Source organism: Phyllobates terribilis, unplaced genomic scaffold (assembly GCF_046119375.1).
Source record: "Phyllobates terribilis strain yellow unplaced genomic scaffold, ASM4611937v1 Scaffold_5__5_contigs__length_657084704, whole genome shotgun sequence".
NCBI classification, from domain to species: domain Eukaryota; kingdom Metazoa; phylum Chordata; class Amphibia; order Anura; family Dendrobatidae; genus Phyllobates; species Phyllobates terribilis.
In genome coordinates, this window is record NW_027362765.1 from 67,812,699 (window position 1) to 67,926,708 (window position 114,010).

A 114,010-nucleotide genomic window follows, 5' to 3' on the forward strand; every position below is an offset into this window, starting at 1 on the left:
CTTAATGGAAGAGATTTCCCCGTTGTTAGTATCGATCTTCAACAAAATAATCAATGGCAATCGCATTTTCCCTTCCGCAAATATGGCTTATGTCAAATTATTACTAAAACCAGGCAAAGATCCATTATCCCCCAATTCATACAGACCGATTTCCCTTATAAACATCGACATTAAGCTTTTATCTAAAATAATGGCTGACAGACTGGCCTCTATTCTACCCCACCTTATATCCCATGTACAAGCAGGCTTTGTTAAGGGTCGCTCAGCCACGCTAAATATTAGGAAAGTATTACTGGCGCTTGATAAAATCCACTCTACACCTGATTTAAAGGGGTCCACGGCAATTATCTCCCTTGATGCCGAAAAAGCCTTTGATAATATAAGGTGGGATTGGTTATATATGGTTTTAACCAAGATGTCATAGTCTCTCCCTTTTTTTAATTACATTCGTAATTTATATATGTCTACAAAAGCCCAGGTGTATACCCTGGGTTTTCTATCCACTCCCTTCCCTCTTGAAAAGGGAACGAGACAAGGGTGTCCTTTGTCCTCCTTACTTTTTAACCTGGCACTAGAACCCTTAGTCCGTATTCTATCGGACCCTAAAACTTTTTCAGGCATCCAATTTAATAAAAAATCAATTCAGGAGGCCTTTTTTGCAGATGACATCATTTTGTTTATGTCGGATCCCATCCAGCATTTACCTCTAGTGTTGGATCTACTTAAAAATTTTGGCTCATATTCTGGGTTTAAAATAAATGCTAAAAAATGTGAATTGCTACCATTAACTGAAAAAGGAATGAAACTCTACCCCAAAAAATCTTTCTATGATATTAATATAGCTACATCTCATATCACCTATTTGGGCATAAAAATAGGCCGTCTGCCATCCTCTTTGTATACGTTAAATTATCCCCCCTCATTAAAAAAATCACTGATCAATTGAAATCGTGGCAAGATTTGCCCTTGTCTTTTTTGGGTAGGGCGCATGTCGTTAAGATGATCAGTACTTCTAAAATTATGTATCAACTCCAAACTCTACTATTGCTACTAAAACACTCTGATGTAGTCACACTTAATAAGGCCTTTAGTCATTTTATATGGAGAGGAAAACGTCCTAGGATTAATCTAGACAAACTTATGTCATCCAAGGATGATGGAGGCATCAATTTTCCAAGTATCAGGAATTACAACCTTGTTTGCCTTTTTCGCTACATAATTGACTGGCTCCATAAAAGACATACATACTCTGATTACTCTTTGGAATCAGACTATGCTTACCCCTTCAATTTAACCGCACTTCTACACTCTCGCTATACTTCCCTACCCCCAGCAATCAAAAAATCTGTAACTTTTAAAGACACAATTTCCGCTTGGAAAGCGGTTTGAAAGAAATATGGCCTTTCTTTCAGAATTTCTAAGCATCTGCCGCTATGGTGGAATCCGGAATTTCCACAGGGCAGTGAAAATAAATTATTTTTTAAATGGCAGCAAGCAGGTATACATAACATATCTCACCTACTTCACCCAAACGATCGGAGATGGTTGAAGTTCCCAGAATGTATGGATAAGTATGATCTACCTCTTCATCATGGCCTTCAATTTGAACAAATTAGACTATCCATTATGTCAAACTTAAGGGATGTTACCTTCAAGACCTTTCAAAACGAACTAGATGTAATTTTATTATCCCCAACAGGCACTCCCTCAATATCTAGTCTTTACTCGGCAATGAAACCCAATTTATTAAAGATCCACCCTGACATTTTCTTTAAATATTGGAAGCAACGACTTGATAACGTTGAAATTCCCACTAAGATCAGACTAGGCTGGAAGATATTTAGAAAATACATTATAAATGAAACATGGAGAAAAACTCAGTATAAAATAATACACGGGGCCATTTATGCTTTTAATATACCGAAAAAAAGATCCATTATCAAATAGACTAATTTCATGCCCTAAATGTCATCACCCATACTCTGATCTTATGCACGGCTTGTGGTCCTGCTCTGATTCAACAGTATACTGGGATCAGGTCTCAGACTTGATGAATACTATGTGGGGTCCAGGGTACACTCTCTCTCCATACTTAGCCCTACTACATCATTGGAGCAACCCAGAGAACCCCAACAAAAAATCAAAAGGCCCCCCAAAACTGCTCCATACTCTACTCTTCCTGGCAAAAAAACAGTTACTCAAACATTGGCTAGACCCTATCATTCCCCCTATAGCAGAGCTGATAATCCAAATTAAACATTTTATAGGAGTAGAACATCTAGATGCCCTCAGTAACAAAGAAGAACAAGCTGGGAAGTTTCTATCAAAATGGAAGCAGTTTATTATAACATGTTGCTCTCTGACTGAAAAGAATAAAATTGTCGAACCATTTACTTCTACAGAATGGTATATTCTGGAGGATCTAAACAACAGCCTAGGACTTTTACGCGTTAACTAAAACATGGGAGATAATTGACACAAATCACCGATATTTACTTAAATCTTTTGGTTGAAGATGACTGTATTTTGCAATACTTAATCTTTGTATCTTTGTTTAGTTGTTTATTTGTTAAGCCAGCTAACCTCAACTTATCAGTTATTCAGTGTGCCTGATCTATGCACAGGCTCCTTATTATTGTGCATTCTGGCTTTGTCTTTATATGTTTTTGCTTTTCTGAAAAAAAAACAAATAAAAATGATGTTTGAAAAAAAAAAAAAGAAAGAAACTGGCTCACATGAGGACCGCCCCAGGAAAGGAAGACAAAGAGTCACCTCTGCTTCTGAGGATAAGTTTATCCGAGTCACCAGCCTCAGAAATCGCAGGTTAACAGCAGCTCAGATTAGAGACCAGGTCAATGCCACACAGAGTTCTAGCAGCAGACACATCTCTACAACAACTGTTAAGAGGAGACTTTGTGCAGCAGGCCTTCATGGTAAAATAGCTGCTAGGAAACCACTGCTAAGGACAGGCAACAAGCAGAAGAGACTTGTTTGGGCTAAAGAACACAAGGAATGGACATTAGACCAGTGGAAATCTGTGCTTTGGTCTGATGAGTCCAAATTTGAGATCTTTGGTTCCAACCACCGTGTCTTTGTGCGACGCAGAAAAGGTGAACGGATGGACTCTACATGCCTGGTTCCCACCGTGAAGCATGGAGGAGGAGGTGTGATGGTGTGGGGGTGCTTTGCTGGTGACACTGTTGGGAATTTATTCAAAATTGAAGGCATACTGAACCAGCATGGCTACCACAGCATCTTGCAGTGGCATGCTATTCCATCCGGTTTGCGTTTAGTTGGACCATCATTTATTTTTCAACAGGACAATGACCCCAAACACACCTCCAGGCTGTGTAAGGGCTATTTGACCAAGAATGAGAGTGATGGGGTGCTACGCCAGATGACCTGGCCTCCACAGTCACCAGAACTGAACCCAAAAGAGATGGTATGCAGTGAGCTGGACTGCAGAGTGAAGGCAAAAGGGCCAACAAGTGCTAAGCATCTCTGGGAACTCCTTCAAGATTGTTGGAAGACCATTTCCAATGACTACCACTTGAAGCTCATCAAGAGAATGCCAAGAGTGTGCTAAGTAGTCATCAAAGCAAAAGGTGGCTACTTTGAAGAACCTAGAATATAAGACATATTTTCAGTTGTTTCACACTGTTTTGTTAAGTATATAATTCTACATGTGTTAATTCATAGTTTTGATGCCTTCAGTGTGAATGTACAATTTTCATAGTCATGAAAATACAGAGAAATATTTAAATGAGAAGGTGTGTCCAAACTTTTGGTCTGTACTGTATATGGGTTATAGATCAGGAGATCACCAGCAAATGATGAATATTTCTATTCTTACCTTGCAATCTTGATTTCATGTATATCAGGGCTGGTGTGTATGGCTGCCAAAAGATTTTCCATAATTTGTATATAGAGTAGGGGTGATAAAGGACAGCTGCAAGTGCCGGGGCCCTGAGCAGGCGGGGGGCCCACTCGCGGTTGGGCACCCCGCCGGGCTATGGGCGGAGGAGAGCGGTGCCAGGACCCGCCCTTCTCCCCCGCTTACTCAGGGCCCCAGCAGCCGAATACTTAAATCTCCCCGTGCCTCCGCAGATCCGCTGTCTTCCTGCTGTGCGCTCCCTGTGATGTCTCAGGTCAGAGAGTGTGGTGACGTCTTTCCACCGTGCCCTCCCCTGAGCCATCACAGGCAGCGCAGAACAGGAAGACGCCGGCAGCAGGTGAGGAAGAGTGAGGTATTTGATTTTTTTTAAAATGTATGGAGGCATGGGGCATTATATGGAAGGGTGACATCCTGCATGGGGCATTATATGGGGGGTGACATCCTGCATGGGGCATTATATGGGAGCGTGACATCCTGCATGGGGCATTATAAAGAGGGGGGGTGACATCCTGCATGGGGAATTATATGGGGGGGTGACATCCTGCATGGGGCATTATATGGGGGGGTGACATCCTGCATGGGACATTATATGGGAGGGTGACATCCTGCATGGGGCATTATAAAGAGGGGCGGGTGACATCCTGCATGGGGCATTATATGGGGTGGTGACATCCTGCATTGGGCATTATATGGGAGGATGACATCCTGCATGGGGCATTATAAGGGGGGGGGGGTGACATCCTGCATGGGGCATTTTAACAAGAGGTGGGGTGATATCCTGCATGGGGCATTATATGGGGGGAGAGGTGACATCCTGCATGTGGCATTATATGGGGGGCAAAGGGACATCCTGCATGGGGCATTATATGGGGGGAGAAGTGATATCCTGCATGGGGCATTATATGGTGGGGAGTGACATCCTGCATCGGGCATTATATGAGGGGTGACATCCAGAATGGGGCATTATATGGGGGTGATATCCTGCATGGGGCATTATAAGGGGAAAACAGCCTGCATGGGGCATTATAAGGGACAAACAGCCTGCATAGGGCATTATGTGGGGGGAACAGCCTGCATGGAGCATTATATGGGGGCCAGTATCCTGTATGGAGCGTTATAAGGGGACCAGTATCCTATACGGAGCGTTATATGGGGGCCAGTGTCCTGTATGGAACGTTTTATGGGGGCCAGTATTCTGTATGGAGCGTTATGTGGGGGCCAGTATTCCGTATGGAGCGTTATATGGGGGCCAGTATTCCGTATGGAGCATTTTATAGGGGCCAGTATTCTGTATGGAGCGTTATATGGGGGCCAGTATTCCATATGGAGCGTTATATGGGGGCCAGTATTCCGTATGGAGCATTTTATGGGGGCCAGTATTCTGTATGGAACATTTTATGGGGCCAGTATCCTGTATGGAGCAATTCGCCGGTTTCTGAGCTATTGTGGAATTTACAATAGATATCGCTCATGTAATGTAAGAAGTAAGTGAAATCTTTGGCATGGTACCATAACATATAGAGAAGAAGAAAGAAAAAAACTAAGATCTCTTTGCAGGATGACTGTATCTTCTCCTGATGAACCAAACATCAACGGGGAAACGCGTCGAGGAGCATTTGGGGCACCCTAGTATCTTTGCAAGATAAGTTCTATAGTTTTTTTTTCTTTGTTCTTCTCTATATGTTATGTCACTAGCATGTGACGGGAGGTGTGGCAGAAATATCTGTTTGTTACTCCAAAGAAATATCTGTGGATTTATTACTCCAAGGACATTGGCCGGATTAAGTACCACAGTAGTGCTGCATATATAGGGAATTCAGCGGAAAAAAGCATTGGTATCTGTCCTTAACTTACCTTGCAGGTTGTACCCTCGCTATTTATGTGTCAACTATCTGTTTAAGGTAGTATGGGGGGCTGGATCTGTATGATCCACCAATATCAGATATGAACATGTAACCTCTAACTATTTTTTCCTGCTGTTTTTAATAGTACTAACTTGGTGCTTGTAAGGTGGGTTTTGATTTATTTGATTAATCCTATACTAACATATCTGAATAAATACCCAGTGGCAATCTATACCGCCTCTGTTGTGGGGGTGGCTACACAGAGCCGATATCTGTATACCTATCTGCACTAAGTCACTTTTTTATGTGCACTTTATTCGTGTTGCATGTGTCATATTGATATTTGTGATTATTAAAGATTATCTTTTATTCTAAAGAGTTTCTTCTTGTTAGACGTGTCCATGTGTTTACCTAATAAACTTTGTATATACTTTTTGGCTAACTCATGGTTTTATGGACTACATTTATTGGTACTATAGAAATATTTTATGTTCCGGTGCTTCATATTGCACTATAGTAGGTTACAGTTCAGGAGTTTCATTTGTGGGTGTAATTGCACGGAACATTCTTATATACCTTTGTAGTATGCTGACCTTTCCTTTTGTTTCAAAAGGCATATTATGACTTAACACTGCAGGATGCCAAAGAATATGCCAAACTAAAGACAGAAATCTTGGCATGCCTGGGAGTGAATATGGAGGTGAGAGCCGAACGAGTCCACCACTGGGCATATGCTGACGACAAACCCCCTCGTTCGCAGATGTTTGACTTGCCTCATCTCATTCAGAAGTGGTTGCAACCAGAGCCCTCCCCTCCCGCCCAGATGGTCGAGCGGGTGGTAATTGATAGGTTCATACACTCCCTACCCAAGTCGGTATAGACTTGGGTCGACCAAGGCGATCCCCAGAGCGCAGACAACCTTGCCGGCCTAGTAGAGTGGTACCAGGTCGTTGAGAAATCCCTCGGGAAACCAGGTATAGTCACTTCTCCGTATTGGGGTACCCAAAAGGGGGCGGGTTCACCATGGAAGGTGTTCAGAGCTACAACTGGGGGGCATCCCACTTCCACTGAAGGTGCTGCAAAGACTGCTGTGAGGGATGTGGTATGTTGGCAGTGTCACAACCCTGGACACGTAGTCGCCCAGTGTCATATGTCCCCTGAGCCAATGGACTGCAGCTTAGGCAGGCGGTGTTCATATTATGCTTATCCAGCCTGCAGTGTGGACTGTCAACCCAGTGAGGGGCCGCAAGTGTGCCGTGTCCATTAATGGAGTAAAGCTGCTTGGACTGTTAGACTCTGGGAGTCTGGTGACCCTAATCAGAGCCACCCTTGCCCACTTGTTGGTCCCTACAAAAAACGTGGGCGTTTGGTGCATCCATGGAGACACCAAGGACTGCCCCGTGGCCACAGTGACAGTGGGAACAGACTGTGGTGACCAGTCCCACTAGGTCAGGGTGGTCAAGGACCTGATACATCCTGTCATATTGGGCCACGATTTTTTGTTGTTTTGGGACTTGTGGGGGAAGGGCTAAGTAGCATGGACAAAAAACAGATCCCTAGGAAAGAATCCCCATCAAAATCTCAAGTGGATGAGTTCTCACTGTGTGTCCATGCCGGCGATGAGGGTGAGTGGATGACCGAGGAGGCCGACCTTCCTGAGTTAGATGTGTCCGGTGAGAACTTTGAGACTGCACAAGTTCGGGACCTGACCTTAAAGGGGGCGTTTGACCAGGTTACTATATGTAATGGGGTTGCTCAAGAGCCGGTGGCTGATACCAGATTCCCCCACTTTGCAGTTCAGGGGGAGTTGTTATATCGGGTGACTAAAGTAAGGGGCAGTGAGATAGTGGAACAGCTGTTAGCTCCGGGGCCATACTGACGGAGGTTATTAGATATGGCCCATTCACATGTTCTGGGGGGGACACCTAGGGGGTCGAGAAAACTCAAGAGAGGATATTGAGGAGGTTTAATTGGCCAGGATGTTACCTGGAGATCCTAAACTATTGCAGGTCCTGCCCCACCTGCCAGATAACCGCTTCCTCCTCCCACTTCCGTAGTCCGCCCTACTGGTGATAGAAATCCCCTGTGAGAGGATTGCCATGGACCTAGTGGGGCCCTTAGTTAAATCAACATGGAGCCACCAATACATTTCGGTGGTCATGGACTATGCAACCCGGTACCCAGAAGCGGTACCACTTAGGAACTGATCAAGTAGGAGCATAGTCCGGGAACTTGTCCATATATTTTCCAGGACCGGTCTGCCGAAGGAGATACTAACCGATCAAGGAACCCTGTTCATGAGCAAGGTAATGAAGGAGCTGTGTAAGGTTCTCCAGATTGCCCAGCTGCGAACCTCTGTTTACCATCCGCAGACAGACGTCTAGTGGAGCGCTTTAATAAAACCTTAAAAGCGATTCTGAAGAAGGTCGTTGAAAAGAATAGGCGAGACTGGGACTACCTGCTTCCATTTCTGCTTTTCTCCATCAGAGAAGTCCCTCAAGCCTCCACTGGCTTCTCTCCATTCGAGCTCCTGTATGGCCCGCATCCAAGAGGTCTCCTAGACATCGCCAAGGAAACCTGGGAGGCCGAGGTCAAGCCCCACCGGAGCGTCATCAAACATGTCGCCCAGTTGCAGGAGAGAACGGCGAAATTGATGCCCAGCGTGAAGGAACATCTCCTCCAGGTGCGACGGTGTATAACCAATCAGCAAGGCTGTGACAGTTCCAGCCTGGGGATCGCATTCTGGTTCTCATTCCCACCGTTGAAAGTAAGTTCCTGGCCAAGTGGCAAGGCCCGTATGAGGTGGTGGAGAAACTCGGTGAAGTGAACTACAGAGTCCACCAGCCTGGCCGAAGAAAGTCGTATCCGATGTACCATGTGTACAATGTGAACCTGCTTAAGCTGTGGCGAGATCAGTAACCCGTGGGAGCTCCTTGCCTGGGAGCCACTCCCGAAGGCCAGGTGAAAGATGTCACAATGACGGAGACTCTATCGCCGGCCCAGAAGCAACAGTGTCGAGAACTGTTACAGCGGAATCATGAACTGTTCTCAGAGTTGCCAGGGCATGCACAGGTGGTAGAGCATGACGTGCTAACAGAGCCGCATATAAGGTTGAACCTGAAACTCTACAGGATTCCTGAAGCACGCAGAAGGGTGATCTCAACCGAGGTGAAAAGGATGTTAGACCTCGGTGTGATAAAGGAGTCAAAGAGTGGATGGTCGAGTCCCATTGTCCTCATGCCAAAACCCAATGGGGAGTGGATGTTTTGTAATGACCACCACCGGCTGAATGAGGTATTCAAGTGTGGCGCATACCCGATGCCCCGTGTCGACGAACTCATCGAGCGGCTTACACCGGCGAGGTATATCACCACCCTCGACCTAACGAAGGGCTACTGGCAGATCCCCATGTCCCAGAAGGCCAAGGAGAAGATGGCTTTCTCAACACCTGATGGGTGTTTTCAATACACTCAGATGCCATTCGGACAGCAGGGGGCCCCAGCCACCTTCCAGGGCGCTATGGATCAGATCCTAGCTCCACATAAGAAGTATGCCGCATCCTACCTTGACGACATTGTGGTCTTTAGCCCAGACTGGGCTAATCATCTACCTAAGGTACAGGCGATTCTGGATGCACTGAGGAAGGAGGTGGGATTTATTATAAATCTGAAAAGTGTGCCATTGGAAAGGAGGAAGCCAAGTACTTGGGCTATGTTGTGGGGATAGGCGAAATTCAGCCACATGTCAATAAAGTGGAGGCAATCCAGAATTAGTCGCAACCGCTCTCCAAAAAGCAAGTGAAAGTGTTCCTGGGAATTGTGGGATATTACCAGCGGTTTATCCAAAATTTTGCAATGATGGCTGCGGCACTTATGGATCTCCTAAAAGGCACCAGATCAACGATGGTGAAATGGACGGAGGAGACAGAGACGGTGTTCCAGCGGTTGAAGCTAGCACTGTGTAAGCAGCCAGTCCTGGTCGCACCAGACTTTGAGAAAGAATTCATGGTCCAGACAGACACTTCAGAAGTTGGCCTAGGAGCCATACTCTCTCAAGAGATAAATGGGGAAGAACATCCCATTCTCTATCTGAGCAGGAAGCTCTCGTCCTGCGTGAAAATCTACGCGATGGTAGAAAAAGAGTTTTTAGCTATAAAATGGGCCGTAGATAGGCCCGAACTGGTCAGACCATGCCCCTTTGAGATGACTGACAGAAAAGAGGGGTAAAAATGGCCGGGTAACTAGATGGTTCTTAGGTCTTTAGAACTTTAATTTTCATGTGGAGCATAGGCCTGGGAAGTTACACAGGAACGCTGATGCCCTCTCTAGAATTCCCTGTCTGGTGTATGAAGGTGCCCAAACCCCTGGCTTTGGGCAGATGGGGGGAATATGGGTCAATGGTGCAGTATGTGAGGGGAGGTATGCTTCTCTATGGCTATTAGCACTAGTGAACTGAACTACAACTTTCCTCCAGCTTGTTATATGTTGGAGGGTTTACTCACCATTTTGAAGGGTGTGGTTTGTTGTGAGTGACATAGGGATGGGAGGGAAGTAATTCACCCTACCTCCCCTCAGGGTGTGGCAGAGCAAGGTTAAATGCTCAGTCACTATTTTTTTTTCTCTGGTGTGGTCTGGAGAGTGAAGTCTCCAGGCTGTGTGTTGTGAAGCCAGAGAACTCCACCGAAGGACTGGTGTTTGGTGGGACTTCACTGTGTTACCCTGAGCAGGCGAAGTCCCGCTCACTTATCGACTGTGCTACACTTTATCTTTTGTTTTTCACGTTATCCCGGAGAGGACTCGTTTATTTTTGTGGAACCCTGCTGAGGTTTATGCCGTCTAATAAACCAGCAGGAAGTTAACCTGAGACATGTGTCCTGAGTCTTCCTCTGTGAGAGCCGAGCAAGTCGCTTTACCACAATATGTACAGCACTGATTCTTTTTTCACAATTCTGAACTGCACAGAATCCATTCACTCCCACCATACAACACAAGAGACGTTCTCACAAATCACTTAATCATCTGTTCACCCTTTCTATCCTCCTCCCAACTCTTGCCCTTCTTGTAATAGTAACTCGAACACCTCACCTAATACATTCAGAAACCCTGCAAATGTCATTAATATTCCCTGCATGCATTCTGTCTCTTTTAACTATGCCCTCTGGAATTCACTGTTATACCGATGCCTCTACCCTGTGCACTAGTTAGCCATCCACTACAGCGTTCAATATAAACTTAACACTCTTATCCACAAAGCGCTCCATGCTTCAGCACTACCCTACATCTCAGTCTACTACCCTACCCGTGCCCTCCTTTCTGCGAATGACCTAAGATTAACATCCTCAATAATCCGAACATCCCACTCCCGTTTCTAAGACTTCTCACGCCAATTCTTTGGAATGCACTATCCAGGACAATTCAGTTAATCCCCAATCCCCACAATGTTAAGCGTGCCCTAAAAACACATTTCTTCAGACTGGCTTATCATCTTAAAATACTTAAACTATCCCTGTTTTGCCCATACAACATTTTCTTCAAAACCAGGACCCTCCTATCATCTGTTCTCACACCCCTCATTCAATTAATAGCCCTCTGCGTCTGTACTTTTAGGCTATGTTCACACATTGCGTTTTTTCAGCGTTTTGTTTTCTGCAGCAAAACCTGAAAACCTGATCTCTTGGCAGGACAGAAGCTGAGTCAAAAATGCAGGTTTTGGTGCGTTTTTTGGTGCGTTTTTCAGGATCCCAAAATTCAGCTTTGCTTCCACCACATAAGCATGAACACAGGTCACGAATGCTAGACATATGTGAAACCATATTAATCAGAATTTCAAATGTAACAGTGGGCGAGGTGAATTGTTCAGGAATAATTTAATCTTAGAATTATTTAATAATAATTCTAAGACTTTGGTAGTGCATTGAGTTTGTAGGACCCTACTTATTGTCACACTATGGTCTGCCATTGAGTTGCTCAGGGTATTGTTCAATTTCACACCTCCCTGGGCCACAGGTATTGTTCAGTCTCACACCTGGCTCAGCCAATGTTTACTGTGTACACATCACTAATTTAATGAAACTGTTCTAATCCAAGCTGCCATCTCAGGTCACCAAGACAATATGGTAAAAAGCGCAAAAATAAATGAGTTTCACATACTGTTGTACTTGTTTTTTTCACTAAAAACGCAGCAAAACCTGATAGCTATGTTCACACTAGGCTTTTTTCTGCGTTTTTTCATTACTTTCATTGGGTGAAAAACGCAGAAAAACTGCTGAAAGAAGTTACATGCTCTATTCTGCAAAAAAACACGTAAAGCACAAAATACTGATCAAACAAAAACCAAGGTGTGTGCATGAGATTTCTGGAATCTTATAGACTTTGCTGGTACTGTAAAATGCAGCTGAAAATTTGCATAAAAAAACGCAATGTGTGAACATAACCTTACACACACTGGTTTCTTACCATTTCATGCAGCATTACGTGAACACCCTATATGTTACATTGATGGCCGGACCGTACAATACAAGCAATTGTTACCATCCACCTTTTGTGTCTCCCCTACGTTCTCCTAGATTGTAATATCTTTTATTGTCAGTGCAAGTTCCCTCTAAAATATAAAGTGGTGCTGAATATGTTGGCGCTATAAAAATCCAATTATTATTATTATTATTTTTAAGTGGACATGAAAAATTACGTCTCTGGGTCAGGAGGCCGGAGATCCCTATACTCTCTGTCATTCTTTATTGGAGCCCCTAGAAGATGTCCAAGTGGTGACTGATTCTGGTAATTGCCAGATTTGTAGTTTGTTCCTCCTGTTCCTGTTCTCCAAGTCATTTAGGTTCTGTTGAAGCGATTGGAGTGACTTCTCATTGTTTCCTGTTAGGCTTGCAAGTTGGAGGTGCTTGCCTCTTGCATTTGGAATAGCTCATCCACTCTGGTTGTGAGTGCGGAAAATTCGGACTGGAACTGGGCAAATTCAGAAAGGCTTTTAGGTCAGCTGCAGATACTGACCTGTTTTCGTCCAAAAGTGAGGGGTAGGGGACCAACAAGACTAATTTGGACCTGTAAAGCTGGGTGGAATTGCATCACAGGCTTGCGTAATAAAGGCCTTCCTTCCCCTGCACATATGGCACACACAGGTTGCGAGGGGTTCAATTTTCCGTAAAGCTGATTACCCAAATAGAAGTGGCAACCACAATTTAATTCTGCTGAGAAAAGAAGCCAAATTAATTCTGAAAACAAATGCCCAAGATCCACTGGTCCGTGTTTTTAATTTATCTTTTTTGGAACGATGTATTGTGATGCTTTAATGACAAATTATGTTTTTAGATTTCGGTCAATCGCTAAGCATTACACAGATTCAGGGGCGGATACCACTTACCTGTTCTTAGGTGGGAGCTGCCCGCCGGAAGCACTCTTGGACCCGTAGAAGAGCAACTGCCAGCGCGAAACGGCCATCATCCTCGTTCACTCCCGCATCCCCCGTGCCCACCACTCACATGTAGGCATGACCTGGAATAAAGGACTTTAGACCGATGCCCTGTGGTGAGTGCTATCTTTTCCTGATTTTTTGACACATGTCTATATTAGTGCTATTATGGAAGCACCACCAAACACAGGTGCAGCATGGCTATTACTCTGTAAAAGGACCACAAGTATCACTTGGTGAATATTGGGACTGGTGCCGCAGTAGCTTCATCTATATATTTTGACTTTATAAAAAATATACACAATTACCTTTGACCATTTGTTATTGAAAACTAATTAGTATCCAAATAATACTCTTACATATGAACAATGTATATAATATATTTTACATTTACATTACAACTGCAGCTCAAAAAGGTTTTCCAGTGATGCTTTTTTCCATCCTATTTCACATTGACAATGGAGAGATGCTGCTATACACGATCAGGACAGCTGCTAAGGTCATCATTCAATGCCCATCTTGTTCCATCCGATTCGTAGGGTGACATGATATTTTCATGTGACCAGGGGCGTTTATAGAAATTATGGGGTATCAAATCAAAAGTGTGAATTGGAAACTATTTCAAATTCCTCACCCCCCATACAAAACAACTATTTAGAGTTGTCATACACAATATTATTCACAACTTTTAAAGAGAGAGAAGAGAATATTGTATTTTTCACAAAAAAAGTGTTTCTGTTCTTGTGCCCCACCAGCTATGATATACTTTTCCCTGATGTGCATATTGCATAACACACCTATGCTGGCCCTCCATATAGTATGATGCTCCCAAAGTCAATTCCTACTACACATTTATCCTTACTAAAGCTGAAATAAAAACAAAAAGAGCAAATACCCAGTAGTAAGTAAATAAATGGCAATTATTCATGTAAAGAACATAGGGTACTTAGTTAAAGAAGTTGGCCACAACCTTTTATTATGCCCCCAATGTATCCGCCTGGGGCCCATAAGTGTCTTTGTAAATACCTTCTGTTGCAGGTTCTGCCTGTGACCCCGTGCTGACTACATGACAAGTGAGGCGTGCCTCAGCGCTGGGGTCCCCGCGGTGGCTGCTGGGTTGTGGGCAGGGTTATTCCCTGCGTCACACCCAGCATCTACCGCGCGCTTTCCCGATGAATGGGGAGAGGGAGAGCGCGCGGTGAATGCTGGGTGTGACGTGCGGGGTAACTCCGCCCACAACCCAACATTCACCAGTGCAACGCAGAAGAGGGACCCTCGACTGCAGCCTGGACTTGTTGTGACGTCAGCGGATGTCAGAGACGGCTGCAGCCGGAGGTCACATGATGCCTGTGAGCGGCCAGCGATAGTAACTCCAACTTATGGGCCCCGGGGGGATACATTGGGGAGGGGATAATAAGTAGTGGACAACCCCTTTAAGAATGTGTTCAAATGTGTACATACGTCTGTATGTGTACGTATCTGTGTATCTGTTTGTGTATGTCCGTGTCTGGGTAATGTATGTATGCATATCTGTGTACCATGTGCATGTGTGTATGTCTGCGTACCGTGCGCGCGCATGTCTGCGTACAGTGAGCGCGCATGTCTGCGTACCATGCGCACGCATGTCTGCGTACCGTGTGTGTGTGCATGTCGGCGTACCGTGTGTGTGTGCATGTCGGCGTACCGTGTGTGTGTGCATGTCTGCGTACCGTGTGTGTGTGCATGTCTGCGTACCGTGTGTGTGTGCATGTCTGCGTACCGTGTGTGTGTGCGCGCGTGTCTGCGTACTATGTGTGTGTGTGCGCGCGTGTATACGTAATGTGTGTGTATGTGTGTGTGCATGTTTGCATATGTGAAGGATGAGGGGACAGGCTGGGCTTGTGTTGTGTAGCTTTATTTCTCTGCCGTATCTGTGCATCATGAATCGTGGCATGTGCTAAAGGGGTCCACTGAGACTCTTTCGCCCGGGGCCCACGAAAACCTGGAGCTGGCCCTGGTTGAAAGCAATGATGGATGAGGGAACGTCATGTGACACACCATCTCCCATTATTCCTCCTCTGTGTCTGCATGAGGACGCACCACGCTGTGTCGGACAGTGGAGCTGTCAGCTGCTGAGGTGATGAGAGAGACGAGCTGCAGAGACTGAAACAGCGGGGAACGAGGAGCAGTAAGTATGTATTTATTTATAAATCAATGTGTACTGATAATACTGGAGGACTGGGGCTGCATTTTACCCTATGGTGGGGGGGGGGCTGCATTTTACCCTATACTGCATACAGGACCATGGGGAGTGCATTATACTGTGTTGAGGACCATGGGGAGAGCATTATGCTATGCGGAGGACTATAGGAAGCGCATTTTGCTGTGTGGAGGACCATGGGGAGAGCATTATGCAGTGTGCAGGACCATGGGGAGTTCATTATACTGCATGTAAGACCATGGGGAGTTCATTATACTGCATGGAGGACCATGGGGAGAGCATTATGCAGTGTGCAGGACCATGGGGAGTTCATTATACTGCGTGTAAGACCATGGGGAGTTCATTATACTGCATGGAGGGCCTTGGGGAGTGCATTAAACTGTGTGGAGGACCATAGGGAGCGCATTATACTGTTTGGAGGACCATAGGGAGTGCACTATACTGTGTGGAGGACCATGGGGAGTTCATTATATTGAGTGTAGGACCATGGGGAGTTCATTATTCTGCGTGGAGAACCATGGGGAGCGCATTATACTGTGTGGAGGACCATAGGTAGCGCATTATACTGTGGGGAGGACCATGGGGACTGCATTATACTGCATGGAGGACCATAGGGAGTGCATTATACTGCGTGGAGGACCACGGGGAGTGCATTATACTGCGTGGAGGACCACGGGGAGTGCATTATACTGTGTGGATGACCATAGGGAGTGCATTATACTGCGTGGAAGACCATAGGGACTGCATTATACTGTGCGGAGGACCATAGGGAGTGCATTATACTGAGTGGAGGACTATCAGGAGTGCATTATACTGCGTGCAGGACCATGGCGAGTGCATTATACTGTGTGGAGGACCATTTTGAATGCATTATACTGTGTGGATTACCATGGCGCGTGTCTTATCCTGTGTGGAGGACCATGGCAAGTGTCTTATACTGTGTGGAGGACCATGGCGAGTGTCTTATACTGTGTGGAGGACCATGGCGAGTGTCTTATACTGTGTGGAGGACCATGGCGAGAGTCTTATACTGTGTGGAGGACCATGGCGAGCGTCTTATACTGTGTGGAGGACCATGGAGAGCATCTGATACTGTGTGGAGGACCATGGCGAGTGCATTATACTGTGTAGAGGACCATGGCGAGGGCATTATACTGTGTGAAGGACTATGGCGAGTGCATTATACTGTGTGGAGTGTAGCATCGGCGTCTCTGCCTCCTGCCGGGCAGAGACGCCGTTCCCCTCACCGCCGCGGTCCAGGTCCGGCGTCCTCCCGCTCCCTTGCTGCTGTGGCGCACACCGCGCGCAGCTTCCCGGGCTCTGTGCTTAGGGCGCGCGCTTCCTCCCTCTTAAAGGGGCCGTGCGCGCCGTCCTATAGAGTCCCCGGCTGATGGCCGGAGGACTGCCCCTATATGAGGCACCTCCTTCAAAATGGAGGTGCCTGTGCAAGGTTGTTGTTCTGTGTGCTAACACTTGCTTCAGCCCTCAGGTCCAGCGGTCTACAGTCCTGCCTGCCAGTCTGTCTACAGTCCTGCCCGCCAGTCTGTCTACAGTCCTGCCCACCAGCTTACTTACCTGGAAGCACCTGCCAGTTACCTGCCATGCCCACCAGCCTGCTTACCTGGAAGCACCAGTCTGTTACCTGCTGTGCCCGCCAGCCAGCCTACCTGGAGCACTTGCTTGTTACCTGCCGTACTTAGTCACGCCCCTCTGGTCCCTCCTTGCACCGAAGCACAGAGGTTCCACCACCTGGACCTGTAACAGTTTGCACAGGCCATGGAACCCGGTGGCCCCCAGACTCCTTCACTCTCTGACCTGTACCAGGAGGTCTCACATCAGAGATCCCAACAGGAGACTATCCTGTCCTATCTGCGGTCTGTCAACTCCCGCCTGGACATGCTGTCCACCCCGTCTGTGTACATCTCTAGCCGAGCGGCACCCCAACCTACTGGCGCTATGGCATCCGGCTCCGGACCCCGGCTCTCTGCGCCTCCATGTTTTGATGGTGACCCCGTCTTATGTCGGGGCTTCCTAAATCAGTGCACGCTGCACTTTGAACTCCTGGCACATCAGTTCCCCTCTGACCGGGCCAAGGTGGCGTTCATCATGTCTCACCTCACTGGGGAGGCATTGGCATGGCTAAACCCTCTGTGGGAAAGAGGGGATCCCCTGGTATCTGATCTTCTGGCTTTCCTCGCTGCCTTCCGGAAGGTCTTCAATGAGCCCGGACGAAAATCTTCTACTGCCTTCTCACTTCTCTGTCTCCGCCAATTGAGTCTCTCCGTTGGCCAGTATGCCATACGTTTCCGAACTCTCGCATCCGAGTTTGCCTGGAACAACGAGGCCCTGGTGTCCACCTTCTGGGAGGGTCTTTCCGGTGGGATCAAGGATGAGCTAGCGGGTCGTGACATCCCTTCCACCCTGGACGGCTTGGTGTCATTAGCTACCCGGATTGACATCCGTTTTCAGGAGCCCATGCAAATTGACCAAACCAACATGGTCAAGTCTCGCCAGGAGACGCGCCGAGCCGAGGGGAGTTGCTTCTACTGTGGCAGTAAAGAGCATCTGATCCAATCCTGCCCGGTGAGGCCGGGAAACTCCAGTGTCTAGGATGGCTCGGAGAGGTCGTCCTAGGCAAGAGTAAATCCTCTCCGTCCTTGACTCTGTCTGCTTCTATTTCCAGTGGTGAGACCCGCTTCTTTGAGATTGCCCATCTGGATTCCGGAGCCGCTGGGAATCTCATTCAACAGGCTGTTGTGGAGCGGTATCAGATTCTTACGTACGTCTGGCTGAACCGTTGGCGGTTGACTCCGTAGATGGCAGGCTTCTTCCGGAGACCATCTTGCTTGTCACAGAGCCTGTAACCCTTCAGGTGGGAATGCTGCACTCGGAGAACATCTCCTTTCATGTGCTGTCTGGTCTCTCTCACTCCCTCTTGCTTGGTCTACCCTGGTTAAAAAGACATGAGCCCGTCCTGAATTGGAGATCTGGTGAAGTGCTCTGTTGGGGTCAGGAATGCCATGAGTCCTGCCTGGTTCCAGTTCGTCCAGCTCGACTTCCATCTACTCCGGCTAATCTACCTGGTTTGCCAGCACCCTACTGGTCCTATGCGGACGTCTTCGACAAGAAGGAAGCAGAGACACTACCACCTCATAGGCCGTATGATTGCCCCATCGACCTGGTACCTGGTGCTTCTCCTCCCCGCGGGCGCATCTACCCCTTGTCGCTGGCTGAGACCCGGGCCATGTCTGAGTACATTGAGGAGAATCTTGCTATGGGATTTATCCAGAAATCCACCTCTCCGGCTGGAGCAGGGTTCTTCTTCGTCAAGAAGAAAGACGGCTCTCTACGTCCCTGTATCGATTACAGGGGTCTTAACCAGATTACCATCAAAAATAAGTACCCCTGCCTCTCATCTCGGAGCTGTTCGACAGCCTTAAAGGTGCGAAAATCTTCACCAAGCTCGATCTTCGTGGGGCGTACAATTTGGTCCGGATCCGCCAGGGAGACGAGTGGAAGACGGCATTCAACACTCGGAACGGTCAATAAGAATACCGCATAATGCCCTTTGGTCTCTGTAATGCTCCAGATGTTTGTCAGGTTCTGCTAAGGCTCCGGCAGAATCGCCTGTACGCTAAATTTGAGAAATGCCTCTTTGAGCAGACCTCTCTACCGTTCATGGGCTATATTATCTCCGAGACTGGTCTGCGGATGGATCCCGAGAAGGTCTCTGCCATCTTAAAGTGGCCCCGACCGGAGGGGTTGAAGGCGATTCAGCGATTCCTGGGCTTCAGAAATTATTACCGCCTCTTCATTCCTCATTTCTCCTCCTGGACTGCTACTATCTCCGCGCTCACCCGTAAAGGAGCAAATCCCAGGGAATGGACTTCCGAAGCGGAGGAGGCCTTCGTCTCCTTAAAACAAGCCTTCTCCTCCGCTCCTGTGCTACACCGTCCGGATTGCAACAAGCAGTTCTTCCTGGAGGTTGATGCATCCTCCTCCGGAGCAGTGCTCACCCAGAAATCCTCATCCGGGAGAATGGTAACCGGCAGCTTCTTCTCCAAGCTCTTCTCCTCGTCCATGCACAACTACTACATAGGAGATCATGAGCTGCTGGCCATCAAATTAGCACTGGAGGAGTGGCGCTACTTGCTGGAGGGGGCTCTGCACCCAGTGGTCATCTACACTGACCACAAAAACCTTGCTTATTTTCAGAACGCCCAAAGATTAAATCTGCGTCAGGCCAGGTGGTCTCTATTCTTTGCCCGATTCTGCTTCACTCTGCATTACCGCCCGGCCGACAAGAACATTAAACCTGCCGCTCTATCCTGCTCATTCTTGTCTTCCGACCAAGAGGAGGAGCCTCTACATATCATCGACCCCTCCAAAGTAATGACTGTGACTCTGTTTGACCTGTCTCATCTTCTACCCGGTAAGATCTTCGTAGCGGTTCTGGATCGTAAGAAGGTTCTACTCTGGAGCCATTCATCCAAACTAGCCGGTCATGCTGGCCAGAGGAAGACCTTTCTGTTCATCGCTCGACATTACTGGTGGCCTTCCCTGCGCAAGGATATCGCGGACTTCGTCGCGACTTGTTCCTCCTGTGCCCGTAACAAGGTTCCCAGGCACCTTCCATCCGGCTGTCTTCTTCCTCTTCCCGTGCCTTCCTCTCCTTGGCAACACATTGCAATGGACTTTATTACGGATCTCCCTGTTTCTGCCGGTTGTACGGTCATTTGGGTTGTCGCTGACCGCTTTTCTAAAATGGCCCACTTCATCCCTCTGCCTGGTCTTCCGTCTGCATCTGTGCTGGCTAAGGACTTCATCCATCACATTTTTCGTCTCCACGGCCTACCCTTCCACATTGTGTCTGATCGCGGGGTTCAGTTCACTTCGCGCTTCTGGAGAGCTACGTGTAAGCTGCTGGATGTCTCCTTGGATTTCTCCTCTGCTTATCATCCTCAGTCCAACGGTCAAGTGGAACGTATCAACCTGGTTCTTACCAGCTTTCTACGGCACTTTGTCAACGCTCACCATAACGATTGGGTTGAGCTACTGCCCTGGGCCTAGTTCTCTTATAATAACCATGAGAGTGAGTCTTCCTCTAAATCCCCATTCTTTGTGGTCTACGGTCAACATCCCCGGATTCTGTTTTCCATCTCCTCTTCAGTGGACAATCCTGCCACGGAGTCTCTGGTCAGCGAATTTTCTGCTATTTGGGAAGACACTAGATCTGCACTTCTTCAGTCCTCTGAGCAGATGAAGAAACATGCTGATAAGAGACATCTGGATCCGCCTCTATTCTGTCCGGGAGACAAGGTCTGGCTCTCCTCCAAATATATTCGTCTCAAGATACCTTCCTATAAATTGGGTCCGCGGTTCATCGGTCCATTCGAGGTTCTGAACCAAATCAATCCCTTGACTTACAAGTTGAAACCCCCGGTTTTCCTTACGGATTCCCAACTCCTTTCATGTATCCCTCCTCAAACCTGTTGTCCTTAATTCTTTCTCTGACGATCCAGGTACCGTTCCAGCTCCAGTCTCTGCTGAGGACGTCTTTGAGGTAGAAAACATTTTGGCCACCAAGAGGGTAAGAGGAAAGACTTTCTTTCTTGTGGATTGGAAGGGGTTTGGCCCTGAGGAGAGGTCTTGGGAACCCAGGGAGAACATTCATGCCCCTCATCTTCTTAAAAAATTTATTGCGGGCCTAAAGAAGAGGGGGTGTAAAGGGGGGGGTACTGTAGCATCGTCGTCTCTGCCTCCTGCCAAGCAGTGACGCCGTTCCCCTCACCGCCGCGGTCCAGGTCCGGCGTCCTCCCGCTCCCCTGCTGCTGTGGGGCACACCGCTCGCAGCTTCCCGGGCTCTGTGCTTAGGGCACGCGCGCGGCCCCTTTAAGAGGGATGGAGCGCGCCAATGGCCGGAGGACTGCCCCTATATGAGGAGGTGCCTGTGCAAGGTTGTTGTTCCGTGTGCTAACACTTGCTTCAGCCCTCAGGTCCCGCTGTCTACAGTCCTGCCTGCCAGTCTGTCTACAGTCCTATCTGCCGAGCCAGCCTGCTTATCTATCAGTTCCTGCCATCTGACCCGTGGGAGTCACCTGCTCTCACACAAGGTTGGTCCCAGAGTGGCACCAGGTCCACCTGCCCAGTCCCTCCCTGGTTCATGGAGTCGATTGAGCCGCCATGCGACCTTGATCAGGCTGAGTAGGCACTTAGTCACACCACTCTGGTTCCTCCTTGCACCGAAGCACAGAGGTTCCACCACCTGGACCCGTAACATCAAGGACCATGGCGAGTGCATTATACTGTGTGGAGAACCAAGGAGAGTGTCTTATACTGTGTGGAGGACCATGGGGAGTGCATTATACTGAGTGGAGGATCATGGGGAGTGCATTATACTGAGTGGAGGATAATGGTGAGTTCATTATAATGCATGGAAGACCATGAGGAGTGCATTATACTGAGTGGAGGACCATGGTGAGTGCATTATACTGTATGCAAGACCATGGGGAGTGCATTATACTGTGTGGAGGACCATGGCGAGTGCATTATACTGCTCACCCCATCCCCATCATTGCTCTCCCCAGGCCCATCATTGCTCTCCCCATCCTTATCATTGCTCTCCCCATCCCCACCATCCTCGTCATTGCTCTCCCCTTCACTACCATTGCTCTTTCCATCCCCATCATTGCTCTTCCCAGCCCCATTATTGCTCTTCCCAGCCCCATCATTGCTCTTCCCAGTCCCTTCATTGCTCTTCCCAGCCTGTCATTGCTCTCCCCAGCCCCATTATTGCTCTCCCCAGCCCCATAAATGCTCTCCCCAGCCCGTCATTGCTCTCCCCAGCCCCATCATTGCTCTCCCCAGCCCATCATTGCTCTCCCCAGCCCCATTATTGCTCTCTCCATCATTGCTCTCCCCAGCCCCATTATTGCTCACACCAGACCCATCATTGCTCACCCCAGACCCATCATTGCTCACCCCAACCTCATCATTGCTCCCCCCAGCCTCAGCATTGCTCTCCCCATTCCCATCATTGCTCACCCCAGCCCCATCATTGCTCACTCCAGCCCCGTCATTGCTATCTCCAGCCCCATCTTTGCTCACCCCAGCCTCATCATTTATCTCCCAATCCCCATCATTGCTCACTCCAACCTCATAATTTCTCACCCCAGCCCCATCATTGCTCACCCCATCCCCATCATTGCTCACCTCATCCCCATCATTGCTCTCCCCAGCCCCATCATTGCTCTCCCCAGCCCCACCATCCCATCATTGCTCTCCCCAGCCCCATCATTGCTCTCCCCATCCTTATCATTGCTCTCCCCATCCCCACCATCCTCATCATTGCTCTCCCCTTCACTACCATTGCTCTTCCCATCCCCATCATTGCTCTTCCCAGCCCCATTATTGCTCTTCCCAGCCCCATCAATGCTCTTCCCAGCCCCTACATTGCTCTCCCCAGCCCGTCGTTGCTCTCCCCAGCCCCATCATTGCTCTTCCTAGCCCCATCATTGCTCTCCCCATCCCCATCATTGCTCTCCCCATCACCCAAGCCCCATCATTTATCTCCCCATCCCCATAATTGCTCACCCCAACCTCATCATTTCTCACTCCAACCTCATCATTGCTCACCCCAGCCCCATCATTTCTCTTTCCATACCCATCATTGCTCACCCCAGCCCCATCATTGCTCACCCCAACCTCATCATTGCTCTCCCCAGCCCCATCATTGCTCACCCCAGCCCCATCATTGCTCACCCAACCTCATCATTGCTCACCCCAGCCCCATCATTGCTCTCTCCAGCCCCATCATTGCTCTCCCCATCCCCATCATTTCTCTCCCCATCCCCATCATTTCTCTCCCCATCCCCATCATTGCTCATCTCAGCCCCAACATTGCTCACACCAGCCCCATCATTGCTCTCTCCAGCCCTGTCATTGCTCTCTCTAGCCCCATCACCCAGGAAGCAGAGGTGAGGACAGATCCTTGCAGCTCCTCTCCGCTGCCACTTTAGTCCTGTCAGCAGCAGAGCTGCAGGGATCGCTCCCTGCCCGCCGCATATCATGAGAGCAATTTGGCCATGGGCCCCCAGGAGCCTGGGGCTCCAAGAAGCAGGCCAGATTGCCCTCATCATTAGCTGCCTGGCAAGGGCCCCCCTACACCACCGGACCCTGGTGCAGTTGCACGGAGGTAGGTCCGCCCCTGCATCTAAGTAACACTGCAACGCTGGGAGGTAGGGAAGCGCTCATCATCTCCCCACCCCGACGTGCAGTAAAGTAATGAGGTAGCACACTGCTTAACTTGTCATTCTGCTGCTGTGATCACTGAGCTGCAGAAGCGGCAAGGATGCGTTGTGCTTGCATATTATAGAGCAGTTGGGAAAACTGAGAGGGAGCAGTATAGGGGGTAGGTGGACCATACAGAGAAGTGTTGGAACAGTATCGAGAGGAATAAACATGGGGGACAATATGGAGAAGTGGGGCACATTATGGAGAAGATCCGGGGCCATATGGAGAAATGGGAGTGTGGATGACCATATGGAGAAGTGAGTGTTCAATATTAAGAAGTGGGGGACAGTATGGAGAGGTGGGAGCATAGGGGACAATATGGAAAAGTGGGAGAACAGGATGGAGAATTGGGAGCGTGTGGGGACAATGTGGAGAAGTGGGAGTATGAAGGGATTGTATGGAGAAGTAGGGGAACAGTATGTAGAGAGGGGAGCGTGGGGGTACAGTATGGAGAGGTGAGCGCTTTGGGGACAATATGGAGAAGTGGGAGTACAGCATGGAGAAGTTGGATTCATGTACTGACCGTGGATATGGTAATGGATTCATGTACTAACCGTGGTCCCGATCGTGTACAAATGTACCAATCCATAATTTATCAGAAGTCGTCACCCAGCTGAGTCGGTCAGCTTTCTTCCACTGGTTCCCTACTGTGGCTGTCACCCTACTGCCGCCGTCACCCTGCTGCCAAAGTGGGAAAGGTACCTTATAGAGCCGAAGTTTATAGAGACTTTTATTGTATATGAGGGATTTTAATGTGAAGTCACAGTATTGTATGGTTAGTATGCAGATGAGGAAAAGTGTGATTCTAGTGCTGTATTCATCTAGTGACAGTGGTTCTGACACTGCATTCATTTACCAATAGTGGTTCTCGTGCTGCATTCATGTACTAACTGTGGTTCTCCTGCCGCATTCATGTACTGATGGTGGTCCTGTGTATAGGTGAGCTGTGGGTCCACCACACTGTGTATAGGGAATCTGGGGGCATTATATTAAGCTGGGGGCATTATATTGTGTATAGTGGAGCTATGGGCCCATCATACTGTATATAGGGGAGCTGTGGGGACATCAAACTCTGTATAAGGTAGCTGTGGTTCCACCATACTGTATATAAATTAGCTGTATATTGGGGGTCCCAGTAACGATATCCGGGTCACCAGGCACTAGCAAGGTGGTTTGATCATGCGCAGTGCATGATCAAACTATCTTGTGTCTGCAGCACTGACAGTTATGAGGTATAGCAGTGATCCTGCACTGCTATACCTTATAAATGCAATCAGATTGCAAAATGTGGAAGTCCCATAGTGGGACTAAGTAAAAAAGTAAAAAAAAAGTTGTAAAAATCTTTAAAAAAAAATCATAAATACATATACAGTTTCATAGTTTCATAGTTTATAAGGCCGAAAAAAGACAATCGTCCATCCAGTTCAGCCTATTTCTTGTGCACTGCAGCTATTCCGCAGCGTTGATCCAGGAGAAGGCAACAAAAAAACATGCGGTATAGGCCAATTTACATCATTGAGGAAAAATTCACTTCCCGACACCAATCTGGCAGTCAGATTAAATCCCTGGATTAATTAACTAAGCATAAGATGTAATTTTATTGTTCTCAAGAAAGGCGTCCAGGCCTCTCTTGAACTCGTTAAGTGAGTTGGACATCACCACTTCCTCTCCCAGAGAGTTCCAGAGTCTCACGGCTCTGACCGTAAAGAATCCCCTTCTATGCTGGTGCAGGAACCTCCTTTCCTCCAGACGCATAGTGTGCCCTCTCGTCTTTGTCACCATCCTTGGTATAAACAGGTCATGGGAGAGATCTCTGTACTGCCCCCTGATGTATTTATACATGTTTATGAGGTCTCCCCTAAGCCTTCTCTTTTCCAACGTAAATAGGCCTAATTTTGACAACCTCTCTGGGTATTCTAATCCCTCCATTCCCTTTATTACCTTAGTCGCCCTCCTTTGTACCCTCTCTAGCTCCAATATGTCTTTCCTGAGCACCGGAGCCCAGAACTGTGCACAATATTCTAAGTGCGGCCTTACCAGCGCTTTATACAGAGGAAGAACAATGTTCTCATCACATGCTCCTATTCCTCTTCTGATGCATGCCATGACTCTATTTGCCTTCGCAGCTGCTGCCTGACACTGGGCACTCCAATTTAATTTGCTATTAACCAAGACGCCCAGGTCCTTCTCCATGTCAGATTTCCCCAACGGTTTCCCATTTAATATGTATGGGTGACTGCTGTTTTTCTTTCCCATGTGCATGACCTTACATTTATCGGCATTGAACCCCATTTGCCATTTTTTGGCCCAACTCCCCAATGTATCTAAATCCTCCTGTAGCTGTGCCCTATCCTCATCTGTATTAACTACTTTACAAAGTTTAGTATCATCTGCAAATATTGCTATTTTACTATGCAACCCTTCCACTAGATCATTAATAAATATATTAAATAATATAGGGCCCAAGACAGACCCTTGAGGCACCCCGCTAGTAACCCTGACACACCCTGAGCTTACTCCATTGATAACCACCCTCTGCTTTCTATCACTCAGCCAGCTATTTACCCACTTGCACACATTATCCCCCAGACCAAGCATTCTCATTTTATATACCAACCTTTTGTGTGGCACGGTATCAAACGCTTTGGAGAAGTCAAGGTATACAACATCCACTGACTCTCCCCGGTCCAGCTGCGAGCTCACCTCCTCGTAGAAGGCGATCAGGTTTGTTTGGCAGGAGCGATCCCTCATGAATCCATGTTGATATGCAGTTAGACAGTTATTATCATTAAGATATTCTACAATAGCATCTCTAAGAAATCCTTCAAACAATTTACCCACAACAGACGTTAAGCTGACTGGTCTATAGTTCCCAAGGTCACTTTTAGACCCCTTTTTGAATATTGGTACCACATTTGCTTGGCGCCAGTCTAGTGGGACAGACCCTGTCCATAAAGAGTGCTTGAATATAAGATACAGCGGTCTGTCTATCACATTACTTAATTCTTTTAGTACCCGGGGGTGTATGCCATCTGGGCCTGGTGACTTGTCTATTTTGATATTATTTAGGCGTTTCTGAACTTCCTCCTGGGTTAGGTGGGTGATATTTAGCGGAGGGTTTACTTTATCACTCTGCATTTCCTCCGATAAATTGTTTTCTTTTGTGAAAACAGTGGAGAAGAAGCTGTTGAGTAGGTTTGCTTTACCCTCATCGCCCTCTATGATTTTACCCAGGTTATTTTTCAATGGGCCAACTCCATCAGTTTTAATCCTTTTACTGTTTATATAGTTAAAGAACAGTTTGGGATTCGTTTTACTTTCTTTGGCAATTAGTCTCTCTGTCTCCTCTTTTGCTATTCTTATTTGTTTCTTACAGATTTTGTTTTTTTCCCTATAAGATATTAGCGCTTCCTCGCTGCCTTCTTGTTTAAGTTTACCGAAAGCCCTTTTTTTGTTTTCCATTGCCCTCTTGACTTCCTTATTTAGCCACATTGGCTTCCTCCTATTTCTAGCCCTTTTATTCCCATAAGGTATGTACCTTCTACAGTGACTATGTAGGACTGTTTTGAAAATTTCCCATTTTCTATCCGTGCTCCTATTACTAAAGATACTATCCCAGTCTATAAGGTGAAGGGCATCTCTTAGCTGATCAAACTTTGCCCTCCTGAAGTTCAGTGTTTTTGTGACTCCCTTGCTGGGCACCCTACTGAAGCACATGTGGAATTGTATAATGTTGTGGTCACTATTTCCCAGGTGCCCCCCGACCTGCACCTCAGTTATTCTGTCTGGCCTGTTAGTTAATATTAAGTCTAAAAGGGCCGTCCCTCTAGTTGGTTCCTGCACAAGCTGTGAAACCAGAAGTTTACATACACTATATAAAAAGACACAGATGCATGTTTTTCTCAATATCTCACATGAAATCAAAATAAACCTTTCCCGTTTTAGGTCAATTAGGATTACCATAATTTTTAATATTTGCCAAATGCCAGAATAATGAGACAGAGAGAATGTTTCAAGGCATTTTTATTACTTACTGCAAAGTCAAAAGTTTACATACACTAAGATTACTATGCCTTTAAACAATTCAGGACTGCCCATATGATGATGTCATGTGTTTGGAAGATTCTGATTTTTTTGGCAACATCTGAGTTACTTAGAGACACACCTGTGGATGTATTCCAATGCACATCTGAAACACACTGCTTCTTTGTGTAGCATCATGGGAAAGTCTAAAGAAATCAGCCAAGAAATCAGGAAGAGAATTGTGGACTTGCACAAGTCTGGCTCATCCTTGGGTACCGTTTTAGATATAGCACAAGTATTAGGCTCCAATTCCACCCCCTGACGAAGGTTCGCCGAAAAGCGCGTTGGGGTGGACGCACACCATCCAGCCGCTGGTACGCTCCTGGCCTCCTGTATATAAGGTAGCTACACACTTTGTTTATACATTGAGTCATGACTTACAGGCCATCTTTGATGGATGGGGAAATTTGAACGATAATTGAATTGGAGCCTAATACTTGTGCTATATCTAAGACTGTTTGGCCAGTAGGACTGGATGTGTGATACGTCCGTTTTTTCCTCTCTTCTGTACATGGTCATTTGTGTTTCATACTCCTTATGTTATGTAATTGATTTTTAACTGAGATATATTTAATAAAGATTTATATATTTTTACATTTAAACAATGGTCATGGGCTATATATCGCTACTTCTTTTCTCTTGTTATTGTAGTTTCTCTTACGTTGCCCTTCTACTTAGTTGTCCATAAGTCCCCCTATTATGGTGCTACATCAATTGTATGATTATGTGGACCTCTCTGTGGCTTGTTTTAATGAATATTTTGTGAAGTGCAACAGTCCCTCCTGCAGCAAAACAACCCCACAACATGATGCTGCCACCCTCGTGTTTCACAGTTGTGATGGTGTTTTTAGGCTTCCAATATTTTCCCGTTTTCCTCCAAACGTAACGATGGTCATTATGCCCAAAACGTTCAATTTTAGTTTCATCAGAACACAGGACATGTCTCCAAAAATTAAGGTCTTTGTTCCTGTGTGCATTTGCAAAAATTAATCTGGCTTTTTTATGTTTCTTTTGGAGTAATGGGTTCTTCCTGGCAGAGTGGCCTTTCAGCCCATGTTGATACAGTACTCATTTCACTGTGGTTATTGACATAATATAACCAGCATCTGCCATCATCTTCACAAGGTCTTTTGCTTTTGTCCTTGGGTTGATATGCACAAGTCAAACCAAAGCACGTTCATCTCTGGGACACAGAACTCGTCTCCTTCCTGAGCGGTATGATGGCTGGACATTCCCATCTTGTTTGTATTTGCGTATAATTATTTGTACCGATGAACAAGGCACCTTCACGTATCTTAAAATTGTACCCAAGGATGAGCCAGACTTGTGCAAGTCCACCATTCTCTTCCTGATTTCTTTAGACTTTCCCATGATGCTACACAAAGAAGCAGTGTGTTTCAGGTGTACATTAAAATCATTCCACAGGTGTGCCTCTAATTAACTCAGATGTTGCCAAAAAAACATAAGCTTCCAAAAACATGACATCATCATATGGGCAGTCCAGAATTGTTTAAAGGCATAGTAATCTTAGTGTATATAAAATTTTGACTTTGCAGTAAGTAATAAAAATGCCTTGAAACATTCTCTCTCTCTCATTATTCTGGCATTTGGCAAATATTAAAAATTACGGGTAAAAAAAAAGATTTCTCTTACCTTCCTGTGCTCCCGGCACCATGCGGAGTCCTACTCTACAGATCCGGAGCGCTCAAGTTAAAATGACCGCTGACCTAGCAGAGGTTCAGGTAAAACTCTGCCTGCGCTTTTAAAGAGCCAGTGCCCCTAAAAACCGCAGGCTTTTTTTAATTATTTTTCTTCCCCCTCTCCTCTGCAGCAAGGGCCCACCAGGGATTTCCCTGATACCCCGCCAGGTCAGTCCGACCCTGTACAAAGTGTTACCTGGTTAGGGGCCAACTGAAACATTTCACCCTCACCTGAGCTGAACACCTAGCTATGCCCTATGGTAAACCGATTGTCCACTACTCAGACAACTCCTTCTCAATCACTGTTTCCCCCAAGTAAAATAATAGCTAAGCCCATCTCCAAGTAGTGGACAACCTCTTTAAAGACAGTCTTTTCAGTAGATATTTCACATAGTCTTACACAGAGAGACATATAAGGCGGAGCCGATTAATATACAGCAATATTTAAGGATGAGATTCTCAGCCTAGAGGAGCTGATTGAATTGCTGAAATGTAGCCCTGCAAATTGCTTTCTTTAGCAGTTGATATAGTATATTCTAGAACGTTTTCTTTAATTGTAATTAAACAATGCAGAGAAACTGTATAATATCACAAGAAATCCACTGAAAATTAACTTCTTGAAAGTTGTCTGGAGAACACAAAGGGAGATCAAAATTGGCTAAAATTGCAGAGATTTCGTTGCAGTGATTTTCTCTAAGGACTTGAACGGAGGACCGCATTTTTTTTCTCAATTCTGTCGTTATTACAAATTTTTACAAGCAAAATATTTCAAGCTGTGAAAGCAATAAGCTTTGAGGTATATATTCACTAAAAGTACAATTGGAGAATAACAGAAATATAACCAACCGGAAACATAGCCGAGGTCCGGATTGTCAGTTCCTCTCTGTGATGTGTGGTTGGGAGTGAAGAGAGGAGGGAGGAGAAGTAGAACATAGTCTGGCATTTTACATTAGATCCATTACAAGTGATACAGAGCAATAATTTATAATTCATGTCTTCCAGAAAATATTCCTAAACCACATAGTTTGTATCGGAGAGGTGAGCGCTTGACCATATATTATACTTATTGATTTGACCATTTCTCTTATATGTTATCAGATGTATTATTTTATGTTCAGCTATTGATATAGCATCTTGCATCCTTATCATCATTGAATATTTATTCCTTGCTGTTATGTTTTTGCACATTCATGTATTAGTAATAGAGATGGGAGAATCGATTTTCAGAATTCGGGTCCATCAGCAGGTCAGTAATCTGTGACCACTGGACAGGAGGCCTGTAAATCTCCTTACTTCCCGGCTCCTCTCTCTTGAGTAACTGAGCTTGCACAACGTCATTATTGCAGAATGATGCACACACTACCTTATTCCAGCCCGGCTAATCAAAAAGAGGAATAGGGAAGGCTGGAAGTAAGGAGATTCACAGGGCTCCCATCCAGCCATCCCAGATTACTGACCTGCTGATGGACCAGAGTTCTGCAGATCTATTCTTCCATCTTTAATTGATACTACTTTGCCATTTCCATGCTCCTCTCCTCTGCTAGTCAAGACTTTAATCATGATCAGTCTTTTTATGTATGTGATTTTAATATCCTGTGTAAGGTTTTGCTCAGGTAGGCATTAGGCAGCGTTCACACAAGCGACGTTTTTAATCCAACAAGGCAAAGTTTATTCTCTATAAACCCAAGGAGGACTATAAATCAAAACAGCCGTGCTCCGGCACATAGGTAAATAAAGCAGGAAAGTATAGTACATACGGCATGTCAATATTCCGGCAGGTATGAATCCAATACTTCAGCAGGAATATGTCAACCCACACACTCTCTCCAGCTCCCACAATCTAGTTGTCTCTTTCGCAACTGTAGCTCACATCTTGGCTGGTCAATGGTCACTCACCAGCTTACACACTCTTCTTCACCAGCAGACTCACTGGTTCTCCAGCAGCACCACACTGAACCCATTTCATAACAATACACTGAAGTTGCACTCCTAATCCAGACCTGCAGTGCTGAGATTTAACCCTGTCCTTCCCAGCTATGCTACATATCCTCCATCTGCCCAAAGCCAAGGGCTGGGCTCCATCTGCCAGTCCACATTGCCAGTAGGAGACCACTCTACCAAAACTGATTATTGGCTCCCAGCTCCTGGGAAACACCATTTACATGTTTCACACAGGGCCTTGCTATCTATCTACAGACTACATGCAATGATCTGCTACCTACAGTCTACATCACTCACACCGGCTCTGCCACTTGCACATATCAAATACTGCGCTGCAGATACACAGCCTCACACGCAGTGCGTACTGTACTACCAATGCCGACACATCATAAGGCTGCAGACTCACTGCACACAGTATTATACACGGTACACAGTCCTACCCACTGCTCTCCATAATCCTACACATTGTAACTGTGTGTGTACATCATGTGACCTTATCACCACAGCCGACTACTGGTGTCATACCAGACTACTGGGCGCTACCACTTGAGATCTATCTTCACATGATCACTACATCCAGTCATGACCCCGTTCTGCCGTAGAGTTGTACGGGTAATTTTGACTCGGATCAAAAATGTTTTGGTGATCTTTATTTTGCAAAACACCCATGGCCATATGGACAGCTCCATAGATAATAATTAAGTGTTCTATCCATGAAATATAAACATCTGATTAATGGCGGGCGATGGCAGTAAATGGAGATTGTACAATAATAGAGCAGCGAGCGACGTCAGGAGGAAAGTGACCCAATCTAATCCAATACAGACAGATCCTGATATAGCGACACAGACGGGAACACGTTTTGTCTTCTGGAATGTGATTGCAGCACTGAAGGGGTTAATGTTGCCTGTGCCCAATAATGGGGAATCTCCACATACCTCCACCTCCAGATCTATGGGTGTTCTGTGCTTACACGTATAGCTCCCAACCATCTTGGATCAAGCAGGCCTTTCCTGATTTGAGGGAATTATCCTCCTATGTCGGGAAGCCAGGGTTGTGTCCCGACTTCCAGTCACTCTGTGTAGTGTCTTCTCTCTTGCCGTCTTCATTGCTCCATAGCTCCTCCCCAGGGCTGGGGCAAAGATTTCTCTGTTCTGTATATACTTACATTAATTTACTGTAAATAAATAATTATTTTTGTTTCTTGAGATCTGATCTCACCAGGATCCGAACCCCCAACCTGCATCATTGTAGGCAACAGCAAAAAGTATGAGCCACAGCCTGCACTGACAATCATGGGAGAATTATCTTTACATGAATGTACATTGTAGACTCAAAAATTACAAGTAGTGTGTACTGGTACCTAACATAGAAATACATCTATATATACCAGTGCATTTCTATGTACCTGTATCCTGGAGGGAAGATAAAAGTCAGATATTTTTCTTCCTATAAAAAAAATGAAGAACAATTAAATAAATATCATTTTAATGCACTTTGAAAAAAATAATCACATCTCAACAAATAGGAGACACATTTCCTGTCTCTGTTATCGTAACAACCTGCACAACACAGTGATCAGATTGTGTATTGTGATCAATAAATGGTGTAAAAAATTGGTTGGTTGATTATCTCCATAAAACCCCAACAATTTGATGAAAATGGAACACTAAGGCAGTGTTCACACCTTATATAATTACTATATTTCTTCTAGTTGTTTTCTGCAGGTAGATGTGACCTTGTCCTCATCACACAGGACTATTGTGGATCCTGATGAAGAAGTTGGTCCAACTGTGAAACGCATTGAGAATAAAGCTCATGGTGAATCCTGTACGTCTTCTGGGTTTCTTCATTCCAACATCAGCAGCGCAGACTACCACTCCTATCCTCCTATTATTTCTCCACACGACGGAATCACAATCTTCTCTGATTATTCAGTTTTTGTTGCACTTTTTATACTTTTTCCCTTGTTTGATGCGTTTTTGCTGCAGATGTGAAGCCGCGTTTCAGAAGCTTTTTTAATAGTTCAGAAAAGTTTTATTTCATCGGTTAAAAATGCAACAGCGGATTTTACATGATGTTATTCAGGCTCCACAAAGAAACTTATAGAGAAAAAATCCACCAAAACCGCAGAGTTCAGCAGAGTCTGTAGACGTTCAGTGAGCGCAGATCTCATGAAACTGACTCATGCCCCCTCCGACATCTCCTCCTGCCGGGGGAGAGAAGTGGTAAATGTCTGTGGCTGGGGGCGGTAGGGGGGGAAGAGACATTTCCAGGAGCTGAGCAGAGTTTATCCCTCTTTCTATTCGGTAAACGCTAGAATGTATGGGCTCCTTCCAGGTATGACGTCATTTCCAGGGGGGGGGTGTCCTGACTGTGCATTATGGGCGTGTTCTAGTTTAGCACACTCAACCCTTTCTATTCTGGGAACCTTTGCAGTTCTGCTTCCAGGACCTGTGATGATGTCACAGTCATGTGATCAGTCACATGGGGGGAGGAGCAGGATGGGGCTTGTAGGAAGTGAAGGGTTTTCTGTGTAGGAAGCGGCCACAGGTAAGAGCTGAAGCTGAGGAGAAGTCTACACTGGGGACCGGTAATGAGGGAGCAGGGACTGTGTGATAGAGGGGACAGGACTCAGTCCTGGGGGAAGCACCGGGACTCTGCACTGGGGACCTGTAATGAGGGAGCAGGGACTGTGTGATAGAGGGGACAGGACGCAGTCCTGGGGGAAGCACCGGGACTCTACACTGGGGACCGGTAATGAGGGAGCAGGGACTGTGTGATAGAGGGGACAGGACTCAGTCCTGGGGGAAGCACCGGGACTCTACACTGGGGACCGGTAATGAGGGAGCAGGGACTGTGTGATAGAGGGAACATGACTCAGTCCTGGGGGAAGCACCGGGACTCTACACTGGGGACCGGTAATGAGGGAGCAGGGACTGTGTGATAGAGGGGACAGGACTCAGTCCTGGGGGAAGCACCGGGACTCTACACTGGGGACCGGTAATGAGGGAGCAGGGACTGTGTGATAGAGAGGACAGGACTCAGTCCTGGGGGAAGCACCGGGACTCTACACTGGGGACTGGTAATGAGGGAGCAGGGACTGTGTGATAGAGGGGACAGGACTCAGTCCTGGGGGAAGCACCGGGACTCTACACTGGGGACTGGTAATGAGGGAGCAGGGACTGTGTGATAGAGGGGACAGGACTCAGTCCTGGGGGAAGCACCGGGACTCTACACTGGGGACCGGTAATGAGGGAGCAGGGACTGTGTGATAGAGGGGACAGGACTCAATCCTGGGGGAAGCACCGTGACTCTGCACTGGGGACTGGTAATGAGGGAGCAGGGACTGTGTGATAGAGGGGACAGGACTCAGTCCTGGAGGAAGCACCAGGACTCTACACTGGGGACCAGTAATGAGGGAGCAGGGACTGTGTGATAGAGGGGACAGGACTCAGTCCTGGGGGAAGCACCGGGACTCTACACTGGGGACCGGTAATGAGGGAGCAGGGACTGTGTGATAGAGGGGACAGGACTCAGTCCTGGGGGAAGCACCGGGACTCTGCACTGGGGACCGGTAATAAGGGAGCAGGGACTGTGTGATAGAGGGGACAGGACTCAGTCCTGGGGGAAGCACCGGGACTCTACACTGGGGACCGGTAATGAGGGAGCAGGGACTGTGTGATAGAGGGGACAGGACTCAGTCCTGGGGGAAGCACCGGGACTCTACACTGGGGACCAGTAATGAGGGAGCAGGGACTGTGTGATAGAGGGGACAGGGCTCAGTCCTGGAGGAAGCACCGGGACTCTACACTGGGGACCGGTAATGAGGGAGCAGGGACTGTGTGATAGAGGGGACAGGACTCAGTCCTGGAGGAAGCACCGGGACTCTGCACTGGGGACCGGTAATGAGGGAGCAGGGACTGTGTGATAGAGAGGACAGGACTCAGTCCTGGGGGAAGCATCGGGACTCTGCACTGGGGACCGGTAATGAGGGAACAGGGACTGTGTGATAGAGGGGACAGGACTCAGTCCTGGGGGAAGCACCGGGACTCTACACTGGGGACCGGTAATGAGGGAGCAGGGACTGTGTGATAGAGGGGACAGGACTCAGTCCTGGGGGAAGCACCGGGACTCTGCACTGGGGAGCGGTAATGAGGGAGCAGGGACTGTGTGATAGAGGGGACAGGACTCAGTCCTGGGGGAAGCACCGGGACTCTGCACTGGGGACCGGTAATGAGGGAGCAGGGACTGTGTGATAGAGGGGACAGGACTCAGTCCTGGGGGAAGCACCGGGACTCTACACTGGAGACCGGTAATGAGGGAGCAGGGACTGTGTGATAGAGGGGACAGGACTCAGTCCTGGGGGAAGCACCGGGACTCTACACTGGGGACCGGTAATGAGGGAGCAGGGACTGTGTGATAGAGGGGACAGGACTCAGTCCAGGGGGAAGCACCGGGACTCTGCACTGGGGACCGGTAATGAGGGAGCAGGGACTGTGTGATAGAGAGGACAGGACTCAGTCCTGGGGGAAGCATCGGGACTCTGCACTGGGGACCGGTAATGAGGGAACAGGGACTGTGTGATAGAGGGGACAGGACTCAGTCCTGGGGGAAGCACCGGGACTCTACACTGGGGACCGGTAATGAGGGAGCAGGGACTGTGTGATAGAGGGGACAGGACTCAGTCCTGGGGGAAGCACCGGGACTCTGCACTGGGGAGCGGTAATGAGGGAGCAGGGACTGTGTGATAGAGGGGACAGGACTCAGTCCTGGGGGAAGCACCGGGACTCTGCACTGGGGACCGGTAATGAGGGAGCAGGGACTGTGTGATAGAGGGGACAGGACTCAGTCCTGGGGGAAGCACCGGGACTCTACACTGGAGACCGGTAATGAGGGAGCAGGGACTGTGTGATAGAGGGGACAGGACTCAGTCCTGGGGGAAGCACCGGGACTCTACACTGGGGACCGGTAATGAGGGAGCAGGGACTGTGTGATAGAGGGGACAGGACTCAGTCCTGGGGGAAGCACCGGGACTCTGCACTGGTGACCGGTAATGAGGGAGCAGGGACTGTGTGATAGAGGGGACAGGACTCAGTCCTGGGGGAAGCACCGGGACTCTGCACTGGGGACCGGTAATGAGGGAGCAGGGACTGTGTGATAGAGGGGACAGGACTCAGTCCTGGGGGAAGCGCCGGGACTCTACACTGGGGACCGGTAATGAGGGAGCAGGGACTGTGTGATAGAGGGGACAGGACTCAGTCCTGGGGGAAGCACCGGGACTCTACACTGGGGACCGGTAATGAGGGAGCAGGGACTGTGTGATAGAGGGGCAGGACTCAGTCCTGGGGGAAGCACCGGGACTCTGCACTGGGGACCGGTAATGAGAGAGCGGGGACTGTGTGATAGAGGGGACAGGACTCAGTCCTGGGGGAAGCACCGGGACTCTACACTGGGGACCGGTAATGAGAGAGCAGGGACTGTGTGATAGAGGGGACAGGACTCAGTCCTGGGGGAAGCACCGGGACTCTACACTGGAGACCGTTAATGAGGGAGCAGGGACTCTGTGATAGAGGGGACAGGACTCAGTCCTGGGGGAAGCACCGGGACTCTACACTGGGGACCGGTAATGAGGGAGCAGGGACTGTGTGATAGAGGGGACAGGACTCAGTCCTGGAGGAAGCACCGGGACTCTGCACTGGGGACCGGTAATGAGGGAGCAGAGACTGTGTGATAGAGGGGACAGGACTCAGTCCTGGAGGAAGCACCGGGACTCTACACTGGGGACCGGTAATGAGGGAGCAGGGACTGTGTGATAGAGGGGACAGGACTCAGTCCTGGGGGGAAGCACCGGGATTCTACACTGGGGACCGGTAATGAGGGAGCAGGGACTGTGTGATAGAGGAGACAGGACTCAGTCCTGGGGGAAGCACCGGGACTCTACACTGGGGACCGGTAATGAGGGAGCAGGGACTGTGTGATAGAGGGGACAGGACTCAGTCCTGGGGGAAGCACCGGGACTCTCCACTGGGGACCGGTAATGAGGGAGCAGGGACTGTGTGATAGAGGGGACAGGACTCAGTCCTGGGGGAAGCACCGGGACTCTGCACTGGGGACCGGTAATGAGGGAGCAGGGACTGTGTGATAGAGGGGACAGGACTCAGTCCTGGGGGAAGCACCGGGACTCTGCACTGGGGACCGGTAATGAGGGAGCAGGGACTGTGTGATAGAGGGGACAGGACTCAGTCCTGGGGGAAGCATCGGGACTCTGCACTGGGGACCGGTAATGAGGGAGCAGGGACTGTGTGATAGAGGGGACAGGACTCAGTCCTGGGGGAAGCACCGGGACTCTACACTGGGGACCGGTAATGAGGGAGCAGGGACTGTGTGATAGAGGGGACAGGACTCAGTCCTGGGGGAAGCACCGGGACTCTGCACTGGGGACCGGTAATGAGGGAGCAGGGACTGTGTGATAGAGGGGACAGGACTTAGTCCTGGGGGAAGCACCGGGACTCTACACTGGGGACCGGTAATGAGGGAGCAGGGACTGTGTGATAGAGGGGACAGGACTCAGTCCTGGGGGAAGCACCGGGACTCTGCACTGGGGACCGGTAATGAGGGAGCAGGGACTGTGTGATAGAGGGGACAGGACTCAGTCCTGGGGGAAGCACCTGGACTCTGCACTGGGGACCGGTAATGAGGGAGCAGGGACTGTGTGATAGAGGGGACAGGACTCAGTCCTGGGGGAAGCACCGGGACTCTACACTGGAGACCGGTAATGAGGGAGCAGGGACTGTGTGATAGAGGGGCTGGACTCAGTCCTGGGGGAAGCACCGGGACTCTACACTGGGGACCGGTAATGAGGGAGCAGGGACTGTGTGATAGAGGGGATGGGACTCAGTCCTGGGGGAAGCACCGGGACTCTGCACTGGGGACCGGTAATGAGGAAGCAGGGACTGTGTGATAGAGGGGACAGGACTCAGTCCTTTGGGAAGCACCGGGACTCTGCACTGGGGACTGGTAATGAGGGAGCAGGGACTGTGTGATAGAGGGGACTGGACTCAGTCCTGGGGGAAGCACCGGGACTATACACTGGGGACCGGTAATGAGGGAGCAGGGACTGCGTGATAGAGGGGACAGGACTCAGTCCTGGGGGAAGCACCGGGACTCTGCACTGGGGACCGGTAATGAGGGAGCAGGGACTGTGTGATAGAGGGGACAGGACTCAGTCCTGGGGGAAGCATCGGGACTCTGCACTGGGGACCGGTAATGAGGGAGCAGGGACTGTGTGATAGAGGGGACAGGACTCAGTCCTGGGGGAAGCACCGGGACTCTACACTGGGGACCGGTAATGAGGGAGCATGGACTGTGTGATAGAGGGGACAGGACTCAGTCCTGGGGGAAGCACCGGGACTCTACACTGGGGACCGGTAATGAGGGAGCAGGGACTGTGTGATAGAGGGGACAGGACTCAGTCTTTTGGGAAGCACCGGGACTCTGCACTGGGGACTGGTAATGAGGGAGCAGGGACTGTGTGATAGAGGAGACAGGACTCAGTCCTGGGGGAAGCACCGGGACTCTACACTGGAGACCGGTAATGAGGGACCCGGGACTGTGTGATAGAGGGGACTGGACTCAGTCCTGGGGGAAGCACCGGGACTATACACTGGGGACCGGTAATGAGGGAGCAGGGACTGTGTGATAGAGGGGACAGGACTCAGTCCTGGGGGAAGCACCGGGACTCTGCACTGGGGACCGGTAATGAGGGAGCAGGGACTGTGTGATAGAGGGGACAGGACTCAGTCCTGGGGGAAGCATCGGGACTCTGCACTGGGGACCGGTAATGAGGGAGCAGGGACTGTGTGATAGAGAGGACAGGACTCAGTCCTGGGGGAAGCATCGGGACTCTGCACTGGGGACCGGTAATGAGGGAACAGGGACTGTGTGATAGAGGGGACAGGACTCAGTCCTGGGGGAAGCACCGGGACTCTACACTGGGGACCGGTAATGAGGGAGCAGGGACTGTGTGATAGAGGGGACAGGACTCAGTCCTGGGGGAAGCACCGGGACTCTGCACTGGGGAGCGGTAATGAGGGAGCAGGGACTGTGTGATAGAGGGGACAGGACTCAGTCCTGGGGGAAGCACCGGGACTCTGCACTGGGGACCGGTAATGAGGGAGCAGGGACTGTGTGATAGAGGGGACAGGACTCAGTCCTGGGGGAAGCACCGGGACTCTACACTGGAGACCGGTAATGAGGGAGCAGGGACTGTGTGATAGAGGGGACAGGACTCAGTCCTGGGGGAAGCACCGGGACTCTACACTGGGGACCGGTAATGAGGGAGCAGGGACTGTGTGATAGAGGGGACAGGACTCAGTCCTGGGGGAAGCACCGGGACTCTGCACTGGTGACCGGTAATGAGGGAGCAGGGACTGTGTGATAGAGGGGACAGGACTCAGTCCTGGGGGAAGCACCGGGACTCTGCACTGGGGACCGGTAATGAGGGAGCAGGGACTGTGTGATAGAGGGGACAGGACTCAGTCCTGGGGGAAGCGCCGGGACTCTACACTGGGGACCGGTAATGAGGGAGCAGGGACTGTGTGATAGAGGGGACAGGACTCAGTCCTGGGGGAAGCACCGGGACTCTACACTGGGGACCGGTAATGAGGGAGCAGGGACTGTGTGATAGAGGGGCAGGACTCAGTCCTGGGGGAAGCACCGGGACTCTGCACTGGGGACCGGTAATGAGAGAGCGGGGACTGTGTGATAGAGGGGACAGGACTCAGTCCTGGGGGAAGCACCGGGACTCTACACTGGGGACCGGTAATGAGAGAGCAGGGACTGTGTGATAGAGGGGACAGGACTCAGTCCTGGGGGAAGCACCGGGACTCTACACTGGAGACCGTTAATGAGGGAGCAGGGACTCTGTGATAGAGGGGACAGGACTCAGTCCTGGGGGAAGCACCGGGACTCTACACTGGGGACCGGTAATGAGGGAGCAGGGACTGTGTGATAGAGGGGACAGGACTCAGTCCTGGAGGAAGCACCGGGACTCTGCACTGGGGACCGGTAATGAGGGAGCAGAGACTGTGTGATAGAGGGGACAGGACTCAGTCCTGGAGGAAGCACCGGGACTCTACACTGGGGACCGGTAATGAGGGAGCAGGGACTGTGTGATAGAGGGGACAGGACTCAGTCCTGGGGGGAAGCACCGGGATTCTACACTGGGGACCGGTAATGAGGGAGCAGGGACTGTGTGATAGAGGAGACAGGACTCAGTCCTGGGGGAAGCACCGGGACTCTACACTGGGGACCGGTAATGAGGGAGCAGGGACTGTGTGATAGAGGGGACAGGACTCAGTCCTGGGGGAAGCACCGGGACTCTCCACTGGGGACCGGTAATGAGGGAGCAGGGACTGTGTGATAGAGGGGACAGGACTCAGTCCTGGGGGAAGCACCGGGACTCTGCACTGGGGACCGGTAATGAGGGAGCAGGGACTGTGTGATAGAGGGGACAGGACTCAGTCCTGGGGGAAGCACCGGGACTCTGCACTGGGGACCGGTAATGAGGGAGCAGGGACTGTGTGATAGAGGGGACAGGACTCAGTCCTGGGGGAAGCACCGGGACTCTGCACTGGGGACCGGTAATGAGGGAGCAGGGACTGTGTGATAGAGGGGACAGGACTCAGTCCTGGGGGAAGCACCTGGACTCTGCACTGGGGACCGGTAATGAGGGAGCAGGGACTGTGTGATAGAGGGGACAGGACTCAGTCCTGGGGGAAGCACCGGGACTCTACACTGGAGACCGGTAATGAGGGAGCAGGGACTGTGTGATAGAGGGGCTGGACTCAGTCCTGGGGGAAGCACCGGGACTCTACACTGGGGACCGGTAATGAGGGAGCAGGGACTGTGTGATAGAGGGGATGGGACTCAGTCCTGGGGGAAGCACCGGGACTCTGCACTGGGGACCGGTAATGAGGAAGCAGGGACTGTGTGATAGAGGGGACAGGACTCAGTCCTTTGGGAAGCACCGGGACTCTGCACTGGGGACTGGTAATGAGGGAGCAGGGACTGTGTGATAGAGGGGACTGGACTCAGTCCTGGGGGAAGCACCGGGACTATACACTGGGGACCGGTAATGAGGGAGCAGGGACTGCGTGATAGAGGGGACAGGACTCAGTCCTGGGGGAAGCACCGGGACTCTGCACTGGGGACCGGTAATGAGGGAGCAGGGACTGTGTGATAGAGGGGACAGGACTCAGTCCTGGGGGAAGCATCGGGACTCTGCACTGGGGACCGGTAATGAGGGAGCAGGGACTGTGTGATAGAGGGGACAGGACTCAGTCCTGGGGGAAGCACCGGGACTCTACACTGGGGACCGGTAATGAGGGAGCATGGACTGTGTGATAGAGGGGACAGGACTCAGTCCTGGGGGAAGCACCGGGACTCTACACTGGGGACCGGTAATGAGGGAGCAGGGACTGTGTGATAGAGGGGACAGGACTCAGTCTTTTGGGAAGCACCGGGACTCTGCACTGGGGACTGGTAATGAGGGAGCAGGGACTGTGTGATAGAGGAGACAGGACTCAGTCCTGGGGGAAGCACCGGGACTCTACACTGGAGACCGGTAATGAGGGACCCGGGACTGTGTGATAGAGGGGACTGGACTCAGTCCTGGGGGAAGCACCGGGACTATACACTGGGGACCGGTAATGAGGGAGCAGGGACTGTGTGATAGAGGGGACAGGACTCAGTCCTGGGGGAAGCACCGGGACTCTGCACTGGGGACCGGTAATGAGGGAGCAGGGACTGTGTGATAGAGGGGACAGGACTCAGTCCTGGGGGAAGCATCGGGACTCTGCACTGGGGACCGGTAATGAGGGAGCAGGGACTGTGTGATAGAGGGGACAGCACTCAGTCCTGGGGGAAGCACCGGGACTCTACACTGGGGACCGGTAATGAGGGAGCAGGGACTGTGTGATAGAGGGGACAGGACTCAGTCCTGGGGGAAGCACCGGGACTCTGCACTGAGCACCGGTAATGAGGGAGCAGGGACTGTGTGGTAGAGGGGACAGTACTCAATCCTGGGGGAAGCACAGGGCTCTGCACTGGAGACCGGTAATGAGGGAGCAGGGACTGGACCACATAATGCTCACCCTGCTCCTCTTTCCTCCCACCATGCCGAGTGCCTGGAGACAAGTGATCTTGCATTTGGACACTCCGAAGAGCTGTTGACATTTCCATTTATAGATTCTGGCCTCTCACCCCGGCTGTTTCAAGCATGACATGAGGAGATCGCAGGTAGGGATGCCCAATTATTTGAGCAGCCATGGTCACAGGAAGGTGACTGTGGGAAACTGCAATTACTGTTGCAAGAGGTGGATGATGATGAGACACAATTGCCAACAAGTGATGTTGTTAAGTCAGCAAGTCACGAGGAGGACCAGGTGTCGGAAGTGGAAGACGTGGTGGACGATAAAGTCACTGGCCCAACCTGGGAAGGTAACGTGCAGAGCGAGGACAGCAGCGCAGAGGGGGAGGGATTTGCAGTTCCACAACAGGCAGGAAGAGTCAGTGTGGTGGCCAGAGACACAAGGCGGGCAACTCTTAACCAGAATATCAACACGGACGAAGTTGGCAGGCCAAGGGTTAGGTGTTCCCAAGTCTGGCTCTTTTTTTAACACAGTACAGTGAACCCAAAAAAGGCCATTTCCAACATCAGCAAGGGCAGCACAATTACTAACCTGACCACCACCAGTATGCTCAGGCACATGATAGCAAAGCACCCAACTAGTTGGGCCAAATACCAGGGTCCAGAAACAGTGTTTGCTGGTGACACCACTGCTTCTTACCCTGTTCTACATGCACGCCAATCGCCTGTGCATGAGGCAGGCGAAGATGCCTCCCACCCTGCACCTTTCGTTGCACACCTCCAACCACTGTCAGCAGCCACGCCCTTGTTCCATCGCAGCATTCAGTTGTCCGTACCACAGTTGTTGGAATGCAGGCGTAAATACGCAGCCACCCACAGGCCACAATGCTAAATGGCTACATTTTCAGACTGCTTGCCCTGGAAATGTGGCCATTTAGGCTTGTAGAAACGTAAGCTTTCCACAACCTCATGGTGGCGGCTGTCCCTCGGTTGTCGGTCACCAGCTGCCACTATTTCTCCCGGTGTGCCATCCCCGCCTTGCACAAGCACTTGTCCCATAACATCAGCTGTGCCTTGACTAACGCTGTCACTGTGAAGGTCCATTTAACTACGGACACGTGGACAAGTGCTTGTGGCCAGGGATGCTACATTTCCCTGACGGGACACTGGGTGAAAATTTCGGAAGCCTGCGTCAGAACAAGTGCTACCAACACTGTGGATTGCAGGCCCTGGTTCTATCAGGGTTTCCCCCATTTTCTACAGAAGTTACTTTACCTCCTCCTCCTCACCCTCCATCTCCGAAACATCAACATTAGTCGCAAGCTGGAAGCATTGCAACATTGCCTCCGCCAAGCGGCAACAGGCTCTTCTGAAGCTAATCTGCTTAGGTGACAAAACACACACAGAGTTGTTGAAAGGTCTAACCGACCAGACTGATCTGTGGCTCCCGCCCCAGAACCTACGACCAGGCATGGTTGTGTGTGACAATGGCTGTAACCTGGTGACGGCTCTGAAGCTTGGCAACCTTGCAGACGTACCATGTCTGGCCCAACTGCTAAACTTAGTGGTTCAGCGATTTCTCAAAACCTACCCAAATCTGCCTGATATACTTGTGAAAGTACACTGCGTGTGTGCCAATCTCCGCAAGTCAGCTACAGCTGCTGCTGCCCTGGCAGTGCTGCAGCAGCAGTTGAAACTTCCAGCTCACTGACTGGTGTGCGATTTGACAACGCATTGGGCTGAACGTTACATATGTTGGCAATAGTGATGAGCGAACATGCTCGGATAAGGGGTTAACCGAGCACGCTCAAGTCCTAACCGAGTATTTTCGGCATGCTCGTATATTATGTTTGAGTGCCTGCGTTTGCATGATTTGTGGCTGTTGGACAGCCTCAACCCATGTGAGCATTCCCTAACAAACAGGCAATCCCTGCATGTGTTGAGGCTGTCTAACAGCCGCAAATCATGCAGATGCAGGGACTCGAACAAAATGTATGAGCACGTCGAAGATACTCGGTTGGTTAACCGCTTATCCAAGCACGTTCGTTCATCACTAGTTGGCAAGGCTTTGTGAGCAGCTGAGGGCAGTAGTTGAATGCCAGCTACAACATGCCCGTCAGTATTTTGGTCGGCCTCCGCATATAAGAGCTGATGAGTGGGCATGGATGTCGGACATCTGTATGGTTCTCCAAAACTTTGATTGCTCGATCAAGATGGTGAGCGGCGATGATGCCATAATCAGCTAAACCATCCTGTTTATCTTTCTACTGAAACAATCGCTGCTCACAATTAAACAGGAGGCTTTGCCAGTAGAGCAAATTGAGATGGAGCAAGAAACTATACAGGGTACTGCTGCATGGCTCAGCCTCATCTCATCTTCTCAACGCGGAATTGGTGATAGTGAGGAGGAAGAGGAACTGGTTGCCTGTGCTACAGACGGTACTACCCACATCACCTTCATTCTGTCTGTTAAAAGTGGATGGCGTGAAGACAAGGAGGAGAAGATGGACAGTCGTCCTCTTGTTGGGGACAGGGAAGTCTTGACTGTTGTCAATCTGGCACACATGGCTGAGTTTATGTTCCGCTGTCTTTCCCGTGTCCCTCATGTTTTATACATTTTGGCCAACATTAATTACTGGTTTGTCACTCTTCTCTGCACACACTATGAGGAGAACTTTCCATCTCCCCTTTCCGTGGTGGAGAGGTCTAATAAAATGTTGAACTACCGGAACGCCCTAATTGAAGAATTATTAAAAAAATTCCCATCTGGCAACGCTGGTGGCAGAGGTCACAGTTCCTTGGACAACCAAGTAGTAGGGATGAGGGAGACATGCAGCAGAGGCAGGGAAACACTATCAAAGGTCTTGGACAGTTTTCTCATACCCTCCCTGATGGGCAGGGTACTCTGACAAGGAGGGAAAAGTTTTGGAAGATGCTGAAGGAGTACCTTGCTGAACATACCAGCGTCCTCTGAGATTCCCCTGTTCCTTACAACTATTGGGTATCCAAGCTGAACACGTGGCATGAACTGTCTCTCTACGCATTGGAGGTCCTGTCCTGGCCTGTCTGTATATGATCCAGTGCCTTGTTGTGGGCTGTCAGGTGGTCATCAGATGGGGAGTTCTCACACTGCATACAAGATTTCACAGCCGGGACAGGAGACTTTGTACAGTAAGTACTGAAGATCCTGGTCTCCTCCATATCAGGTTCCATTATAATCCCCAGCAGGGTTGATGAAGTAACAGTCCTTTGTGCTGCTATATTAAACTATTAGCTTTTTTCAGGCCTCATTCAAATAGATTCTATTCTCTAATAATACTGCACTAATATGCAATTCGTGTAGGGTGAGCTGTCGCAGTACAGGTGGCGTAGTACAGCCATCTAGTCAGGGCTTATTGCCTTATAAATTATAATCCTTGCTGCTGCAACCTAAAAAAAAATATCAAGGTAACATCTATTCTGATTCCTATTAATATCGCTGTTAGCTGCATTTAGTATAGGGATAGATGCTAGGTATCATCTGATGTATATGAGTATTCATTCTGGCTACATACATCTCTTCCGAAGTCCATAACTTGTTTGCTTTTTTCCATACAGTCATTGACAGATTTGTGTTTTTTTATGGTGATCTGTGCTCAGAAATTTATCAAAGCAGGCAAAATTAACTGATTTAATGTGTCCATTCGCAGTTTCTCTGTAGCATCTGTATGTAAGAGGTAGTGGGGGGAGACTTTACGCTACTGGAGCTGGAATTATCACTTCTGAACTCTCCAGTGCTTTGTTTGCATCCATTTCTGGGTGCTTCTTGAAGTATGTTTGGGTTCATTGTCCTGCTGTAAGACCCTTGACCTATGATGTAAACCCAGCTTTCTGACACTGGGCACTACATTGCGACCCAAAATCCTTTAGGAATCTTCACATTTCATGATGCCTTTTACACAGTCAAGGCACCCAGTGCCAGAGGCAGCAAAACAACCCCAAAATATATTTGAACCTCCACCAGATTTGACTGAAAGTACTGTGTTCTTTTATTTGTCGGCCTTATTCCATTTACAGTAAACAGTAGAATGATGTGCTTTACTATCTTGGGCTCATCTGTCCACAAGACGCCTGCTGGCCCTCTAAAAATAGTGGGGGCAGCCTGCTGGCCCACCAAGTTTCACCAAGCAGAGATGCTTCCAGGGGTCTTTTCCATGCTGTTCCTATGCCATTTCAGTGCTGTTTCCATAGTTTTGAGCAATTTTTAGACCCATCCAGAACTACGGTGGGGGCCGCCGGAAAAATGCTCGAGTTTCCCATTGACTTCCATTATACTTGTTACTCGGGTTAAGCATTACCATTACGCTCGACTCGAGTGACGAGCAACCGACAATTTTAGTGCTGACTCAACACTACTATTGAAGCAAGTGAAAAGTATAAAAAAAAGTTTTTAAAAATATAAAAAAAAAATTAATATATAAAAGTTCAAATCAACCCCCTTTAGCCCCATTTAAAATAAAACGATAAAAACTTTAAAAAAATACGCATACCCTGGTGACCAAAAGTTTTGCATTTTTTTAAAGTGTGATTACGTATGTCTGGTTGTTGTGATGTCTTTTTACTGGTAATTTTAGTAAACCGGAAGCAAATGGTTGTCAGCTATAAGGATAAAAAATGTTTGACATTGCTTTATCCCTTTATATGTTAGTTTTCAACATTTGCTGGGCCAAATGTTTTACATATCTTGTCATGGGTAGTCTTTGAATTTTGCCTAATTTTTATTTTTTTTAGGTTAAAACATGACAGACAAGCCAAATTTATCACCAGATTTCAGGAAGCTTATTATTCTGAGAGAGAAGTCAGGCAAAAGCCAAAAAAAGTTAGCAATGGAATTCAACTGTTCTCAGAGTCAATGGTCATGGATATTAAAGAAAGAAAAAGAAGGTTATTGAACAGCTGACAAACCTAAAAGTGGACGACCATGGAAAACTTCCTCCAGAGTTGATCACAATGTTAAGAAAAAGTCAGTATCTGATGTCCATAAAAGTGCTGGACAGATTTCACACGAAATAAACTAAGAATATGGGGTCAAAGTGAGTCGCCAAACTGTGGTGCGACCGCTAAGAGCAGTATGGTTGAATGCACGAGTTCCAGTCAAGAAGCCTTTCATATCTGCAAAGAACTGGAAAGTCCGACTTGAGTTTGCCAAAGAACACAGCCAATGGAAAGTGACAGATTGGTCTAAGGTGTTGTGGCCCGATGAATGCAAGTTCAATCTGTTTGGTAATGATCGCAAATGCTATATATACAATGCCCAATTGGAAAACATAATGATGTAAGGTACCAAACACCTACAGTGAAACATGGTGTTGGCAATGTCATGGTTTGGGGCTGTTTTCTGCATCTGTCATTGGCCCTCTGCATAGAATTGATGGAAATATGAATGCTACCATATACAAGGATATACTGGATAATGTAATGCTGCCACATTTTAAAACCAAAGTAGGCACTGGATGGAAATTCCAGCAAGACAATGATCCTAAGCACACATCCAATTTAGTAAAAAAATTGGTTAGCAAAGAAAACTGTTCTCCTGTTGCAAAGGACAAGCCAATCACCTGATTTAAGCCCTATAGAGCACCTTTAGGATGAGTTAGGGTGACTAGTTGAAGCCCGTACCCATAGCAATAAAGATGAATTGTTTGCAGATTTGCAAATTGAATGGAGCAAGATCCCTCAAGATGTCTTGAATACCCTAGTGCAGGGTTCCCCAACTCCAGTCCTCAAGGCCCACCAACAGGTCATGTTTTCAGGATTTCCTTAGTATTACACAGGTGATAATTGCATCACCTGCACAGGCAATAATTCCATCACCTGTGCAATACTAAGGAAATCCTGAAAACATGACCTGTTGGTGGGCCTTGAGGACTGGAGTTGGGGAACCCTGCCCTAGTGGCTTCAATGCCCCATCGATGTGGTGCAGTAATTAAAGCAAGAGGTTATGCTACAAAATTCTACGTTTTGGCATTGTAAACCATGAATTACTCTATACGTTGTGATCAATAAATAGTATATGCAAAACTTTTGGCAGTCAATTTTCTATAATTAAATGGCCATACCTATATTCAAAAGCATTTTGGTTAAAATTTGAAGTCTTGCATGATGACAACTTCATGAACTTTCAATTCATCACCAGGAAAATGGCATCACAACAACCAGACGGAAGTAATCACACTTTAAAAAAAAATGCAAAACTTTGGATCGCCGCTGTATTTGATATCGCCGTATTCAGAAACGCCTGATCTATCAAAATATAAAAATAATTAATCCGATCAGTAAATGACGTAATGAGAAAAAAATCAAAACACCAGAATTAAGGTTTTTGGTCGCTGCAACATTGCAATAAAATGTTCGTGGAGTATTTGAAGCAGCGCAACGCAGCATACACGTGTCCCATGGAGGCCCACTCATTGTTGGTAAAGTGGTTTTCCGCAGAGTGACTGTGCGTGCTGTAGCTGAAACTCCACTATTGCCTGCTGCTGCTCACATAGTCTCTCCAGCATATGCAAGGTGGAGCTCCACCTTGTGGTTACATTGCATAAGAGGTGGTGGGTGGGAAGGCTGAAGTGATGCTGCAGGGCGGACAGGCGAGCAGTAGCAGGGTAAGAACACTGAAAGCCCACACACACTGCCTGCACTTTCAGCAGCAGCTCTGACGTGTTTGGATAATTTTTTAAGGAAGCTCTTCACCACCAAACTCAGCACATGCGCCTGGCAAGGGATGTGCGTCAAACTGACTAGGCCGAGAGTTGCTATGAGATTTTACCCTTTATTGCACCCCACCAGGCAGGGCATGAGGTTCAGTGGCAAACACTCATCGGTCTGTTGTTTGATCCCCCTTCACAGCTCTTGCATGGTGTGTGTTCGTACCCCCAAACAGATGAGTTTCAGAAAAGCCTGCTGTCATTTCCCACTGGCTGTACTGAAGTTGAGGGTGCAGGTGTTACTCTGACCGGATGAGGAGGTGGTGGTGGAGGAAGCGGAGTAGGAGGAGGAGGCAACATGGACAGAGAAACATCCAGTAATCCTTGGCGGTGGTAGGACATGCGCCAGAACTCCTTCTGCCTCAGGCCCAGCCGCTACTACATTTACCCAGTGGGCAGTTGGGGAGGTATTACGTCTCTGACCGAGCTTACTGGTTCACATATAGGTGATAATGTGGACCTTTCCACTGATCTGGAAAAGTAGTGGCGGCTGGGAACAGTCACCACCATCAGTTTTTTAAAACTGTCCACCTCCACCAGCCAAAATAGCAGCATTTCAAAGGCCAGGAATTTTGAAAAGCTTTCATTCAGGACCAGGGAATGTGCTTTCTTTTAAGTGTTATAGGAATGGACAGCTGAAAGCTTCCATGGGACGATGTGGAGATGCTCGGTGACACTGCTGGTGGTCGTCGTGTGGTGCTGTTACATCCTCGGTTTGCGGGGAGCCAGGTGGCCCTGTTGTTTGGGAGTGGAAGGGAGAGCCTGAGATAATTTAGAACAAATCTGAAAAGAAACATCTGTGTTTTTGATGCTGGACTGGAAATATTCTGTGATAAATCTCTGTATGTGACTATAATGTGATTGTGTGTGTTATACCGGGGGCAGGACGGGGCCATGACTGGATGTAGTGGATGTAGTGATCATGTGAAGCCGGTAACAGCTCCGGAGATTTCTTACATTCTTACATGGGATCTTTATGATGTTACATCGTCATCTTCTCCCCATTCAGGTCCCTACAATATCGGATCCTCTCAGTGGAGATCTTCTATATAAGAGAATTGTCCTGATTGACCATCAAGGATGGATAGGGACAGGAACAAGATGGCGGAGAGAATATTACACCTCACCCTAGAGATCCTCTTCCGGCTTACTGGAGAGGTGAGAGATTCTGATGACGTCACATTACATCATTCTTATCTATGGGAATAACGGACAGAACTGGAGAGGTGAGGACTCTGGAAATGTCTGTAGTGAGATTTTTTAATGTGTCTCTCCATAACCAGGATTACACAGTAGTGAAGAAGACCTCTAGTGAGCAATGTCAGGACCCTGTGTCTGAGGGATGGGAAAGACCCCTGAGCCCAATCACTGGACCTCCACCTCAGCCCCTGATACATGAGGACATCAATGACCAGAAGATCCTAGAACTCACCTACAATATGATTGAGCTGCTGACTGGAGAGGTGACACTGCTGGGAATGCTGAGACATTATAAAGTAATGCTATGAAGGGATCGGGGGGATGATGGTTTCATTGTATGTGTCAGGTTCCTATAAGGTGTCAGGATGTCACCGTCTATTTCTCCATGGAGGAGTGGGAGTATTTAGAAGAACACAAAGATATGTACAAGGACCTCGTGATGAAGGTTCCCCAGCCCCTCACATCACCAGGTAATAGGCAGGACTAAATACACATGGCCAATGATTATCTGTATGTAAAGAATGAATTCAGTCCCTATATGTGTTTTTTATAGTTTTATCCAGTAAAAGGACAACACAAGATAGATGTCCCCGTCCTCTTCTACTGGACTATAAACAAGAAGTTCCCTACGTTCCTCAGGATCATCAGGTAGATGGAGAGAAGGTGTCATGAGATTTTTCCCATGATGTGTAGATGGCTGTGAAGGTTTTGTGTTTAGTGTTTTTTTTTATATCCTCCAGTATAAGGAAAGAGTCAGACGGCTGTATAACTTGGCCAGGTATTGCATCACAATGCCCGAACTGGCCGGCGGCTCTCCCAACTCAAGCATGACAGCCTGTATTTCTGTACAACTGTCAAGCTTGGACCGCACACCTAATATCATGCCTTAAGTACTAACAGTGAGCAATAGTACAACCTCACTCTACCGAGCCCCACATAGGAAACATGCACTACAACTACAGTCTATTATATATACAGTGAACCCCCTAGAAACATCTCCCATGACTCCTCCCAGCTGCAGTGTTGACCCTCTGCATCTCACTCCTGCCCAGCTGCAGGGCTGACTCTCTGGAACTCTTGAAGTATGCTTGGGGTCATTGTCCTGCTGTAAGACCCATGACCTAGGATGCAAATCCAGCTTTCTGACACTGGACACTACATTCTGACCCAAAATCCTTTGGGAATCTTCACATTTCATGATGCCTTGCACACAGTCAAGGCACCCAGTGCCAGAGTCAGCAAAACAACCCCAAAATATCTTTGAACCTCCACCATATTTGACTGTAAGTACTATGTGCTTTTATTTGTAGTCCTCATTCAATTTTCCCTGAACAGTAGAATGATGTGCTTTACCAAATAGCTCTATCTTGGTCTAATCTGTCCACAAGATGGTTGCTGGCGCTTCAAAAATAGTGAGGGCCGCCTGCGGGCCCTCCAAGTTTCGAACTTTGCTGTAAAAGGGGAAAAAAAAAAAAAAAACTTCTTTAAATCTTTTTCCTTAGCGAGTGTGAACGAGCTGAGTGTGACCGGAGCATAAGTGCAAACGGAAGTAAGGCTGTGTGCCCACTATGCATTTTCCAAGCATTTATGCTGCGGAATTTCCACAGCATAAACGCTTGGGAAACGCTTGGTAATCCATCCCCCATGGTCCCCAATGACAAGCCGCAATGTTAATGCCCATGCTGCGGATTTTTCCGCAGCATTTATGCTGTGCTCAAAAATCCGCAGCATGTCCATTAATTTTGCGGAAGCGCTGCATTTTCGCCGCCATTGACTTGCATTAGAAGGCATTAAAAGCGCATCTCTGCATCTGCAGATGCGCATTCCATGCGTTCTAATGTGCGGATGGTACCCAGGTGTGGAGGACAGGAGACTCTCCTCCACACCCAGGTATCATAGAACCTGTAAAAAAAGAATAAAATAAAAAATAAAGATTATATTCACCTTCCTACGGCCCTCGGACTCCTTCTCTGTGCTTGCCGGCAGATCGCGAAGGACTGTAGGACCTGGGGTGACGTCACACTCATGTGACGGCAGGTCCTTCAGTACAGGGCACCGAGATCTGCCGGCAGCCAGCACAGGAGCGCAGCAAGACTGCGGGGGCCATCGGAAGGTAAGTATATATATATTTTTTTTTTATTTTTTACCATTCTCTCGGGTCACACTATATAAATCCATGCTGGTTGCATGGATTTATATAATGTGACCAAGTTGTCAAGCACTTTCCAAGCGATGCTAAAATCGCTTGGAAAGCGCTTCACACCCGCATGCGGAAATGCATGTGAAGAACGCTTCATTTCCGCATGTCCCTGGCAGGAAAAACGCATGTACAATCCGCATGCGTTTTTTTTCTGCCAGGGAGATGCAGAAACGCTCAGGAAAAAATCCCGAGCATTTCTGCATCGTGGGCACATAGCCTTAGTGTGTGACTTGTTGTTCAGTGACTTGGATTCAGGGAGTTTGGAAGGGAGGAATTTGGACTGAATTGCTGTCTGTATTTTAGTAATTCTTTACATTCTATTTCTGTCTAGTGCAATCCCCATTAGGAAATGAGCTCCATTTTTGGCAATGCTATCCAGTGTACATCTTGCCACATGTATGCAATCCTTGAACAGCCGGTCGGGGTTGCATACTGCTGCGCGAGATGTGTGCACGTTGTGCGTTTGGAAGCACAGGTACTGGATCTAAATGAGCAGCTGGCAACACTGAGATCCATTGACAATATGGAAAAGAGTCTGCTGCTCACTGAGCAGCTGCTCACTGGGGTAGATGTGGGGGAGGGTGGTAGTAGGGAGCTGCAGGACAGTGAGGCAGCTAGCTGGGTGACAGTTACAAGGGGGGCGTAGAGGGAAGAGTGCCAGGGAGGCTAGTCCTGATCTGGCACACCCCAATAAGTTAGCAAAGTTGGCAGATGAGGGGGGTGTCAGTACAGGGGTAGCACTGCTGCAGCAAGACATGTCCCCTGAAAGCCGAAGGAGTGTCAGCTCCAGTAAGGGGGAATCAGGAGAGCAGGGCAGGCCAGGCAGGTGCTTGTAGTGGGGGACTCAATTATTAGGGGAACAGATAGGGCAATCTGTCACAAAGACAGGGATCGTCGAACAGTGTGCTGCCTACCTGGCGCTCGAGTCCGGCACATTGCTGATCGGGTTGACAGATTGCTGGGAGGGGCTGGTGAGGACCCAGAGGTCATGGTGCACATTGGCACAAATGACAAAATTAGAGGTAGGTGGAAGGTCCTTAAAGATGATTTCAGGGAATTAGGCTGCAAGCTGAAAGCAAGGACCTCCAAGGTGGTATTCTCTGAAATACTACCGGTACCACGTGCCACGCCAGAGAGGCAACGGGAGATTAGGGAGATAAATAAGTGGCTCAAGAACTGGTGTAGGAAGGAGGGATTTGGGTTCCTGGAGAACTGGGCCGACTTCTCAGTTGGGTAGGGACCGGCTGCACCTTAATGGGGAGGGTGCAGCTGTGCTGGGGGAAAAATGGCTAGAAGGTTGGGGGGAGTGTTTAAACTAGGGATTGGGGGGGGGGTTATTCATTTTATAGGTGGGGAAGATAATGCAGATAGTGACCTGGGCACAAATAAAGAAATTGGGGGTGGGGTTAGAACAGTCAATAAAGTAAGAAGGAATAGAGGTACAGAGAGATACTTAAAATACATGTACACTAATGCCAGAAGCCTCACCAACAAAATGGAGGAATTAGAATTAATTTTGTTGGAAAATAATTATGACATGGTGGGGATATCTGAGACATGGCTGGACGAGAGCCATGACTGGGTTGTTAATTTACAGGGCTATAGTCTGTTCATAAATGACCGTACAAACAAGCGAGGGGGGTGTGTGTGTGCTTATATGTAAAAGCATCCTTAAAACCCATCTTGCGGGAGAATATATGTGAATCTAATAAAAATGCAGAATCCCTGTGGGTGGAGATAAGGGGAGGGGGAAAAAATAGTAAATTACTGATAGGGGTTTGTTATAAGTCTCCAAAAATAATGGAAGCAGCGGAGAATATCCTCGTAAAGCAAATAGATAAAGCAGCGACTCAAGGACAAGTCATTATTATGGGGGACTTCAACTACCCTGAAATACATTGGGGGACAGAAACCTGTAGTTCAAGCAAAGGTAATAGGTTTTTGATAACTATGAGAGACAATTACCTTTCACAGCTGGTTCAGGACCCAACAAGAAGGGGGGCACTGCTAGACCTAATATTAACCAACAGGCCAGACCGCATATCAAATATACGAGTTGGGGGTCACTTGGGTAATAGTGATCACAAAATAATAAGTTTTCATGTAACCTTTAATAAGATGTGTAGTACAGGGGTTACAAGGATACTAAACTTCAGGAAGGCAAATTTCCAGCGGTTGAGAGATGATCTTAGTGCAATAAACTGGGACCATATCCTGAGACCTAAAACTACACAAAGCAAATGGGAGACATTTATTAGCATCCTGAATAGGACCTGTGCACAATATATACCCTATGGGAATAAACATGCTAGAAATAGGAGGAAACAACTATGGCTAAATGGAGCGGTAAGGGGTGCAATAAGTGACAAAAAGAAAGCATTTAGAGAACTAAAGCAAGTAGGTAGTGATGAGGCATTAAATATAGAAAATTAAATTCTGTAAAAACCAAATCAAGGCAGCAAAGATTGAGACAGAGAGAAGCATTGCCAGAGAAAGTAAAAATAATCCCAAAATATTCTTTAACTACATAAATAGTAAAAAAAATAAAATATGATAGTGTTGGCCCCCTTAAAAATAGTCTGGGTGAAATGGTGGATGAGGATGAGGAAAAAGCCAATATGCTAAATGATTTTTTTCAACAGTATTTACACAAGAAAATCGCATGACAGAAAACATGATTAGTGATAACAAAAATTCTCCATTAAATGTCACTTGCTTAACCCAGCAGGCGTCTAAAAATCACTAAAGTTGACAAATCCCCGTGCCCGGATGGGATATACCCGCGAGTACTGCAGGAATTAAGTAACGTCATAGATAGACCATTATTTTTAATCTTTAAAGCTTCCATAATAACAGGGTCTGTACCACATGACTGGCGTATAGCAAATGTGGTGCCAATATTCAAAAAGGGGACAAAAACTGAACTTGGAAATTATAGGCCAGTAAACTTAACCTCTACTGTGGGTAAAATCCTGGAGGGTTTCCTAAGAGATGCTATACTAGAGTATCTGAAGAAGAATAACCTCATGACCCAATATCAACATGGGTTTACGAGGGACCTTTCCTGTCAAACTAACTTGATCAGTTTTTATGAGGAGGCAAGTTCTGGACTGGACCAAGGAAATGCAGTGAATGTTGTGTATATGGACTTTTCAAAAGCTTTTGATACAGTTCCACACAAAAGGTTGATACATAAAATGAGAACAATGGGGATAGGGGAAAATATATCTATGTGGGTTAAGAATTGGCTCAGTGATAGGAAACAAAGGGTGGTTATTAATGGAAAACACTCAGACTGGGTCTCAGTTAACAGTGGGGTACCACAGGGCTTAGCATTGGGCCCCCTTCTTTTCAACATATTTATTAATGACCTTGTAGGGGGCAAACAGTAATATTTCAATATTTGCAGATGACACTAAACTTTGCAGGGTAATCAATACAGAGGAGGACAATTTTATATTACAGGAGGATCTATGTCAACTAGAAGCTTGGGCTGATAAATGGCAAATGAGCTTTATTGGGGATAAATGTAAGGTAATGCACTTGGGCAGAGGAAATAAAATGTATAATTATATGTTTAATTGTAAAACACCGGGCAAAGCTGTAACTGAAAAAGACCTGGGTGTATTGGTGGACGACAAGCTCACGTTTAGTGGCCAGTGTCAGGCAGCTGCTGCAAAGGCAAATAAAATAATGGGATGCATTAAAAGAGGCATAGATGCTCAAGAGGTGAACATAATTTTACCTCTATACAAGTCACTAGTGCGACCACACTTAGAATACTGTGTACAATTCTGGTCTCCGGTGTATAAGAAAGACATAGCTGAACTAGAGCGGGTGCAGAGAAGAGCGACCAAGGTTATTAGAGGACTAGGGGGTCTGCAATACCAAGACAGGTTATTATGACGCGCTGCGTTGCGCACGCGGGAGCTTACCCGGAGCCGGATCTCTTGAGGGTTGTAGTCTCGTGGCGGTGATCCGGTCCGTGCCCAGGGAGTCAGACTAAGTGGCGCTGTATTAGCGGTAGATGTTGGATGACTACGCCACCCGTTGAGTACAGCTAAGGAGCTGCTGCTGCAGGGCAGACCGCTGAGGCCGGTGGTAGGATTGTGCAGCGTGATAGTGTAACCCCCAACGGGAGGGGTATGGCCTCAGGGCAGCCGACGTGGATGATGGGGGTAGCAGGAACCACTCAGACGGTACGGTGTAGTTCAGGGTCTTTACTGGTGACAACGATAGACCCTCCCGGAGTACTGGCTAGCGATTGGGGCCTGGTCAGTCCTTGAGCAGATGGGATCTCCCCTGGCCAGGCGGAGTTGTAGGCCTCCCAAACTAACGATACTCTTCTGGCTACCTTGCTAGAAGCGGGTATAAGTAGCCTACGTCCCTGAGTGTACCGTGTGGTGCTCACCCGTATGGCCGGTGACTCGGGGCCTTCTAGTAGCTTCCGCTCCACGACGGCGGTGCTGGTCCCACGCGTGTGACCGTGCCTTCGGGTTTCTGGGCCAGAGGACCTGCAATCCCCTGCCGGTCGGTTTCTGCTGCTGGATAGGAGTTAGTCCCCACAGCCTCGGACTCCGGGTCCGGAGATAACTTCTCAGTCAGGGCGAGCTCTGCAGCTGCCAGCCCCTGACTCCTTGTAGTACTGCTCCCACAGAGCTCCTGATGTTCTTTCCTATATCTACTTCTCTTCTCTGTCTCTACTTCTTCTCTACTCACTAACCCTGCCTCAGCCCTAGGTTTATATAGGGGAAGTTCTTCCCCTCCCAGGACTGGGCAGGAGGTGTGGCATGCACAGGATCCCTGACCAAGAGACCTCCCACCTGCTCTCAGACATAACATTGCCGTTACTGTGGAAACCAGACCCCTGGGGTGCCACATTCCCCCCTAGTGAAATTTAGTACTCCGGGACTAAACATATTTTTAGAAAAACATAACAAGGTATAAACAATAATAATACAATAAGAAAAACACATAAAGATGGTTACGGCGTGTCCGCAACCGGGTGCAGTCTTTGAAGAAAAGCAAGGTGTCCATTTCACCAAAACAGGGAGACGTAACCAGGTAGGGGTCTGTCCTGCCCCGAGTCCTTAACAGTCTTTAGTCCGTCCTGGGTTACGCTCCAACTATACACAAAGGATTCCCGGTAAATCCACCAAGGACTCCTATAAATAACTAGAAACACATAATTATACACAAGCAACAGAAAAAAACAGGTAACCACAAATAAAACAATTTATACACTTCAAATCCTCCAACGTGCGGGTAACTGGCCTCTAGTGGCCCTAGTGGACCTACGGAGCTGTCTAGCCCTGAACTACAGGGTGTAGGAGCTGTCAAGGGTAAACTGGGCAGCTGTCTACCGGCTCTTTGACTCACTAGGGGTACGGCATGCTCACTATAAGCAGAGGGTTGATCCTCCTGTTCTGCTTGTGTGGAGTCTTCTGCCTCCTGGACCGGCTGCTCTTCCAGCTCTACCTGTTGCTCCGTAGGCACTTGGGATGCTGGTTGGAGGAACGTGAGGACGGGTACCACAACTGCACCATTGACTTGAGTCCAGGACCGAGGGAAGTCTCCGAGCACAGTACTAACCATATCTTCCCTTTCCTCTACGGGTCGATGGTCTTCTTGTTCCTCTTCAGGGTTCCGTAGCTGTTCAGGACACTTCTTCAGGTGATCCCGGGATACAATGGCTATGGTCTCCCCTCCGTCTTTACTGATGGTACAGACTTTCGGGTTCTCGTGGCTTGAGGGCAGTACGGTGTACGGGTCCTTCTCCCACTGGTCGTCCAACTTGTGGAGCCGTCTTTTCCTCTTCAAGACCTGCTCTCCGGGTACCAGGGGAACAGCGGGAGCATACTGGTTGTAAGTTTTCTCTTGTCTTTCCCTAGCCTGACAGAGACTTCGCTCCACGCTCTCCTGTACTTTCCGGTACTGCTGCTGCCTCTCTGTGTCCCAGTCTGCTTCTGGTGAAGTGTCCTCGGGTGTCAGGACTCCTATTTCCAGGTCAACAGGTAACTTACCAGGTCTCGCCCTCATTAGGTAAGCCGGGGTACAGTTGGTGGAACCTACCGGGATGTGGTTGTATAGGTCCACTAGATCGGGCAGCTTCTCAGGCCACAGACTGCGTTCTTCCAGGGGCAACGTTTTCAGGAGATCCATTACCACCTGGTTCATTTTCTCACAAAGTCCATTAGTTTGCGGATGATAGGGTGTCGTCCTTATCTTCCGGCAGCCATACAGTTTGCAGAATTCCTGGAAGACCTCCGCTTCAAAGGCAGGTCCCTGGTCCGTCAGCACTTGGTCCGGGTACCCGTGTGGACGGCAGAAGTGCTGCTGGAAGGCTCTAGCTGCTGTTTGAGCCGTTAAGTCCTTAACGGGGACGACAACCAAGAACCGGGAGTAATGATCCACAATGGTTAACGCGTAGACGTAGCCACTTCTGCTTGGGGTCAGTTTTACATGATCCAAGGCTACCAGTTCCAACGGCTGCCGGGTGACGATGGACTGCAGGGGAGTCTTCTGGCTGGCACGGTCCTTCCTTCTTAGGTTGCACGGGCCACAGTCTCTGCACCACCTCTCGATGTTTCCCCTCATGCCTACCCAGTGGAACCGCCCACGCAGCAGGAACTCCAGCTTCTTCCATCCGAAGTGTCCAGCCCCGTCGTGGTATGCTTCCATCACCATGGCTGCGTCTCTCCGTGGCACCACTACTTGCCAGATTAGTTCATGCGTCCGGGAGTTAACCATTCTGCGGCACAACTTCCCCTTGTAAAGGAACAGTCGACTCTTCTCAGCCCACAGTTGCTTGGCTTCCTCCGGAGCGTCTGGGTCAAGGCGAGCCTCTGGCCGAGTCAGCATCTCCTTCACCAGCCGGACGGCAGGGTCACTGTCTTGCGTTTCCTCCCAGTTGTAGTGAGGCAAGGGGTTAAACGTAGCGGCTTGCTTACTCCTTACCCGATGGGAATACTGGATAGTCCCATGACGGTGGAATGCGGGGAGTTCGACTTCTTCCAGTCCCTCTGGATCTTCTCCTACGTCCGGTAGGTTTGGCATCCTGGACAGGGCGTCCGCGTTGGTATTGGAGCGTCCTGCCCGGTATTTGATTGTGAACTCGTAGTTGGACAGACGGGCCATCCATCTCTGCTCTAGGGAACCGAGTCTTGCAGTGTCCAGGTGTGTCAATGGGTTGTTATCCGTGTACACGGTGAACCGGGAAGAAGCGAGGTAGTGCTTAAAGCGTTCGGTGACTGCCCACACCACTGCCAGGAACTCTAGCTTAAATGAGCTATAATTCTCAGGGTTTCTTTCGGTGGGTCGCAGTTTTCGGCTGGCGTAAGCGATTACTCGTTCTTTCCCCTGCTGGATCTGGGACAGTACGGCTCCTAGCCCGATGTTACTTGCGTCGGTGTAGAGGATAAAGGGCTGGCTGTAATCAGGGTACGCCAGGATTTCATCCCCCGTGAGGGCCATCTTCAGCTGGCGGAAGGACTCTTCTTCTAACTTCTCCCATCTGAAGGGTGGCTTCTGGTTCTTGGCCTTCCGGGACTGGCCTATCAGGAGGTCCTGCATAGGAGCTGCCTTTTTGGTGAAACCGGGGATGAATCTGCGGTAATAGCCTACCAACCCGAGGAACTGCCGCACTTCCTTTACACTGGAGGGACTTGGCCATTCCTTAATTGCGGTGATCTTATCAGGGTCGGGAGCCACTCCATCAGCGCTCACCACGTGTCCCAGGTACTGCACCTTTGGTTTCAGGAGGTGACACTTGGAGGGTTTCACCTTTAGGCCGTAGCTTGCCAGAGCTTCGAACACTTCCGCCAGGTGTTTCAGGTGGTCCTCATACGTCTTGGAATATACGATGACATCGTCCAGGTACAACAGGACCGTCTCAAAGTTTCTGTGGCCCAGACAACACTCCATTAATCGTTGGAAGGTTCCTGGTGCATTGCAGAGTCCGAACGGCATGCAAGTAAACTCGCTAAGTCCCATCGGGGTGGTGAATGCGGTCTTCTCCCGGTCCGCCTCTGCTACAGGAACCTGCCAGTACCCACTAGTGAGATCCAAGGTAGAGAAGAAGTTAGCAGATCTTAAAGCAGCCAAAGACTCCTCTATCCTTGGTAAGGGGTACGCATCCTTGTGTGTGATACGGTTGATTTTCCGGTAATCTACACACATCCTCATGGTGTTGTCTTTCTTTTTGACTAAGACTAGTGGAGCTGCCCAGGGGCTACAGCTATCCCTGATCACCCCAGCCTCCTTCATGTCTCTAAGCATCCCCTTGGCGTGTTGGTAGTGTGCAGGGGGTACGGGTCGATACCTCTCTTTTATGGGAGGATGGTCTCCCGTGGGGATGTGGTGTTCTACCCCCTTGACTCGCCCGAAGTCTAACGGGTGTTTACTAAACACTCTCTCGTACTCTTGCACCACCCGATAGACTCCCTGTTTCTGGTGTGAGGGAGTGGAGTCAGTACCCAAATGTAGTTGCTGACACCAGTCCTCCATTGTTTCTTTAGAGCCGTTACCTTCCTCCGGGGAAGATGGAGGCAAGGGTTCTACGGACTGTATGGAATTTTGATTGATGGTATACAATTTGGCTAGCGTGGCATACCGGGGCAGGTACACTTCCCTCTTCCCGATATTTATTATGCGAACGGGCACCCTCCCATGGCGTACATTGACCACCCCCCGTGCTGTCAAAATGGTGGGCCTACTGTCTGAGTAAACTGGTTCTACCATTGCCTGGTAATCTCTACCTCTCAGACCAATAGCTGCCCGGCACCAAATCATCATTTCACTTTTTGGGGGCATGGCAATAGGGAAAGGGTCACACATTCTTACGCTACCAATCTCACCACCGGAGAGTTCTAGCTGTTGCCGTCGCATCAGTGCCCGGATCTCTTTCTGGAGCACTCGCTGCTGGCCGGAGCTGGCGTTCTTGGCAACCTGCTGTAAAAGGAAAATCACCTCTGCAAGACAATTTTCAATTACATTAGTTCCTAGAGTTATCTTTGGGTGACTCTCGTGTTTGTCAATGTCTACAATGATCAGTCCCTGTGCTGCCAGTTCGACTCTACCGATTTTAATGGTCACCTCTTTAAATCCAATCTGTGGCACGGGCTGACCATTGCTGGCGATGATACTCAAGTCGTCGTCAGGGTAGCGGGTGATATCCGAGTCATTCCAGTACTGCTTGAAGAGCACGTACGGGATGGTGGTGACCTGTGACCCGGTGTCCAGTAGGGCACTCATAGGAATGCCATCCAGTACCACGGGTAAGACTGGACGTCCTCCCACATATTTGTCGCGCCAGTTCGATGGGCCTGGTGATCTTTTTCCTGGGGGTTGGCCCTCTACCCCAGGTTGTGCCAGTTTAAAGGACAGTACCTTGCCATATGTCCGGGTTGATTGCAGCGGCGGCAGATGGGTCGTCCGTCCTCGTTGTATCGGTCGCTGGGTCTTCCTCTGGCCGGTGGGGTCCTCCTTGGTCGACGCCACGGGATGTCCTCCGGTCCGGATGCCAGCTGGATCTTCCCTGGAGTGGAAACCTGTAAAGACTGCACAGTTCGGGTTAGTGCAGCAACGCTTTTAGCTAGCTCTTGGACCTGATGGTGCAGGTCTGGAGCCGGGTCATTGTTCAAAGCCTGCGCATCAGCTCCCACAGGCCCTGCCGACAAGGGCGCCGCCTCCTGGTGGTAAGTGGTAGTGGGGCGTCTGGGGGTCACAACGCCACCTGGTGCCGGTTCTCGAAGCACCCGGATGGCTCTGTCCTTGAACTGTGCAAATCCCAGATGAGGGTCCTGTAAGGCCATTGCCCGCAACTGGGTTCGGTGGGCATTGCAATATAAACCCTCTATAAATTGTTCAGTCAACAGCCTGTCCTCGTCTCGCACGCCGTCAGGGTCGGTCTGCTTAATGGCTCTCAGGGCCTCTTGTAGGTTCAGGGCATAGTCCCTTATACTCTCATGTGCCCGCTGTTTGCACCCGTAGAATCTAAGCTTGATCTCGGCTGAGGTGCGGGTATCAAAGGTGTCCCTCAGCCGGGTTAGTATCCCTGCGACAGTCCTCCCCCCAGGTGGCCAGGACTTTACCTCCCTTTGGGCTGCTCCGGTTAATTGGGCCACCAGGATGCTCACTTTTTGCTCCTCTGTGAGGGGGTACACCTGGAAGAGGCTATCCAGCTTTTCTCTAAAGTCATGCAGGGTATGTGACTCCCCTGAGTACTGGGGTAGCCAGGCTGCCCCCGGGATATAGGGCATGGTGAAAGGCATGACCGCAACAGCGGTGGCGCTGGCGGGGGTTGAAGCGGTGAAGCTCTCCTCCGTATCCGACATCCTTCTCCCCCCTAGTGGACCGTGGCCTACCTTGCGATGATCCTCTTCCGTAGGCCGCGGCTCCGCAGTGGATCGTCAGGGTTGAGGACCTTCCGTCGCGCTCCTGTGACGTCGGCGTCTGCTGGGCTCCTTCCAGGACCTTACGCAACGTCCGGACGTGAGGCGGGGCTTCAGTTCTCGCGCGCTTTCGGAGTCCACGCCCCTCTTCTTCCCGCGCGGCATCCTCAAGATGGCGTCCAATGGCGGGAAAACTCCACGTATGGCGGGAAGAAGGCCGAAGATGGCGCCGGATGGCGGGAAAACTCCACCGATGGCGGGAAGGAAGCGGAAGATGGCGTCGGATGGCGGGAATCTTCACCACAGGTAAGTTTGAACAGTCTTTTTCAGGCACGCAGTACCCGGTGGTTGCGGGCACGAAATCCTGCCGACTACGCCAAAAGTTGACGCGCCCCTGGGCCTGTGTCGCGCTGCGTTGCGCACGCGGGAGCTTACCCGGAGCCGGATCTCTTGAGGGTTGTAGTCTCGTGGCGGTGATCCGGTCCGTGCCCAGGGAGTCAGACTAAGTGTCGCTGTATTAGCGGTAGATGTTGGACGACTACGCCACCCGTTGAGTACAGCTAAGGAGCTGCTGCTGCAGGGCAGACCGCTGAGGCCGGTGGTAGGATTGTGCAGCGTGATAGTGTAACCCCCAACGGGAGGGGTATGGCCTCAGGGCAGCCGACGTGGATGATGGGGGTAGCAGGAACCACTCAGAGACGGTACGGTGTAGTTCAGGGTCTTTACTGGTGACAACGATAGACCCTCCCGGAGTACTGGCTAGCGATTGGGGCCTGGTCAGTCCTTGAGCAGATGGGATCTCCCCTGGCCAGGCGGAGTTGTAGGCCTCCCAAACTAACGATACTCTTCTGGCTACCTTGCTAGAAGCGGGTATAAGTAGCCCACGTCCCTGAGTGTACCGTGTGGTGCTCACCCGTATGGCCGGTGACTCAGGGCCTTCTAGTAGCTTCCGCTCCACGACGGCGGTGCTGGTCCCACGCGTGTGACCGTGCCTTCGGGTTTCTGGGCCAGAGTACCTGCAATCCCCTGCCGGTCGGTTTCTGCTGCTGGATAGGAGTTAGTCCCCACAGCCTCGGACTCCGGGTCCGGAGATAACTTCTCAGTCAGGGCGAGCTCTGCAGCTGCCAGCCCCTGACTCCTTGTAGTACTGCTCCCACAGAGCTCCTGATGTTCTTTCCTATATCTACTTCTCTTCTCTGTCTCTACTTCTTCTCTACTCACTAACCCTGCCTCAGCCCTAGGTTTATATAGGGGAAGTTCTTCCCCTCCCAGGACTGGGCAGGAGGTGTGGCATGCACAGGATCCCTGACCAAGAGACCTCCCACCTGTTCTCAGCATAACATTGCCGTTACTGTGGAAACCAGACCCCTGGGGTGCCACAATTACACTTGGGGTTATTTACTGTGGAAAAACAAAGGCTTAGGGTGATCTTATTAGTATGTACAAGTATATGAGGGGACAGTACAAAGACCTCTCTACTGATCTTTTTACTCTGAGGCCAGAGACGGGGACAAGGGGGCATCTTCTACGTCTGGAGGAAAGAAGGTTTAATCATAATCACAGACGGGGATTCTTTACTGTAAGAGCAGTGAGACTATGGAGCTCTCTGCCGCATGATGTTGTAATGAGTGATTCACTACTAAAATTTAAGAAGGGCCCGGATGCCTTTCTTGAGAAGTATAATATTACAGGTTATATATACTAGATTCCTTGATAGGGCGTTAATCCAGGGAACTAGTCTGATTGTCGTATGGAGTCGGGAAGGAATTTTTTTCCCCAATGTGGAGCTTAGTGTTTGCCACATGTTTTTTTTTTGCCTTTCTCTGGATCAACATGTTAGGCTATGGGTTGAACTAGATGGACTTAGTCTTCCTTCAACCTTAAAAACTATGTTACTATGTAGTAGTAATACGAAAAAGAGAATTTGCCCATCTCAGATGAATAAATTATATAGCAGTAGAAATTTACGGCTATGCAAAGCTGGACCTCCAAAAAGGCTTAGTGAGGGCTGGCTGCTGGCCCTCTAAAATTAGAGTGAGGTCTGCCTGATGGCCCTCTGACAACAGTGAGGGCCGTTTGCTGGCCTTCTGACAATAGTAAGGGCCACCTGATGGCGTTATCCAAATAGTGAGGGCCACCTGATGGCCCTGAAAATTTTTTTTTTTTATGACTATCCGAGTCCCTCCTTCAAAAATTCAACAGGATGTGTCTGATCATGCCTCACGCACCACATGTCCAGATAAGATGGTAAAAGGTTAAAATTACATTTCCTGGTGAATGTTTTTTCACCATTGAAAGCAATGCGAATGTGAAAAAAGACTACGTGTGAACATAGCCCAAGATTTTATTTGCAGGCCTCATTCCATTTGCACTGAGCAGTAGTATGATGTGCTTTACCAAAAAGCTCTATCTTGGTCTCATCTGTCCACGACGCCTGCTGGCCCTCTAAAAATAGTGAAGGCCGCCTACTGGTCCTTAAAGTTTCAAACTTTACTGTATTAGTGCAAAAAAGAAAATTTGCCTACCTGAGATGGATAAATTATATTGCAGTAGTAATATATGGCCTGCAAAGCATAGCCGGCTGCTGGTTCTCCAAAAATGCTTAATGAGTGCTGTCTGATGGCCCTGAAAAAAAAATAAATTCATGACTATCAGAGTCCCTCTTTCATAAATTAAACAGGATGTGTCTGATTATGCCTCACACACCACCTGGTCAGATAAGGTAGTAAAATGTTAAAATGACATTTCCTGATGAAAAAACTACATGTGAACATAGCCCAAGATGTGAAGGAGCATTTTTTTTCTTTAATTTATTTTGCCTTATAAACAAGTCTTTATCCTGGATAGAATGTTTCTTAACATGTTTCCCAGTAAAATCCATTTTTATCTTCGGTTTTGTATGTATTATTGTCAGTCTGTAAAAGTGGCGTAATACTCTGACAAAATTGTTCCCAGCAGTGACCTGGGATTCAGAGATGCTTCCAGGGGTCTTCCCCATGCCATTTCGGTGCTGTTTCCATAGATTTTAGCTATTCTTAGACCTCTCCAGACCCCCTTGGAGGGTGGAAAATCCTCGAGTTTCCCAATGACATCCATTATACTCGTTACTTGGGTCGAGTACTCGAGTATTACGATTTGCTCTACTCGAGTGATGAGCACGCAAGCATTTTAGTGCTGACTCATCACTACTATTGAAGCAAGTGAAAAGTAAAAAAAAAAGTTTTTAAAAAAATTTATATATAAATGTTTAAATCATCCCCCTTTTACCACATTCAAAATAAAACAATAAAAAAAATCAAAGAACACACATTTGTGGTATCACTGTGTTCAGAAACGCCCGATCTATCAAAATATAAAAATAATAAATTCATTCGATAAATAGCATAACAAGAAAAAAAATCAAAACACCAGAATTTTTGAAAGCCGCAACTTTGCAATAAAATGTTTGTGGAGTATTCGAAGCAGCGCAACATTCGAAGCAGCGTCCCTTGTGGAGGCCAACTCATTGGTGGTGAAGTGATGGTGTTCCTCAGAGCGACTGTGTGTGCTATAGCTGAATCTCCACTATTGCATGCTGCTCGCACAGTCTCTCCAGCATATGCAAGATGGACCACCTTGTGGTTACATTCCATAAGAGGTGGTGAGCGGGAAAGCAGAGGTGATACTGCAGCGCAGACAGGCGAGCAGTAGCAGGGTAAGAACACTGGAAGCCCACACTTTCAGCAGCAGCTCTGACATATGGGGGTAATTTTTAAGGAAGCTTTGCACCACCAAATTCAGCACATGCACCAGGCAAGGGATGTGCATCAAAATGACTAGGCCGAGAGCTGATATGAGATTTTTCCTTTTATCGCACCCCACCAGGCAGGGCTTGAGGTTCATCGTCTCTAATCACTGATCAGTTTGTTGTTTGATCCCCCTTCACAGCTCCTGTGTGGAGTGAGATCTTTCACCCAAACAAATGAGTTTCAAAATAGCCTGCTGTCGTTTCCCCCTGGCTGTGCTGAAGTTGGTGCATGCAGGTGTTACGCTGACCAGATGAGGAGGTGGTGGAGGAAGCCAAGTAGAGGAAGAGGCAATATGGACAAAGAAACATCCAGTGATCCTTTGTGGTGATAGGACATGCACTACAAAGCCTTCTGCCTCAGGCCCAGCCACTACTACATTTATTTGGGGAGATATAATGTCCCTGGCTGTGCTTACTGATCCATGTATTGGTGATTATGTAGACCTTACCATTGATCTGGAAATGTAGTGACGCCTAGGAACACCGTACCGTAGGACAGCCACCGCCATCAGTTTTTTAAAACTGTCTTCACCAGCCGGAATAGCAGCATTGCAAAGGCCAGGAATTTTGAAATGCTGTCATTCAGGACCAGGGCTCGTGGTTGGATTAGGGGTGTATTTTCGTTTTCTCTCCAGTGTTTGGGGGATGGACAGCTGAACACTTCCATGGGATGGCTAGGAGAAGCTCAGTGACACTGCTGTTAGTTCTGTCACATCCTCTCTTTGCAGGGAACCAAGTGGCCCTGTTGATTGGGAGCTGGAGGAAGAGACCGAGACTGCAACAGAAGAGGGAGCAGGAGGAGTCTCAGATTTTCCCTGTTTTTTCAGTCTACTCCACTTCAGCTCATGCCTTGATTGCAGATGCCTCATCATGCGGGTGGTGCTCAGGTTCAGAACATTTATGCCTCGCTTCAGGCTCTGACTGCACAGCGTGCAAACCACCCATCTCTTGTCATCGGCACATTGCCTGAAGAAATGCACGCCAGGGAGCTCCTTTGAGCTGGCTTTGGTATGCTCAATTCGTTGGGAAGGGGGGCAGTAGCAGATGACGTACTGGCTAGGGGCTGTCCACTGTGCTTTCCACCCTTCTTCCTCTTTTGCTGTGCAGCTGGATTAGCGTGACCACCTCCTTCTCCTCCAAACTGTGCACGTCACACGGATGGCCTTCACTCCATGTAGGGTTTACGATCACATCATCCCCCACATCATCTGAGAATCGTAGAATGTTAGAGTTGGAAGGAACCTCCAGGGTCATCGTGTTCAACCCCTGCTCAATGCAGAATTCACAAAACCATCTCAGACAGATGTCTGTACATCCTCTGTTTGAAGACTTCCATTGAAGGAGAACTTGACACTAGTGATGAGTGAACGTGCTCGGATAACCTGTTACACAAGCATTCTCGCGTGTTATCTGAGTATATTGGGTTCGGATAATATGTTCAAGACCTTGTGGCTGCATGTTTTGCGACTGTTATACAGCCTCAACACATGTGGGAATTGTCTAACAAACAGGCAATCCCTGCAACCTGTAGAATGTAAGCCCACAAAGGCAGGGTCCTCTTCCCTCTGTACCAGTCTATCATTGTTAGTTTGTTTACTGTAAGTGATATTTGGTATGTAACCCCTCCTTATGTATAGCACCATGGAATCAATGGCGCTATATAAATAAATAATAATGTGTTGCGACTGTTTTAAAAGCTGCAAAACATGTAACCGCAGGGACTCGAACATATTATCCGAGTGTAAGGTGCCCTCATGGGCGAGGGGCTGGTGTATTACCACATGTTGGCACTTCCCAAATAAACAGTGTCCCGTGCTGTGCGTGTGGTGCAGAACACTCATGCTTCGGCCGCAGGCCTCCGCTGAATCCAGGCTCACGGATCTGGGAACATCCGCAGACAAATTAGGGGACGCTTGCTTCATAACCAACAGTTCAATTTTACTTAGCATCTTGAGTTCAATCGCAGTTACAGCACTGTACGTTTCCACATTCTCCATTTGTTCAGCCTGAGCTATTCCTTTGCCGGATGGCTCCCGTGGCCCCTGGGATACTCTTTCCAGCCCCGCAACTCCCATGAGTCCCATCTTGTTTTCTTCACACGTCTCCCCGTCCAGCATCCTGTTGTGGGAAAGGAATAAGACACCCTTCCCAGTGCCTCGTTCTGGCCATAGGTCTCGAACATTGCAGGGATGTCCGTAGAAAACAGTAACCGACGTCCTCATGCTCCCTGGACAGTCTGTATTTTTCATTCCCTCAAGTCCTCTGGCCTTGAACTCTGCTACCACTTTAAATTGTAATCTAATCTTCAACTACAGTTAGGTCCATATATATTTGGACAGAGACAACATTTTTCTAATTTTGGTTCTAGACATTACCACAATGAATTTTAAACAAAACAATTCAGATGCAGTTGAAGTTCAGACTTTCAGCTTTCATTTGAGGGTATCCACATTAAAATTGGATGAAAGGTTTAGGAGTTTCAGTGCCACCCTGTTTTTAAAGGGACCAAAAGTAATTGGACAATTGACTCCAAGGCTATTTCATGGACAGGTGTGGGCAATCCCTTCGTTATGTCATTCTCAATTAAGCAGATAAAAGGCCTGGAGTTGATTTGAGGTGTGGTGCTTGCATTTGGAAGGTTTTGCTGTGAAGTAAACATGCGGTCAAAGTAGCTCTCCATGCAGGTGAAACAAGCCATCCTTAGGCTGTGTGCCCACGATGCGTTTTTTAAGCGTTTCCGCAGCGCCAAAAACGCTGCAGAAACGCTAAAAAAGTGCTTGGTAGAAGGCCTGCCATGTTCCCCAATGATAATCCGCATGTGCTGTGAGACGGACTCTACAACTCACAGAAGTTGCTCAGGTAGTGCAGCTCATCCAGGATGGCACATCAATGCGAGCTGTGGCAAGAAGGTTTGCTGTGTCTGTCAGCATAGTGTCCAGAGGCTGGAGGTGCTACCAGGAGACAGGCCAGTATACCAGGAGACGTGGAGGGGGCCGTAGGAGGGCAACAACCCAGCAGCAGGAACGCTACCTCCGCCTTTGTGCAAGGAGGAACAGGAGGAGCACTGCCAGAGCCCTGCAAAATGACCTCCAGCAGGCCACAAATGTGCATGTGTCTGCACAAACAGTTAGAAACCGACTCCATGAGGGTGGTATGAGGGCCCGACGTCCACAGATGGGGGTTGTGCTCACAGCCCAACACCGTGCAGGACGCTTGGCATTTGCCACAGAACACCAGGATTGGCAAAGTCGCCACTGGCGCCCTGTGCTCTTCACAGATAAAAGCAGGTTCACACTGAGCACATGTGACAGACGTGACAGAGTCTGGAGACGCCGTGGAGAGTGATCTGCTGCCTGAAACATCCTTCAGCATGACCGGTTTGGCAGTGGGTCAGTAATGGTGTGGTGTGGCATTTCTTTGGAGGACCGCACAGCCCTCCATGTGCTCGCCAGAGGTAGCCTGACTGCCATTAGGTACCGAGATGACATCCTCAGACCCCTTGTGAGACCATAAGCTGGTGCGGTTGGCCTTGGGTTCCTCCTAATGCAGGACAATGCCAGACCTCATGTGGCTGGAGTGTGTCATCAGTTCCTGCAAGATGAAGGCATTGAAGCTATGGACTGGCCCGCCCGATCCCCAGACCTGAATCCGATTGAGCACATCTGGAACATCATGTCTCGCTCCATCCACCAACGTCACGTTACACCACAGACTGTCCAGAAGTTGGCGGATGCTTTAGTCCAGGTCTGGGAGGAGATCCCACAGGAGACTATCAGCAACCTCATCAGGAGCATGCCCAGGCGTTGTAGGGAGGTCATACAGGTACGTGGAGGCCACATACAATACTGAGCCTCATTTTGACTTGTTTTAAGGACATTACATCAAAGTTGGATCAGCCTGTAGTGTGTTTTTCCACTATAATTTTGGGGTTGACTCCAAATCCAGGCCTCCATTGGTTAATAAATTTGATTTCCATTGATGATTTTTGTGTGATTTTGTTTTCAGCACATTCAACTTTGTACAGAACAAAGTATTCAATGAGAATATTTCATTCATTCAGATCTAGGATGTGTTATTTGAGTGATCCCTTTATTGTTTGAACAGTGTAGTATATACAGAGCTTATTTAACCAATCGCCATGTATTATAAGAGGCCCAATGGCCGTAAGCAAAAAAAAGCTAGCAAAGGATTACAGACTTGTATGCTTACCCATAGGAAGGGGAGACTTGGTGAGACCCTGTCAGCACAGCCCCGAAGCACTTTTGGCGTACAGCTTATCTCCCATTGAGGTGGTGTGTGAGTGGAAGACACTGAATGTCTGGTCTGTTAGGTATGAGAAGATCCAAGATAGGGTCAAGTCTGTGATGCCAAGAGATGAGAGAGTCTGTAGAAGGAGAGAATGGTCCACTATTTCAAAGGCAGATGACAGGCCCAGGAGGAAGACAGGGTAGTGTCGCTTTGATTTGGCGGTTAGTAGGACATTGGTGACTTTGGTCAAGGCAATTTCAATGGAATGGTGCAGTCGGAAGCCAGATTGTAAGCGGTCAAAGAGGGAGCAGGAGGAGAGATGGGAGGACAGTTCAAAATGGACGTGTTGTTCCAGTACTTTTGAGGCATAGGAAAGAAGTGATATGGGGGGATAGCGTGATCAAGGCATGTTTGAAGCATGAGGGCAAGACACCAGTTGTTAGTGACAGGTTGAAGAGGTGGGTTAGGGTTGGGATGAAGACTGTGGTAAGGTTTGGGGTGAGGTGGGACGGGATTGGGTGAAGTTCACAGGTGTTGAGATGTGATTTGGAGAGTAAAGAGGAAAGTTGATCTTCTGTGATGGCGGAGAAGCTGGTTTTGGAGCCTGGAGGAAAAGATTTGAGTAGTTATGAGGAGGGGCTGTGGGGAGTTTAGGCAAAAGCTTTGCATTATGTTGTCAATCTTCTATTACATAATTACAGTATATTTTGCAGTACCACAAATATACCTTTATGTCACCCAGCAGTTCTCTTCAGGAGGTGCCAGGATCTTCCATTACCACCAGGAATATGTCATTGAGTTTTCCTTGTTTTTCCAGCTTCTCGATCTTAACCCTATAAAGCATCTCTGGGACGAGGTAGAATGGGATGTTCTGAACATCTCATCTCCTTCATCTAATTTGCTGCAACTGCAAAAACCTATCCTATTGGCATGGGCCAGTATTCCTGGGGAACACCTTATTCAATCTAGGACGCAATTAATTGCTGAGGTTCTGAAGATCCAACACACGACTAGATGGGTGTCTCTAGTAATGTGGCCATTTAGTGTTTGTTTTACATCTGGTGGAGATGACCGGATAAAGCTGATCATAGACATTAGATGTTGTCCGGATCTTCTAAAATGTTTTTATCTGTCTGTGACTTTTACAATATTTCTTTCAGGGTAAAGATTTAACCCATATTAATACTACAGAGACATATGTGAGGGATGATGAGCGGTGTAAAGAGGAGATTCCTACAGATAACCGCACAGGTGAGTAGTGATCACTAAATGAAGAGAAGTCACAGGTTCTACTCAGTCACTGGCTTGCAGAGTAACTTTAGCTGTTCGGGATTTTTTCAGGTGTGTTCATATGAAATTTTTGATGTGGATGTAGGGGCTGATTCGTTATGGGGTTACCTGGTTATATTCTTTTTTTATTTTTAAAATGTGCTAATAACTATCATGCAAGTAGTCACTTCCTACCTACCTTTTGTGCCTGCTGCCGATCTCTACTGACACATAGTGGTCACAGACTGTTCTTACTGGTGATTCACCTTCTCTTCCACTCTGCTCTGTTGATGGGGCATGACTGCCGATGTCATGCTGTGTTAGTTTAACTGCGGAAAGCCGGCTTTCAATCACCATGACATTGGAAGTCTTGCCCTATCAACAAAGCAGCCTGGAAGAAGAGCTGCTCGTTGACGTGGAGCAGATAAGTCACTGGCTGGAGCGTTTGGTGACAACTCTGACACAGGACTGAGTACAGCAGGCTGGTTATTGCCTCTATCAGCAAATACCTGCCTGTTTAGTTTTAGGCCCATAGTAAAAAAAAAACAAAAAACTAAGTCTTGGACAATCTCCTCAAGATCGGCACCATGCACACCAGTCTTTAATGAAGGGAGGCGGTGGGGTAAGTAATGCTGAATTCATTCAGATGTGCACACACTACCTCTTTTCAGTGGTACGTGCCTCACCAGAAATGGTACCCAATTTAAAGATGGATTGGAGCAACATTTCTGATGGGTAAGTTGACGCTTGTGCTTTGGCTACACGAACCTCATGGGACTTGGTGCCACAGTTTGTGTCTATGGCTACTCAGACACAGAGTAGCCTTTAGCAGGGCTGTGGAGGCAGTAAGCTAAACCTCCGACTCCTCAATTTCCATGCCACCGACTCCGACTCCACAACTCCGACTCCCTCATACGTGGCTCATGTTTAAGTGATAAATTTACTATAGCACAGATTCATCTCCGCTAAAAGTCTAGACCTTTAGATCAGGAATAGGACAAACATTTCATAACTTTCCCAAATTCTTATAAACAAATGTTCCCCACAAACTGCATTGTACTACTGTACCCAATTTATTATATATTTTAGGAGTTGGAGTGGGTCCATTTTATACCGACTCTGACTCTAGCTCCACCAAAATGGGCTCTAACTCCACGACTCCACAGCCCTGGCCTTTTGTAGAGATGTTCAGAAAACGTTCGCCAATTTCAAATTCGGCACGAACATTGCACATTTGGATTCGTGATTGGACACCCGAGCTTTTTTACTCAAAATCATCAAAATTCGGAGAAAAGTGCGGTAAATGATCGTGTTTCCACTAATGTATTTTTTAGGACTTTGGCTAGGATAGTGGTGCTGTATGATGAGTGATGGGGACGTGTTTGATGAGGGGAGGGGGTAAGGAGAGGTCAGAAGAGCGGTGGACTGTTCTTCATTTTTTTTATTTTTCTTAATTTAATGTGTTCAGATTCCGGGAGCGAATCAGGGCGCAGGAATCATCTTCAACATCCAGGCACAAGGGCTTGTGTCATTGGCTGCCAAAGTCACATGTTCCTTTCCATGTAAAGAGCAGACATGTTGTTTTGGCAGCATTTTGTCAGTGTAACAGCGCAAAGAGGCGGTGCCTGCTGCTGCTACTGGATAATGAAAGAGTGGGATAGATAGTTAGCTAGGTGGTTGCTTGCAAGTCAGATAATTTAGATAGGATCCTGTGTGCCTGTGAAATCGACCTTCCAGCAGATCAATTGTTTTTGCTAATAGTATGGTCCAGACAGAGATACCATGCCACATTTCAGCATAAAACTCTGTTGTGCTGATATTGTGCTCCACACAGGAGTACACCTTTTGAAACTTAAATTTTTTTCTGGTACTACCATGCTCTATCCAGGGCTCCACATTAGAAAATCAAATTTTTTCTCTGGTACTACCATGCTACTTAAACCAGGCCACATCTGAGCTTGTAATTGTTTTGCGCTGAGATGCTGCTCTATCCAGGGCTCCCCATTAGAAAATCTAAATTTTTTTTAATAATAGCATGCTCCAGCCATACTATCTGAGCAAATAAATACTGATTGGTAATTTAGTGAAAGGTGACTGACAGGTCTGGGCATAGGTTTGTTAAACAGCTGGTTAAAAGAGGGAAAGGGTACATTCAACAAGGGAAAAAGCGAGGTAGTGGTGGAAGGGGGAATAGGCTTGGTGTTCAAGATGTTCGTGGAGTAGGTGGTAATGTTAGTGAAAGCTCTACTGAACAAACACTGTCACATCCTATTCAAAGACAACTGACAACTCCTTTACTGGACGGGCTACTCCATTCCCTTTCTTTGGTAGCCGCACAGCGGTATGCCTAGTATATGAAGGCCAGATAGAGTATGTGCTCCAGTGGATGGCAAGCGCTGCATCATGTGGCCTCTCCACCTCAACATCACACACAGTACAGTCCTTAGAGGTGGCACTCCAATTACCCTTGTTTACCACCGCGTCACAACTCTCCAATGGCCCATCTCACTGTAGGGCACCACAGATGGGTGTGTCTGTAGAGCTGTTCACACATTCTATGCTATGGGCATTAGAGGTCTGCTCCAAAGCTTCACAGACTCAGGAGGAAGAAAGCATCTGCACCAATGACTAAAAATTTTTTCAGTTGGATCCCTGGCTGAGCGAAGTAGGGTCAGTGCAGAATCCAGACCCTCGTCACCAGTTGTTAACCCCTGGGGGAGGTGATCCTGATGAGACTCAGATACCTGACGCGCACGCGGACTGTACTGTGCTGTCAGGGCAGGAAGAGGAGGAGGATGACTCTCAGTGCGAGGAGTGGGAGAACAGAGAGGATGACGATGAGGTTGCAGATCCCACTTGGTGTGAACCCAGAGGCAGCTGAGTAGCTCATCGGAGGAGGAGGTTACATTGCAGCCTCCCGCCTAGACACGGAGTGATGCAACCACGACAAGCACTGCATCCTCAGTCACAACTGTGGCTGTGGTCAGCAGCGGTCACAGGTCTGCAGTTTGCAAGGGCGGCAGGGGTTGCCTAGCCTGGGCCTTTTTTGAGAACGCAAAGTATGAGACAACTCACGATATCTGCCAACTTTGCAAAAAAACATTATTATTAGTATAAGGTGGTCTTTCCAGAAAACAAATTAAACTGCCACTCTGGTAGTTAGAAAATAATCAGCCATGGGCCTAGGGAAGGACTGACCTCATAATATTATGTAACTGACCTGCTAGATAGTACAAATAGACGTCTCTCTTTATCTACTTTTAGTGTGAAAATCTGATGTAGTTTTAGGTCAAATTTATGCAGAAATATGAAACATTTTGAAGGATTCATAAACTTTCAAGCACCAGTGTAAGGCTAGGTGATCTACAGAAGAAACAGAAATTGACAACTATGTTTGCCGAGGACACTGCTGTAGATACTTATTCAGATCCCCCAGTGCTTCCATATTCAGCCTATGTTTCTATTGCCTTGCATGACATACAGTTGAAACCAGAAGTTTACATACACTATATAAAAAGACACATATGTATGTTTTTTCATTATCTGACATGAAAGAAGAATAAACCTTTCCCGTTTTAGTTCATTTAGAATTACAATAATTTTTAATATATGCCAAATGCCAGAATAATGAGAGAGAGAGAATGTTTTAAGGCATTTTTATTACTTACTGCAAAGTCAAAAGTTTACATGCATTTCATTAGTATTTGGTACCATTGCCCTTAAAGTGAATGACTTCGGTCAAACATTTGGGAAATCCTTCCACAAGCTTCTCAAAATAGTTGGACGGAATTTGGGCCCATTCCTCCTGACAAAACTAGTGTAACTGATCCAGGTTTGTAGGTTGCCCTGCTGGCACCTGCCTTTTCAGCTTTGCCCATAAATTTTCAATAGGATTGAGATCAGGGCTTTGTGATGGCCACTCCAAAACATTGACTTGGTTATCCTTAAGCCACTTTGTTACCATTTTGTCAGTATGCTTTGGGTCATTGTCCGTTTGGAAGACCCATCCCCGCACAAGCTTTAACTTCCTGGCTGATTTCTTGAGATGTTGCTTCAGTATTGCCACATAATCTTCTTTTCTCATGATGCCATCTATTTTGTGAAGTGCACCAGTCCCTCCTGCAGGAAAACAACCCCGCAACATGATGCTGCCACCCCCGTGTTTCACAGTTGGGATGGTGTTCTTAGGCTTACAATCTTCTCCCTTTTCCTCCAAGTATAGCAATGGTTATTATGCCCAAAAAGTTAAATTTTAGTTTCATCAGACCACAGGACATGTCTCCAAAAATTAAGGTCTTTGTTCCTTTGTGCATTTGCAAACATTAATCTGGCTTTTTTTATGTTTCTTTTCGAGTAATGGCTTCTTTCTGGCAGAGTGGCCTTTCAGCCCATGTTGATACAATACTCATTTCACTGTAGTTATTGACATAATCTTACCAGTATCCACTATCATCTTCACAAGGTCTTTTGCTTTAGTCCTTGGGTTGATATGCACATGTCGGACCAAAGCACGTTCATCTCTGGGACACAGAACCCGTCTCCTTCCTGAGCGGTATGATATCTGGACATTCCCATCTTGTTTGTACTTGCGTATAATTGTTTGTACAGATGAACGAGGCACCTTCAGGTATCTTGAAAATGTAGCCAAGGATGAGCCAGACTTGTGCAAGTCCACAATTCTCTTCCTGATATCTTGGCTGATTTCTTTAGACTTTCCCATGATGCTACACAAAGGAGCAGTGTGTTTCAGGTGTGCATTAAAATACATCCACAGGTGTGTCTCTAACTCAGATAGCTTCCAAACACATGGTCACTAAACATGTGGGTCCCGTTACTGTCGGACCTATGGAACTCACAATATTTCATATCGCAGTCGACCTGGCTACGGCTGGTGGCCGGGAATTGTTTGTGAGTGCCTTTGAACTTAACAAACCATTTCCTCTTTCTTCCAAACTCTGGCCTGTGAGAAGGTGTCAATCTATCTAAGGTCTGTGTTAAGAGGAAATACATTTGCATTTTAGCTTGTTAGGTATGTGCCCACGATGCAGAAATGCTCAGGATTTTTTCCTGAGCGTTTCTGCATCTCCCTGGCAGAAAAAAACACATGCGGATTGTACATGCGTTTTTCCTGCCAGGGACATGTGGAAGTTCTTCACTTGCATTTCCGCATGCGGGTTGACAAGCGCTTTTCCAAGCGATTTTAGCATCACTTGGAAAGTGCTTGTGACAACTAGGTCACACTATATAAATCCATGCAAACAGCATGGATTTATATAGTGTGACCAGAGAGAATGTCAAAAAATAAAAAAATAAATGTATACTTACCCTCCAATGGCCCCCCGATGTCCTGCTTCACTCCGTTCTCCCTTGCCGGCAGCGGTAACTGAAGGACCTGCCGACGTCAGCGTCGCGTGACCCGTCACATGACTCTGATATCAGCGCAGGTCCTTCATTCCATCGCGAAGTGCCGGGAAGCAAGGAGGAGCGCGCCGCGGGCCGCCAGAAGGTAGATATACATTTATTTTTTATTTTATTCTTTTTTTACAGCTTTTTTTTGGTACCTGGGTGTGGATGAGACTCTCCTGTCCTCCACACCCGGGTACCATCCGTACATTAGAACGCGCCAATTACGCAAGTACAGATGCAGTCTTGCGGAATTGGCGCGTTCTAATGCAAGTCAATGGTGGCGAAAACACAGCACTTCCGCAAAATAATTGGTAGTGCTGCGTTTTTTTCCGCAATGATAATCCGCAGCGGAAATTTCCGCAGCATGTGCACAGCACATGCGGATTATCATTGGGGAACATGGCAGGCCTTCTACCATGCGTTTTTTAAGCGTTTCTGCAGAGTTTTTGCCGCTGCGGAAACGCTTAAAAAAACGCAACGTGGGCACACAGCCTTAGCTTGTAACACTTCATGGCCGACATGTTTGTATGATAATTTGCAGGAAGACACTGTATAATTGTCATCTCTGGACAAACGCTACAGGAAAGGGCATGGGAGAAGGGGCTACTATTCTGTTAATATGTTACTGACAAAAATATATAAAAAAAAATCTTACTTTTTCTCCAAAGCCATGACTTGTGTACATGACCAATCTACTCCAATATGCTCATTGCTATAGGATTGTACCTGTCAGAAAATGTATGAGATGGAATCATAATAAAATATGAGTCTGCTCTGAACATGTAACTGGAATCGATTTATCACAGACACAGGGAAACATGAACTGAAAATATGGCTATAATCAAGTAATGAAAATTTGTAAGGCCATAACCTGGTGACCTAACACTGTAATCTCAGTCCAGAAACATGAATGCAGTCTGGTAACTGCATAAATGTCCCGGGAGATGAGAGTCCAATAATCTAGCAGACAGAGGATAAAATAGTCCATATGCTTTTCCGTATATATTCATCCAGCAGTATTTTCAAAGTCATCCAGGTTTCTCCCATTCTCTCTAACATGTCCTCACATCATTGTCCCACACAGAATCTAACCAGTGTCTCTCCTGGCTGTGATATTTAAAATTCCCTATCCTCATTCACAGGTCAGGTGGGAGGTGGCATTGTTGGTCCTTCAATTGCTTTACAAAATCAACAAGCTAGCCTGGTTCAATATGCCATTAGCATATTAGCAAACTGCATTATTCACTGACCCTGTGCACAGATAACAGTATAATAAGCTGTGGGAGCTGATATCATATGATAAATAACAGCTATTGATCAATTAACCAATATCAACCCATCCTACAAGAGAAGTCAACATTAGAGGGACACAGAGCAACAAGAGAACACTATGAAAATCAGTAATATATAAATATACACAAAATGATACCCACATACCATATCACACCATCACAACCATATAAATAGTAATATAATTCCAATGCAATGTTATTGAAAAATAATAAAATCATTTTTATTCTTAGCAGATGACTGTACCAGAAGCTCAGAGGGACGTCTGATACTCTCAGATTTTTCAGCAGATATTCTTGGTATCACATCAGATACTTGTGAAGAACATGTCATTATACCAGATACACCTCAAGATGTTATCAGGAAAAATCTGCCATCTGATCCTTTTCAGCAGGTCCCTTTTTCTGCTTCATCAAAGACAAATATGCAAAACAAAAGTCACAGAAGGGCTGTTGAACATGAAATAGCTGACATAGGGGAGAAACCATTTTCATGTTCGGAATGTGGAAAATATTTTACACACAAATCATGGCTTGTAGCACATCAGATGGTACACACAGGGGAGAAGCCATTTTCATGTTCAGAGTGTGGGAAATGTTTTACAAAGAAATCATGTCTTGTAACGCATCAGATAATACACACAGGGGAGAAGCCATTTTCATGTTCAGAGTGTGGGAAATGTTTTACAATGAAATCATGTCTTGCTAGACATCAGAAAATACACACAGGGGTGAAGCCATTTTCATGTTCAGAATGTGGGAAATGCTTTAGAGAGAAGTCAAGTCTTCTTACACATGAAAGAATTCACACAGGGGTGAAGCCATTTTCATGTTCAGAATGTGGGAAATGTTTTAATCAGAAAACACAGCTTTTTGCACATCTGAAAAATCACACAGGGGATAAGCCATTTTCATGTGCAGAATGTGGAAAACGATATAGTGAGAAGTCTGTACTTTTTAACCATCAGAGAATTCACACAGGGGAGAAACCATTTTCTTGTTCAGAATGCGGGAAATGTTTTACACACAAATCAAATTTTGTGATGCATCAGAGAATTCACACAGGGGAGAAACCATTTTCTTGTTCAGAATGTGGGAAATGTTTTATAGAGAAATCAAGTTTTGTAACACATCAGAGAGTTCACACAGGGGAAAAGCCATTTTCTTGTTCAGAATGTGGGAAATGTTTTACAGTGAAATCAAGTCTTGTTAAACATCAGAGAATTCACACAGGGGAGAAACCATTTTCATGTTCAGAATATGGGAAATATGTCGGTACTAAATCAAAACTTGCTACACATCAGATAATACACACAGGGGAGAAGCCATTTTCATGTTCAGAATGTGGGAAATGTTTTACAGTGAAATCATGTCTTGTTAGACATCAGAAAATACACACAGGGGAGAATCCATTTTCATGTTCAGAATGTGGGAAATGTTTTACAATGAAATCATGTCTTGTTACACATCAGAAAATTCACAAAGGATAAGATATTTTCTTGTTCAGAATGTGGGAAATATTACAGTGCTAAATCAAAAGTTGCTGAACATCAGTGAATTCACACATCTTGTTGCATATCTAAAAACTCACACAGGAAAGTAGCCTTTTCTTTTTTTTTCAAATTCAAAGTTTTATTGATTTTGTAACATCATAATATAACAAGCAGAAAATCAAAGTCTGAAAGAGGAAGAACGGAAAAAGCGATATATAGACTTCACTACATAAAGCATCAAAGCATATGAATAAAGAGCGATACTCCTGGTACAAATATCATGAAACTGATGTAGTGTATGGATAATAAATACATTTCAAGGAGGGTAAACAAGGAGAAGAATAGGGAAAATCAAGGGGATCCATGGGTATTCATCACTTTATAGCGTAGTTTGGATTAAAAACTTAGGATAGTTTGGTAGAATGGAAAATAGGGTACGGTTTCCCAGTGAAACCATTTACTAGCGGTTGTAATGGTCTCTTCTTGTGTTTGGACTATCCGTTTTTCCATTACATGGCTTCTAGCCATCTCTATAAACCATTCTTCTAAAGAAGGGGGGTCTACTGAACTCCTCCTTTTTAATAGTGATTATCTTATACACCTGTTTGAGAATAAAAAACATGTATAACAGTGTAGCCTCTGGTGTCCTAGGTACTGATACTCCTGTCACCTCCTTAATAACTCTGATGACCTTGTCCTAGAAAGCTACTAGAGCCGGTCAAGATCACTATATATGTGACATTGTCTCCCCACGCACCCCGCAACGCCAACATAGACTAGATACCTCAAGGAACCATTTATGCAAAGCTGTAGGGACCCTAAAGCACCTTGAAATAGTTTTCACAGTGTGTTTCTTGAAATTTAGTGCCCATAACTAATTTGTAGGAGAAAAAAAGCATTTATCTCACTGATCATTTGTAAATGTGCTTAGGAGCACAGTCTCTCAAACCTTGCAAAATGGAGGAAGGTCTTCCAGATCTGGGTCTGTCAAAAATTTGTAGATATCCAAGGTGGCATGCGGAGGGCATAGGGGAGACTACACACATGTTCCAGTTCCCACAGCTGCAAGTCTTGCGGCTTTTAGGCAGCCCCAACACATGCAGGTGTTGCCTTACATACAGTCAATGAGATCAACCAGACCATGAGATCAACATACAGACAATGAGGTCAACCAGAGATATACTGTATATCTGGTGTATAGCCTCATGTATATCAATGAATAGCATAATATCTGTCACATATATCTGCACATTAAAACAGATACATAATTAAAAGGACATATTAGAAATGCCATATAAGCTAAAGCATAAGATCACAGAGAGCTATACAGTCATGGCCGAAAGTATTGGCACCCTTGAACTTGTTCCTGAAAATTATTGCAATTACACATGTTTATTTTTGTCACGCATGGTGTGGGAAAGACTAAGTGTAACACGAAGGGATGAGGGGAGGGTAGCCCAAACGCTAGGGAAAGGGGGAGTGGAGACCCCCTAGACAGATATAAAATCACCCTACCTGTCCTACCGTCCCTATATAGGTTCCGCACCTATCGCCGAACAGGAAACCTAATCCCTTTATATCCCTAGAGCTAGGCCCTAGATAGGGAGGGGGTGAGGGTGAGCAGTGGTCAGTCCCCACTATAAACTAAAGACAAGGGAGAGAAACAAAGGTGGGGGGGGACTTAGCTTGAGCAGACACCAGAGAGATAACGCCAAACGTCCTCCAAGGGCACCAGGGAGGAAGCTAGTCAACTGCTATTGCTCTATGCCTTCCCAAGGGAAAATGAGAATATCACCGGCGACTCCTTGAAGCAGACTGAGAGTTTATAAACACCAAGACCAGGGTAAGTCAATTAGAGCAGGAGGGAGGTTGCCGCTGGGTCGAAAAGTAAGACGGATTAAGAAGGCGTTTGCAATGCCAAACGCAGTGACCTTCTGCAGCCAGATCTAGAGCGATTGTTACAGCTGACACACCTGTGACAGTATTCCCTCTTCTATGAGTGGCCTCTGGACACTCAGGACCAGGTTTCTCAGGATTAGAGGTGTGTAATGAATGAACCAGCCTGGGGGCATTCACCTCTGATGCTGAAACCCACATCCTTTCCTCTGGACCATAACCCTTCCAGTGCACCAAGTATTGTAGTGAATGACGGTGGAGACGAGAATCTACAATCCTCGAAATCTGAAACTCCAAATTACCATCAATCATTATTGGGGGCGGCGGTGGGAGTGAGGACTCAAGAGGTTCCACATATTTCTTGAGCAGAGACCTGTGAAAGACATTGTGGATCTTAAGGGCCTGAGGTAGCTCAAGACAAAACGATGCTGGGTTTATGACTTCGGTTATTTTATAGGGACCAACAAATATAGGTCCCAGCTTCCAAGAAGGAACCTTCAACTTGATATTCCTGGTAGACAACCACACAAAGTCATTCACATTCAGGTCCGGACCTGGCAAGTGTTTCCTGTCAAGTGTACCAAAGGGACGGGTATGAAATACTTTAGAGTGCACGCAAATACTACAAGCAGATACGTGTTCAACCACATCCCGATGCAACCCCGGCCACCACAAACGACGAGAAATGAGGTCTGCAGTTGCCTTACCACCTGGATGACTAGCAAGCACAGAGTTGGGATGTTCCTTAATTACTTTGCAGCACAGATTCCTGAAGGGCAGGAGGCAGGGGCGTCCCCCTGAGCCTCCATCACCTCACCCTCCAGTTCAGGGTATAATACTGAAATGATTACCCCCTTCTGTAAAATCGGGGCAGGGTTCTCTTGGTGGTCACCACCACCAGGGAAGCTCCGGGACGGAAAGTGACAACAAAATTGAACCTAGTAAAAAACAGGGACCGTCTAGCTTGCCTAGGGTTGAGACGTTTAGCCGATTAAAGATTTGACAGGTTCTTATGGTCAATGATAACAGTAATAGGATGAACAGCCCCCTCCAACCAATGTCGCCATTCTGCGAATGCCAATTTAATCGCCAAAAGCTCGCTATTACCCACTTCATAATTTCTCTCAGCTGAAGATAATTTCTTAGAAAAGAAAGCGCATTGAAGCCATTTATCAGGGGACAGACCCTGAGACAACACAGCCCCACCTCCAACGCATCAACTTCCACAATAAAGGATTGGGAAAAATCGGGTTGACTGATTATAGGTGCAGTGGCAAAACAGCTCTTTAGGGAGGAAAAAGCCTGCAGGGAGGCATCAGACCATTTGGAAAAATCAGACCCCTTCCTTGTCATGTCTGTGAGGGGTTTAACAATTAATGAATAATTTTGGATGAATTTCCAGTAAAAATTAGTAAAGCCCAGATAACGTTGTAGAGCCTTATTTTTTCTGTTACTAACCTGATACACCAGGCCATATCTCAGCTTGTAATTTTCTGGCTGTGAAATTCAGCTGTATGCAAACCTCGTTCACAGTAAAAAATCAATTTTTTTTTCTGTTACTAACGTGATACAGCATGCCACATTTCATTTGGAAATTTTTTGGCACATATATTCTATTGTAAACAGGCCTCATCCACAGTAAAAAAGAAAAAAAAAATTCTGTTACTAAGGCCACATCTCAGTTTGAAATATTTTGAGAATATATATTATTTTGTATACAGGCCTCATCCAGGGTGAAAAATGTAATTTCTTCTGTTACTAATGTAATACAGCAGGCCACATCTCAGTTTGAAATTTTTTGGAGCATATATTCTATTGTATACAGGCCTCGTGCTCAGTAAAAAATGTAACTTCTTCTGTTACTAACGTCATACAGCAAGCCACATCTCAGTTTCAAATTTTTTGGAGCATATATTCTATTTTACACAGGCCTCATTCACAGTAAAAAATCTAATTTTTTGTTGCTAACAGCGTTCTCCAACCACACTATGTGAGCAACATGAGTGGGAAAAAGCAAGGTCGTGGTGGAAGTGGGAATAGGCTTAGTGTTCAAGGTGTATGTGGGGTAGGTGGTAATGTTAGTGAAAGCTAACCAACCAACATCGTTACGTCCTATTGAAAGACAACTGACAACTTCTGTTACTGGACGGGCTTCTTCACTCCCTTTCTTTGGCAGCAGCACAGCGGTACACCTTGCAGATGAGGGCCAGAAAGAGCATGTGCTCCTGTGGATGGCAAGCTGCATAAAGTAGCCTCTCCTCTTCCTCCACCACAACATCACACACAGTACAGTCCTCAGAGGTGGCACCCCAATTACCCTAGTTTCCCACCGCGTCACAACTCTGCAACCGCCCAACTGACTGTAGGGAGCCATAGATGGGCGAGTCTGCAGAGCTGTTTACACATTCTATGCCATAGGCATCAGAGGTCTGCTCCAAAGATTCACAGACTCAAGAGGAGGAAAGCATCTTCACCGATTACCAAATTTTTTTTAGGTTGTATTCGGGGCAGGACGAAGTAGAGTCTGAGCAGAATCCTGACCCTCATCACCAGACGTTAACCACTGTGGGGAGTGTTGATCCTGATGAAACTCAGATACCTGAGGCGCACGCCGACTGTACTGGGCTATCAGGGGAGGAAGAGGAGGAGGGTGACTTTCAGGGCGAGGAATGAGAGAACAGGATGATGATGAGGTTGTAGATCCAGGGGAGGAGTCCTGAGGAGACAATTTGCATATTCTCACTGCATTTTGGGATAAGTGAAGAGTCTCCACAAGCTCAAAGAACACTGGATTTTGGCTGTTGGAGCTGAAAGGAGGACATCGGTGAACCAGGGGAGGAGTCCTGAGGAGACAATTTGCATATTCTCACTGCATTTTGGGATAAGTGAAGAGTCTCCGCGAGCTCAAAGAACACTGGATAAGAACATGGAAGAGTCCAGGAGACATTTGGTGAGCTGCATATCCTGCTACATGTTCACAGACTTGCCAGTGGAAAAGTCAAACTTCACATGCCAGAAATGCAAGCTTGTGTCCCTGTTGGAGGAAAAGTTGCGAAATCTAGAAGAGAGGTTAACGACCTTGAAAATCATTAAGGAAGGTGAAGAGTTCTTAGACAGAGCAGAATTATCTCTTCATGATACAGAAAGAGAAGAAATTCGAACTGCACCTGACGAAACAGAGGAATGGAAACGTGACCCAGAGAAGCAGGAGGATTGAGAGGCAGTCAGCACCTATGCTGCTCAGGAACCAGTACCAGGCTCTGACGCAGGACAACCATGAAGAAATACAGCCAGATAAGACTTTGCCCACAATGAATAACCTTGTAAGCCCTCAGAATCCTCCTGGATGGAGAAAGAAAAATGTTGTGAAGAAAAAACGGAGAGTGGTGGTCACGGGGGATTCCCTATTGAAAGGTACAGAGGCCGCTATCTGCAGACCAGACATAACCTCAAGAGAAATGTGCTGTCTTCCAGGAGCAAAAATTAAAGAAGTGTCTGACAGGATATCAAGACTCTTCAGACCTACAGATCACTACCCATTCCTGCTAATACATGTGGGGACAAATGACACCGCAAGAAAGGACCTGGAAACCATCTGCAGTGACTTTGAAGACTTAGGCAAGAAAGTGAAAGAATTGGGAGCGCAGGTGGTCTTCTCATCCATCCTCCCAGTGGATGGCCATGGAACAATGAGGTGGACTAAGATTCTACAGGTGAACAACTGGCTACGTCGACGGTGCAGTCAACAAGGATTTGGATTTCTGGATCACGGAATGAATTACCTATATGATGGACTACTTGCTAGAGATGGGGTGCACCTTACGAAGACTGGAAAACATGTATTTGGAAGTCGCCTTGCTACACTCATCAGGAGAGCTTTAAACTAGAACAATGTGGGAAGGGAAGCAAAAGGCCAGAAAAAGCTATACAGCTGACAAATACTATTGAGATCTCTGCTATTGGAAGTGGAAAGGAAGAACAAAGACAAAAAAATTTAAATAATAAAAATATGGGAGGAAGAGAAACCAATCACAAACTAAAATGTTTTTATACAAATGCACAAAGCATGGGCAACAAACAAGGAGAATTGGAACTACTAACGCAGGAAAAGGAATATGATGTCATTGGAATCACTGAAACTTGGTGGGACGATACACATGATTGGAATACAAGGCTAAAAGGATACAACTTATTTGCAAGAAACAGACTTGATAAACGAGGAGGAGGTGTCGCATTGTATGTTAGAAAAGCGCATATCTGCACAGAGATTGAAGCTTCAGAGACTGGGAGTTCTGTGGAAACTGTTTGGTAAGAATACAAGGAGAGAACAACAGAAAGGACACCATTGTAGGCCTTTACTACAGGCCACCTGGGCAAGCTGAAGATATGGATGAACTCTTTATGTATCAAATGACCAAGTTCTCCAAAAAATATGACGTAGTGGTCCTGGGAGATTTCAACTATCCAGACATTTGTTGGGAATCTCTCTCAAGTAACACTAACAGGTCAAGCAAATTCTTATCCTCTCTTGCTGACAACTTTATCTTCCAAAAGGTAGGGGAGAAAACAAGGGGATCTGCTACTTTGGATCTAATCCTTATAAACAGGGAGGAAATGGTTGAGGAGGTAAAAGTGGCTGGAAACCCAGGAGGAAGCGATCATGCTATTATAGAATTTTGGATAACTAGAGGAGGAAGACATGTGAAGACTCAAACTTCAAGGTTAGATTTCAGAAAGGCAGATTTTAAGTGACTCAGAAAGAGAATAGGAGGGATCCAATGGCTGGATGTCCTTAGGGACAAAAATGTCCAGGAAGGATGGGAAATTTTTAAAAATGAGATTCTCAAAGCACAATCGTTAACAATCCCGAAAAGTATGAAGAATGGGAAGCATTTAAGGAAACCAGGATGGATAAACACAGAACTTAAAAACATGCTAAAAAGAAAGAAAGAAATGTTTATCAAATGGAAAGAGGGAGGCATATCTAAAGAAGATTATAATGTAGTCTGCAGATCCTGCAGGGCACATATCAGGTTAGCTAAAGCTGACAATGAATTAAGGCTTGCAAGAGATGTCAAAAGCAATAAAAAAGGATTTTTGGGGTATGTCAAAAGTAAAAGAAAAGTCAAAGATGCTATAGGATTTTTACAGGATGAAAATGGTGAAATGGTAAGAAAGGATGTTGAGAAGGCCGAACTTTTTAATTCCTATTTTGCATCTGTTTTCTCTCAGAAAGAAAATGTAACATCAACTGATCTTCACGGTCCTATTAAAGGAATAGAAGAATCCAAGTTATCTGTAAACAGAAAGATTGTGAGGGAATATTTAGCTAACATAAATGAGTTCAAGTCTCCAGGTCCAGATGAATTACACCCCAGAGTACTGAAAGAGATCGTAGAAGAAATTTTAGAACCACTCTCCATAATCTTTGAAAATTCTTGGAGAACAGGAGAAGTCCCAGAAGACTGGAGAAGAGCAAATGTTGTTCCTATCTTCAAAAAGGGGAAGAAGGTGGACCCAGGGAACTATAGGCCGGTGAGTCTGACTTCTATACCAGGAAAGATCTTTGAACAAATTATTAAACAACATGTATGTAAGTACCTGGATAAGAATGAAGTGATTAACCAGAGTCAGCATGGTTTTGTAGCTAACAAGTCATGTCAGACTAACTTAATTTCCTTCTATGACAGAATCACTGACTGGGTGGATCAGGGAAATGCTGTAGATATAGTATATCTTGACTTCAGCAAAGCATTTGACAAAGTATCTCACACCATCCTTATTGAAAAAATGACCAAGTATGGAAAGGACAAGGCAACTGTTAGGTGCATTCATAACTGGCTTAGTGATTGGACTCAAAGAGTGGTCGTAAATGGCTTCACATCCCGTTGGATGAATGTCTCAAGTGGGGTACCACAGGGCTCTGTCCTGGGACCTGTATTGTTCAACATCTTTATCAATGATTTAGATGAAGGAATTGAGGGTAAACTGATTAAATTTGTTGATTACACAAAGCTAGGAGGGATAGCTAATACTAGAGAAGAGAGAGAGAGGATTCAAAAAGACCTAAATAAACTGGAGCAGTGGGCAGCAACTAACAGAATGGTTTTTAACAGGGAGAAATGCAAAGTACTACATCTGGGCAATAAAAATGAAAAAAGCATATACAAAATGGGAGGAATAGAGCTAAGCAACAGTACATGTGAAAAAGACTTAGGTATACTAATAGATCCTAGACTGAACATGAGTCAACAGTGTGATGCAGCAGCAAAAAAGGCAAATACAATTCTGGGATGTATTAACGGAAGTATACAGTCTAGATCACGTGAAGTCATTATCGGACATTACTCCTCTTAGGTCAGACCTCATCTGGAATACTGCGTCCAGTTTTGGGCACCACATTTTAAAAAAGACATCGACAAACTGGAACAAGTTCAGAGAAGAGCGACCAGAATGGTGACCGGTCTGCAAACCATGTCCTATGAGGAACGGTTACAGGATTTGGGAATGTTTAGCTTGCAAAAAAGAAGACTGAGAGGAGACTTAATAGCTGTCTACAAATATCTCAAGGGCTGTCACATTGTAGAAGGATCATCTTTATTCTCATTTGCACAAGGAAAGACTAGAAGCAATGGGATGAAACTGAATGGGAGGAGACACAGATTAGATATTAGAAAAAACTTTTTGACAGTTAGGGTAATCAATGAGTGGAATAGGCTGCCACGAGAGGTGGTGAGTTCCCCTTCAATGGATGTCTTCAAACAGAGGCTGGACAGATATCTGTCTGAGATGATTTAGTGAATCCTGCTTTGAGCAGGGGGTTGGACCAGATGGCCCAGGAGGTCCCCTCCAACTCTACCATTCTATGATTCTATCCCACATGGTGTGAACCCAGAGGCATGCAGCTGAGTAGCTCATCTGAGGAGCTGGAAGACGAGGAGGTTACATTGTGGCCTATGACACAGACACGGAATGATGCAACCACGACGAGCACTGCATCCTTGGCCACAACTGTGGTTGTGGCCGGCAATGGTCACGAGTCTTCAGCTCGCGAGTCTTCAGCTCGCGGGCTCGACAAAGGTTGCCTAGCCTGGGCATTTTTTGACACTGCAAACGATGAGCCAACTCACTTTATTTGCCAACTTTGCAAAAAAAGACTCAGTAGAGGGAAAAATTGCAATAATTTGACTACTACATGCATGAACCGTCACATGCGGGATCAACATGCATTACTCTGGCAATCTCACTGCGTTGAAATGTGGACCAGTGGGCCTCACCAAACATCGGCCGCCCCAACAAATGCATCTGCTGCTTATTCCTCCTCTGTCAACCATACCAAGTGTTCTTACGCAGGTCTCCGACCGCAAAACCTCCACTTGTTTACCCTCTCCAGTCAGGCTGAGTGAGAGCCCATCAGCTGTAATGGAAGTGGACATGCTGTTTTTGCTTCAACGAACACACCACATCTTTCTCAATCCACCGTAAGATCTCCTCCTGTATCTCACTCACAGTCCAGCAGTTTGTCGTGTTCACCCTACTCCACCCTCTCTCAGCCCTGCAGCCAGTCCTCAGGCCTGCAGTTGTGATCACGTAAACGATTGTTTCCTCCTACACATGACAAAGCTAAGAGGTTGAACTCCACCATCTCCAATCTGTTGGCCTTGGAAATGCAGCCTTTCTGTCTGGTGGATACAGACGGTTTCTGAAAGCTGATGGCCGTCGCAGTCCCCCAGTACCAGTTGCCCAGTCGCCATTATTTTACTACACCAGCATGTCGCAGACAACATCACCCATTCCTTGACAAAATCTATGTCTGCCAGGGTGTATTTCACCACAGACATCTGACTGAGTAAGCATGGCCAGGGGCATTACATCTCGCTGACTGCGTGACAAACCTCTATATTTAACACTTACTCCACTGCTTCTGCCTCTTCAGCCTCCTCTCGGGCCTCCACCTGCACCCTCAACCTCTTTCTTAATGAGACACGCGTTCCAACAGTGCAGAACGAATCCCCACTACCTCCGTACTGTGCAGCCAGAGCTCACCCAATCAAGCAATGTTAAAATTAATATGCCTTGGAGATCGCAGTCATACAGCTGAAGAGTTGTGGACAGCTATCCAGGCTGAGTTTGAGCAATGGCTGCCTCCGCTGAACCTGGAGCCAAGGAAGGCCGTGTGTGATAACGGTGCGAACCTGGTTTTGGCCCTACGCCAAGGCAGGCTCACACACATGCCTTGCATGTCTCATCCTCAACCTGGTGGTACAGCAATTTCTCCACCACTATCCCGGCCTGGATGCGCTGCTGCTGAAAGCAATGAAGCTGTGTGCTCACTTCCGCCGTTCACACCCCGTGGGTCATCGACTTGCAACACTACAGAGGTCTTTGTCCATGCCAGATAACCTGTTGACATGCGAAGTGCCAACACGGTGGAATTCCACTCTGCACATGTTGCAGCGACTGTGGCAGAAACAACGAGTCCTGACGCAGTATCTCATGTCGTATAGCCTGGGCCAGCACAATACAGACGTGCAAATCACACTTGCTGAGTGGGTACAGATTAAGAACATCTGCACCCTTCTGCACAGTTTTGAAATGGCTACTAAGATGGTTAGCACTGACGATGCCATCATCAGCATCACTATTCCAGTCATCTACATGCTGGAGCAGACTTTGAATAGCCTGCGGGAGGAGGTGGTGATTTCAGAGGAAGAGGAGGGAGCAGAGGAGGATGCGGAAGGGATAACAATGTCTCGAAGTTCCAGACTGTCGACACACAGGCGGGTGCCAAGGGAGGGTGGATTACAATGATCGAGGGGGGCTCATGGTACCAGACAAACTGTTAGTGAAGGTGCAGAAGCCAAGGAACAAATGGAGGATGAAGAGGTGATGGGCGAGCAACAGTCAGGAAATGAAGAGGATAATCATACACTCTCTGTTGTTTGTGGTTGGTAGGAGAGGATGGAGGAAATAAGCATCAGTGTTACCCAGCCTCCAACACACCATGGGCTTTGACATCATGGAAGAGCCGACATATGAGCGCCTTCTTGCTGCACTATCTGCAACATGATGCCCGTATAGATAGGATTCTAAATAGTGCTGACTACTGTGTTGCCACTGTTAGATCCACGTTATAAGAGTAAATTTTGCCAGATGTTTCCCGCCCTGGAAAGGAACCCACGAATGCTGGAGTGTGCAAACACGCTTTTACACAACCTTTGAGAAAGGTTTTCCGCAAGACAACAGGGAGGCATAGAGTGTGCATCGCAGCTCTAGACTTCTAACCTTCGGAACGTCAATTTGTCAACGCCAAAACAGCCGCAGCAGTGTAAGTACACAGAATTACTTCATCGCACACTCAATTGAATGCAAAGTTCATTTATTGTGGACAAAATGAGACAAAATTAGACAATCAAACCGGGTTTCAGGGCGACAGTAGACGTTTTGGCCTTCATGCGGCCTTAATCATTACGTTGCTACGGTAAAAGGAGAAGACATAAAAGGTGTCAATGGAGACAATCAATTACATTATATACAGTTATCATCCAAGGTGAGTGTAGAAAAAGCATGACTATGACAAAAAAGGGGGGGGGGAAGGGAAAGAGGGAAGGGGAGACTGGATTAGAGGGGTGATTAGGAGGGCGGAGGAATGGAGGAGAAAGGGGCAAAGAGGGGATGAGGAAGAGGGATCACAGGACAGTGTACAGATATATACATTATATACATAGCACAATATTTGCAGTCAGAATAGTACCAGGAATTGTCTTACTTGTTATGCAGTTTGAGGGCGTGCTAAAGTAAATGGATCAAGGGAAAGGGATTCTTCAGGTGCACGGCTGCAATATCAAGGCAGTGTGGTTAGGTATGCTGTGCAAGTTACTAGCAAGGTATATTGGTGTAGCCAGGAGTTTTCTTATACACTTGCAGGGTGGTTACCTTAAGTTCACAGTAGATATGGGGTCACGGGGATCTATAAAATACAGTGCAATAGATAGTTAGGAGTGGACATAGCGCTGTCTAGTTGGTATAGGGATATAGTCCTGATGAGATTATACCTTCTGGTAGATGCCTGACTCGTTCCTATGTCAGGTCTGGTCCCCTTATGGCGTCCCCTGTAGAGGTGGGTCAAACAGTGGTGGTCCAGTGGAGGGAAGCGGCGCTCCCGCGCCTTGCTGTGGCTGTCAGTGGTGGCAGTGTGCGGAGGCTGCGTTCTTATGTGAACTTAAGGTAACCACCCTGCAAGTGTATAAGAAAACTCCTGGCTACACCAATATACCTTGCTAGTAACTTGCACAGCATGCCTAACCACACTGCCTTGATATTGCAGCCGTGCACCTGAAGAATCCCTTTCCCTTGATCCATTTACTTTAGCACGCCCTCAAACTGCATAACAAGTAAGACAATTCCTGGTACTACTCTGACTGTAAATATTGTGCTATGTATATAATGTATATATCTGTACACTGTCCTGTGATCCCTCTCCCTCATCTTCTCTCTTTGCCCCTTTCTCCTCCATTCCTCCGCCCTCCAAATCACCCCTCTAATCCAGTCTCCCCTTCCCTCTTTCCCTTCCCTTACCCCCCCTTTTTTGTCATAGTCATGCTTTTTCTACACTCACCTTGGATGATAACAACTGTATATAATGTAATTGATTGTCTCCATTGACACCTTTTATGTCTTCTCCTTTTACAGTAGCGACGTAATGATTAAGGCCGCATGAAAGGACGAAACGTCTACTGTCTCCCTGAAACCCGGTTTGATTGTCTAATTTTGTCTCATTTTGTCCACAATAAATGAACTTTGCATTCAATTGAGTGTGCGATGAAGTAATTCTGTGTAGTAACCAGGCACCAGTTGCCTATTACATCAGCACCTCCACCTGGACAGAGTGCACGCAAATTCTACTTAATTAACGTTACGAACTATTGTGCGTTTGCACCTGTCATCCTTGTCTACCGACACCTTTGCATATGACGAAACAACCAGCAACAGCATACTCGCATTGGTCACCAACTCCAACGAATTCCTCAAAACTCCATCTGAGGAAGTCAGGAGCAGGGACTACGAGAGAGAAAGACGAAGACTCGTCTCCTATGATTTACACTCAATAACTTTAGCTGAGTACCACAAACAAGGAAGAATTTCGAGGGGGTTGAGGAGTCATCTCCGCCCAACCCTCTTTTCAGACAACCAGGATTACTGCGATAAATTTAAAAAGATTCTTAATAAGTGCTCCCTCGATATTATTGTACTAACGATTGATTTCTTGCAGAGGGCAATCAAGGAAAGCGAAAAAACAGTTTCTGCAATCGAGTCACAACTCACCGCCAATTTATCTTCCACTGACTGGAGCAACTTGAAATCCAGAATCGACAAAGTCATCCTCGAGCACGAAAGAACGCTACAGGAGCGAAAAAGGCAGAAATTTCAAAGGGACAGCGAGGATTATATCAATAATCGCGTCTACAGATGGAACGCTTCCTCAGGCACATTCACACGCAGACCATACCAGGGACACCGCAACCAGGGTTCCTTCAGCTCGGGCAGCGACTCCTCAACTACCCAGAACGAGCAACCTTTTTTATGGCAGAACCGCAGAGGAGGAAGACCACGCGCAGACCGACAAGGAGATCGCGGAAGAGGAGAAAGGATGACAACACGGTCCCAGGTAAGACGCCCAATCTGGTGAAGAACATCTCAGGATACACCCTTACCCCGGTTGAACTTGCAGTCCTACAGAAAGGTTTATCCTTCTGTCCGACGCCTAACTGGGATGCGTTCCAGTTAGAGAAGGACCTCCAACGGTTCTACTGGACAATCCGCCTGAAGACACGTTTTGGACTATCCAACGAGACCTCCGTTAACAGGGTGCCTCCACCTGGGGGCGTCCCTGTCCCGGAGCTCTCCATAACTAACCTGGGTTTGCGTAACACTAGATCGTTCAGTCCACCACATACCAACCATGCAGCTGAAACAACCATAGCACTCATAGAGAGGGATATCAAGGACCTATTACACCAACAACGCCTTGGCTTCTTTCCAACCCACGAAAACCTCTCCAGTGAAGAGAAACAGGCCCTCACCTCACTGCAACACAATAGACTTATAGTCATCAAGCCCGCCGACAAAGGGGGCGCGACAGTGATTACGGACAAATCAGCCTACATTAGGGAGATTGAACGACAACTATCAGACAACCACATACAGACAGATTTACATTGACCCTACTTTCACCATTCAGGTCAAAATAAAAGAGACATTGACCAGATACTTAGATCTTAATACAATAGATCCCAAGACAGCAACGTTCCTGACCAACCAACATCCCATTACACCGTTTTTTTACGCTTTACCAAAAATACATAAATCACTGACCAATCCACCAGGTAGACCGATTGTGGCCTCCACTGACTCCGTCCTCTCCCCTCTGGCCATTTATCTTGAAAAAATCATGACCCTTCTGGTTAAAAAAAAAAGAGCCTTTATTCTAGACACCAGTGAGTTTCTGAACATTATTAAAAATCTGCCAGCAATCCCACATGACAGTTTGTTGGCCACGATGGATGTCTACAGCCTCTATACCTCTATCACTCATAGCAAGGGCCTGGAAGCTTCATCCCACCTACTCACACATTCCAATTTACCTCCCAACTCAGTACAATTCTGTCTTGAACTACTATCCCTGGTTCTTCATGAAAACTTCTTTATGTTTAGGGACAAATTTTTTGTACAGCAGCAAGGGACAGCAATGGGCTCAAATGTAGCGCCAGCTTATGCTAACGCCTACATGCACAAATTTGAGGAGGACTACGTCTACTCTAATGAGCTCTTTACCAAACACTACCAGTTACCATCGTTATATAGACGACATTTTTCTCATATGGCAAGGGCCACTGGATACACTCACTTCCTTTGTCTCCACACTCAACTCTATCAGGCAGGAACTACAGTTCACACTGAATTATGATTCAAAACAAATCTTTTTGGACACACTAGTTATCCATGAGGATGATGGCACCTTTACTACGGACCTTTTTTCAAAACCCACTGACTGTAACAGTCTATTACACTACACTAGCTGCCATTCAAAATCCACTAAGAATAGCCTTCCCCGTTCCCAATTTCACAGGGTCAAATGTATTGTTTCTAATCCCAACTTGATCTCTCAACGTTTAGAAGAAATGTCACAAAAATGTCGGGAAAGGAACTACCCCAGCCAAATCCTGGTCAGCGAGAGATCAAGGACACTGGAGCCCACTACGACAAATCCCCCACCCCCAAAGTTGAACGGGTGCCCTTTGTTCGCACTTACCATCCACTTATATCTAGGGTCCATACCACCATAAGGAAACACTGGCCCCCCTTGACAAAAACGTACCCAGAGATACCAGCCTTCACTGCCCCAGCCTTAATGTGTACCAGGAGAGCGCCGAACATCAAGGATAAAATTATCAGAGCTGATTTAGGGAGCACACGTATCACCTCATCCCAACGTCTCCTCGGTACCCGGAAACATGGCACCTTCCCCTGCCTGGGCTGTGCCGGCTGCTCTAACGTTATTAAATCAGATACCATCACGCACCCCAGAACTGGCAAGAGTTATCCCATTAAGGGATTCTTTACATGTGACTCGAACTTCGTCATCTATGTGGTGAAATGTCCATGTGGCCTCCTATATGTAGGAGAAACGACGCAACATATCAGGGACCGCATAGCGAGCCATAAATCCACCATCAGATGCGGCAAAAACTGGTTACCACTACCAGATCACTTTTCTAAGGCCATACATACTGTGGCACAGCTTCTCTTTCAGGTAACATGTACCCAGACCCAGGAGGGGGGGGGGAAATCACATGAAAATACTCAGACAGCGTGAATCATATTGGATTTACACCTTGCAGACTCTATCTCCCAGGGGTCTGAATAGAGAAATTGACTGGGTTCACTAATCTATTTATTCCTTCCTACAGACACATTGACTGCAATCTACCCCCTTGGTGAGTGTCTGCACCTTTAATTTTGATTCTACCCACATCAGCCCCCTAGTTCAGGGCTTCTCCCCCCCCCCTTTTTCCTACGTAATGCCCCCCACTGCTATCAATTCTCATGGCCAGCTATATGGCCAATACATACAGCGCTGGGACTCAGTCCTGTCCCCCTGCGCATGCGCCCTATTGGTCTCCCTAGCAACCCCTCTGTTTAGGCAGCGTCTGTACACAGCACAGCACACAGTAAAGAGCCGGCGTAACGTCACTTCCGGTGACACGCCCCCACCGGTGACACACTTCCGGTCCGGCGCAGCTGCTAAACACATAAGAACGCAGCCTCTGCACACTGCCACCACTGACAGCCACAGCAAGGCGCGGGAGCGCCGCTTCCCTCCACTGGACCACCACTGTTTGACCCACCTCTACAGGGGACGCCATAAGGAGACCAGACCTGACACAGGAACGAGTCAGGCATCTACCAGAAGGTATAATCTCATCAGGGCTATATCCCTATACCAACTAGACAGCGCTATGTCCACTCCTAACTATCTATTGCACTGTATTTTATAGATCCCTGTGACCCCATATCTACTGTGAACTTAAAGGGGTATTCTCATCTCCAAGATCCTATCCCAATATGTAGTAGGTGTAGTAATAATAATATTACCAAATACCTCCAATTAGAAATGTAGTATAGTATTTTTGATTCGCCACTTACCTCATGTGCAGGCATTGCAGGACCTTAGGTATCCACGGTTACGACCACAAGCAGCTAGCTATATCAGTGGACGTAACCATGGATACCTAAGGTCCTGCTATGCCTGCATAAGAGGAAAGAGACAGAGCGAATCAAAAATACTATTTTACATTTCTAATTATAGGTATTTGGTAATATTATTATTATTACACCTACTACATACTGGGATAGGATCTTGGAGATGGGAATACTCCTTTAAGGTAACCACCCTGAAAGTGTATAAGAAAACTCCTGGCTACACCAATATACCTTGCTAGTAACTTGCACAGCATACCTAACCACACTGCCTTGATATTGCAGCCGTGCACCTGACGAATCCCTTGATCCATTTACTTTAGCACGCCCTCAAACCGCATAACAAGTAAGACAATTCCTGGTACTACTCTGACTGTAAATATTGTGCTATGTATATATCTGTACACTGTCCTGTGATCCCTCTCCCTCATCCCCTCTCTTTGCCCCTTTCTCCTCCATTCCTCAGCCCTCCAAATCACCCCTCTAATCCAGTCTCCCCTTCCCTCTTTCCCTCCCCCCCCCTTTTTTGTCATAGTCATGCTTTTTCTACACTCATCTTGGATGATAACAACTGTATATAATGTAATTGATTGTCTCCATTGACACCTTTTATGTCTTCTCCTTTTACAGTAGCGACGTAATGGTTAAGGCCGCATGAAAGGCCGAAACGTCTACTGTCGCCCTGAAACCCGGTTTGATTGTCTAATTTTGTCTCATTTTGTCCACAATCAATGAACTTTGCATTCAATTGATTGTGCGATGAAGTAATTCTGTGTAGTAACCAGGCACCAGTTGCCTATTACATCATCACCTCCACCCGGACAGAGTGCACGCAAATTCTACTTAATTAGCAGCAGTGTAAGTGGCAGAAGCAATTTCTGTTAGTCCTTTCACACATTTTTTAGACCAGCTCGTGCACCAGCACAACAGAGTACAAGTCTGATATGTGGTGAACGACTAGAGAGGATGGTGCAAGCGTATCTCAAGCTCAATATCAATACCATCATGGAGGGTTTGGACCCTTTTACATTTTGGCCTTTAAAAATGGAAGAGTGGCCTGAGCTCGCCTGTCACGTCTTGGATGTTTTATCATGCCCGGTAGCCAACGTTCTCTCAGAACATGTCATCAGCACTGCTGGTGGTGTCCTGACGGATAAGTGCAGCCAGCTGTCCCGTGAAAGTGTAGACCGCCTAACTTTCATCAAGATGAACAAGTCATTGATCTCCAAGGACTTTTACAGACCATGCAGACTAGGAGATGGTGTAGTTTTTAGTGTGCTGCATTGATCTTGCGTATACTATTTGTACTCTAGTGTAATTGATGCTACTTTGGTGGTGTCTGCCCCTAATTTTTTGAAATTTGAAAACTCCTGATTGCATCTCCATTTTCTAGGTTGACTGTAGTGGAAGAGGTATTGGTCACCATTATACTATTTCTACTCTGGTGAAATTGATGCCACTTTGGTGGTGCCTGCATCAAATTTTTGGAAATGTGGACACTCGTGATTGGGTCTCCTTCATGTTTGTTGATTGTAGCAGTAGGGCTCCCAGACCGGCAGGCCTCCACTTACTTTCAGTCAATTGCCTGTGTTACTATCCTTAAATTTTTGTACCAATACTACTCTATGAAACTTATTTTTCGGCCATCTGAGTGTGGCTGAGCAGAAAACCAGCTTGAACGGTTGCATGTGGTATCAGGGCTCTCAGCACAGCAGGCCTACACCGATCCCTCACCCACCTCGTCTTAATTTGAAGTTCAATTCAAAGCTGTTAATGCTGACCCTGATACCTCATGCATGGCCCATGGCTGACTGCTGCTGTGCCATTATAAAACGTGTACTGTTGGTCAATTGATGACACTTTTCCTGGTGTCCGCCCCTAATTTGAGCTGTTTTGGCAGCTTTTGGGTCCCTTTGTGTATGCATTTGGTTTTGCCTCCTATTGAATCCAATGGGATTCGGATATGTTCGTCGAACTGTTTGACAAATTATTCCGAGATGATCGAAAAGTTCGCTGATCTGAAACGAATCAAACCTTGAGAGGTTCGCTCATCTCTACTCAGGGGTCTTCCCATCCATGAGATACAGGGGCCTGACAGCGCTCACTAGAGGTCTTCTTCACTACTGTGTAATCCTGATTATGGAAAGACACATTAATAAATCTCACTACAGACATTTCCAGAGTCCTCACCTCTCCAGTTCTGTCCATCTGTTATTCCCATAGATAAGAATGATGTAATGTGACGTCATCAGAATCTCTCACCTCTCCAGTAAGCCGGAAGAGAATCTCTTGGGTTTGGTGTACTATCACCTCTGCCATTTTGTCACTGTCTGTATCCATTGTTGACAGGTCAATTAGGAAAATTCTCTGATATAGAAGATGTCCACTGAGAGGATTCGATATTGTAGGGATCTAAATGGAGAGAAGATGACAATGTAACATCATAAAGATTCCATGTAAGAAATCTCCAAAACTGTTAATGGCTTTAAGTGATCACTACATCCAGTCATGGTCCTGTCCTGCCATAGAGTTATATGAGAAATTTTGACCCGTTGCTCGAATCAAAAATGTTTTGGTGATCTTTATTTTGCAAAACACCCACGACCATGTGGACAACTCTATAGACTATAATAATTAAGTGTTCTATCCATGAAAAATAAACATCTCAATAATGGCTTATAGCAACCAACATGGAGTGGGTGATGGCCATAATGGAGACTGTACAGTAACAGAGCAGTGAGCGACGTCAGGAGGGAAGTGACTCAATCTCATCCAAAACAGACAGAGATCCTGATATATCCACACATAGGAGAACACGTTTTGTTTTCTGGAATGTGATTGCAGCACTGAAGGGGTTAATGTTGCCCAAGTCGAGTAATGGGGAATCTACACGTATGTCCACCTGCAGATCTATGAATGTTCTGTGCATACAGGCATAACTCCTAACCATCTTGGACAGGCCCGGACTGCTAATCTGCCCTTCCGGGCACATTACCGATGGGCCGCGATGTGGCACTGCTTGGGGGGCCGCCAGCTCGTTTTTACAGCTGCCGGCCCCTTAAATTTTCTGGGTGCCTGCCCTGGTGGTTCGGCATCACCGGGGGCGGGGAAGCATTCATTTGAATGCTGCTACGCACATGTGGCTGGAGCCAGGAACGCACTGACGCTATGTGTCAGCACGTTCTGTGAGTAGAGAGCGCACGCTCTGCTCCCCCGCCTGCTGTCCCACTGGAGCAGCAGGGAACGAGGTATCTTTTTTAATTTTTTTTTAACATCAAACAGTACTATGTGGGGGCCATTATATGAAATGAATCATACTATGTGGGGGCCATTATATGTGGGAGCCATTATATGAAATGGATCATACTATGTGGGGGCCATTATATGTGGGGGTAATTTTATTATATGGATCATACTATGTGGGGGCCATTATATGATATGGATCATACTATGTGGGGGCCTTTATATGATGGGGCCAATTTTATTATATGGATCATACTATGTGGGGGCCATTATATGTGGGGGCCATTATATGATATGGATCATACTATGTGGGGGCCATTATATTATATAGATCATACTATCTGGGGGCCATTATATGTGGGGGCCATTATATGAAATGGATCATATTTTGTGGGGGCCATTAAATGATATGGATCATACTATGTGGGGGCCATTATATGTGGGGGCATTATATTATATGGATCATATTATGTGGGGGCCATTATATTATATGGATCATACTATGTGTGGGTCATCATACTATGTGGGGGCCATTTTATTATATGGATCATACTATGTGAGGGACATTATATGTGGGGGCCATTATATTATATGGATCATACTATGTGGGGGCCATTATATTATAAGGATCATACTATGTGAGGGCCATTATATGTGGGGGCCATTATATGAAATGAATCATACTATGTGGGGGCCATTATATGTGGGAGCCATTATATGAAATGGATCATACTATGTGGGGGCCATTATATGTGGGAGCCATTATATGAAATGGATCATACTATGTGGGGGCCATTATATGTGGGGGTAATTTTATTATATGGATCATACTATGTGGGGGCCATTATATGATATGGATCATACTATGTGGGGGCCTTTATATGATGGGGCCAATTTTATTATATGGATCATACTATGTGGGGGCCATTATATGTGGGGGCCATTATATGATATGGATCATACTATGTGGGGGCCATTATATTATATAGATCATACTATCTGGGGGCCATTATATGTGGGGGCCATTATATGAAATGGATCATATTTTGTGGGGGCCATTATATGTGGGGGCATTATATTATATGGATCATATTATGTGGGGGCCATTATATTATATGGATCATACTATGTGTGGGTCATCATACTATGTGGGGGCCATTATATGTGGGGGCCATTATATGATATGGATCATACTATGTGGGGGCCATTATATTATATAGATCATACTATCTGGGGGCCATTATATGTGGGGGCCATTATATGAAATGGATCATATTTTCTGGGGGCCATTATATGTGGGGGCATTATATTATATGGATCATATTATGTGGGGGCCATTATATTATATGGATCATACTATGTGTGGGTCATCATACTATGTGGGGGCCATTTTATTATATGGATCATACTATGTGAGGGACATTATATGTGGGGGCCATTATATTATATGGATCATACTATGTGGGGGCCATTATATTATAAGGATCATACTATGTGAGGGCCATTATATGTGGGGGCCATCATACTATGTGGGGGCCATTATATTATATGGATCATACTATGTGGGGGGCCATTATATTATATGGATCATACTATGTGGGGGGCCATTATATTATATGGATCATACTATGTGGGGGCCATCATACTATGTGGGGGCCATTATATTATAAGGATCATACTATGTGAGGGCCATCATACTATGTGGGGGCCATTATATTATATGGATCATACTATGTGGGGGCCATCATACTATGTGGGACCATTATATTATATGGATCATACTATGTGGGGGCCATTATATTATATGGATCATACTATGTGGCGGCCATCATACTATGTTGGGGGCCATTGTATTATATGGGTCATACTATGTGAGGGCCATTATACTATGTGGGGGCCATTATATTATATGGATCATACTATGTGGGGGCCATCATACTATGTGGGGGCCATTATATTATATGGATCATACTATGTGAGGGCCATCATACTATGTGGGGGCCATTATATTATATGGATCATACTATGTAAGGGCCATCATACTATGTGGGGGCCATTATATTATATGGATCATACTATGTGGGGGCCATCATACTATGTGGGGGCCATTATATTATATGGATCATACTATGTGGTGGCCATCATACTATGTGGGGGCCATTATATTATATGGATCATACTATGTGAGGGCCATTATATGTGTGGGCCATCATACTATGTGGGGGCCATTATATTATATGGATCATAATATGTGGGGGCCATTATATTATACGGATCATTCTATTATGGGGGCCATTATATTATATAGATCATACTATGTGGGGGTCATTATATTATATGGATCATATTATGTGGGGTCATCATATTATGTGCAGGACTGTATGGGGGGCCATCATATGTGCAGGACTGCATGCGGGGCCATCATATTATGTGCAGGACTGCATGCGGTGCCATCATATTATGTGCAGGACTGTATGCGGGGCCATCATATTATGTGCAGGACTGTATGTGGGGCCATCATATTATGTGCAGGACTGTATGTGGGGCCATCATATTATGTGCAAGACTGCATGCGGTGCCATCATATTATGTGCAGGACTGTATGTGGGGCCATCATATTATGTGCAGGACTGTATGCGGGGCCATCATATTATGTGCAGGACTGCATGCGGGGCCATCATATTATGTGCAAGACTGCATGCGGTGCCATCATATTATGTGCAGGACTGTATGTGGGGCCATCATATTATGTGTAGGACTGTATGTGGGGCCATCATATTATGTGCAGGACTGTATGTGGGGCCATCATATTATGTGCAGGACTGTATGTGGGGCCATCATATTATGTGCAAGACTGCATGCGGTGCCATCATATTATGTGCAGGACTGTATGTGGGGCCATCATATTATGTGCAGGACTGCATGTGAAGCCATCATATTATGTGCAGGACTGTATGTGGGGCCATCATATTATGTGCAGGACTGCATATGGGGCCATCATATTATGTGCAGGACTGTATGTGGGGCCATCATATTATGTGCAGGACTGTATGTGGGGCCATCATATTATGTGCAGGACTGCATGTGGGGCCATCATATTATGTGCAGGACTGTATGCGGTGCCATCATATTATGTGCAGGACTGCATGTGGGGCCATCATATTATGTGCAAGACTGCATGCGGTGCCATCATATTATGTGCAGGACTGCATGTGGGGCCATCATATTATGTGCAGGACTGTATGTGGGGCCATCATATTATGTGCAAGACTGCATGCGGTGCCATCATATTATGTGCAGGACTGTATGTGGGGCCATCATATTATGTGCAAGACTGCATGCGGGGCCATCATATTATGTGCAGGACTGTATGCGGGGCCATCATATTATGTGCACGACTGCATGTGGGGCCATCATATTATGTGCACGACTGCATGTGGGGCCATCATATTATGTGCAGGACTGTATGTGGGGCCATCATATTATGTGCAGGACTGCATGTGGGGCCATCATATTATGTGCAGGACTGTATGTGGGGCCATCATATTATGTGCAGGACTGTATGCGGTGCCATCATATTATGTGTAGGACTGCATGTGGGGCCATCATATTATGTGCAGGACTGTATGTGGGGCCATCATATTATGTGTAGGACTGTATGCGGGGCCATCATATTATGTGCAGGACTGTATGTGGGGCCATCATATTATGTGCAGGACTGCATGTGAGGCCATCATATTATGTGCAGGACTGTATGTGGGGCCATCATATTATGTGCAGGACTGTATGTGGGGCCATCATACTATGTGCAGGACTGTATGTGAGGCCATCATATTATGTGCAGGACTGTATGTGGGGCCATCATATTATGTGCAAGACTGCATGCGGTGCCATCATATTATGTGCAGGACTGTATGTGGGGCCATCATATTATGTGTAGGACTGTATGTGGGGCCATCATATTATGTGTAGGACTATATGTGAGGCCATCATATTATGTGTAGGACTGCATGTGAGGCCATCATATTATGTGTAGGACTGTATGTGGGGCCATCATATTATGTGTAGGACTGCATGAGGGGCCATCATATTATGTGTAGGACTGCATGTGAGGCCATCATATTATGTGTAGGACTGTATGTGGGGCCATCATATTATGTGCAGGACTGTATGTGGGGCCATCATATTATGTGTAGGACTGCATGTGGGGCCATCATATTATGTGTAGGACTGTATGTGGGGCCATCATATTATGTGCAGGACTGTATGTGGGGCCATCATATTATGTGTAGGACTGTATGTGGGGCCATCATATTATGTGTAGGACTGTATGTGGGGCCATCATATTATGTGCAGGACTGTATGTGGGGCCATCATATTATGTGTAGGACTGTATGTGGGGCCATCATATTATGTGTAGGACTGTATGTGGGGCCATCATATTATGTGCAGGACTGTATGTGGGGCCATCATATTATGTGTAGGACTGTATGTGGGGCCATCATATTATGTGTAGGACTGTATGTGGGGCCATCATATTATGTGTAGGACTGTATGTGGGGCCATCATATTATGTGCAGGACTGCATGTGGGGCCATCATATTATGTGCAAGACTGCATGCGGTGCCATCATATTATGTGCAGGACTGCATGTGGGGCCATCATATTATGTGCAGGACTGCATGTGGGGCCATCATATTATGTGCAGGACTGTATGCGGGGCCATCATATTATGTGTAGGACTGCATGTGGGGCCATCATATTATGTGCAGGACTGTATGCGGGGCCATCATATTATGTGTAGGACTGCATGAGGGGCCATCATATTATGTGCAGGACTGTATGCGGGGCCATCATATTATGTGCAGGACTGTATGTGGGGCCATCATATTATGTGTAGGACTGTATGTGGGGCCATCATATTATGTGCAGGACTGTATGCGGGGCCATCATATTATGTGCAGGACTGTATGTGGGGCCATCATATTATGTGTAGGACTGTATGTGGGGCCATCATATTATGTGTAGGACTGTATGTGGGGCCATCATATTATGTGTAGGACTGTATGTGGGGCCATCATATTATGTGTAGGACTGTATGTGGGGCCATCATATTATGTGCAGGACTGTATGCGGGGCCATCATATTATGTGCAGGACTGTATGTGGGGCCATCATATTATGTGCAGGACTGTATGTGGGGCCATCATATTATGTGCAGGACTGTATGTGGGGCCATCATATTATGTGTAGGACTGTATGTGGGGCCATCATATTATGTGTAGGACTGTATGCGGTGCCATCATATTATGTGTAGGACTGTATGCGGTGCCATCATATTATGTGTAGGACTGTATGTGGGGCCATCATATTATGTGTAGGACTGCATGTGGGGCCATCATATTATGTGCAGGACTGCATGTGGGGCCATCATATTATGTGCAGGACTGTATGTGGGGCCATCATATTATGTGTAGGACTGCATGTGGGGCCATCATATTATGTGCAGGACTGTATGCGGGGCCATCATATTATGTGCAGGACTGCATGTGGGGCCATCATATTATGTGCAGGACTGTATGTGGGGCCATCATATTATGTGCAGGACTGTATGTGAGGCCATCATATTATGTGTAGGACTGCATGTGGGGCCATCATATTATGTGTAGGACTGTATGTGGTGCCATCATATTATGTGTAGGACTGTATGTGGGGCCATCATATTATGTGCAGGACTGCATGTGGGGCCATCATATTATGTGCAGGACTGTATGCGGGGCCATCATATTATGTGCAGGACTGCATGTGGGGCCATCATATTATGTGCAGGACTGTATGCGGGGCCATCATATTATGTGCAAGACTGTATGTGGGGCCATCATATTATGTGCAGGACTGCATGTGGGGCCATCATATTATGTGCAGGACTGTATGTGGGGCCATCATATTATGTGCAGGACTGCATGTGGGGCCATCATATTATGTGCAGGACTGTATGCGGGGCCATCATATTATGTGCACGACTGCATGTGGGGCCATCATATTATGTGGAGGACTGTAATGTGGGGCCATCATATTATGTGCAGGACTGTATGCGGGGCCATCATATTATGTGCAGGACTGTATGCGGGGCCATCATATTATGTGCAGGACTGTATGCGGGGCCATCATATTATGTGCAGGACTGTATGCGGGGCCATCAGAGTATGTGCCAGACTATTAGGACTTTTGCTATGGGGCCCCATGATTTCTATGTACGACTCTGGCGGCCGCCTAATCAGCTCCAGACCAGCAGTCATCCGCAGTGTGTTGTCATTCCTGCCCTAATCTGCAGCAATCTAGGTCACCGGGTGAGTTTGTGTTTATCCCAGCCCAGAGACAAATTTAGTAAATTTGAATGGGTTGTCCACTGCTTTTACACTGATGATTTATCCTTAGGTCATCAATATCTGATCGGTGTTGGTGCGACACCCGGCACCCCCACCTGGCACCCCCGCAGATCAGCTGTTCTTGGTGGTGGCAGGAACTGCTCTGTAATGCACAGCTCCGCATACTGCATAGTGGCCACAGCCGGGTACTGCACATTCATCACCTATTCAAATGAATAATATGCACAGACAGTCACAGAATGGCTTATCTCCCAACTTTTAAAGACAAAGTCATTTTCCACTTATTGAACTCCCTTAGCGTTCTCAACCACAAACTGTACAGAAAAGGCTGCACAGAAAAGATACACTCCTATTTAAAAACAGCAATTTGCATGGGGGCTGTGTATCAGGGCTGATTTTCAGTCCCAGTCCGGCCCTGATCTTGGATCAAGCGGGCTTTTCCTGATTTGAGGGAACTATCCTCCTATCTCAGGAGATCAGGGCTGTGTCCAGACTTCCACTGTCTCTGTGCGATGCATTCTCTCCTGCCGTCTTCATTGCTCCATAGCTCCTCCTAGGGGCTGGTGCCAGCAACATTTCTCTGCTCTGCACATTCTTACATTCATTTAAATAAATAATTATTTTTGTTTCTTGAGATCTGATCTCACCAGGATCCGAAACCCCAACCTGCATCATTGTAGGCAACAGCAAAAAGTATGAGCCACAGCCTGCACTGACATATATATACCAGTGCATTTCTAAGTACCTGTATCCTAGAGGGAAGATAAAAGTCAGATATTTTTCCTATCACCCATGACAGCACCACAACAAGAGAGGGAATCCGCCCTTCCAGGACAGGAAAACTACAGAATAAAAGGGCGCCGCCTCTCCACCACCAAGTTGGTCCTTGAGGGGGAACCTTGTTAAAACGGTGGCAGAAGAAAGAAGAGAAGATTATTCCCAGACCTGGGTCGGTCGGTTTCCAACAAGGCACAGTCTCGGCTGCGGCCGGCGCCAGGGACCTGGAAGCGCCATGGTAGGTCCAAGGAGGCCTATTCCGTCGGATGGGCGCGAGCGGCAGCCGTACCATTATCTTATGGTGGCCTGGCAGTCACGCATCCCGGTTGCGCAGGCGCCGGACGCTATCCAGGAAATTGCGCCCTAAGACTCACGCGGGGGAAAAAAGAAGTAGCGGAGACCCATGTCTTCTAACATGTTTCCGGCTACTGTTTTGTACCAGCCTGCGGCCCTGATGACGAGCGCACCGGAGGGTCCTTGATGGGAGAACCTTAGACAGGCTTATCTGTTGAAGATCCGGATACGACTGAGCGGCGCCCCTGCCTGGTTTCAGCAGCTCCAGCTCCGTGCATCAGTGGAGAAGCTACTGTGGAACTACGCCCCTGTCTGGGGTCGGAAGCTCCAGCTCTGCACGTCAGTAAATGTTAAAGTAACAATCAGAGGTTTTTACTGTTGTCCTCCAGTCTGTTTACTCCATCCATAGAATGGCACATGGTGTTAATACAGCACATGGTCTCTGTGAAGGTCTGCTGTCCAGCTGCGTCTCATCAGTTGGCTCCTTCGGGTGGGGCTAGTCTGACAATTGAGATTTACCACCCAAAGGAAAGGTTTATCCTTCATTCAGATGGATTACTCTTTTAAATAAAAATATGAGCGCAGTGCCTCACAGGGCCTCATAAAGCCTCTTTGCACTTCACAAAGAGCACATCATAGTGCTTCATAGCATAGCGCTTTATAGCACATCATAGTGCCTCACAGCGCCTCTTGGCACATCATAGTAGCACATAGCACATCATAGTGCCTTATAGCATAGCTCTTTATAGCGCATCATAGTGCCTCACAGTCCCTCATGGCACATCATAGTGCGTCATCTCATAGCGCCTCATGGCACATCATAGCATAGCGCCTCATAGCACATCTTAGTGCCTCACAGCATAGCGCTTCATTGCACATCATAGTGCTTCAAGGCACATCATCAGCATAGTGCCTCATGGCACATCATAGTGCGTCATAGCATAGCGCTTCATAGAACATCATAGTGCCTCATAGCATAGAGCCTCATGGCACATCATAGCATAGTGCCTCATGGCACATCATAGCATAGTGCCTCATGGCACATCACAGTGCCTCACAGCATAGCGCTTTATGGCACATAATAGTGCCTCATGGCACATAGCATAATGCCTCATGGCACATCACAGTGCCTCATAGCACCTCACAGCTATGAGGCACTATGAGGAACGGTTGCAGGATTTGGGAATGTTTAGCTTGCAAAAAAGAAGACTGAGAGGAGACTTAATAGCTGTCTACAAATTTGTCAAGGGCTGTCACATTGTAGAAGGATCATCTTTATTCTCATTTGCACAAGGAAAGACTAGAAGCAATGGGATGAAACTAAATGGGAGGAGACACAGATTAGATATTAGAAAAAACTTTTTGACAGTTAGGGTGATTAATGAGTGGAACAGGCTGCCACGAGAGGTGGTGAGTTCCCCTTCAATGGACGTCTTCAAACAGAGGCTGGACAGACATCTGTCTGAGATGATCTAGTGAATCCTGCTTTGAGCAGGGGGTTGGACCAGATGACCCAGGAGGTCCCTTCCAACTCTACCATTCTATGATTCTATGACAGCGCTTCACAGTTCCTCATAGCACTATAGTGCCTCATAACGCATCATAGTACCTCATAGCACTTCACAGTGCCTCATAACGCATCATAGTGTCTCATAGCACATCATAGTGCCGTATTGCGTCTCATAGTACTTTATAGTTCCTCATGGCATAGTGCCTCATAGCACTTCATAGCGCCTTATGGCTCTTCAGAGCGCCTCATAGCATAACATATCATAGTGCCTTATGGTGGATTCATGGTGCATTCATAGTGCCGTATAGCGCCTGTTAGTACCTCATAGTGCCTCATAGCGCTTCACAGTGCCTGTTAGTACCTCATGGGGCTTCATAGTGTCTCTCAGTGCTTCAGGGTGCCCCTGTGCCTTGTAGTGCTTTATAGGGTGTCTGTGCCTTGTAGCGCCCCTGTGCCTCATAGTCCCCATTTGTAAAGGTACTGGTTGCACAACTAAGTTTATGTCTGTCAAAACCAAGTTCAGCGACTGTAAACTGTGCATGGCAAGCTTACCGAATTCAGGGGGAAAAATATCCTAGCCTCTATTTTGAGACAGAGGGTGGCAGTATTCCTGGCTGGTGCTCAGCTGGCTCGGTGGAATGCCGATTGGAGGCAGGTGACAATAAGAGCGGTTCCTTAGTTTTGCTGGTTAATAATAAACCTTGTAGGGTTTCACTCTTAAAGGTAGGAGGCATCATGTAGTGCTCATACAGCCATTGTGGGTTTGGTCCAATCAAGCGCAGTTTTATTGCTTTTTACAGGTTGCACAGAAGTCATAAACATTAATATTTCTGGTCTTGTCCAAGCTCTGACTAAATAGGACAGACCCTGACTACTCATATACAGCTCAGCTATCCCAGCTTGATCAAACAAAACAATATTTATCAAGGGTAACCATTGATACTTGTGGAGTCTGGCCTGTGTCTCTGATTAACTCCAAGACACATACAGTCTGCTCTGCTTTCCAGCAGTCTGACTAAGGCGGATGCCTAGCTTGCTCTGGTGCTTAGCTCTCCAGGTGCCATGCAAAGCTATTATTTAACCCAGGCCTACCTGGGTTTGCTACAACCCGAATGGGCTGTACAGATTCCTGAGAGTTAGATCATTGGAAATGGACTCTATAAGACCTGCTAGTAAATCTGCAGTTCCAGATTGCTATATAGTAGTATAGGCGTTCAAGGAGGTATACAATCAGGTTCCAATTCACATGAAACATCAAATTTCCTGAGAATAGTTCTTTGCATAAAATGAGGATTTAGGCTTTCAGTTTGTGTCCTTCCATTCAGATGTTAATGAGCCTTAAGGCTTTATGGAGAATCATAGTAGTTAGGACAACTCTCATATCGAAGGAAGAGGCATTGACAATAGTTTACCTCAACTATTTCGGGATCATGGGCAGATCCATCGAGTGCTGCAGAACTCACTGGGCAGTGAGTAAGATTTGTGGTCTCCCAAGGTATAATAAGGAGTCCTGCTATATGTCAAAATTAATAAGCAGTCTGGCCACAACTCTGAACAAGGCAATATTGCTGTTAATAACTCTAATCTCCTACATTCCAGTAGTAGCATGGTCAAAGGTACTCACCCGTGGGCTGCCTCTAAAGATCTGGTTCCTCTAACCTAAAGAAGCTTTAGGCAGTATATAAGAAAGCTCCATTCATCTATACCTGGTCACCATGTAAAGGTCTTGTCATACAACAGAGTAGCTTTATCTTACGTAAACCATTATGGAGGAACTCTGCCAAGATCCCTAATGACACTTATGTCTAATCAGTTCAGATGGCGAAGTCTCACCTTTTATCTTTAACAGCACCTCATATAAAGAGGAAGAGAATTGCAAGTGTCCAACCTGCATTGAATAAGCAAGCAATGTGAAAGTGAGCTTTGGATCTAGGCCCATTTACAGTCCAAAGATGGCGCCCTGGGACCTGAATCCAGTGCTTACGGCTCTAACAAGCCTTTGCTTGAACCCATGGACTCAGGGTCTTCACATTAAAGATTATTATCCCGGGGACCCCGACTTCAGCATGATAAGTTAGTGACATTCAAGCTTTGTCTGTTAATCCTCTGTTTATACAGATTCTAGAAGATGGGCCAGTTCCAGATCTACCCTATCTTCCGAAGATGGCTTCCAATTTCCATAGAAGTCAGGAAATTGTGCACCCTACTAATCCGGGGAATCCATGGCAGAACAATAAGAAAGCGGATGTCCCCATCAAGCATTTTGTAAGGTTGCGATTCAGTCTTCACCTTGAACCTTCTATAGACACTATAGGCTTGACCTGGGATGTTCTGCTGTTCTTTCCTTTAGGAAAACTGTTCTACAGACTGTGGTCCCACCCTAACTTTAAACTTTTCTCTCTGTAACTCTCTCGTTGTGGTGCTGTCATGGGTGATAGGAAAACACTAAATTACCTACCGGTAATGTGATTTTCCTGAGCCCATGACAGCACCCTTATATCATCACTGGTAGAAGTTGATCACTTAATTTTCTTTGTGGTGTTTGATTCACGCTGTGTGTAGAAGGAAAAATCATGGGATATATAACTATTAAGTAGTGTCCTCTTATGCTCTGTAAACAACTGAGGTGGTGGAGAGGTGCCGCCCTTTTATTCTGTAGGTTTCCTGTCCTCTCTCGTTGTGGTGCTGTCATGGGCTCAGGAAAATCACATTACCAGTAAGTAATTTAGTGTTTTCTTCCTATAAAATTATTTAAAAAAAATGAAAAACAATTAAATAAATGTAATTTTAACCCCTTAATGACGGGACCATTTTTTTAAAATCTGACACCTGTCACTTTATATAGTAATAACTCTGGAATAGTGATGAGCGAGCGTGCTGGTTTAACCCTTTTCACTGAGCATGCTCGGGTGCTTTCTGAGTATCTTTGGCGTGCTCGTATATTAAGTTTGAGTCCCTGCGTCTGCATGATTTATGACTGTTAGTCAGCCTCAACACATGCTAGGATTCCTTAACAAACAGGCAATCCATGCATGTGTTGAGGCTGACTAACAGCCATAAATCATGCAGACGCATATATACGAGCACGCCGAAAATACTCGGAAACACCCAAGCGTGCTCGGCGAAATGGTTAAACGAGCACGCTCGCTCATCACTACTCTGGAATTCTTCAACAAATCCCATTGATTTTGAGATTGTTTTTTCACATTATACTTTATAATAATGGTAAATTTAGGCTGTTAAGTTTTGTGTTTATTTATAAAAATATCAGAAATTTGATACAAATTTTTTAAAAATTGCAATTTTCAAACTTTGAATGATTATCCCTTTAATCCAGAAAGTCATACCACACAAAACATTATTAAATAACATTTCCCTCATGTCTGCTTTACATCAGCACCATTTGTAAAATGTTGTTTCATTTTGTTAGCATTTTAGAAGGTTTAAAAATGTAGCAGTAACTTTTCATTTTTTCAAGGAAATTTACAAAACTTATTTTTATAGCAACCTGTTCAGTTTTGAAGTGACTTTGGGGGTCTTACAGTGCTGGCCAAAAGTATTGGCACCCCTGCAATTCAGTGAGATAATACTCAGTTTCTTCCTGAAAATGATTGCAATCACAAATTCTTTGGTATTATTATCTTCATTTAATTTGTCTTCAATGAAAAAACACAAAAAGAATTGTCCAAAAGCCAAATTGGATATAATTGCACACCAAACCTAAAAAAGGGGGTAGACAAAAGTATTGGCACCGTTTGAAAAATCATGTGATGCTTCTCTAATTCGTGTAATTAACAGCACCTGTAACTTACCTGTGGCACCTAACAGGTGTTGGCAATAACTAAATCACACTTGCAGACGGTTAACATGGATTAAAGTTGACTCAACCTCTGTCCTGTGTCCTTGTGTGTACCACATTGAGCATGGAGGAAAGAAAGAAGACCAAAGAACTGTCTGAGGACTTGAGAAACCAAATTGTGAGGAAGCATGAGCAATCTCAAGGCTACAAGTCCATCTCCAAAGACCTGAATGTTCCTGTGTCTTCCATGCGCAGTGTCATCAAGAAGTTTAAAGCCCATGGCACTGTGGCTAACCTATCCTAGATGTGGACGGAAAAGAAAAATTGAGAGATTTCAACGCAAGATTGTGCGGATGGTGGATAAAGAACCTCGACTAACATCCAAACAAGTTCAAGCTGCCCTGCAGTCCGAGGGTACAACAGTGTCAACCCGTACTATCCATCGGCATCTGAATGAAAAGGGACTGTATGGTAGGATACCCAGGAAGACCCCACTTCTTACCCCGAGACATAAAAAAGCCAGGCTGGAGTTAGCCAAAACTTACCTGAGAAAGCCTAAAACGTTTTGGAAGAATGTTCTCTGGTCAGATGAGACAAAAGTAGAGCTTTTTGGGAAAAAGCATCAACATAGAGTGTACAGGAAAAAAAATGAGGCATTCAAAGAAAAGAACACGGTCTCTACAGTCAAACATGGCGGAGGTTCCCTGATGTTTTGGGGTTGCTTTGCTGCCTCTGGCACTGGACTGCTTGACCGTGTGTGCATGGCATTATGAAGTCTGAAGACTAGC

At 46.9% G+C, this 114,010-nt stretch overlaps 1 protein-coding gene and 1 pseudogene across 1 annotated transcript; both read left to right on the forward strand.

The window, feature by feature from the left end:
* Positions 1-33,852: 33,852 nt before the first annotated feature.
* LOC141270732 (uncharacterized) lies at positions 33,853-81,983 on the forward strand (annotated as a pseudogene).
* Positions 81,984-93,360: 11,377 nt separating this feature from the next.
* LOC141271458 (uncharacterized) lies at positions 93,361-96,711 on the forward strand (the record flags this gene model as incomplete). Its single annotated transcript, XM_073681528.1, has 1 exon — positions 93,361-96,711. A coding segment is annotated over one exon (780 nt), but the record flags the coding sequence as incomplete, so codon positions are not given.
* Positions 96,712-114,010: the final 17,299 nt, after the last annotated feature.